At 40.5% G+C, this 132,896-nt stretch overlaps 2 protein-coding genes across 2 annotated transcripts; one reads left to right on the forward strand and one right to left on the reverse strand.

Moving 5' to 3' along the window:
* Window positions 1–21,146: 21,146 nt before the first annotated feature.
* Window positions 21,147–91,096, reverse strand: kctd16b (potassium channel tetramerization domain containing 16b). The gene is made up of 2 exons (XM_070843922.1): window positions 90,259–91,096; window positions 21,147–21,610 (listed from the first exon to the last, which is right to left on the reverse strand). Exons 1-2 carry the CDS (start codon window positions 91,094–91,096, stop codon window positions 21,147–21,149), a joined length of 1,302 nt encoding a protein of 433 aa, XP_070700023.1.
* A 14,941-nt stretch (window positions 91,097–106,037) lies between these two features.
* yipf5 (Yip1 domain family, member 5) lies at window positions 106,038–112,024 on the forward strand. The gene is made up of 6 exons (XM_070843435.1): window positions 106,038–106,119; window positions 106,830–106,947; window positions 107,267–107,439; window positions 109,747–109,892; window positions 110,068–110,249; window positions 110,558–112,024. The coding sequence occupies exons 2-6, from the start codon at window positions 106,838–106,840 to the stop codon at window positions 110,718–110,720; spliced, it is 774 nt and encodes a 257-aa protein (XP_070699536.1). The 5' UTR covers window positions 106,038–106,119; window positions 106,830–106,837; the 3' UTR covers window positions 110,721–112,024.
* The last annotated feature ends 20,872 nt before the right edge of the window (window positions 112,025–132,896 follow it).

Raw genomic sequence — 132,896 nt, forward strand, 5'->3', positions numbered from 1 at the left:
GTGAACACGCTATTAATTAAAGCCCGAGTCGATGAATGTAAGGATGATATATCACTACTGTGCATATGCCTGACCACAGGCTGTGGAGTTAGAGGTTTCATTTTGATTAAAAAATCTTCCAAGGATACAAACTGATAATTACAACTTTGCCCAATATCTGCATTAGAGTTTTATATAAAGACTCACTGTGAGCTCAGCCATAGGCTACGGTGCTAATAGATAATACAATATATGATAATAAATTTACCAGAGCTCTGTCAGCCATCACTTTTTTGTACCATGGTGCTACATTGTCAGACTTTTTCCAACATCATTTAAACACTGTTAATGTTGTATCTAATTAATTGATATCAAACTGTAAAAACTGCACTGCTGTTAAATTTATACTTGTATTTTGCACTAATCCTCTCATATTTTGAACGTACATACATCCTTATCGGACAAAACAATCCTACCTCAAAGTTTTTGCAGAGCTTTCAATTGTACCAAACAGTCTTAAGTATATAGTTGTGGATGAATCAGTTACACATCTGTTCTGATAATGGATTAATCCCCTGAGTCATTTGTGAAGCAGTATTGTACAAGCAATTGGCAACATTATTGATCTTCTCAAATAGTAAGATCAGCTGTTTTTTTCTGCTTTGACAACAAATGTGGGGACGGTGCAAAAAAGTGTAAAAAATTTTTTTATTGATCTTTTTATTCACATTCATCATAAGTTGTAGACTAAATTATTCTGAAAAAAAGAATCAATAAATAATGAAAATAATAGTTAGCTGTATCTCTACATTATACGCAAATTTCTTGTTCTCTAGTTATAAGAGTGCTCTATATTGGTGACAGTTTATTTTATTTCAGTTTTATTCTATTCTTTTATATCAGCCTTTGATAGATGGTTATCCAGTTGTTCTCATTACATTTGACAGGAGTCCACAGGCTGTTATCATTTGGTGTTATCTCCCTCAAGGTAAAATTTGTTTTGTGCAGGGATGAATTGAGAACCATGTTGTAGACCTGCTCCCCTTTCCCAAAACTTATTGGTGACATTTCTAATTCATGTACCTCGCTGCAGTCTCCCTGAGGACATCTCACTTTCTCTCTTTTATTGATATTTATGGTGTGATGCTGTCTGGGTGCGGGGACTGTGACAGCTCACTCTCCAAAGCACCACTTGGATTGTTTGCTGCTGTGCGCGAAGCAATAATGTATTTGTCACCCACTGCCAAACGCCATACACTCCGCCGTTCATCTTTTTGTGTTCCATTTTCTGTACAACAAAGCAAAAATATGTCCTACTTTCCCATGGCAGGTAGGAGAATATATGGGGATCTGAAATCAGAAATCAGAAATAAAACCGCAAGCCATTATTACAGAAATAATTGGCTCAGTGTTTGTCATGAATGTGCAGGCTGTACATTTAAAATGGTCAATAATGTTGAAAAAAAGTAGGACACACCAAACAAATGTCACATCAGAGGCAAGAAGCACATTAAAGTTATTAATATTACATGAGCTACAGTGAAAATGCATAAGTACTCCCACACATGGTTATTATCTATCTTTAGATGTCACCAAAAAATCTAATTTTACAGATAATTCTTGTTTGTTGCATCTTCGTTCTTAGTAGTTTACTATACTAGTGTAAAAGTCTATATTTCTATGTGCTCACTTTTTGTTTTACATACAAATAAAGTTATTTAGCTGTCGAATAATCATCTGACTGCTTAGTTTTTTGCTTCCTTGGACTCTATTCTGCACAAACCACTGTGTTAGCAGATGTAAGCCATTGCTTTGGTGCGTATAAAGTTATCATGTCTTCATGTCTAAATGACAGAGTAGGTTGATTTCATATGACTCCCAAGACGACATAAATTATGGTTTTCAGCTCCCTCTATTGTGCAGATGGCGACCAGCCACAAGACACCAAATAACCTAAGTTACGTAATGAACGTCTTTTAAAACTGTGAAATGCTGTTGTTGTTTTCTTAGATTTAAGAGCCAAAACTACTTAAGTAGGTTTAGGAAATGAGCACGGTTTGGGTTAGATATGGACCAGACAAGAAGTGATGGAAGATGTAAGTTATGTCACATGCCTAATGAAAATGACGTCTTATGTAACTTAACGTGAGTCTGTTACAACATGTCATTGGTGACTTTTAGTTTCACAAAGGACATGACAAGTGGTCTCCGGGGTGATACATCCACCACTCTGACCTCGTCCCTTTGCAGACTTTTTCCCTTTATATAAATTACGTCACCTGTCATAAATACGCTACGAGCACTAGTACATGAACATTGGTCCTTTTTAACCCTGTGAAAGAATGACCGTCGCTGCTGTTTTCAGTATGATGACAGACTAGAACAGAACGATGGCCCAAGAAAATAAGACACAAAGAGAAATAAACAATATTATATATTGAAAAATCATATATACCTAATCTTCAAGGAAGTTTCGCCTAAACATTATTGATGAGAGGACCCTAGCATGAATTGAATTAAGTCCCATGTGTGCACAGCCTTTCATAGCCTTTGCTGTAATTCAGCTGGTTGGCAGAAGATCTATCTGAAATAAATCTATGAAATCTTGGATAGATTAAGTAGGAGGCTATTTATAGAGAGGTCTATAAGAAGGGGCTATTCTCTGCGTGGCATGGTGCATTAGTCTCCAACAATAGTTGAAAGGACTAGATTTGCCGGAGCAGAAAGATTGGAACTTCCTCTGTGATGTGGCTTGAAATGGAGTCAGAGCCGTGACAATGATGTCACGGCAGCAACCCAAGCATTCAGATGGAGATCATAGGGTTGGCCCTTGTTAGAATATTTCTCCTGTAAAAATGAAGCCCTGTCAACGGCAATGCCTGTCCCATCCATTCCTGTCTCTTTAGGGTGCAAAACCAAATCAGCGAATACATTAAATGTGATTGGCTGGATTTTGTGCAGATGCATCGAACCTCCACTACATCTCATTTCTGTAACGACTGAGCCAATTTAATTAGATGGATGAAAGCGAGGGCTCTGCCACAGTATCCCAATAGTTAGTTATTATGTTTGATTTGTCACCCAGTGGCAGCAAGAAAACATCACACGTTGGAGGCGCCTGGGGGGGAGGGTTCCTTTGCTAAAATAAAAAGCTTCCTTTTTTTTTGCCAGCTTCCTTCAGTGTAATCACAGAACGGAAGAAATGTAATTGGTGAATGTGAGGGCTGAACTGTGTGGCACTGTGGCAGTCCAGTCTCATCTATTTTTATATCGAAACACACTGCAATTTGATGCCAAAACACTAAAGTGGTTATTCTGTTTTATTCCATTTCTCTCAAACATTGTGAAACTTGCTCCTCAACTCAAACTGTTGAAGTTCCCAAAGCACCTTTCTTTCAAAACAAATCAAACTTTTTTCATTTTTGTTCCAGGTATTTTGAGTCCGGATTGCCCTGTGATTTTATGGGGCATTTTACAGTCAGAATATTGCATGGAAAATGCCTTTTTGCTATTCTGCTATTTCTTTTTGTTGCTTGGTAATACCGTCTGGGTGCTGAAAGGATTCGAATGCTATCTCCATGTAATCCTGCCATAGCACTCTGTCCTTGATCTCCCGTCCATATCAGAAAACACAGCAGGGTCAAGAAATATTTGTGTGTTTTTGTTTTAATGGGGCTACAGACAGTTAAAGAGTGCTAGACTTCTGCACATAAATGAGTGTCCGTTACATTCAAGCCCTTACTAAACGAGTTCACACTGTGCCGATAAAACCAATTTACCTGCATTGTGAATGCCGGCTGGCTCTGTTAGTGATGTGCTTTATATCAACCAGCCGTGACTGGTTTGCCAGGGCTGAAGAGGGGAGCAACCACGGCGACACTGTAGGCTAACCCTATCCCTCATCTTGCACTCTCTCATATCAATCACCTTTAATCCACCAACAATGCTCCATTAGGGGTAAGTAAAAATCAAGTCCAGTGAGAGCCATTCGAATACTGATTTGGATATTGATTACCATGGCAACAGCAGAAGCTTCAAAGCTTCGAAGCATTAGGGTCAGCCCTAGTCTGCTCTGCCATGACATTAAGGGTTATATTTGGTCATACAAGCTCTATATTTTTTTATTTCTGGTCTATAAACATATTCTATGTATAATTATTTCTTTATTAATTCTCAGATCTACAGTCCTAAAACCCTCCACTATCAAAGAAAATGCTTCTCCACACTAGAATTGACACCCAGTTACTGCACTACATGGGGCATTCTTTAACACCTGACACTTTACCACCACATTTACCACTGAAACATTGTTAAAAAGAAAGTTTTAAGAAGTTCCGTGGGTGTCATGTAAAAATGGTGAAATGTCTATTTATATATTAATAGAAAAGTGTAAAAGTAGGAACTTTTGTATTTTTACATGGATATAGTGGCTATTAGCACGAGACGAGCAAATGCAGGATATTGCTTGAATGCTAGATTCACTGCAGCATCTTGACCTTAATTATTTCAATATCAATATCACGGCTCCATCTGGTCCCACAAAATCTAATGCTTGGATATAAATCATAAAGTAGAAAAATGTGCCTTCATGCTGTGAGGCCATTTTGTAAGGATTCGAGTTTGACATTAATTTTATGATTTCATACCACTGTATTACAGGTTAGGGGACCAGCTTTACTAATGAGCTCTATGCATGAAAAAGTAACTCATTTGTCTGCTTGCACCTGCCTGCCCTAAGCTGCTGACCCTGGTTTGATGCTTGGGGAGTTGAGCGTCTCTTAATCTCAACAGCACTCACCTTGCCAACCTAACACAGGCCCCTCATGCTCTCCACAGAGCCACACTCAGCTTTCAGGCGTCATACGCGATAATAACTGGACTGCCATGTTGACAGGCTCCAGTGCTCCCCACCATTAAAATCACTAGTGGCCTCCTTGGCAGTGGTTAACAGGTATCCACATAAAAGACAGGCTGTTTCCAGGTCTCTGCAGTCAGACTCTCTCTACTGCTTCTTTGTTGGTGCAACATGTTGGCTTTCAGGCTTCACACTTTGTAATCACTGGCCAGACTTAAATTCTATATTGTTGTCACTCTGCCCAGGAAGTGGAACATGGTCTATTTATTACTTTAGAGTTTTTAGGCTTTTGCTGCACTTACAAGCTTACGCAATCAGCCTTGGTATTTTATTTTCAAACACTGGATTCAAATTCTAGCATGTATATTTGACTTGCTGGCAATATGGCTTACTTAGAGTAAGGTGTCATCTTTGATCAGTCAGCTAGTCTCTCCAACACCATAGTGGAGAACCAGTTCTATTGAAAACTACTGACCAGGATGAGATGAGGATTTATTTTCTTTACCGTAGAAACAGAGTCTCTTGAGATCCGTATTGAGAAGATTTTTTTTCTTTTTTGTGACTGAAAGTGAAATTTAAAGGCATTTTGAAGGAAACATACCGTCCGAAGTGAAGGTAAAATTTCTTTAAAATGTGGATAGTACAGCTCTGACATGATTATTATTCATTATTCTGCAAGACAAGACTGTACGTAACCGTGTGATCTGTATTTGTTTTCCAGTCATGCCACGCACAGCACAATTAATTACAGTGCTTGTATTAATGAGCATCCTTTATTAATCCGAAAGAGTGTTACATAAATAGTCACAGCCTCGTAGCGTAGCTAACAGGGCCTGATCACAACGTGTAAAACTAAAAATAAATTTATCGTTCAATAATGCACATACACAGCAATGGCAACACGTGCACACAAACATAATTTGGCACAGACCTTGCTGACTTAAGAGATTTAAAGGTGATTTTGCACCAAGTTGATGAAGCATGTTAGATTCTATTCCCACAGGGCACTTTAATTAACACATTAAATATTACAACATGGTGCAATATTAATGTTTCACACATAGTGCTACCCCAATCTCCTCCCATCATACAGGATACATAAATGCTCAGTGTGTGTTTTTGTGTGTGTGTGCATGCGCGCGTATGCATGAGCATAGAATATGTGTGTGTGTGTGTGTGTGTGTGTGAGTGTTTGTGTGTTGGATTACTTTTTTGAACTAATGGGATGTTGGCAAAATATCTACCACATTTACAGCCAACTGCCAAAAGCACTGCAGAAATGGCAGCTGATTTTTGTTTTCTAATTTTGTTTTGGCACTTGTGAGATTTGGTTCTCTGTCTTGCAATAGAATAATAGATGCTTTTGAAAAACATTCTGTGGAATAACAATACAGTCCAATATCTAAGGCCTTTAAACAGAGCTAATGACACGTTTCCCTGATTAAGCTGTCATGAGCTGATTGGCTTCATTGATCTGGCAGAAGCAGCAAAAACTACACAAGCTGGTGACAGCAGAGGCAGCCAGATATTATGAGTCAACATATCTAAATATACACCAGGTCAACAATGAGATAAAAATAGATAGCAGTTTGGAGTGTGATTGGAGAAACGATTGTGTACTTTCAAAGTGGTTAATTCCTTCAACCCAGGCTCAAGTTAAAGTGATAAAACTCATCAGATCCTAATATTAAACTGCTAATTGATAAACTGTATTTTCTTGGTCTACATATTCTCAACTTTCAAGTAAAAGCATTTGAGCAATAAAGGAAAAGCAATGCCAAAGCTGTCAAAGCTTTATGAAATTCATCATTCACTTATAGTAACAGAGGCTTGGAGTATCTTGACTTGCACCAGTTTTCCATAAGCGTCTCTGATGTAGCTTTGCTGTAGGTCCTCAAATGTTTGTAATATTGCAAGCTGGCACATATTATTTTATAGCAGGGAATAATATGTTTGTCATCAAATAATCAAAATCAAAGCAGTATTCATCAGAGTGCTTCCTCTTTATATAGACAAATTGACTTAGCACCTCTAACAGCCTTTCTCTCCACATCCAACACCCTAAAAATCAAAATTTATCTTTCAATTATGCAACACCAACACTACATACATTCCACATTTACACATCTCAACCTATAATTTATGCACGAGTCTGAACAACAGCAGGCTAATGGACTGGGGTTGCGACTCCTCTAACTGGAAATGTCATTCCCTTCATTCGCAACAACACACCACAGACCACAACACTACAACACCACTCAGACCAAATGATCAGAATGGACTGAAAATCAGTTATAGGGAACATAAGAAGTATTGGCAATTCACAGGCAGATCAATCAAATCAAAGCGAATGATTAGCTACATCAGAATCACTAAATAAAAGGTCTAAAAGCCTTCATTTAAAGCATAATTAAGGCTTTTAGACCTTTTTTATGCTCTTAAAAGTTTTCCATTATCATACATATAATTAATACATCATGCAGACTGGAGTTTTTCCATAAATATTCAAATTTGCATGTAAATGGTGCATTAAAAACTCAAAGAATCCTTTCAAATTCATTGTGTATTCTGTCTTTAATGGGTAAGTTATTGTAACTAAAATGTCCAAATTTTGCAATTTTTTTAGGCTTTCAACTGCACCTTTTTCATTGCATTTATTTAAAGTGCGTATCTGTCTTGTAGTCATGTCCTTGTACTTAACGTGTTCATTTTCTTTAAAAAGCTCTCTATTCTTTTTATTTGCATTTCAATGTTTTTATGCTGCTTTTCGTTTTTTAATGTTTCAATGCATTATGCAAAACACTCGCCTCTGAGTATGACATGTGCTATGAAAATTAACTTGCCTTGCCTATCATATTCAGTCTGACAATGAATGTGGCCTCCTTTAACATTTACAATTTTCATTTCATCAAGGCTTTAATGAATAGATGGCTCTCTTTAATTTAAATTTGTGTAACCAATATGTCAACTAAAAATTAAATCTCTAACCTACAGCGCAGCAATTCTGTCTATTCTTTTCGCTCCTCTTTGTGTTCCCATATGTTCCTCTCAGATATATCCAAATGGGATACAAGTGGTAGTGAGGGAGGATAGGAAACTAGCAGATAAAAGAAGACACCCAATTTAAAAAATCTCCCATAAAATCATTCTCGTCTACAGCTGAAAATGTACATAAGACCACATTTTACAGTCTGTAGTTAATCTGAACAATGAAATATCACTTGTGAATATTTACAAAGTAAATTGCTCTCAGGTTGTATTCGTTTATCGTATACAACGTATATATCGTGTTTGAAATCAACGTCACCAATGTGAAGGCCAATGTGAAATACCGGAGATGAAACATCCAGCAATTAACCTTGAACCCACAGGACACATTAAAGAGATGTTAAAGGTTCCCTGTGGAGTATTCTTGTGGCAATCACTGCATTATTTACATTCGGAGTTTCTAACCAGAGTACATTGTGTGAATCATTAGGTCTTTACAAAGATGTCGAATGCATTTCCTTCCTCATAAATCTGTGGCGCTGCCTGCTGCTGGTTGATAATCTACCTGCTGTTCTCCTGGAGTCCCCCCCCACACACACACACACAAATGTATGGGGATGACTGTAAAGAATGGTCAAGAGTTTATCTGTAAAGAATGGTCGAAAGTTTATCTGTTTTATCCTGAACTTTTGCATCTGGGAAACAACAGGTCTTTGCCAATCTCTTCCTACATCTCTGACGATGAACTCAGAGCTTTTGTTGGGTGAATGGCTGGAACAGGAGCGAGGACATACTGATGCTTGCTCATGTGGGGATTCTTGAATCCTTAATTTTGAATTTTTGAATCGTTGGGTCTCTCTCTTGATTACAGAGTTTGGTCTAGACCTGCTCTTTAAAAAGGAAAGTGTCTTGAGATGGCACTTTGATTGATTGATTGATTGATTGATACTGGATTATCAACCGGCCTGGTTGAAAGCTCTGCAAGGACGTCATTGGATGATGGTCAGGTGGGAGTTCTGGAGGTGAGGAAATGAAGCTGCCAAGGCCATCCAAGACAGTAAACCTCTTGCTCAGCCGCAGCTCTATGGTACAGTAGGTGGATGGGAAGAGTGCTTATCACTATCTCTGTTCCAAACTGGCACTGAGTGATCTACAGACAAAGGAGTTGAACAAGGTGTTCTCTCAAACTCTGATGCTGCCTGAACCAAGGAGTGGTTCACTACACTCTGTAGGCTGGGGATTAGAGGCTACAGAAGGAGAAACAAGCCAGGGAACTGTTGCTTCCAGAGACACCAGATCAGAGCGCACTCTGGCTGGAGCTGGGCCAACACACACAACAGTGCAGGGATGGTTAGACTACATGTCTGGAACATCATTTCTATGGATAAAAGAAGAGATTAAGTCCAAGTTCATTTAGCCCATGTAAATGCAATGTCAGAAAAACTGATAAGAACTTCAGGGACTACGATTACAACCTGGCTGCTGCCATCTTGGTGAGGTCAGACAGAAATGCTGCCATCTTAGTATCATAGTGGAAAACTGTACATCACATTGGAGCAGGCTGATGTGTGATATATTGCAGCTAACTGGCAAATCTAGCGTTCAATCTATCGTTAGCAGTGCACTTCTCCCTGGTGGGTGTTTGGTCACACACTCAGAAAAGCCAACGATCAACACAAGACATGTGTCTTTGCATCTGAGATACAAATTTATCCAATTTGGTTACTCATTTTTGCTCAAAGGAGTGTTACTTACAGAGCAAGTATGTATGCTGTAGCAAGAAAATAACATGCAGTTCAATTTCAGTTTCAGTAGGGAAGGGACACCTAAAATTATAAATAATGACAAGGTCAGTATGTGAAGAAAATATCATGTTTAATTGCTTCTGATGTCCAACACTGAAAAGATGAATAAATAGCTCATCTCAAAAAGCTTCCTGTATAATTTCCCCTGTTAGCCCTTCACTGGTATGTCTCTGGTATGTCAGCGCTGTACAATATATTAACAGCTGTATCTATTGTGTCACTTTCATTTCACAGCAGGACCTGAAGTAATGTTAAGCTTCACAAAAAAAAAAAGAGATAACGCATTAAATGTCCTTTTACTAATCTTGTCAATGTGATAGTGGCTCTAGGACACGGCTAAAGCTGGCTTAGCCTATTGTGCACAAAGGCTTGTAGCATTGTTTGCTCCACAATGCCTGGCAGTGTGCATCATTCAGCTGTGCTGCTGAGAAAATCATCCCGGCTAGTAGCAACAATGGTGATACACACGGCTGATCTGATTGCAGTGCAGGAGCGCTTGCTTTTCATCTGTAAAGCTGGAAAACAGATCATGTAGCTGGAGCTCTTATCTTGGAGATGGATGCTGACAGCCAACACAGGCTCTCCGTGCTTCCACCTGTTTTTTTTATTCTCCTAGCTCTTAATCTTTAATTTCCTCCTCTGCACCTTTTTGCATTGCTGTTGTTATTTTGCTTCTTACTTTCCTCCCTTCCCCCTCCACCTGTCCCTACACCTGCCTCCAGTCTTTATGCTCCATCTCTGCCTGCAATTACCCTTTTCTCATGCATAATTTCTTTGACTTATTTTTATTTCTTCCCCTTTTCTTTACTCCATTCAATCTTTGCTCCCTCCATCTACTCCATCCTACTTCCAGTCTATCTTTTCCATCGTCTAACCTCTCCCTCCCACTCTCCATTGCCTCTGCCTCATTTCCCTCCCTTTTCTCACCTTCTATCCTATTTCAATATTTTTCCCTCTTTCAACACTGTTTATCACCTCTCCCTTACACTTCCATCCACACCCCTCACCCACCTATTTCTTGTTATATCAGTCTCTTCATCGCTTGCTCAGGCCAGCTCTAAGAGCCACATGTAGCCCTCCCATTGCCTGATCTTGAGAAGATAGCTGATCCTACTGAAGCTATTTTAAGCTGTCATGAATACTCTCCCTCCTCTTCCCTTCCATGGAGAGCTGGCAGCCACAAAGAGGGACATGAAACATGCATTCTTCCCTCACAACCAGACTTTCTCTTCCTGGTTGTGACTTTGAAATCAGTATAATTAAGTCTATTGTCAGGGGATGAGCCAGTTTGACAGAAATAGCAGATTTCTCTCCATATGCTGCTGCTAAATAGATCATTTAATTGTCTTGAAGTTTAGTCAGAGGATTTGGAGTAGATAGAGGACAAGTACTTCATGGTTAATGTGAGTCTGCATCATTCACTGCAAACCTAAATGTGGGCAGTGGCATTAAACACATACATCATGACATCCTTTGGCTGATGTCTTGCTTCATAAAGACATCGTACAAGACAGAATTTCTTGTACGAATTGAAAACACTATCCTTTGATGATGGGTGGAAAGTAAAGTTTGTTGTGTAAGAATACAGTTGCACTTAAAATCATTCAACCCCCATTGCAAATTATGTGTATTGGCAACATTTACAAACTTTCAGCTGTATTAAATGAACAACTCACACAAAAAAAAATGAAATAGTTCAACACAGCCTAATACTAGAGGTGATTTCTCCAAATTCAACATAAAATGCCACTTTTAATGACAACTGCAGCCTCAAAATTATTCAAGCCCTTAAATAGAATTCCTCATAAGGGCACTCATTTGCAAATTATGTGTTGTCTCAAGCACACCTGATGCAACTAATCAACAGCCTCATTAGTTGCATCAGGTGTGCTTGAGATTGAACGCATCAAATGACTGACTGGCAAGGGGTTTGTTCGCAGTGACGTTTGGAGGTCAAGAGAACTGTCCAAAAACAAAAGAGAGGAGATCATTGCCTTGCACAAACAAGGACATGGATACAAAAAGACAGCAAAGGCACTAAATGTTCGTAGAGATACTGTTGGAAGCATAGTTTACAAGTTCAAAGCTAAAGGAACACTGGCTACACTACCTGGACGTGGCAGAAAGAGGAAGCTATCAACAGCAGCCACCAGATTTCTGAGGAGGCAGGAGGCCAAAAACCCTCGAGTGACTGCAAAAGACCTGCAGCAAGACTTGGTGGAAGACGGCACTGAGGTTGCTGAAGGCCTCGACGACCAAACTCCAAGATTTCCAACTCGAAAGTAATTTCAAACTGTGCCACATTCATCTGCCCATTAAACTACGGTGACTGTTTACAATCACAAAATATTCCAGTTTTTACTCTTATTCTGAAATAGACAATATTCCTTCTGAGCTGTTTATAAATGGCTGATGAAAATTAATATTCCACTCATATTCCCGTTTACATGCAGCCTTACTTTGCCAGTGGTAGAGTCTCCTGTTTCATTCTTTCAACTCCCTTGGTTGGCATTTCAATATTTGTTGGCTAGTTGCTTTGCTTACCATGCACAGAGCTGACCATAACAGGAAAGAGGCCATGTGCTTGAAACCCAAATGTCTCATGTCTTAATCAGAAAATTCTATATTCAGAATAGGTCCTAATTCAGAATATCCAGGTAGAAATGCTGTTCACATGATCCGCAACAAATCCTGAATATTCTGAACCATAAAAGGATAATAGTGTGTATGTAAACACAGTTATGGTCAAGTTCCTGCAGATCACCTGATTCAGTCATTTGCCTGCACAACTGTCACGCATTTCCTCATTAGCTTGTTTATACATCTGTTTTTGTCAGATTGTCCATCTTGCCGTAGCCCTTCAGCTGCTGTTTTCCACCTGGTTACCTGTTCTTGCCTGGCCACCTGTCTTTTATGTTTTGCCTGCCAGCCTTTAATTTGTTTGGTCCTTCCTTTGAGTCTCTTAATTTTACCTGTTTTATTTGGACAGCCTGCCTGTGGGTCGAAGTTCTGTCATAACCTGTGACAACAAAATGAAGAGGAAAAAAAAAAACTTGATTTTATGTACGTGTTTTGTATATAGAACACATTATACTGGGCTATATACAGTATATATTAAATGTGGCAGCACGGTGCAGTGGTTAGAGTTTGCATGTTCTCCCCCCAGCTTCCGTGGGTTCTCTCCGGGTACTTCGGCTTATTCCCACAGTCCAAACATGCAGGTTAGGTTAACTGGTGACTCTAAATTGTAGATGTGAGTGTGAATGGTTGTCAGTCTCTATGTGTCGGCCCTGTGATTGATTGGCAACCATTCCAGGGTGTACCCCGCCTCTTGCCTCCCTTAAGGATAAGCAGTATAGACAATGGATGGATGGATTTTAATTCAATCATACTCTTGTTAACACATTTACTACTGCCTTAAGACTGTAGAAAAATAAGTCTAGTCGAGATTTCTAGTCGAGAGTCGTCTATAAAATGGGAAGCATTGTAATATAGTGACCATAAATTAGTGCACTTGCCAAGGTCAATTTTTTCATTCTAATGTGGGAATTTCTGAGGTGTTGCATATTTCACTCTAGTAATATAGTAAAGTGTGTGATTATACCGTACATCAGGGATGTTGCTTGGCAGGTTGCGGGTAATTAGCCTGCTCGGTTTATTGCTGTTGCTGATTTGGCTTGGATAATACATCCAACAAAGGAAACCCTCACAGTGCAGACTATCAGACTGATAACCCGATTTAAAACATTAAGATTGCCTCCCCTGCCAGCTGTATTAGTCATAAATTCCCTTTGCATAAATATGTGATTTACAAAAATCTGATAATTATACTCACTACTGGCAGTGGTGACGTGTCCCACAAAACACCTGATAAAATACTAAGATAATCAGAATTGCATGCCCACACTATGGCATGAGCCGGCCACTGAGCTTTACTAGTAATACTTTTGATAAATTATTGATATAAAACATGACTGAAGAGAAGTGTTTTCCCTGAAATCATTCTACCATTAAATGAGACTTCCCTCTTTTACTTTTCCAATGACCAAGTTGATCAAGCCTAACCCATCAAGGTGGAGGTGTTGCCTCATCCGCTGTGTCCATCTCAAATTTAATGTGCAACCTTGATATTAAATTCAACTCATTCAAGGCTATTTTATTAAAACTATCACCATCAACTATGAGTTGGCAAAAAGTCAGACGACTCAGATCCTTCCAACTTTCTTTTTGACAGTGTAAGCATACTTGCTCAAAAGACCACCTTCTGGTAGCTGCTCACCCTTTACAGCTCATGATTTTTTCAGATTCCTTCTGCAGAAAAAAACCCGAATGAGATTGGATCCAAATTTGGCTCCTCATTTCCAGCTACTTCTGTAAAATCAGCAATTCAACATTCACAAGCTGTATCCCAGTTAGTCTCCGTTCCCTCTCCTGAAACACTGCCTGGACAGCTGATGTTTACCTCTAAACCAACTGCATGCCTCCTCTAGCCCTTTTTATCTTTTTAAAGATCTTGTCACTTACGGCTGGAGCTGTCCCAGGTAGCTGTAAGACCAGTGTGGTTAAACCCCTACTTAAGAAACCACTTTGATCCAGGGTCTTTGAATACTTATCTATCTCCAATTCTTCCCAAAAGTACTGAAAAGAGTTATGTCTCAGCAACTTTCAGCCCACATATTTAACAGTAATCTTTTTGAATCCTCTGAATATTTTCTACTGACAGAACCTCACACTCCGCAGAAAGTGCACTATTCCATTTTACCATAGTGGCGAATGATCACCACTGTCTCTGGCCTGGCTCTCAAAGGTTTAAAGTTTTACCTATCATAGGTAAGACTCTTCCCTCTTAATATGTCACCTCTGGGCCAAATGATACGTGGTCATGGGCATTAATACTACACTGATGATACTCAGCTGTGTGTGCCAGTAAAGGTGGATGATCATTCACAAATGATTAAATTATAGGCCTGTTTGTGAAAAACTGGACGTCGTGCTCCTGCTCCCAAATCATGATAAAACTGAGATGATGGTTTTTGTTCATCTGCTGGATATAGACACTTGTCTCATCAAATAACTCTTGGAAACTTCTCTAGGTTTGACAGTCAACTCAACACAACTAAAATTAGGCTGAAGCAGAGATCCTAATTCACTCCTTCGTTTCATCCACATTCGATTATTGTAACATTTTGTTTTCAGGCCGACCAACATTTTTACCTTACTAGATTAATTTTACCTTCGCTTCATTGGCTCTCTATCCATAACAGATCAGACTCAAAGGTGCTTCTGATGGCTTACGGAATTGTAAAAAGACACGCCCCTCCATATCCATCCAATCTCCTTAACCCTTATATTCCATCTGGTGCTCTCCGCTCTCAGAACTCAGGCTCCTGTTTGTCCCCAGTGTTTAAAAAAAAGAAACCAGCGGGCTGTAGGGCCTCTTCTTATTGTGTGCCCTTCTTCTGGAATAACCTTTCTACTGATATCAGACAGTCTGACTTTATTAAATCCAAATTCATCTTTTCACCTTTATCTTTCAGTTAGCTGCTTGTTTCTGACAATCTTTTTACCTGCTACCGTTATCCAGCCCATGCGTCTGTCTCAATCTCATTGAAGCTGTTAAGCCTCATGCTTATTGTCCACAATTTCCCTGCTTACAAGAACACTATAAACCTTCTGAAAACCACCGTATCTCTCAATCAGTTTGTTCCACGTCTTCATGGTGAAGAGGAGCTTGTGTGACTCAGGGTCTATTTGTTTGGCAGCACCTGGGAGTCGCTGGATGTTTCCCTGATCTGTTATTCATATCAGTTCACAATCTATCTAAAATTTCCTTTTTATAGTCATCCTGATTGTCCTTACTGTGATTGTAGGGGATTTTGTACCTGTCACATCAAAAGCAGATGAGAACTGAGAATAAATACAAATGGTAGTCGCTGTACAGAATGTCTTGTTTATTGGTTGTTGTCATACATTTTCAAAATTACTATATGCTTTGTATCTAAAGACTCTCAGATGGATTTTACTGTCTCTAAAGGCAGACATAGTTACACCTGCAATACAGGACAACTCTCACCATGGGTGTTTGATTGGTGACAATTACATTCAATTTAATTTCTTGGACGTTAATCTATGCAGAATTTTAAGGTTAGAAAAACTTCAATAGACAGGTTTTCCTAATTCCATAATTACCAAAATAGTATTAATTAAGATTTTCTAAATTATTCATGGTGAAACAAGTATTTCCATGAGCTATGTTCATATGCCCCTGGAGAGAATCACTCTGTTTTGCAGGAGATCGGTCACACTGCAGAATTGACTTTTTATTTGATAATGTTATACACCTGTGGAGGAACAGCAGACACTATCAACACATTTGTGCTTATCTTTTTTTTTTTTTTTTTTGAAAGTTTTCTTTTTTCTGGTAAATATCAGTTTTTGACATAATCTTTTTCACAAGAACAGACTAAGTTAAATCTGTTATAAGTTTTGTATACCAACATGCTCACAATGTTTCTGAACCATTTTTTCTTTTTTCTTTTTAGTGTCAGAACAACAATAATCAAAACAGACGCCCTTTTGTTTCGAACAGTTATGTGCCAGGTCTACCATGGTGGCATCAGAATAGTGTAATTTTTCTTTGTAGTTCGCACGCTCATCAAATGCAGGAGGAAAATAGGAGGGCCTGCAGTCATGTACACAGGATTCACTTGCAGGGCATGACCGTAACTTCAGGAAAGAAAATCACAGATTGTAGTCGGGCAATCCAAAAATAAAAAAAAATTGACAAACTCAACAGCAGTTCAGTCTCTCTTCATTTTCATACATCACATTTGACATAGAACACAATTGCAGTCATCAATAAGATTTACATCATCTGTTATTCTCTTCAGACCCAAAGAACTGAATATCATCTCATGTGCTCTGAAGGTGAAAACTGGTCAGCTTGCTCTACAGTCTTTCTCTCTCATGACAAACTTGTGGCTGTGTTGTGCATGTAAGGTGATTATTAAGATATTTATCTCTTTTTTTTTCAAATACTTTCTTGTTTGTGTCTCTTTATTAACTTTATACATTGTGCAAAAACAGCTGTAGTCTACTCTAGAAGGCCACCAGGTGTCTTGGTATTCATTTCACTCTGCGTGTGTTCAACAGCATTTCTCATGTCCTATGAAACATCTGTGTGAAAATGCTGTCAGATAGATTTCTCTGACTGGTTGACCTTGTTGTGGAATCATTTCAAAGTAAACAAACCCAACGCATTTTTAAAATTGTAGGCAGAGTTGAGCTGAATATGAACAGCGCAAGACTAACTACTGTACTGCAGATGTCAAAAATAATTTCACAAAAAAATAAGCAAGGAGCTATGCAACAAACCCTCTCTCAACAAGAGTTTCACCTTTGACATAAATCATGTTTGTGGCAGTTTATTCAGAGTTTTTACTGTGTTTGCAGCATTTGGCCAAAAAATATTTGTACCAGCAACTGAAAACACACATATTATGGGTGAAAGAAGAACAATCTTGATAGGCTTGATTTTTTTAAGTCAGCACACTGTTCTCAGAAAGCTCGACAAAACATACCAGAGCCGAACTGTTGTCAGCTATTTTCTCCTGTATTTATAAGCTGTAGGAAGACCAGCACACATTTGCCTTTTTTTTGATAAAAAAAAAAAAAGTCCTTGCTTGTAACCGGTCAGTTTGAACCTACTGTACTGTAAGTAAACAAAAAAAAAAAAAAGAAAAAACATTTTTCCTTTGGTTCAGACCAGAAAAACAAACATGGAATGCGGCACCTGTTCAAAGATTTGTATATTGTACAGTCAGTTTTTGGTGTGTTGGCTCTTTGCTCCAGCACATGAGATCTGACTGAAACAGACTGTGATGTTAAAGATCTGATTCTCAGCTTCAACTTGTGGATGTTTACATCCACATGAGAAAACTGGTTGGGAAATGCAGAAATGTGGCCCCCAAATTAAGATGTCTTATTCAATATATAGCTGGCCAGGCCCATACTGCAGCTGTCACATCTTGCCGGTTTTAGGGGCTTTTTTTGCCTTCAGCCTGGTGATGAGTTGAACTGAGTTGAAGTGACTGACTTGATTTATGTTCCAATGCTTGGACATGGACAGACTCTTTTCTTGCCTTGCCTGTATCCTCCGAAACATTGTCCCGCGTTATTGTCCTGTAATTGCAGGGAAATTGCTATGAATCCCACGCTATTCATCCAATATGGATGCGAACACCCTCTAACACTATTAGAAGCAGAAAGTCAGCACTTTCACCTCACAGCCATTGTTTTATTTCAAATCCAATGTTCTGGAGTATAAAGCCAAAACAACAAAAATATATCACAGCCCTAACACTTTCTGACTGCACTGTACGGTAACAAATGCTTCTGTGTTACAACTGAACAGTTTCCTGCGTGTTTTAAACAAACATTTTGCTTTTTTTTTTGTTTTTTGGTTGGCTTTGTAAGGCCTGAACATAAATTTTCAGATCTACTGACTGCAATTCAGCATCACTGAAATGTCAGTGACTGCCTCCGTGGCACTGTTAGACAAATGTGTCGACAGTCCACTTATGACACTGTTGTCTTGAAAAGTGAGTAGCTTATAATCTTTTATAACGGTTAATGTATATGTTATAGGTGTGTATTATATTTCCCCTCACCCCTGATGGCCCAACACTCTAAATGATAAAACAAGAATGACTGTATTACATTAGCGTCAGTCTACTGCATCACTAAGAACAGCATAGCAGCCTCACCCATGGATTTGCATGTTATATACAGTGAGTATAATACATTATTCTGGTTAGGTGTGATTTATGGTGTTTATTTACATATGATATGTAGTGTGGATTAACATTTTTCAACTTCAACTGATAAGATAAATGACTTTAAAATGAAAATGTAATATTCCAGAAATGTAGAAAAATAAGTCATTAATTGTATTGACATGAGGAAAATGGTTGGTTTGTATCTAGCACCTATCGCAGCCATATTTCTATATACTTTAATAAACCAGAGCAAAGGTATGGGCACCACTGAATATAACTTGAAATGTCTTTTTACCCGTGAATCACTTTGTACACAGGAAATACATTTTATGGGCAATATAAGGGCATTTGATAATCTATTAATTTAAAGGCCTTTTGATACAAAAATAAGTATAATAGAACATACTTTTTAATTTTCCACTTCTGTTAACATATCAGGGATATTTTTAAATAAACTGATCTTTGAATAAGTTTATACTATACATATTTTATTCTTGTTTGTGTGTGCTTTTAATTCAACTCTACGCTTTGTGCTTTGTAAAAGCTATGATTGTTCATAAAGCCCACTCCTCTGCACTTTCATAACCTGCAATAACAAAATAACAAAAACAATCAGGAGAGCTTTTAATCAGGTTCGTCTGTGAAATTTCTTTCCACTCTTGTCTCTTTCTTTATTGTCTTTCTACTTCCAAGAGGTTCATTGTGAACTTTTATCTATAGAAGTCAACTCATCAATCTTTCATCCGTCTATCACACTTCATCCACATCTCCTTGATTTTACCTGAAATTCAAACAATTTTTAATTGAATCTTTTTTTAATCATATTTGTCTCATGCATTGGGCATAATTAGGATTTAGAAGCTTCACTCTAAAGTCCTTTGGAGAACTTATTTGCCCTTCAAAGATGGTCTAAATTACAGACATAGTTAAAGGATTTTAACATCTCTGAACTCCAAATCTCACTGCATCCTGTATTTGCTGCATTTGTTGTTTTGACTCCTGTACAATCTGCTGTAGAATCCTCTCTATACAGGTTCTCTCTTTTATATATGTCTCTCCTAAAACAGAGATTGTGATGTCAACAGCACTACCTGCTAAAATCAACAATTAACTGATCTGACAATGATTATGTTAAAATGCCATTTATCATCTTTTATACGTTTACCATCTTAACTCTAAAAAGACTCACTGAATGTCTGTGCTTTTACGATTTACAAGTGTCAACACTTTAATTTGCCCCCTGAAATAATCTCTAAATCGTTCTTAAATGAATAACAACCAATCGAAATTAAATTCTGTTCTTGAATTGCACTCTTTTAAAGTAGCGTACGATCTTTTGTTTCTGTATCCATATCCCAATACGTCCCTTAGACTCTGACCAAGCCGTGAGTACATAAATGAATACATGAATAATGGCTGATTTTCACAAAATTCATAAACAGCTTGTCTATGTCAGTAACCCAGGGGCTTCATTAATATCTGTAAACAAGAACCATATCTATCAGATCTATCCTTAGACCCTATAGTCAATAGTAATTTATTAACATGTCAATAATCAAGGTAAAAGACATCCATCTATGTTGGCTGGGTTAGCCTGTGTAGCAGTCCTGCCCCATTTTGTCTGCATTAACTGTGCATGTCATATTAAGTATTTAGATGACTTCATGATTGTGTTTGTATGTGGAAATGACTGAGTAATGAGTATTGTGCTCACTTCGGTAAAATAATTGGTCAAAATGCACATGATGTACAGCAAATGGAAAGGTGTGTGTGTGTGTGTGTGTGTGTATGTGTGTTAAATCATTACTTCTCTATATGGAACTTATGTATTTCCCTTTTGTCTGACAGTCAAATCAAATCCTTTCAGTTATTCTTCACACAGTAACATGGGAATGGCTCTACATCCAGCCAGCAAGGCAAAAATCAATGCAATGCAGGGCAGTTTGATTCACCTGGGGTACGTTTGCAATATAACTGATATTACCAGAAGAAAATTAATTGTGGTGCTGATGAAATTGTACCTCCTCCTACCTCAGAAGTCCCAAAATGTTGTCTATGAGCAATCGACCTAGCTGTTTATGCTACCCTGGCAGCAGAGAGCTCTGGGTGTATTTATAGTGAGAGCACTGTCGGGACAGCATGAATTATTAATGGGTCCTGATGCAGATTTATCTGTGACCTCTAGGCCACCTGGGTGCGAACCCGCACACACACAAACACACACACACATACGTGCACACTCATACACACGTATATATAAACTCACGCGTTCACATACTAAATCAGTGTTTGTCTGTGTGTTTTTTTTCGTGAAATGATGACAGATGACAGTGTGTGCAGTCCAGTAACCCTCGGTAACCCCCAGTGTAGCCATTAGCAAGCCTTCAGTCGGTTGATGGGTTCATAGAGGATGTCTTTCGCCCACTTGGATTGGTCCTCCGAGATAAATTATTCAAAGCTCTGAAGCATCCAGCAAGGTACAGCACATACTTACAGAACATACATTAGGCCTAAACTACATACACACACATACGTACTACATATGTCAATAAGTGAACAGTCTGTTCCTTACTAGCTTCTGTGTAGACTTTCAACCTACTGGCATAAAGGTGAAGTTTCCCTCAGAAACTGGATTCAACTGAGTTTAGTGTTATCTCCCTTTTGTTGCAAAAGTCATGATCAAAAAACATGTAAACTGATCCTTGGCCTCGTGTGTCTGCTCCCTCTGTCCTGTTTCATGGCTCAAAGGCGATACTTTCTCAGCAGGTCGGCCTGCCACATGTACTTCCTCTCAGGGAACCTCTCTGGGATCTTGATCTTGCGGAAGTCTTGAATGCACTTTTCCAGCTCCTCCTCGACCGTCAGCTTCTCCTTTACCGGCCTTTTCTTGCAGGTGCTGGTGTCGCGGGAGCTCGCTGTAAGTGTGCGCAGCAAGTCGCTCTTCCTCCGCTGTTCGGACTGCTGGAGCATGGCGATAGGGCCCTTTTTCAATGGCCTGTCCAATGTTTGGACGTTGGCGTGGGGGTGTGACTGGCGACTGACCGGGCCGCAGATAACTGTTCCCTGGGGAGAGCTGGCTTCTGACTGGCTCTCAGAGCTGGAGGTGGAGAGCTCGTTGAAGGAAGTGCCGCTCTCACCCTCGCCGTCCCCTTTGTGGTTCTTGCAGCAGCAGTCGCATGGAGGGGAGGACCAACGTGATGGACCACCTGTAACGATATAGAAGCCAGAGAGGGAGCTAATATTAGAGTCCATTTTTTTCCACCATGTCTTTCTTTCAGGGTCAATCATCATGAAGGGAAAAATGAGACAGTGACACAAAGAGAGCCACAAATTAGTAAGACAGGGGAAGAAAGACAAAATAAGAAGCACCGATGACAGACAAAGAAGAAAAGTCAGCTAATGCCAAATGGCTATCACCTAGAACAAAGTGACATGGCATCAGGGACAACTGGCTGGCTTCCAGTCTAATCATGGATGTGAGCTGGCTGACAAGTCTGTATTGTTCAGAGAACTACCCTCGTAGATCTGTGCCGTCACATGAAACAAGAGCTTAAACCATGTGCATACACACAGTGAAGGTCCAGATACACTTGCTGTAAATGTATTTACAGTAAAACGGTGGAAGCAGTGGCAGTTGTTGCTCAAATGAGAGAATTCTTAACTTTGCAAAGATTTCTAACGGCTCGAGGAGAAATTGTAGCAAAAAGGAGTTCACACAAACAATGTAGTAAACTGGAGTCTGTCGATTTTAAAATTTAATGGGGGTCAAAATGTTCGGTACTGTCAGTGCATTTTGATTTCTCTGAAGCCTGCTGTCTTGTTCACCAGTCAACTTATCAATCTCCAACTGCAGTTCTTAGCAACCCCGGGACAGAACACATTCATGGTTCGATCAAACAGTGAAATCCACCATGAAATCAAAATGATTGCAAGAATTGTGTTAGAGAATAGTAGATGTTGTGATTCAATTGAACTATTCAGTAACTGTTGATGGTTGATTTGCAGATCACAGGATGTCTCAGTTATATATTGTTTTAGCAGCATTTAAGTTAGTGTATTTCACACTACATGTCATTATTTAAATATACTTACAAGTAACCTAGAAACATAAAAACATTAAGATCTTTACCTCTTCATCTGCAAATATTTACTGAAACATTTTTGCAATCTTCAAATTTATTTCCAACCCTCTGGAGTATTTTCCCTCATCCTCTAAAATGATTTGAAAGTGTGTACAATGCTTGGAATTTGGTTTAGTAAGTGTAACTACCACTTAAACTAAGGATATGAATGCATGACCTTTACTTTTAGTAGTTGTGGAGTAGTTTGCAATGTGGTATTAAGTAAGGATCTTAATACTTCTTTCATCACTAGTACAATGATGAGTAGATCTGAGTACCACAAGTGTTTCTACCTGACCTTGAGCTTACACTGAGCAGGTATTTGTCTCAAAAAAGTAGCAGGGTACCTCAGTGGTGATGAGGTTGAGGCAGCTGCCCATTAGTCGTGTTCTCAACAAATACACAGAAGCAAAAGCATTGATCCGCGATCATCGCTGGGAGGAATCAATGGCCCGGCCTAACTTCTGTGAGCGTACAGTCAGCCGAGAGACTCAGAGGAACCAGAGCAGCACCACACCTCTCACTGCAGGAAGCAGCCATTTATTTTTCATGCCAACCTCCTGAATAATTAAAGGGGTATCTGTTGCTGATGGACTCCTCTGTTTAGTGAGGAGAGAGATCAAAACCCTTGAAGCAAAAACACACACCCAGCAACCCCCTCCCCCCTTTTAGGTTTTCAAGCCTCGCCCCTCACCATCCTCCATCCCCACCGCCACACACACACACACACACATATACGCAAGCGCAGGCTTCCACATCAAGTTCAGTAATACCATCTTTTCTTTTCATGTGCTGTTGAGCATTTTGCTTCAAACAAGACAGCACAAGACTATAAATAACGCTGCTTAAAATAAATGCCCTCTGCTTTAACTTCCCTTTATCCTTGGCAGCATGTTTGACTTGTTTATAGGGAGAGAGCGGAACAGAACTAAATTCATCCAACCAATGTTTGTTTCTCAGAGTACCACTCATAAACAGCTACCACACATTGTAACTACATTGTTGTGAGTATAAATAGAAGAAATAATTCTTGGACGGTTTTGACACTGACTCCCACTGCTAGCCTAAAACTGCAGGAGGACTAACATTTAGCACAGAATAAAATATAGGATACATATATGCACACACACGCACAGCTGTCGACTTTATGTGAAATAAACATCACCCATCAAAGGCAGTGACGGAATATAGAACACAACATCCTTTGTCACCCACAGTAGCTCTGGATCTCTATAATTATCATTGGTATTTGCAGCTTTCACATGCACAAACACACAAATAGAGTGGCTTCAGACAAAGGCGGAGAATACACCATTATAGTGCACACTGGAGGTACAGACACAGTTAGAAATGCATCAAACTTGGACAAAAAGATGTATTCGTTATACAGTTGCAGGACAGGGAGCGTAACCTCATGATCGGTGCAATTAGATGTCTTCCCAACCTTTGTTTAGGGACTCGTGAGTTAATTTGTGTCACTGAGTGAATAGGTAGTCCTCTGATCAATGAGAGGCAGGCTTGTAATTGCCGTTTTGAAAAATGGCCCCAGACTCTGGCGAATTGTTAAATCTGCCTGTAGCCAATCTGCCCATCCGAATAAAATTAACACGATAAGACAGGTAAAGCTGCCGTAACAAATGCCTTAAAGAGCCATGTTATATCTTTGTGTGTGTGTGTGTGTGTGTGCATCTGTACGTTTTGATTTATGACATTCTGATTAAACTGGGGCATTCAGTAATTATATCCATCCCCATATAGATCTTCATATTGTAAGTCTTGACTGTGACATCCATCTTTAATTTTCAGGTATTGTCAATGGCTATTAGCCTCGCTGACACAACATACAACCAGGGAGGGATCTGATTTATCATTCTGACCATTCGGATTTCCTGTCAAACCTTTAGCTTCATGACAAATTGGCTGGCAAATAATTCAATTGAGGACACCACTTACAGAGGCTTTAAAATCCAAGCACTAAGTGAGATTTGTAAAAAAACAAAGTCATCTAATGGTGTCTCTACCCTCATCTGTGGTGATACTGTAATTATGTCCCCAAAAGGATATATCAGTGTGCAGTGTTGATGCTTAGTAGCACATTAAAGCATGTTAGCAGTGAAACCAATTTCCTCTGCTAATTGAAGCGAAAAAAAGTGTCAACCTGCCTTTTTCCATTGGTACTTACACTGACTGGTTAGAATCACTGAATCAAATCATTGTTTATGTTATACTTATTCTATTTTTCTCATCTTCTGTCAGCTTGAACTTATTTCTGTCTTTCTTTATTGCTTTTGGCAGCTAAATCAGTGAAGGTGCTTAAGGTAAGGTAAATTTTTCTGCATCATATCAAAAGGTTCAGGCTGTGTCCTTAAAATTTGATTTTGCAATAAACCGTGCACTGTTTTCCCCAGTTTGTCCGATCGACGATTAAGGGTTAAAACATTTACCTCAAACTTGATATCTCAGAAATCCCCGGTCCAATTTTGCCGAACCATAAGTGAGCGGCACATGGAGCTGCCAAAGTTAACTCTTATGGAGATGCCATAATTAAAGGTCAACATTTCAGAGTCCAAAGGCTATAGCTGCCACATAAACGGTTTGATTCTAATTATACAGGGGAGGAATGATGCATTTTGTTGCTGATTGGCCCAAAGAATGGACACATACACATCCATCGGTCTAGGTGGACATTTTTAATTGACAGTTTGCCTATTCTTCTGCACCTGAGGCCATTTAAACTGCAAGAACGAAATTTCCCTGCATCACTTCAATCCACTCACTGTGGCTTGTGCCGCTTACTGTGTTGTCCATGTAGTCCTTGTATGAATGATGGGTGAATGAGGATGTAATGTAAAAGCGCTTTGAGTAGTCAAAATGACTAGAAAGGTACTATACAAATACAGACCATTTACCATTCCCCTCTCTCTCTCTCGCTATATATATATATATATATATATATATATATATGTACATATATATATATATATATGTGTGTGTGTGTGTGTATCTGTATGCTTTGCATGCTAAGTGCATATTTTATAAATAATTACATGTCATAGACAAGGTATTTTCGCTCTCCAAATGCCAGGAATTTGACAGTTTCTCTCTATGACAAGTAGGTGACTGAACTGAATGATTGACTCAGTCAAAAAATAACCTGAGGGTCATCGTTCATACCAGTCAGGGGATGTCTTAGGGAGAGGGCGTCCCCACTTCCTGTCAGTCATGCCCACGTGCGTGTCAGCATTTTTGGAAAGATGTAGAATAAATCACAGAAGGTGAGGAGGAGGAGGTGCAGTTACTGTAGCAAGAATGTGTTTGAATTTGAATGAACTGAATACTAATGCTATTTTATGGCACCTTTAACATTTGAATTATAAAATCTTGTCACTTACACAAATTATAGTTTAATTTCATTTCCAAATTAGATGTCTGTTTAATAAAGGGCCACGGAAGGATAGAAACGATTTAAGTCCACTCAAAGGATTCATGTGTACTTCATAAGGCAGGAGTTTTTATGTCTCTCTCAATTAATTTTTTTTTTTTCAGCCACTAAATGGTGTAGCCTCTATGACATCATTTAATTTATCAAACAGATTGAAATACCAACAAGCCAGAAAAGAACGTATGTGCTGATAAATGATCCTCATCACACATCTTTACCAAACAAAAGGGCTCCTAGGGGCCTACTAAACCTACTAGTAGGTTCAGGAGGCTCTTATCACCCAAACTTGACATCAGGTGATGTAGTATAAAGAGGGACAGAAGTCCACGCAGGGATGAGACAGGGGTGGTTGGATGTTACCATGACCAGAAAGGTCCAGTTGCTGGTACTCTTCAGTGGTCGTATTTGTTGTTTTGAGAGTGTTGTCAATATTAGATGATATGCACCTTCTGGCCTATTGGTTTGTGCTGCAGGCCCCATCTGAAGCATTCTAATGGTAATGAGATGATGTGGGCCGCTTATGGGCTGGCAACAGTAAGCCCAGGCTATAAACTACAGCAACAAGAATACTGTGATGACATCAAACAACCTCACAAACCAGTAACCAGTAATATGCTACATACTGTACACTGGAGCACATTTCACCACATCTCTTGCATTGTTTAATGCAAAAACAGTAGCCTAGATGTAGAGAAGTTGGTTTGTGGTTGGAAGGCATAAAATCGGGCAAGAAAGTGAATCAGGAGTGCATGCCTTCAGTCTTGAGTTAGGCTTCAATCTCTAAACTACTTTAGGGACTAAAAGAACTTTGGTTGTACTGAGCTTCTCTTGATTGCGATTGTATTTAACTCTGTGCTCTTTTGTGCATTTTTCTGCTCAGCAAACTTAGACTACCTTGGATGAACAAAGTCAGTCATAACAAGTGCTTTCGTCCTTCACAAGGTCAGGTGGTATTTATAATGTACTTGTGAGTTGTTTAAGTGACACAAGTTGAAAAGAAAAAAAACACAGTTCAACCATTTGAAAGAAATGAATTTGTGTGTTTCTGTGCTCCTTGGTCTTTCCCAGTATATGTGTGTGTGTGTATGTGTGTGTGTGTATACACACATCAGTGCATGTGTATAAATGTAAATGTCATATATGTGAAGGCCCAGTATATGTGGCATCCTGTGCTCTTATTTGAGGAGAAGTCATACTTTCCTTTAGGGCTGAATGCATGTTTGTGTGTATGTGTGTAAGTGCACATGAGAATGCATATGTGTGCGTGTGCATGCATGCACCATGTGAGATGGTGCGCACCATAAGTGAGACTCCGATGTAGGTCAGTTTGTGTGCTTCACTGCCGCCTCCTTTCCTCCGCATACATCATACATGCTTGTAGTGCATTGTGTGTGTTTGTGTGTGGTTTGCACAAACAGTGTGCGTATGCCTGTGGTCATCCTTCAGTGTGTAAGTGACATTGGCCTTGGAACTATTATCTGTATGCCGCTGGGCAGAGAAAGGGAGGCTGATGTCAGGTGGGGTTCCCATTCGTGTCATCAGAGGTGTCAGACTGTCGGCCATGCCTCTGGCTAGCATCACTCAGCACACACACCCTCTCTTTGTGTGTGCGCCTGTGTGTTGTGGTATACTGTATGTGCAGCAATTGATTCATGCGATCCCACGTTGTTTCTCTTCCAGGGAGGTGGGCAGGAGGTCTGACTGAAGTCTAATGACTGTCACATGCTATTACACAAACATTCAAAGACACACACACACACACACACACACACACACGTACACACACACACACACACACACACACACACACGTACACACGCACACAATGCATCTTGACAGGTGCTCCAGGCTCTGATGTATTGATCTCAGCAGGAACCTCCACAACCTCTGTTAGCTCTGGCCACTAAAAAGACCTGGCTGACTCATACACTCACAGTGAAATAGAATAAACACTCTCTCTCTCACACACACACACACACACATGCTGAAAAAAATCCCACAGACATTCAGTAAAAACCTAATTTCCTATCCATACACAGTATATCATGCATCGATCATTTCAGATACTATTCACAAATTGATTTATTTTCTTGAATGAGCAGTTGTAAAACTAACATGGTGATAAACTCACGGGGACACATTTATTCCTTGTCAATATTTATGATGCAACTATATACTATAATACAGACTTATGTGCTCCAAAATGAAACACTACATGCCTTAATATTAATCTGACATCACACTCCCTGGGTCCCTGTAATATTTGAGGCTTTCTCATCCTGTTTTCAGACACTCAGGCAGGGTACAAGTTTTGCATCATTTAGAATGGCAGCCACCAGCCACCAGCTTAACTGGATGTAAGCACTGACCAAAAACTTTTGTAAATCAATGACTGGTCTTTAATTCCATTATCTTCGTCCATCTTCGTATGAGATGAAACACCTCCAAAGTTTGTCAAATCAAAGAGAGAAAAAGCGGTTTTTTTTTTTCTATGAAATTCATGCAGCATGATCCAACTCTTTTGTTCCCAAAATATTTCACGGTGTGTCCAAACGGACTCAGATATTTTTACTTCATTATGTTTAGTTATTCTGGGAAGAAGAAATACTTATGTTTTCCACTTGAGTAGAGTTTCAAAATAAGACAAAGGCTCACAAGTATTTAGTGGTCATACCAACATGAAAAAGTTTTTGACTGAGTACATAAACATGCACAAAGTTCAGTTATCTTTTCTGCTCATCTCCTCTCTTCTTTTTATTTCATTTCTTTCACCTTCCACCTCTACTTTTTGTCTGCACTTTTCACCTTTCTCTCTCCCTCTTCCCATGCATCTCTCCCTTACCATTTCTGTCCTAATGCCTGTATCGATGGGTAGGCGCATCAGTGGAAGAGTATGGACGATTGCCCTCTGATTGATTTCTGTCATACAGCCTCTCAGCACTGGGAGGCTGTTCGCCGGAGATAAATGATGTTGGCACAACAAAAGCAAATAAACCTCTTCTATCTATCACTACCCTCTCTGTCAGTTTTTTCTGTGTCTCACCTAAACTGTGCTGTCTGCCTCTCACTCCTCTTCCTGCCTTTCCGTCTCTTCTTCACTCTCTCTGTGTTTCGCACTCAGATTGAGGTTCCACTTTCTCTCTCTCCGTTAGTCACTTTCCATTTTTTTCCATATATATTTTTTTTTTTCATTTTATTCTCTAACTTTTTGTTCTAATTCTTGAAATCAACATCCCTGTTACGTGTATGCTGCTCCTCAACCTTTCTAGTGTAGCAGTTCAATCCTGTGCTATAGTTGAATTTGTACTCAAAACACAACAGATCAGGTCCTGAATAATTGCCGGAAAAAATGCATATTAGCATGGAGATCTAACTAAATATGACCAGATAAGACCAGCAGCTCTGAATGGAAAAGAAAACATGAACATAAGCCCACTGACAGACAACTAATTAAAATCAAGTCATTTAAGCATTTCTCTTGACAGTGATTATCATCTGATTTAAGGGAAATTATGACGGAACTATGTGCACTCAGACACTTGTTACATACCATCAAATCTTATTTAGTGATTAAGCGTTGCAATTAACTTTTTGTGTGTATCCACCTCCCCTCATCCCGCCTCCTCTCATCTTCTCATCTCACATACCAGCATTTAGTTTAAAACCTTTGGAAACTCCCAGAGACTGTTTCTGAACTTTTATTCGAACAAAAGTGAATTCCACATTAGGAGTGATGAACGCAGCATCATAGAACAACAAAGGCCCTCGTCAGACTCCATGAGGGAGTGGCCTCATAACCTGATCGTGTCTGAGATCAACTTTGCGACCAATGTTTCTACGACTCTTCCTTAACTGCGTTGTAGATGATCTCTTAAATGTGAAGCAGCTCAAAGAAGGAGGCTTTATCTCGCTCGCAAACTCACTCATTTATGCTCATGAGTCTGAACACGAGGTGGCTGTTCAGTCACTGAGATGATCTCAACACGTGCCAACCTGCTCTACATAATGAAAAGTAAGTCAACATGTTCACCACCTACAGGCAAAGAGGTTCACAGATTTGTGTGTTTTGAAGGTTTCTAACAATTCTCTTTAATTAAAATTAAACAAGATTTAAGCACGGAATTAATAAAATACCAAATTTTAGCTTTTGAGGATTTCGTGAATAATTGTAAAATGTATTTCCCTCTAAACATCTATGACTTTATTAGTCTTTATCAGGCACAGGGACATAAAGCCCCTTAAATGTCAGTGCCTACCTGTCAGCTAGTCCAAATTGTCTGTGCAAATAGTTCTGAGCTGTTAGATCAATACACAGCAGTTATGTAAATGACTTCAATACACAAGTTTTAAGCCTGCTGTTCTGATATTGACCGGACCTGCTATGGATGCTTCATATCAATAATTCTGTATGTCCACTTTTCTCTTTTCAGAGACACTGTCCACTTAATGGATAGAATGGCTCAGACTGTTGTACTTAAGGTCTTTCTGTATAAACCTCCGTATCTATATTGCATAAGCCTCAAATCGTACATGCAGTTTCTACTGTATTTCACAATCAGTGGCTTTGATCAAGTACTGTACTACCATTTAAAACTGAATTATTAATGGAACTCAACCCACATATGCTATTACTACAATCCCAGGGAAAGTTGAGATTATATGACTGAGTGCTCAGTCTGCGCTAACGAAAACAAAGTGAGAGATGGAAAGAAAGTGTTTGTTCCCCTCATAAGCATCAGACTGATGTGTAGCACCATAGAGAATCAATCAGAAAAAAAGGGAAAATGAGATGCTGGCTGTACCCTGTGTGATTTTCTGGGCATATGAGTCTATTTTCTGGTTCAGGGGTGACATCACTGCAAAAATGGATTTTATTTTAGTTCAAAAGCTCAGACAAATGCTCTTTGGGTCCACAAAGTCAAGTTTTCTTTTCATTGTTAGTGGCGCAGCTGTGCTAAGGCACAATCTAATGTCATCACAGGTTAAATGTGATAATGTGTTTACCCCTATGAGGAGATTGTTTTTTTTCTTTTTCTTTCTTTCTTTCTCAAATGTCCTTCATGTAGAGGTCAATGGAACAGCAGCTAAAGTTGGTAGTGATTCAGCGTCTTGCCCAAGGACACTTCAGCATGACAGATGCTGGTCAAGTCAGGAGTCTGAAGCAGCAGGAGCCTGCTTTACATCTCAGCTGTCTGGTTTTTAGCTGGGGGGGAAGAAGCTTGGCCGGTCAGATATTGATTAAACTGTCCCTGGCCCCTGCAAATGAGTTCTGGACAAAGATGTCAGCTGTCAAATGAGAATTCAGCATATTCAGAATGCAAGAGGTGTGTATTTCTGAGCAGATTGTTGGTTTGAGCTATATTTGCAAGGTTGGCATAATGCATAACAAGAATGAAGCGTTTCTTATCCCTCCCCCCCCTTCCCTCTCTCGTCTCCCTGTTTTGCTCTTGATGCAGCATAATTAGTCCCTCTCAAGGCAGCGTGTGTTCGACTGTTCAGCTTCTTAAACCAACCACTTCTTTTTTGCACGCATTCTCTCACCCCTGTATTTAAGGACCGTCTGCCTGTGCTGCTGTGTTTCTGCATTCACGCTTGTTTTGTTTTGTGTGTCTGCTGAGTGAAAATGCCTCTCTTCCCTACAAGCAGGTGTTACATTTTGCTTCAGAGAGTGACACTATGTGGGGACAGGAGGTTCCATTTCTAGCAGCACATTTCTTTCCCTCCTACCCTCTTTCGGTCCCTCATTCTTTCTTTCTATTGATTTTCCTCCGCTCTTCCTCCCCAGGAGCCTGCTGTAAATCTGAGTGCGTCAATTTTGAAACCACAAAAATCTAAAACAGTACGTCTGAAAATGTATATAACACACGCCAGCGCATGTATTATTCACCATATGTCGCAGAAGCATACTGGCATGCTCTCTCCACGGAGATTACAAGTGGTACAACTGGCACAACTTCCGAGAACAAATGGGATACCACTGGCACTCGCTTTTATTCTCATTTCAAGTATTGGGGTAGGTGGAGAACAGCATGATGTAGAGAAGCAGCAGAATTTTTTTTTTCTTAAGTATGGTGGGAACTAGATTGTTTGAACATGCAGTAAAACCACCAATTAATGCCTGACATAGACCAGCAGTGGCCTGTCCTCGCATGCACTACAACTAATTGTAACAATGGGGACTTGAGTTTGAGACACTTCAGACAGGTTGCGCTAATGCGGGCACAGTGAAACTCCTCTTGAAGATCAGTCCTACTGATTACTAATCAAGTCTCCTCTCCAAATGTTCAAAAAGAAGTTTCCGTTTTAGAGATTTTTGACAAGCACCACCCTCTGATACTGTTGGATTCATTAATAATACTTCTGCAAATGATCACTTACAAGCCACCATATCCAGACTGCTCTTTTAAACATTCATCATGCTGCAAATTAATGATCCTTCTGTGAGAAACCATCACTGCCCACACTTCATCTTTATGATTCTAATTAGCCTGCTTATATAAATAAATGTCAGAAAAGGCAAAAAAAAACAAAACAAAAACAAAATGTAGTAGCATGTCTTCCAAAAGTTGTGCCAATGAATCAGTAGCTTCATGCATTCTACTTTTTTAGTAAAACTTTTAGTAAAACTTCAGCTAAAATGTTATTATTGTATGACAGTGTGTGGTTATTGCGTGAACCAGCCATATGTAGAATATGTATTGACTGCCAACAGTGTTTATGTTCATATTTAGTTTAGGTTTTTGGCTATTTTGGGGTCTGTTATATTATACCCAGGTCTATTCACAACCTTTCATCAATCCACAGATCTGTCAATCAATCCCACTTCTACTATTTCTCCATTAATACTCTACCTTTGACTCATCCATTGATTAATCAGCTGTCTATCCATCTCTTCTTTCATCCTGATCCCTCTATATATGCACTGCGTTTGTATGTTCATAAATCAGGACAGCAAACAACAACGACACTTAAAATGTGTGTAAAAATAGCGAATGGCAACAAAACGTTTATGAAAATTGTGAAAATGTCTCTCGGAGTTCAGAAAATACTGGTAAGATTAAAAATGGGGGGTGAGAAACATCCAAGAATAGCAGTAATAGCAACAACAGTTTACCTTCACGTGACAATTACAATCATTCACAATCAAATACAGTTGATTCTGCCAGTTCCTTTTGTACTGATTTCAAATACTCCCGTGTGAATGTGACTGTAATGTCCTCTGCAGGTTACCATGGGTGATTAATGGGACCTCTGACCAGGTGATTCTTTATTGTGCGAAAAAATAGAGTGGTTTTTAATCTGAAAGCAACCGAGCGGGCAGCCTGAAGCAGCAGAAAATTTTGGCACCATGCGGCCAGTAGTAGAGGGAAATACAGGCCCAGCATTCAGTAGAGTGCTGCGAGAACAATAAATAAACGAGAAGTCTACAGCTGAGGTGTGGAAGGTGTACAGGCTAATGATTGAGAGGACAAAAATGAGATACTGAAAGGCTTATTTATCCAAATTTACACCACTGTGAATAAGGATTTATAATGAGGGGGGAATTACTTCACAGAAGCGAAAAATCAGACCAATGCCCCCTGAGACAAAGTTGACTTATGTGGTTGGGTGAAAAAACACAAAACAATGAAGAAACATTTGTACAACAATGACATGTGTACAAACAGCAGTTACTTACATTTACAGAATGTTTTTTGTGTTGCGTTGGTGGTAAACATTAAAGTGCAGACTGCATGTTGCTCGTGACACAAAGAAATGCCCTGGCACGGTGTCCACTGGTGAATTATCTATGATTTCAGGACCAACGCACAGGCTGTAATCGGCAAACAATTGCATGAGCATTATCACTACCCAGCAGTGCACTCGCCAGCCATACACACACACACACACACACACACGAGGTTGGGAAGGTTACTTTCAAAATGTGATTGCTTACAGATTTCAGGTTTCCTCGTGACTGTGGTAATCCTGACACTATGCTGACTCTGTGATGGTTGCAGATATATCAGGGTGACTCCGCTCGCAAACTCTGAAATGTGAGGTTAAATGGCGCCTCATTTCATTTTAATTCCACCATTATCATCATTTGCAAGAATGATCATCCGCTCTTCGTCTTTTAAATGATGACTTTATTAATCTCTCTTTTCATCATTAGCAACACTGAGCCTCGCTGTCCCTCATTCTCTCTTCTTTTCTTTCTTCCCTCTGGTCACCATCAGTCTAATTTTTGTTCAGTTTCCATCACTTGTTTCATTCGTTCTCAATCAATCCCCAGTCTTCGTCTCCCCAATCTGTCATCTGACCCCTCTTACCCCTCACTGCCGACATAATGGAGTGCCTTCACGGACTTCTCTCTCTGTCTCTTTTTTCTTTCTCTAGTCTAAGTCTCACTTTTTAGTTTTTTCTCAACATCTTGTTCTCTTTCCCAGTACTTTGTTCTCTTTATTTTGCCCACCCAATCCTTTCTGTTGCTACCCTCTATGGTTATGAAGATGGCGTTTCAGATGCACTTTCACTGGGATGCTTAATGCAGCAGTAAGGGATGTGTGTTTTGCTCTAATTACTGTCAGCATTAGCCTGCCCCTTAGACCCCCAAAGCACTAAGCCCATCCCATACAGTCTGCAAATAACTGCATACAGTACTAACTCAACATTCATGCCTCCTCCTGTGCTCTTTGGCCCACATATCAGTTACACCCAGTGGTGGAGGAAATGTTCAGATCCTTTACTTAAAGGATAACTTTTTACAGTTTGGGTTCAAAATGACTGTTAGGTACAAAAAGTTTTGGAACTGATCCAGTAGATCGTCTCAGCCAGCAGCCACGAACGGGCCACATCAGCTGCAATGTAATCCTTCTGGGCAACCGCGCTCGTCAAAGTACATCCACTAATTGCTTGTTTTGCCACTGACAGGCTCATATTGGTATTCACAGAGTCTGACAACACGACGGAAAGGATCCCTGCAGGTCTGTCTCTGTAAGATATTTTTTTTTAACCATAAGCATCTGTGAAATCATTCTCTTCGAAGCCACCAGATTTCATTGACAAAAACAGTCATTTTACCTCGCACAACACAGGAGCTCGCTGATCTACGGCTGCTTCAATATTTTAATTTGTTTGCGTAATTGTGTGTTACACAGATATTGTGCTGAATCTGAACTAAACCTGCTCGAATGAGGCAATCTACTAGACCAATTGTAATTTCTTCTCAAATCCAAAATATGAAAAAAAAATAGGGTTGACAAACACTGAGGTTTTCCATTCAGTAAATACCATACTGTAAAAATTCTCCATTGAAAATGTTACTTACTAAAATATATAAGTATAATCAGGAAAATGTATTTACAGTATTAAAAGTAAAAGTACACTGTGCAGAAAAATGTCCGCTGCACTACTACATTAGATTATTATTGCGTATGCACTAATGTAACAGTAAGATTTTATTGTTGTGGCTGGTAGAGGTGGAGTATTTTACATAAGACTGCAGTTAATGATTATTTTGGATTAATGTGATGTTTATTTTCTCTGTTCATTGATTGATTGCTTTTTAAAAATTTAAAAATAAAAATTAAAAATTACCCAGAGCCCAAAGTGACTAAAATATAAATTCTTTAAAAAATATATATCTTAAAATAAGAAAAGGAAAAGCAGCAAATCCTCACTTTTGAGAAGCTGGAACCATCAAATATTTTACATGGAAATGGAATGATTATCAAATTAATTTTGTCAATTGATTAATTAAGTAATTCTTTCAGCTGTATTTGTATATCCGGTTGGGTAGTTTATTTTATAATAAATCATATTTGTAAGCTCTTCATATGTTTTCTTTAACAAAAATCTTAAAATCGTAAAGTAACTAAAGATGCAGTGAGTAAAAACTACAATATTTCCCTCTGACATGTAGAGGAGTGGAAGTAGAAAGTGGCATGAAATGAAAATTTGTACTTAGTTACGTTTCACCACTGGTTCCACCTACTTAACAGATAGGACCATCTTTTGCCTCCGAGCACTGCAGAATGTTGAGGCTTGGATTCAACAGCGTGCAAGAAAAGCTCAACAGGAATCATGTCTTCCGCTTCTCCCATTATCTTGTTCTTTAGCCGATTTCGTACGCAAGACTGCCGCTGACTGCTGATGTTTTTGTTTGCTGCCATTCTCAGGAGGCTAAAGACAGTGTGTCGCAGGAAAATCCTTTGAGGCTGGCTGTTTCCGAGCAGTAATGATAATACTATGTTCAGTTAATTAAGTCACACATCTTGTCTGTTGTAATGTAAACTGAAGCTCTGAATGCTGCATGAGCATAACTCAACTGTTTGTAACTACAAGGAGGTGGAATAAAGTAGTTAGTTGGTTTTATACTCATGCAGTCATGCATTTCTTCCTATGTGCAGTAAAAAGTGTGTATTTTGTGTGTTTGTATTTGATGCTTAATTAAATCCAAGCACTCTTATTGGTCAAATGTGTTTTGCCTCGTAAGAATGATGTGAAATGTTAAATATCTGTGTGAAAAACTTTTTTTTCTGTGCAGCCAATGGCACCTTTGTTGCATTCATACACATCTAGGCGTGTTGTGTATGAATATGACAAATGCACTAGTGCTGTGCTGCCTTTGGGTGGATACAGCTCTACAGGAGCTCATGAACAGTCAAGCACAGCCCCATGTGACCACTTGAATTAAACAATTCATGGGACTGGCACTGATTTCCCATGAGGAGTCCACAGCCAGACATCTCAAGTGCTTGTGCAGTGAATGTGTTGTCCATTTTGTGGCCCGCATGCCTGAGCGTGCATGACTGAGGCGACCGTGAGGAGTGGTGGACTGTCAGAAAAAATTTAGGCTGACATCTGAAATACTACAGATACAGAAAATAATCAGGTCAGAAAACAACCTGCAAACCACACGGCACCACACCTGCGGATCACCAAACTGACAGACCAAATTCGACTTGGATTCCGACACAATCGATGCAGATGTCCAAGATGGATGGTTGGAGTGATGAAAGGATTGATTGAGAAGTAAAGGAATCAAAAGATTAAGAAAGGCTGTTGTTGGCTCTGAAAGGTATACAGACTGAAAGGCGTCTAATCAATACAACCTTATCATGGTGTTAAATCCTCTCATGTCCTGGCAGGACTCTCTGTACTTGGCCCTTTTTTATCTCTGATTCCATCACATTCTCTTTTTTACTCGATCTGTTTATACTCTTTTTAAGCAGGCGGCCACATGGTGCAGAATTGTTTTTCTTTATTGAGAGGAAAAGCTGAGAGAGGAAACAGATGCGATGAGCTCTGGAGAGATTTGGTCCGAGGCCAGCAAGGATAATTTTCAATTTAGGCATTTAGGCACGGTTTTACCATTACACCACACGTTGGTATTGTGAATCTCTCTCTTTTATGCTTTGTCTCGAAGCAGGTGGCTGTGAGAGTGCATGCTTATGAGAGTTTAACATCTCATCCCCGTGAACTCTCCAAAAACAAAACACTATGTGAAATTGAGAACTGCTTCTCCCTCTTTACACTCCACTCCAAGTATCTACTCTGTGCTAAGTGCCTCAGTCTGGAGCATCATCTGTAAATGGCTCATCGCAGTTGTCCCATTTTACCTGGAGTATTCCCAGGAGGGAGGTTTTAAAGAAAACAGCACAAGACAGGATGTGCAAGAAAAAGCATGGTCGGTGAACCAAAAGGAATAGGATATTCCCTGCAGGGGAAGTGACATTCTTTATCATAACCTACTGTAAATCTCTTCATGTTAATGCTCTCTCTTTATTTGTCTCTCTGCAGCGAGCGCATTTTGCAACCTCTTTCACCTTCATTTTCTCATTTCTTTTGTAGCTCTGCTTCCCTGCCAGTCATCCATTGTGTTGCCCATTTGCGGGCATTTTGTTAAAACTAGAGATGTAATTTTTCTCTCTGCGTGGTCGCGCTGTTTTAAGTCACTACTGATTCCCCCATAGTGCCGCTCATAATGACGGGCAAATTAGGGAAAAATGAAAAGGAAAAACCTCAGGCAAACAAAATCCACATCATGCACGAGGCTGTAAGCAGTTTGTGTGTGAGAGTCAGCTTTCTGGGTAGTTTCTCAGTTTGTACAAATTGTGACAAATGAGCACACGGCATTATTTCAAACAGCATCAGGGTACTTAGGCCAAATCTGATGGCGTTTATGTCAGTTAGGACAATGACAAAGCTGGACTGCTGGTTGCCAACCTTGGCAGTTCAAAGGCTAAGCAGCCTTGAAGACAACAGCTTTGAAATAGAGTGAGAGCAGGAGCGGCTTTGGAGAACCACAAGCTCTGGACAGCTTCCCAGGGGCCTCATTAGGGACTATGCATGATGGGTAGATGGAGGAAGTGGGGCACAGCTACCAAACACACAGAGAATCGCACATGTTCTCGCACACATGTAGCACAAGAACACACACTCGCTGTTTCACTCTGTCACTAGCCCACACTCATTCAACTCATACATGCAGACCCATCGCAGAGGGCGAGAAAGAGACCATGACAGAGTGCAAAAGTAATTGGCAGTAAAGTCATGTGTCGAGACTGCTGCATACACAAAACGCTATGCAAAAGGCACGAACAAGTTTAGACAGGTGATGAGGAAAAAAAGAAAAAAAAAGAGAGCATCACTTAAAATTTCTTTACTGCAAAAGCCAGCAGAGCTACTTCAAACCCCAGTGTTTGTTTGTTGCTAAGTTGGTATTGGTGAGCATAATGTGTGTGTGTGTGTGTGTGTGTGTGTGTGTGTGTGTGTGCGTGTGCGTGCGTGCGCCTACACTGGGAGCAGGCTGTGTTCCGACACCCTACATTTAGCTCTTCTACAGCTCACTGACGGAGCTCCATATTGTGTCTCTAAGACTATACCTCACACACCCATCCCAGTGAGTGATTTATGCTTTTTTAATAGGCACGTCCTCATGCATGTAGAGACACAGACAGGACACGCTATGTATTAATGATGCAGTAAAAAAAAAACAAAAAAAACTACATTTCCCCCTAAAAGTAACTATTTTCCCAGAGAAGCATCGGCGTTCTGATGTGGAAACAGACCACCACATTACCAAGAGTGTCGCAGCTAGTGAGTAAGTGAACTAAGTAAGCAAATACCTGCTTTTCTTTATACTGTGGGGAAAAAAAAAAAAATCTTAATATGACTTGGAGTTCTTTTGGCTCAGCAAGCTGAGGCATGAGTGTACAGAACCATTTGCTCACCATGTCAAAGATGAAATCCAACCCACATCATCATCTGCTCTCTCATCTATATACCAGCTAAGAGACAAATAATGTAAGAATTCTATCTAATATGCATTAAATGGAAACACTCAGCATGATTAATTCTGTCATTTTTGAGCATATATGTAGGGCAGAAGTATGATATACTGTATATACTGTACACGTATTTCTGACAACTCAAAAAGAATATTGAAACATCATTTAAAATGCAATGAAAGAGCACACTGTGTTAGTTATGCAAATCACCAATGATGCTCAAATTTTAATGAGTAATGTTTTATTATATTGAAACAGGTAGATCAGCACAAATCAAATTTTAAATTAAACCCACTAGATTAAAAAGAAACTGCAAAAAAAAAAAAAAAAAAAAAAGTCCACTGTGGCTAAATATTTCCATTAAAAGTAAATATGATAATAAAAGTTAACTGTTTCTATTATGGAAGTTAATGGCTAATAATGCAGGGTTTTACAGTGTTTATCATCGGTCTCTTAATTGATCTATCTTGTAAGACTCTAGGCAGAGTGACTCTGAAGAATCTTTTACTTAAGCATCTGCACCTGAGAAGAAAGCATCACAGGGGTGTTTTATGCCTCAGAGCTACTTATATAGCTTCCAGTCATGTGGCATCTTATCAGATCTGCAGCGTATAAAAGACACACACATGTACTGTATATGCAAATGCACGCTACTGCATAAATATACAGCGAGATATTCCTGGCATACACACATAGCATACGCACAGTCAGGCTTGTTTGTCAGTTTCCCTCAGGTAAATTCCTACTGCTCAATAACATAAAGAAACTGTCCTGTAATGAGACCAGATGGCACAGTTGGAGGGTCTGTATTCCTCTCCTCCCCACCAGGAGTAAACGCATTCACAGTATGTCATACTACCCCTGGCAGCAGCAACATATTCTTAGGGAGGCAGGCAAGCAAAACATCTTTGTTATGTTGTTATCAAGAGGAAATTTAGATATATTCAGTGTAAGTGTATTTTCGTGGCATTGGCTGAAATGTAAGCCTTTTTTCTCAAAAGACAATTTGACATGTCAAAGTAGGAAAAGCACAGGCGTAAATAATAACATTAGCAACGGCTGACTTCCACGTAGCTTCCTCAATTTCTGAGTCCTGCAGTGTGCATACTGGTGTCAGACTGAGCATGCGTCCATCCACCTGTTTCTGTGTGAATTTTCAAGTGGCACATGCAAAAGTGGAAAATATTGAAAAAAAAGTTTATACTCAGCTGTGATGGAAAAGAAAGTTGTATGATAGTAAAATCCAGCAAGGCACAATGGAAACTGACTTAGAGTACAAATCAGACTCTAATAAAGCTTTACGCTCCACTGGATAGATGAACACTTGCAGCAGACAAAAATATCCAGCCTGTGTGCAAATATTAATAGATTAACAGGGAAAAAATCCTCAAATTAATATATGAAACATTCATAAATGCCACGTTTCCATCACATTTTCAACATAGTTTTCTTACTTATAAGGTTTCACTGGCTTTTCATTGGCTACTTCATCCTCTTCTGCAGTGATTTAATGCTCTCCTAACTGGAGATTTAGCTCCATCGCCCCAACTCCAAATATTTGCATAACAGCATTGGATAGAAATGTGTACTCATTTTGTTTTGTCCCTTATTGCTACATCCATCTCTTCATATGTCTATACGCTCTCTTCATGTGTAAGAGGGGACGTCGAAGCTCGCTCAGGCTCATCAAAAAACCGTAGCATTAATTGCAGCAGGCAGGTGTTGGTGGCTGCGTTTGCTTGATGGATTTCATGTGCCAGATGTCAGCTTCCTTTAGCAATACTTGTGACTCAGCAGGACAACATGGGGGAAATGAAAATCTCTCTGAATCGCTCCCGTCTTCCTCTTTTACTGTTGTGGTCTGTTAACCATATGTTGCTTTTCGCGTTGAATCGGATGCTGAGGACTCTTACCGGCCTCGTTTCAAAACACAACTCTCCCTCTACCCCTCCACCGTGCAGCCGTCCATGCAGCTGTCCATGTGAGATATACCACGTCCCTAATCTTCTAATTGGTAGGTAGCCTCGGCCATTACCTGAGCGATGACAGGGTGGAATCGATAAGAGGCACAATGCTAAATGATGTGCCCCACTGTTTCTCTCTCTTTCTCTATTTCTCTCTGCCTGTTTCTGAGTCTCTGCCCATTTTGCTCACTCTGTCACCCTCTCTGTTTAAATTCACGGTATCCAAGGCAACAGCCATTCAATCTCAACACGGCGGTGAAATGAGCACTCCTTTAATTTGTCTTTATTACTGCCCCGTTGTTCTATTCTTCATCTGCTTTCCATATTTCATACACACTCTGTATGAAATACCAAGCAAGGTTTGCAAAATATCCCTCCATGCTCCATCAGCTTAGAGGTAATCAATGGAAACCTGGTTCTCAATCAATGCCACTAATTTACCCACACCGGCCCCCACCGGCCTCAAACGATGCATTATTCACTGTGTGCCACTGCATGACATAGTCAGGCCTGTTTGATGAACAGTCCTTTAATAGACTTTGATGAGAGATGTAAACGGAGGGAACATCATGCTGGAAAAGAAAAGCGAGAGAGGGCTCAGAAAGCACATGCCTATTTAGCAAAATGAAGGTGGTTCTATTCATCTTTTGGCCAATATGGATCGAGAAAGAGACGAACTGACAAAGAGAGAGACATGGATAAAATGCAATTTCACAGTTACTCTTTTCAACTTTCTGGTCATCCTTCCTTTCGGCGTTTTCTAAACATGTGAATGTGATGACGATGATGATGATGATGATCATCAGACAGCTTAGCGGCATTCATTTAGAGGCAAATAAAACTTGGTGTACCATCTCTCTGTGGGGACACATTTGTCTGTCTTTCCTTGCAATGCAGCACTTTACACACACCATTTGAAAAAAAAAAAAAAAAAAAAAAGGCACCTTCATTCCAAGCTGTGTGAATAGACTGCACTTCTTGGACCACTGTCACGACTGAGCTTCTCGAATATGTGCACGCATACAAAGCAGAAAATGAATAAATTCCCCGGGGAGAATTATGTAGGGTTGAAAATCTTATTTGAAGCCTGCAGTGAGCGGTCCCACCAGATTATTCTCCTAAGCGGAGGCAGAAAATGGTGATAATCAGTGATTTCCAGCGCAGGGCAGAACTTCATAAAGCTCTGTCATGGTCCACCAAATACCAGTAAACAAAAAAAAAAAAAAAAAATTCATAAAGTCACTGGTCAGTATCTGTCATTGTCAGTTTATATGACATTTTGCAACTCGGGAAAACATGCTATAAAATATAATATACCCTTTGGTTTACATTTGTTCAGATTTCATCCTACAGACTGTCATTAAAATGTCAGCGCGAACATGAAAATAAACAGAGGTCGACAAACAAAAGCTGAAGCCCCATGGAATACACAACACAGTTTAGTTTTTTTTTTTTTCCACTCTCTGTTTGCTTAACATGAAATTTTGTCAATCAATCTCCTGGCATCAAACAGCACCAACCCTGCTCTACAGATTGTACTCCATATGCTGGGAAAACAAACAGCCAACAGGTGAAAAAATGCACATGGAAAACAGCAACAGATAAAGAGACAGACAGCTCTTGATGGCGCACGTCGAGGACCGTAACATAACCAGATTTATCCAGTGTTAAAGGTATTTCCTTTCTCTCATTACAAGAATTACATTTGAACTTTGTGTAATATCTCTGCAAGCTAAGAATAGTAGCTCCTTTATTTGGAGCAGACGGCTGAAACTCATGCCTGCGTGTTGTCTTTTAATTAGGACATTTTCTGAGTTTCAGCCTGGTAATCTGTGAATATTCCTGAAAAGCTCTTACTGTTCTCCAGACCAATTAAAATACAGCGTACAAAACGGCCTCGAAGGGCCCCTTAGGTAGTCTCGCCTTGTGCTCGACAGGCTCTCTGTCAAAACCTGTCTGGCAGAGCAGAGGATATTTACATATTGAGCAGGGAAACAGATATCATTATACTGATACTGAGCCAGTACTTCTGTATTAAGGGGGGAGGACAGGGGGTTAATCACAGCAGCTGGATCAGCCCAGACTCACTCTGTGGCACTTGTAACCTACAAAAGCCCTTACTCCATTTTCAAAGCAGTGTCACTTTTAGACAGCAGTACACGGGGGATTTTTGTAGCAGAGGCTCTTCAGATTTTTTATTAGCATCCGTGTTACGAACACGCAGACAGAATGTGATGCTCTGTCATTAAAGCTCGCCTTAATTGAGCTCTAATCACTTTGTCAAAAGGTAACAGAGGATAAATGTTGAGCTGCATGGCGAGTTGACATGTACGCTGTATATTCTGCTTCAAACATTGTGTTTTGTGTTGTGCACACAAAGCACTCAGTGTTTGAGATTTTATAGTCGTGATTATATTTTTTTTATCTTCATCCTAATAATTCATTGTTGATTAATAAATGGTTTTAGGGGGAGTTATGTGTTAAGATGTATTATGTATGTGTTAGGGCAGCATGTTCTCCCTGTGTTTTTCTCCAGGTACTCTGGCTTCCTCCCATAGTCCAAAGACATGCAGGTTAGGTTAATTGGTGACTAAATTGGCTGTGATTGGCAGGTGACCAATCCAGGGTGTACTCTCTTATTGTTATTGTTATTTTTTGGTGGACAACAGCAAGGTGCAGCGATTCTCCATGCTGCACACTTTCCTGAAAGCCTCCTGAGCTCGCCAGCCTTATATGAACCTGCATAATAGCTTGAGATGCTGCAGATAAATACTAGATGGATGGATGGTTGGGTGGGTGGGTGGAAGGATGGATGGATGCGTGAGGAAATAGCTCCAGGCTTTTGTCTTGCTACAACGATCTTCACATGTAGTTTCCCATATTCCAAAATATTCTACTTTTGGATTTGGGGAGTGTTTCTCAAACTTCATCAGTGATAGCATCAGTAACATGATGATCCAGAAAGCCTTCATCTAGACCAGGTATTACAGAAAGGGATTTGAGTGTCACCATGTATAATAGTTAAACAGGCGGGGACTGCCGTCTGCACACAGCTAGGCCTTCCCGGCTGATGGATGAAATGGCTTACAGAGGACACAAACGCTGTGACATTGATGGACAGTCTGATATTGCCTCCCTAATCTTGCCTCCACTCAGTCTCACACACAAACACACATTTCTCTGTGTTCCTCTCACTCCTCCATCTCCCTCTCTGTTTCGTGTTTTCTCAGTTCTGCTCTGACTCATACTTCTTTTTTTTTTTTTGTCTCTGCTCTCTCTCGCTTCTCTCTTTTCTTCCCTTATTATCTCTCACTTGCTCATCTCTCGTCATGTCCTAATGGGGTCTTCTGTTGTCTCATTTTTGTGTTTTCTGACTGTTCTGCGCCTCAGTCGCGCTCTCCTGCTCTGCCTCACTCTTCAACTCTCTCCGTCCTTGTTTGCACACAACAGCGCGTTTCCAAACGCGCAGATTCCTATAATCATTTCACAAGGTCAAACAACCACTACTTTGTGTGAAGGACACAGGGGAAAGACGCCAGCTTGCAAACTTACAAATGAAAAAAATTCACACAAATACACGTGTAAAAACTGTTATATTTCTTCTTTGGACTGATAGAACATTCAGTACCATATAACTTAAGTCTACGCAGTCGTCGGCATGTACTCGTAAACTCGTAATCGTGTCTCATCTGTCGCTTGTTTACCTACTAGCCTGTCTGCTTGGCCACATTCAAAGAAAGTGCTCTAATGTATTCATTTTTTAAGTTGCATAATTTCAAATCCAGTGTGTGTTATATAATATCATACCAAGATACTACTTGACATGTTATGTTTTAGTAATTTGGTAATAATTTATACATGTTTTCACCCTCATCAGCCTTGTTTTCCTGCTGCTACTTTCAAGAAAACTAGCACCAGCACCAAAGGACAGACTGACAATGATAGCGAGTAGCGCGAGAGCTGAATATTTCTCAGGAGTTGATGGAAATCAAAACAGAGATAAAGGGAAATAACTGCTGGACTTATTCATCAGATGCCCTGAAATATCACTCCAAATAAATGTTAATGTTACTCAGTGTCTAATGGATGTGTCAGTGGATAACTGTTTGCTAACAAGTTCGGCATAACAATTTTATAATGTGATAATATGACAGGTGTTGTGTTTTCAGCTTGCCTGCAGGAAAAATAAAATCATTTAGCAAATCCTCAAAGGAAGATTCTGATTTAACCACTAGATTATGAAACAAAAAATGCAAAAACATGTAATTCTGTTGTGACTCTGTATACAGTCGACTGAGGCGTGTCATTGGTGCTTCCCATCTGGTAACTTTTATTATTGGCCCCTCTATGTATGTATGTAACATGGGTATCTGATCTGCTTCTAGTTTTTTTTTTTTTTTTTCAATCTGTCTTTATTTGTGCACCAACTTTTCCATTCCAGCCAAGTTTGAAACTAGAATTACGACCTTGCAGTTGTATGCCTCCACCAAACAGTCAAGCTGCAGTTTACATCCGTGTCTGTCCAGACAGACATGTGTCGCCAGTTCAGTAGTAAAACAAATGTGAAATATTGTCACAATCTGCCCTTCTGTTCCTGAGCTATGGTCTTATGGATAATGCTCAGATGAGTGATTTTGCAGAACATTAGGACATCGCTGTGAGGATGACTTTTGACATATTGGATATAAAATGTCATCATTTCATTATATCATCCCTTTTGGACATTAGTGCCAAATGGGACAATCTGAGATATCGTGTTCACGAGTATGGGACAGACAGATGAAAAGCATAATGCGACAGCTGTCGCCAGTGCGTAGGCATAGATTATTTTCTATTTTCTAAATTATTATCTATACATTTTTCCTAGGATTTTCATTCATTACAGTAATGGCCAAATTAAAAAAGTGCATAAAGACAGGCAGATAGGAAACTCATGCCATGCACCATCAAGTGAGAAAGGCACAACAACTGATGGGAGAAGTTTTCTTATTTTGACTCATGTCTTGTTTACTTGCCTCTTCGTATTCAATGCAAACTGCATCTTAGACACAAACAGTCCTCCAAAGGCATCGAGCCACGAGCTTGAGACGAACCTGAGCCTGACGGTCTCTGGGCTGAACGTAGCCTTTGTCTGTCTCTAGTGCGAAGCACCTTGTCTGCTCTGACTTCCTATCTGTTGCCTGTCTGCCAGCTTGTCTCCCTGCCAAACGATTAACTGCGTGAACTTGCTGTCACTTGTCTGTCCTGATGCCAGGGAGGAATAATTTCTGTCTTTCCAAGAAGAAAAAAAACAGTGGATTACGTGATGGGATAAAATATATAAACACACAGCAAGGCCTAATCATTTTCACAGTTTACCTTTTCTTTCCTCTCTATGTCATTTTCTCTGCCACCCACACGAACGCTATCAGAAGATATCTGCTCTAGTCTTTTACTACAGGAAATGATTTTTTTTTTTTTTCTCCATGGTGACGCTTTTGTGTTTGCCTTTTGTTTCCCCTTTTACCTGTGACCTCATTCACTCTGTGACCTGGTTGTGCAGAAAATGGAGTATTCCACCCAGCATGGGTTGGAGAAGTGGAAAATAGCAACGGCACTCTTACACAACCTGGCTACAGCCCGCTGTTTGATTACAGCAATCAATCGAGAGAGATAGATTGAGAGGGAGGAAGAGGAGAGAGAGAGAGTGTGTGTGTGTGTGTGTCCGTACGCACACCGAGGGGATTGTGGGTCAGACAAAGCAGAACAGACAATCACAGAGGGCTCTCAAACACACTCAACTCTACACTTGTGCTCATCTGAAGAACATGTGGGACGAATATCAAAAGAGAGCACAGGATTCTCCTGAAGGGGAGATAAAAGAACAACAAGAACACATGATATCCCTACTGGACCACAGTTTGTTTCCCTGACTTTCTGTTCTGCATCGCCTGAGGTTGGCCAGTGTGGGTGGTTTCAGTTTGACGTTAGCACGCTCCAGTGCTCACTGTCGACATGTCATTGGTTCCCAGTGATGCATTACTGCCCCACTCCAATAACAGCTCAAATGTGGAACACAGGTCAGGTAAATCACACGGGAGTTGAAATCACATCCAATATTGGTGGTCAATGGTTGTGAGCTGTTGCAGAGTGCTGTATGCTTTTAGGAGAAAGCATGAATAAATGAATGACTGATGTACACTTAAGAATGCTTCTGAATAAAAATTTCACAAGTCCTATCCGCCTCTCACATCTCTCCAACAACTGCTGCCAAAGTCCAGTTAACAGGGCTGCATATTAATTTGGATATTACACGGCACTTTTTTTCAAAGGCTATCCTAAGATATCCACATGATGAGACTCGCTTGAAATGCACTGATCTGACCGAATGACTTTGCAAAGCGTAATGATGCAACCATAGTTTGAGAAGTGAGATGAGTTACACATGTCTGTTGGCAGTAGTCTGTCTGGAAGTACCACCCGAATCAGAATGACTGGATAATGATCTCTTGGACAGAGAGATTGATCCGGTCTTCCATCACCATAATGAGAGGCTGTAAGACACCCAAAGCACTCTGATTGGGCTCCCTGAAGAACTGCTGGCAAATGTTGGACAATTTCTCCTCCTGACTATAACAGAGATTTTTAAGGTCCCAGCAGAGACGGAAAGCAGGGGGCCTTTCACATTAAGCAACAAAACCTTACATAATTTCTGAACCTTCTATTGGGGAGGTGCACACCACAAGTGGTCTCACATCAAAAAGCTGAATCCACAGGGATACAGATCAAGCCCCTAACCACAAACTTTATTCTAATGTTGCCATCTATAGACGTAGATGTGCTGGATTACTGATGATAATCATGCAAATTCATCTATAACAATTGCAAAATAATGAACTTCATCTGATCTCAAGATCCGTAAATTGATTTGGCAATAACCTTTCTTCCGCACACTGAATAAAAATCTAAATGGCCTTGTGTTTATGCAGCTTGACAAGCAAATGGTCGATAAAACAATCTAGAACACCCCTCTGTGGCCACTGTTCTGTATATTCCTACAAATATGCATCCACCCATCCAGATTGAATGGTAAATTGAGAGTTTTGCTCTCTGCCTTCACCACACCGGTCAAGTGCAGCGCCACAGCGTCAGCCATAAATATCCGGCCTACAAATTGATGCCTTGACCCAAAAAGAGTCTCTGCCATTCTGCTGAGGTTCTGCGACAGGTCAAGGGAACAGTCTGACATTTTGGGAAATATGCTTATGCACTTTTTACAGGGAGTGTTAGATTAGACGATCAATACAACACCAATGTGTGTACCTTAGCTTAGCACAAAGACTAGAAACGGGGAAACGGCTAACCTGGCATTACAGTACAGTTACAAAATAAGCCCACCAGCTCACAAATGAACATGTCATATCTTGATTCTTTAACCCAAAACCAAAGTAAAAACAAGTGCAGTTGTAAGGGGGGGGGGTTATGTGTCAAACCTTTTCTGGGCTGGGACCAGTGACGTCCTGCAATCCAACAAAATCCCAGGATGACACTGGTTACAGCCAAGACAAAGCTTGGAATAAAGCAGTATAGAAAATCAGTAATTGATACTATTTTGATACATTATTAGTTACTTTTCAAAAAATGCTGCGTTTTATTGCCCTTACTTTTTGGATGAAATTTAATTTTGCATGTTAAGTTTCCTTCCCACACACATCCAGCTGGCCTGCATGAAAAAAAAAGAAAGAGAAAACACCAACATTGTCTACTCCTCGCTCTAACCAAGCAATTACAGGAACATTGTGCATCAGAGATATCTGCCTTCCATCATCATTCATGAACAAGTGCACAGCACAGCTTTTAGAGTTCTCCTGATTTTTAACTCTTGTGTAATGAATAACTCCTTCCAGGACATAATAAGTAATAAGTAACAGATTAACTTTTAAACTGAACAATGAATATCCTGTGTATTACAATTCTTGAGCATCTACGTCAACAATATCTATTTGGAATTTGGGGCTGAATTTTTAACTACCATTAAAAGAACACTGACTCAGACTTGGAGAGGACTGACACCAAATAATCTTCCATAAACAGTTTGGTTTAGTGTTCAAGCCCAAAACACTATCAACTGAAGACCCATCACTGATGCAATGATACGCAAGAACTTGTACAACAAGCATGTCGTTTTCTGTGCCTTGCTTGGTCGTGACTATTCAGTCTATTGGGTGTATTTGCAATGCAAAACACTGCAGGGTTCAAGGACTCAATTAGCCATCAAAGACATGTCCGTAGCGCTCAGACAAAGATGAAGGTTCACGTAGCAGCTTTCCACTTTTTTTTTCTCTCATCATCCCAGCCTTTTTATTAGATATCTAGCATCAACAAAAGTAAGTGGCCTTCATCTCCCTTACTCACATTATCCGCTATTCACCGCTGCAGCTTCTAATACTGTCACCTTCACCTTAGCTACCTTTGAACTAGCCAGATGCTCGTGAGTCTCATTTGCATAAATGCTTTGCACACACCCCCGTAACATGCATAATTAATGTGCAAAGCCTAAACAAGTGCAGCTTCCCAGAGGTGAATAGAAGTACAGTATAAATACCAATACATACAGTGTATTTAGGTGGAACTGGACACCTAATATCAGTTAATATGAAGCTTAGTGCCTCAGAACAGACAGAAACATTGCATTTTGTGTTGTGGACTACCTTCACTTATCCTACGTTTCACTGTTTTGTGAATGGTTTTGACCCAGACGTGAGTTGCGTAACATTTTCTATAGATATCTCTCAAGTTAGTGCCTCATATCACTTTATTTATTACACACCTTCCTTTCTGCTTCTCGTATCACTTTCAACGCTCTCTCTGTATATTGTTACTTGCTATGCCCTGTCCCATTCTCCACACCCCATTTACCACTGCTTCATATCACATGTTCCTGTTTATCGCTCCATTCAAAGCCTTGCCTATTTGCACAGCAGCTTTTTCCCTGTCACCTTCACATTTTATTCACTCAGGCTACAGTCATGAATGACATACAGAAAGTGTTGCAGATTATGTCAAATTTCCAGGGGCTGAGAGTCCAGATGCCTTTCTTTAAGATCTATGTTTATAATAATGTCTTTCCTGTTTGAGGTAAGAGTATTGGTTCTCTTACACATCTTACATATCAATTGCAGGAACCTACTAGTCTTTTACTTCATTTTCCTTTAATTTAGTCATAAGATATTTATTGAAATCAGATTGTGGGCACAAACAGCTTGATATTGAATATATTTGGATAGAAGCATGTGTAGCAGCATTAAAGTAACATTGTGAAGGAAAACCAATCCAAGGCCACTGACAGCTAAACCAATTACATGTAAGATTGTATTGTTGATTCACTGGAACTTAATGGATAAGTAACAGGCTGACAGACAAACTGCTTTTAAAGAGTGAACAAACAACCTCACTGAGCCTCCATCTTCTCTCTTTTTTTTTTTAACCTTCATCCCTCTATCTTGTCTTCCCATCTTCTATACTGTCCTATTCCCTCTCCTCTCCATCACTCTAGTAAGCCTATGCATCACCTATTACTGATTCCCCAGTACTGCGATGGATTATTTATTCAGAGAGAACTCTATAAATCATGTCAGCCTGACCAGTATGTGATGCTTAGTGAAGGAGTGAGCGAGAGAGTTATGAACACACGTGTGCATCCCTCTGGAATACTGTGACACAGTGTAGAGCTAATGTCTTCCTCTGGAGAAAAATTGGAATTTTGTATAAGTACAAGAAGGCCAAAGATGAAAGTTTCATAGCTTGTACTGCATACTAGGCTGATGTACACAGCACAAGCAGGATTATAATACAGTCTTCTGTAAAGAGGTGTATTGCAATGGACATGCCGGTTTGAAATATTTAAACTGCATATGAATAATTACTGTAAGGAAGAGGTAGGAGTCGAAGGGACATGTAACATGTAAGTGGCATTTAACTTAAGGGGTGGATGGGTAATTTTTTCCAGCCCTACTTCCTGATTAAGGTTCATCATGTCTATGCGTTTCCATACAAATGTTAAAACTAAACTTCTAATTAGGTCATCTCCTATAAAATGTTCTGATAAAAAACTTCTTTTGAAATGGCTGTAAAAATTTCAAAATGGTTTTGTCTCCAGAGAGCGCTTTTTTAACTTTGGAAAAAGCTACACTACATTTGTCAAAGAGTGAGCCAGATGACAGTTGATGACAGTGCAGCTCCATCTGACTGGGACTTTTTTCATTGCAACAGCAGTGTCACCATGACTACAGATAGGTTAGCACACCTGAGATTTGACTTGGAGTCCTCTTTCTTTACCTGTCTACACACACACACACACACACACACACACACACACACACACACACACACACACACACACACACAGATGGTAAAACAGATAGAACAGAGAGAGAAAGAGAGATACAGAGACGGTGAGAAATGGGGAAAAAAAGGACAATCGAGGCAGATCTGGTGGCTGTCTTTCAAAGTAAGTTCCAGATAAAAAGAGATAGGGAGGGGGAGAGATGGAAAAAGGAGTGACTTTGTGAGCCAAATGAGAACATGGCCATATATATAATTGCAGCCATTATCATCATTAGTCTTGTACTCAGATTCACTTGGCTCACACTGTGCCCGCACTCTTGCCAGCCTGCACAATGCCCCTAAAATAGCCTTCTATTTTAAATTATGCATGGGGATAGAAATAGACAAATTGCAGCAGGACAATTTCCTTCCCTCTCACTGGCATATTGCTACTTTACAAAGTTAGAAAACAATGAGAAGGGAGTCTTTTTTCTCAGGAACAATCAATTTATCAAAAATATAAAGCCAAATAAAAAAAAAAACTCTTTATTTCACATTTTGGGCCACTATAAGAGACTCTTTGGGAAGCATAAAATGTTTGAGTGGACACACTCCACAGTACCTACTCTTGATTTATTACAGGTGGAGGAGGTCAAGGCTTCTTTCCTAGTTGGATGGGCTCTAGGAAATGGAGTGAAAAATTAGTTTGTGCAGAGAAGTGATTAAATTTGTTCAAATGATATGATAAAATGTAGGACTGTTTAACATAACCCAGTACTATTGACTTCCTCCATGGTTGTGTATTTCCTGCTGAACACCTTTTTTTCATTGCCTTAGAAGGTTACATTTCTACATGTAATTTGCTGTTTGTTCTCTAAATAACACCAAATCCAAGCTGAAGATCTCAGTGTGATATCACAGGCGATACATAATGGAGATGTCTTGAGCTTAATGTGTTGTGAAAGAAGTTTCGATGCAGTCCCACTGAGTGTACACATTCAGAAAGCCCTCAGCACATGGTCAATAAGAATAGCTGTGCCATCAGAAAAATACTGGACTGCAATGAATCAAACCTGCATTAACAGATTCTCTGGATACTTATGGGCAGTGAAATCATGCTGTAAACTCAACACTGGAACACTATCACATTATAAAGTTGATATAGAAACTTTGTGAGCGAAACCGTAGCTTATTTACACATCCAGCAGGTTTGGAGCAACATTAACATTCATTTAGAGTTATGTTTCTGGCCACCTGACAAATTTAAATCCATTATCCAATCCCCTTTTTACCACTCGTTTCACCAGCTAGTTGCTAACTTTCTCCATCTGCCATTTGATGATAGGCACATAGTATATGGTGGGTCTTTTGCACTGCAACAGCTGCTGCTGTGTCTAGTTAAAACACTTGTGAGATCATTGAGAGTGAACCAAAACAGTAAAACAGTGGGCAGTTAAATAAGAACAATGACCTTAAAGACACAATAAAGCTCTGTACAGCTAGCCAGCAACCACTGCTGATACAAAAATAGCAAAATGCTTTGTATGTCATTATGACTAAAGCCTTAAACTAATCTTAATGCTGTTTTGGTTGCCTAAATCTAATCTGTGCTGAAAAAAAAATTATGTGAAAAATGGGATCTCGAGTAATTTCCCAGAAGATAACAAGATGACATTTATTAATTTTATGTGGCTAACAATCATGACTATGTCTCGAGGCCTTTATGGGGAAAAGAAAAGAGCCTTTTAAGGTCAAATGAATCAATAACCACATTGTTATGTTGTTAAGCTCCAGCAGAATGTGTTAGAATATTGTGCTAAGTAAGCACATTTTCTGCAATAGCATGTACAGGAAGAGCAAACATCAGTTGGATGTATTTATTATAGGATTTAAGCAGTTAAGTCTGCCTTTAACTACTCCTATAATGGTGAGAATAAAGATAAAATGCAGGCCATCTATAAAAATCATTGTTGTTAGAGTTTACCAGAAAACGTACAGTAATTTCACAAGGGAAACGGGGCTTAATATTCACCATGTCTGGAATAATCCTGTAAAATAAGCTTAGTAGGGAGCTGGCATTACTGAACTGAAATCTCAGAATGTTGTTTACCACTCAGCATGGTGTATGTTGTCTGCTGTTGCGTATGACTCATACTGTTTTCTTTGCTAGGCTTGAAAACGGAGTTTCCCCCGGGACAATGTGAACATTTTGCATCTTGCATTTGTAAGCTAGTCGTATCATTCTTCAGGCCTCTGCAGCAAAAGTATTTTGATGTAAATGAGGTAGTTTTGTGGCTGTTATTCATGCAAGTTTTTTGTAGCAAGATGGACAAGGCTTACTCTGTGTGCTAATTTGAAAAAAATATTAAAATTGTTCATTGTAAAAGAGCATCTTGACACTGCACTACCCAGAGGACTTTTTTTTTAAAAAGAGCTATGTATGTTTTTGTTTATATTGTATTTTTCTTTTTTATTGCCCCAGCCTGTCCTGTTACAGCAGAGTGCCTTTCAAAGAGCTCTCATTACGAATGCAAATAATGTTCACTTCAGCAGCTACATAGAGGCGTAACAGCAGGACGGAGGGAGAGGGAGAGGGAGAGGGAGAGGGAGAGGGAGAGGGAGAGGGAGAGGGAGAGGGAGAGGGAGAGGGGTTTTCATATTCATTCAAAACAGAATGTGCGAGGCAGAGAGAGAGAGAGAGAGAGAGAGGGAAAGGGAGCGGACAAGAGGAAATGAAGGAACAGAAGTAGGAAAAAGGGATCTAAAAAATTAGGGGGAAAAGAAGAAAAGGGGGACATGGGGGGGGGGGAGAGCTGCCCACGCAGGCTTTAACACTCCACTGAAATTGTTAATTTACAGAGGAAGTGGCTCGGAGGCAGAGCACAGATATTATGTGTATGGAAACACAGTAGCACAACTTTAAATTGCTCATGTTTCTTTCCCTTTCCATTCTTTTTCTATTGAGATGTTCTGTGTATCCATGTGCTTCACCCAGTTGTCAGTTCTGTGATTCAGACCGTAGTTCACTCTACTCAGCGGCGCAGGGTTTTCACTGCAGGAGCCACGACCGTACAGGGACTCTTTCTCGCGGTCATGCGCGCACACACTTTTATGATGATTATAGTGTTTATTAGCAGCGGTGCAAATGGCAACTCAGTCCTCGGATACTGACTTGCACACAGCGTTAGCCACAGAAGCATTAGCTGATGTTAATGGTCATCCCATTTCCTTGTGGCGTGTTTGCCAAGGGTATGTTCACACTTCACAGTAATCTATTTCATAGGTAAAAGCGTAGCTGCATTTTTGCATGCTGTATAATTGCCTTTATAGCGCCTCTCTACAAAAATGAATCTCCAATAAAGCTTTTCATACATTTGTATACAATCATTTTCAACTGTCCTCGGTTGTGTTAATTTACATCTTTCGATTTTGACATCTTGTTTACTTCACAAGTGCTGACAGCTCTCTGTCCCGGGTTAGACAAAAAAAAAAGGAGATTAGACCCTCGATAGCTTACCAATTTATGCCATTAATATGAGTGACTGAAAGCCTTGATTGTCTGACAGGCCCAGTGATTGCCTGCTGCTATTGGAAACCACTCAAAAATTGACTATACGTCACCATTTTGAGAACACCAATGCGAAACAAGGATGAATATGTGAAACTCCATGTGCAGTAAGCAAAAAAAAAAACTAAAGGTCAAACCAACAGGAATCAAGATTCTAACAGCAGGTGGCCTTTAACAGACTCACCAACAGAAATGTGGGGCAATTATCTCAACATGAGTATGAAGAAAATGACTACATATTGCGTGTGAATCCACAATAACATGGCATGGGCTTCATTAGCAGATGGAGGTTGTCCGTGAGAGTTGAAAGTGCCAGGAAAAGTAAATGGAGCTTGAATTAGGATTTTTCTGTGCTCAGGATATGGTTCAATTCAATCACAGAGCTGCGTTTGATGGATGCAGATGCAGAAGTGTTTCGACTGCTGACTAGGAAGCACAGTGAAGAGATGAAGTACATGTGACATTTTCACCAACACTGATTTTCATCTGCTGCCTCATCAGGCATCTGAAGTTTTTCATGCTATTTTCCTCCACAGGTGAGGTCGTGGCAGGTGCTTTAATTCTGGAAATTGGACACACCGGCAGTAATTGTTGGAATTAATTTTTTAATGTAAGTATAAGCAGAAAGGGAATTACCATTGTAATTTTCTCATCACACTGCTCTCTACCCCTCAGTTACTATCTAGTGAACTCACTGGGTAACGTGCACAATGAGTTTACTGTGTATCACTAACCAATCTAATTCAATGGTATTTAAACTGCTTTACGTCTAATCTCTCTCTGCTGCCACTGCAGCAAAGCGGATACATCACAGTAGATTCCAGCAGCACTCAATCATTGTGACAAGTAGACTAATTATAAAAAATCACCAGTCTTTATCAAATGCATTCGTGTTGTGCCACTGCATTTCACAAACAATCTGCTGGATTGATCTGTGCAACATGACCCTGTTCTTTTTAATGCATTTCAAAGAGTCTTACAAAGAGAGACAGTGGAAAAAAAAAAGCTTCCAAAACATTTACCTTTGATAACAAATTAGAACGCCTTTGGATGAAAATCATTTTTCCGCTTTAGATTTAAGGGGAAATCATCTTTATTCCAGGAAATACTAACTCATGTATTGAAAAAAATCTGGAAAGAAAATGCTGCTTTATTAGAAGAGATTTTACTTTCAATGCCGTGCCTCGCTAAATACACAGCAAATAGGACTTCCATTTGTGTGTGTGTGTATGGGTGTGTGTGTGTGTGTGTGTGTGTGTGTGTGTATGTGCACACTTACAGGCTTGGGCCATTTATCAGAAAGTGGTCAAGACCCAGATCAATGATGAGAACATTTAGGAAATGGAATGAGCTATTCCTTCGCTGGGCTTCAACGTGAAAATTGATTCTTGTGAAGCAACTACTGCTGGTTATAATGATGTTTTCACTGCAGTAAAGAAGTAGAGGGAGGTGTGTGTTTTTGTGTGTGTGAGCGTCAGTGTGTGTGTGTGTGTGTGTGTGTGTGTGTCCGGATAGTTCAGTGTGTGCGAGGCCATCGACTGGCTGCATAAGACTGAGTAAACCTGCCACTGTGATCCTGTCTCCCCTGAGTCATCTTCTTGCTTACCTCTCCACAGCGGTGCCGAGAGCCAGGCCCTGAGCTCATCTTTTGCCTGGGGTAGGGCCTCAGACACAGCCTCCGCCGCTGATACAACATCCCCTCCTTGACCCCAATATACTGCCCACAAGAAGCTATCAGTGGACCTGGGGAAGTGAGGGTGCAGCGATAATGGTCAGTGTTCAGATGTCACACTTGCAGGTTTGCTGGGGGTGACTCAATGAGCCATGCAGGTCTTTTTCTTCCCATTTGTGTGTCCTTCTGTCTTTCCAACTTTTTGCCGAGTCCTAACTCGCTGTCGTCTTCCTCGCTTCTTGTTTCCTTCCCAGCTCCCTTCGCTAATGTTTCCTTCATTTGTTTCTTTCACTACCCCTTTGTGTCTTCCTTTTCTCCTGGCATTGATGCTTATTACTCCCTGCCAATGAATTACCAATGAGAGAGGCAGCATCTTAGGGGTTATTTTAGGAGGCACTTGACCTTCTTAATTTCCTGTTTTCTGTGGATGCAATTAGTGAGGAGAGGAATGAAACAACAGCTAAGCACAACAAGAACACCATTCAACCAGCTGCCACTGCAAAGCTAGATATCAGTGTTTATGTAATTGGAACAGCGCTCCTTTGTAATTAACTTGCCTTTCTCAGAATATTACAGGGAAATGGGAAAACTGACTGAAATATAAAGAGAAAGTAATAGGACTGTTCATAGCAATTATCTTTGTACATAATACACTGTGGCTGATGCACAAAAGATGCAGTGAGATGCTTCTGCATGTGTGTTTATGTGCACACGAAAACAAACACAGCAGGCCTTTATTTGGGTGCTCATAGCATATAAGCAGACAATAATATCTGTTTGAAAAGCTTAGATAATGCTTAGGATGTACAAGCAGACATAAATGGGCCAAAGAGCAGCTGAAAGATCTGTAGAAATAAACAACAGCACCTGAAGTTCTTGCCCTGTGTTGTACCAGATGCCTTAGCTCACCTCCTGTGCTTCATCCCTGCTCTCTGTAGATGAAAGGAGCTGCTGACTCCTTTGGCATACATTAGCATTCAGACACCCACCTTCCACCTTATCTGCTGTCAAAACAGCCACCTCTAACTTCCACAGAGAAACACTTTGACCACACATCAATGACAAGCCTCCTTATCAATGGCCTAAACAAGCTTGGTGCATGTCAAAACTGTGGACAGCGGGAGAGAAGGAGGTGGAAAAAAAAGGAATGGGGAATGTGCCTCTGCAGAGAGAGCGCCAGGCAAACACAGACAGAGAGAAAGAGAGAGAGCAGTGAGTGTGTCTGACATTTCTAGCGCTAGTATTTTGCTGTTTGAGCAGACCAAGAGGGAGTGGAATTGAAGAGGCCTCCGTTCCTCCTCCATGCACCCACACGTCCCGCATTGTTTAGGGGATCTTCACAACGACTTGCCTTGACCAATAAAGCACGCAGGGGGGTGAGGACTTGTCATAGAGTGGCTCAGAAGCACAAAGCAAGTAAGCAAGACAGAGAAACAGAGCGAGACAGTGTGAGAGACCGAATAAGACACAGAGACAGCTGAAGTGATGGCAGAACAATTGCAAGGGGTCTAAGGGCTTGTCATGATGAAGCACGCATCTTGTGCCGCTGCAGGGGGCAGCACCAAGGCTGTGAAATTTGCATGCCTGCTATTGCTAGACACTACATGTTGTGGGGGGCCAAACCTGATAAATGCTTGTGTTGCTACAACATGCTCAACAGTGGAACACAGTGCTCTTATGTAAGAGGAAGTCATCCTATCTTTCCAGGAGAAAAATCTTGCTACTCGCAGTACAAATTTGTACTACTTTGCATTTATTTAATCTCTCAAACTTAAAGTGAGGTCCCCTGTGTTAGTAGCTTACTGACATTAACTTTCAAATTGATTCATGGTTGTTTCAAATACCTATCAAATAGTATTCCACTTCCACGAACATGAGGCAGCTGAGATAATCCTGACTCTCAGTCTCTCGTGTGGGTCAAAAAAGCCTATAAGGAATACAATATTAGATCCTACAATCCCCACAATGCAAACTCAAAAGCTTATTTTATTTAAAGATGAGTAAAGGCCACATCTTTCAAATGTGGCAGCCTCAGGTTGTAACATGCTTTGTGTTGTTAATTTGTAGACTTCAGACCGAAGCCCAGACAACCTTGGTGATATTCTCTGAGACTAGATAAATCTCCCTCAAAGGCCACAAAAAAACATGAGTTTTTTACCGCCTGTGTAGCACAAACTATGAGTAAACAACATTTTAAATTGAATGAATGTATAATTACCTTGGAAGCCAAACTCTTGAAGACACATTAAGGGTTTTAAGATATATCAACTGACAAGATGCTAACAAAAACTGTGAAGCTAATAACGAAGATCTCCTGATTGCAGAATTTATGCTTACGCCCCCTCTACTTGTTTTTATTTCACTTGACACATAACTGTCTGATTCTATCATCTCAGCAAACTACTGACAGTGATCAATGGGTGCAGCATGAACTTGCCCTAGCTTATGAACCTTTGCCTCTAAAGTTACCACTCTCCCTTCCCTTCATTTCTACCCTCCCTCCCTCTCTGCCTATATATGTGTTGTATCAGCAGAGCAAATATGCTAGCAGTGATTGAGAGTTTAAAGGTCATCTACAGTCCTTGCAGAGTCGGGGTGGGGGGTGTGAGGCTGAGGGCTAAATGTCATTCACAGTCTGGGCAGTGTAGCCAGTGCATGGCCGGAGGGGAGGTCACAAGGTCTGATGAAAACAAATCCATCACTTTGCTGCCCGGGTAACAGGCCAGAGAGCTGAAGGGCTACAGGGGTGCAGAAGCGCTTTAGGTTACAGAGGCAGAGGGAGGGATGGACAGGGATAAAAGGAAGTTGTGTGTGTGTGTGTGTGTGTGTGTGTGTGTGTGTGTGTGTGTTTGTGTGGTGGCAGGATGATGCTAAGCAAGGCTGAGCTGGCCGGAGAGGGCAGCAGGCCGGGGACGTTTAAACGCAGGGACGAAGAGGGATGGAGATTATTACAGCCAGGCGTCCCTCCTCTGTCTGTTATTAGGGTTCTCTGTAATCCACAATCTGGGATAAGAAGTAAGAACTTCACCAAAATCGCTTCATAACGCTTTTCAAAATCACACCATGCATTGTTATAGTTCTGCAGAAAAATACATTCATGCCTGTCAGAGATCAAAGTGTATGACACAAACTTTTTTTTAGGTGGCGTCTGAGGAATCAAAGTCTGAGTGTTCTACATCTCACTATTTAATGCTGCCAAGAGGTTTGAACACCATTGTAATGGCCATCAAAAAAACCCTATTACCAGTGATTGTGTGTAGAACAGGATTGTCCAGATGTACTTGAGCATGACACTAAACTCTTACACTTCTGACAACTGTGTTGTACAAACATTTACAATTTACACATGTGGACCAATAATGCACCGCTAGCTGAATCACCACAGTTTGTGAACTGTAGAACACAAGGTGTGACCTTGCTAAAGGGGCGACTGACGAAAAGTAAACCTCCCAATAGTGATTATCAAGGTATCACATTATCATTGTTAAAGAAATATGACTCATTCAATATACATCACTTTGACCATTCCACCACCTCTCTTGTTACTGTCTACGTATTGCTAGATGAAGCAGAAATGCTTTACAAATCATAATGATGATGATGATGTGTGTTGGAGGCAAATGGAGGATATGAGTGCTGTACAGCTGATATTTGAGGAACATAAAGGGACATAATACAAACACAGTGCATACTGTGGTTTTACACCAGAACACCAGTACATTTGAAATGCCTGAATACATTTCTCCATGTCCTCAGACAAATAATGATGCATTTTATCCTACTAAAAAGAAAACAAACTGTATTATTTCATCTTTGATGTCGGCCTACACTTTTCTTTTAAAACACAGTAACGCCCACCACCAAATGCTTAGTCACTCTAAGGGGAAAACAGCTTCATTCTGGTATCTGATTGGACAAGAGTGCTGACTCCATCACGTCCCAAGAAGCTTAGCCAGACAGTGTAATTGCTAATCGTTCAAGCTTGAGACACACCTAACAAGGCGTGCCGGGCCCCTCGCCCTGAGTACACGCCATTCTCTATGGCTCTCTGGCTGTAGTGAAAGTGATAGGCTGTCCCCTGGGACCAGTATAATGTACATCTTGCTGCAGCTTCTAATGGGCTAATGGGGTGAGCGTGAAAAAGAATGGAGAACAGCTTCCGCTTTGACTGGTGCGGATAAAGAAAAACCCAAAGAAACAGAGGTGGCGGTGGTGGTGAGAATAAAAAAAAATGAAAGTGATGGGAGAGAAAATTGGCGAAAGGAAGAAATGGAGTGAAAGAGCAAGACAATGTGAGTGAGATGAAGTGACAAGGGCAAGAAATTGAAAGATTCGTAAAGGGAAAAGGAAGTGAGATGCACAGCAGTATTAGAGACACTATAGTAGTAGTAAGAGAGTGAGAGGGATAAGCAAAGAAAGGAAGAGCGATAGAAAGGCGAACGGTAATTATAAAGATAGAGTGCGGGTGAGGACGACAGAGAAAAAGAGAGACGGTGAAAGGAATTGAGATAGGGTGCTGGGGGAGAGAGAAACTGTGAAAGCACTAAGAGGTTGAGCGGAAAAGCCATTTAGAGCTCTAATCAGATTGCTATTGAATGTGCAGGAATTAGACTTTGGCCCCCGAAGCCGTCTTGGCTACTGTATGACCAGACACACTCGGCATCCAGCACCCAAGTACAGTTGGATCTGTGTCAGCCAGACAACACAGAGGCTAAGAGCACCCCAGAAAACAGTGTTTCGAGTGTGTGTGTGTGTGTCTGTGTGTGTGTGCGCGTGTGTGTAAGTGCATACATTTAGGGGCACTGCAAGTGGGATTGTCAGGTGAATCTATACTGTTTTCCTGTGTGTGTGTGTGTGTGTGTGTGCGCGCGTGTTATGAGATGAGACCGCTGCTGGCGAGATTAACGGATTATAGAAATTAGTTTAGCGTATTTGTAATGCTTGTGTTGAAGAAGAGATAAGATGCTAGTTGCGGAGTACATTGTTCTTAAATATGCAGGAAATAGCTACAGTGACATGGAATTCAATTTATTCATTGCTCAGTGTTATTAATATTATAAAAGGACGCTCTGTGTTTTTGTGAGCCTCAAAGAAAGCCACAGCGATGACATAACCATTCATTTTGTAGTTATTTTTAATAAGCAGATATGTTTCTTTGAAGCTTGCTTCACACAATTGATAAATAAAGTAAGCTGACTTTGTTTTCATACAGCACACTGTATTTGGGGTTTTATCCTCTCCAAGGCCACGCGATTTCCAGGCTGACGGCCCTTCCCATCATGTCCTATCTGTCTGAACCCCAGCGCCGGACGGGCCGCTCGGCAATAGGAATTATTTTTGACACAATTCACTGTCAGGGCAAATTGGTGCAGTGGGCTGAACTTGAGCATCATGGGTGATGGAGAAGGAGAAAGGATAATGAGGAGACAGTCGCGGTGGGAAATTCAGACAAAGAAAGACATACAGGGAGGATGATGGGGTAGTAGGGGACAGTGCTGGAAAAGGGAGTGGCCCGACTGGACGTAGATAAGGACAGAAAACAGACATGGAGATGCGTGATAGGAGTGTCAGTGGAGAGGGGCATAAGGAGGTGGATAGACTGGAAGCAAAACTCTGTTGGTGTGTGTGTGTGTGTGTGTGTGTGTGTGTGTGTGCGTGCTCCCATGTGTGGAGGAGTAGACGGCGTGGAATGAAGAGGCGTTGTGTCGTTCCTCAGCATGTGAGTGAATGCGGAAACAGAAATACATCTAACTGATGAGATCTGCAGCACATTCTCTCTCTCTCTCTCCCTCTCTTTCCCTGCGCTCGCTCTTTCTCTCTCTTCCTCTATCTGTGTGTAACCTGACGACTTTGATGTGCGTGAGACTCTAAGGAAAAAACTTCCAAAGGCCCCAAACTGGGGAAGAAACGTTTGAAGAGAGAAGGCAAACTTGCCTAATGGTGTGTGGGTGAGTCAGAAAGCACAGATCTTCACTATAAAAGTGAAATGATTTTTATTCTGTGCGCCCTGAAATCCATCATGTAATTGTGCGGCTCATCTGAAATATATTTTTATTCAAAATTATGCCTGAATGTTAAACGTAACAGTAAATGCCTTATGATGCATGTGTGTGTATGAATGCTCATACTCCTCCCCAGATACGCATTTTGACACGCCAAGAAACAGCACAGACAGACAAGGTTTGACTGTTTAGACACTATGAAGTGAGGTGTTTCAGTGCTTCAGCACCATGGAGACAGACTGTTTGAATATTTCAGCACCATGGAGAGAGACAGAGAGCTATAGGAGCTGTGCCCCAATTCCAAACTACAAAGTCATTTCAAATAGGGTTTAGAGTATGTCGTGAATTCACACTGGTAAACAATGATAATGTAACGTCAGTAAAATCATCAGGAATACAACCCACTTCCCAGCAGACTCCAGTGACGCCCATTAGAAAGTCAGAATAGGTCTGAAAGTGGCATAAATCCTCAAGTGATTTCAACATTTTGAATTAGTTAAAATTCAACAAGGAAGAAACTTTTCCCCCCAAACTTTGTGAAAACGTTGCAACAAATTGCTACCAAAAGTCAGATCACAAATGTCCTCAGTTTGTTTGCAGGGTGTCGTGGCTGTGAATGGAATAGCATGCTAGAAAAGTTGCCCTAAAGACCTAAAGTAGCGCCCATGTTGCTACATCCAGTGTGGCCTGTTATCATTTGGACTGTGACACAAATAGTAAAGGCGATTATTCTGTCGCACTGACTGAACTTCACTTCATAGTCACTGTCTCATTTCAAATCAAATGGTCTGGAGCAGGGAAACAGCACAATCCATTATGTGTCAGTATCCAAACAATGCAGTCTCTCAGAAAATGTAATTGACTGCAAAAGCATTAGAAATGTCTGTATTTCCAAAAGTGTGTTATGATTATTAACGATGGCCATATCTTTATGTAAAGTCTGGCAAAAAAAATAGATGTTGTTCATTCATCTAATGAAGCAATGAAACACTGTGGCCGTTATGGAAGCTTGTTTTCTACTATGACTCAGAAATGAATGAATAAAGAAGCTGGAAAGGATCACTTTGTGGATGTATCCTCTCCACTCGGCCCTTAAATCTTTCCTTTCCAGTGAATTAATGCCATATTTTGGAGCCTTCAGATCCGTCCCTCTGAAGTACACGTGAGCCAGTGGTAACTTTAAGTTTCATGTTTTGCCAGGTCGCAAATGTTTAAGGTCATTATGCCGTCATCCTGAATAGGGAACGAGTTAAGGTGCACAAGTTAAGGTGCTGGTCGCTCTGGGGAGTGAGCGCACTCTCCTCCTGTTTGGGTCAGCTTTGTGTTTTCTATGCCATCATCCTGTCCTCTTTGTCTTACTGGATATCAGCTTGGAGGCAGCATCCCAGAGAGCACTGAACTGTCACTGAGGAGTGTTCTGCATAATTTGCATCCCTGTCGATCAGAGCAGGACTCTGGGGCTTGCAACCCACCCTAATAACTCACCTTGGCAACACACCAAGCCTAACTGTGGCTTAAAGAAGGTAGAATCCACTGGCAGCACAGTAATCTAAGATCCAAAATCATTATTTAACAGAAAACCCTGATATGGCAGTCGAAATCCAGAGGACGCTCTGGGAGCCCCTGTTCACCAGTATTTAATAAAGCACAGTAAAAATGTTAGGATAGTGGTAGTTTGGTGTTTTTACATTTTGTGAGACTTTCTCTGTCTGCATTATTAGATTTCAGAAGGCTTACATTATATATTTTATTCCACTATATTTATCAGACAGCCTACATTTGTTATTAGCACTCATTAGATTTTCAAGGGATAAAAGCAATAAAAACCTGGCATTGTATATATATATATATATATATATATATATTTTTTTTTTTTTTTTTTTTTTTTTACTTTATTCTAAGGTTACTTTATTGTTTAATCACTGTGGTAGTCTTGACTATACATACAATTTCCAGTATTTTTTCCCCCACTAATACAGAGATATAGTTCCCTATTTTCATATCAGTCCTATACCGTATGATTGATTCATAGATGCAGAACATGGTTCATTTTGCTCTGTTGACTCAAGCACAGCAAAGAAAGGATATTCGGGCTCATTCATCTACATTCTAATATGGCACTACATTTCAAAATATCCCTCTGTGTGTTAAGAGCAAAGTAAACAAATTCCAAATCATTCAATATATCAAATTAAACCTCAAAGCCTTAAACTGTCTTTCAAGTCCAGGTCTTTGAAGTTTCATAATTCAGAGTTTTAGGCATTGAAACAAAAAAGCTTTACTGTTTTTTTTGAGTCAGCTGGAGGCAACTGGTCCTGAACAGTAGGACAAAATCATAGTAATATGGGGTTAAAGGCATGGTTCGTATTTTTTAAAGTGGGGTTGAGGTACTTGTTGATAATCAGTGTATTACTTACAGTAGATGGCAGTCAGTATGCCCCTAGTTTGGAAAAGCAGGCAGGATTCCTGGCACAGAAGTGTGCATTGCATTTACAATATTTTCAGTTTTACCATGAGGCATGTCTTTCTGACAGGGAAGTGAAGCTGTTCTCTGTCTCTTTGCTCACTGCTAGATCCCATTGATAAAACAGTAGTCTTACTCTGCAGACCATGGGGGTCGCTGGTCTACCACTGCCTCTGTTGGTTTAAACCAACAGCTCCTACGTTCTGTGAGGTAAAATTTCTGTTTTTGCCAATGGAGTCTGGTGGCTTTGAAGAGAGCAAAAGGAGCGAGAGAGAATGTCTTCAGCTTAACTGATGTTTCTGTCTTTAGGTGGGCCTTTTCTTGGCTAAAATCTTTTCCTGCTGCACTTGTCCACAGCAGGACATTACTTAGCGTCCTGTCTGCTTCTCGAAACTGGGGGCCTGCCGACCGCTATTTACTGATGATACACTTAAATGATACAATGATCGTCGATGAGAACTTCATACAACCTCACATAAAAAAAAAATCTGGACTATCCCTTTAACATGTAAATGAAACACATAAGGAACACAGTGATTTATTTCAAAGTATATGAGATTTCTGATTTGGTCATTGTTCCATTTAACCTTTTCCTTGATCATAATAACATCCACACAGTTGGCATTTATAGTTTACCTGGAGGTGTAGCCTAAAGGTCAAATGGGTGGTTACACTCAAGGCGCCCTTGAGCAAGGCATATAGCCTCAAATTGTTCCAGTTAAGCTGCTCAGTAACGAGTTGTTGTTCTGGAAAACTCCCAGAGGTGATGATAAGAATATAAAGTGTGTTGCTGTAAAGAGCATGCTTGAGGAGCCAAATTAAGATTAAGTTCCTGTATTAATGAATGAAGCTGATCATAGAGGCACAACAGCTTTGCTAACTCCTTGCTGTTCTAGAGAGTGGATCCACCCTCCAGCCACAAAGGCTATCAGTGGCATTTTGCTTAAATTAAATTCAAATTCTTTCTCTCTCTCTCTCTGCTTTTGTGTCTCTCTCTCCTTGTTGAGAGCAGTCTCTAATTAATTAATAGCATGCGACTGTTAAATTGCTTCCACCCAGAGTTTTCTATTGTGTGTAATGCCAAGTCTCTGTAGCAATTATATATTTCTGTGGGATTGTCAGAAGAATGATTGACCATTAGCCACATAGTTATTACATTTACCACTTTTTTTTGTGTATTCTAATTCTTGCCAAGATTCATTTTCAGAGCTTCCATATTGTTTATTATCCTATATGCTTCTGTGTTTGCATACATGTGTATTGGCAAATGAAAGTCCGTGCAGTGAAGGTGTAATTAAACTTCCAATAATTGATATTTGGCCACATGGATTCAGGGTAACAAACAACACCGCATTGACTGATTGGAGTAGTGATTTATACACCGATGAACATAGTTCCAATACTGATCCTCCTTTCAGCTCTGTTTTAGTATCCTGAAGGAAATAACCAGCTCATTAGCTGCTAAATGTTTCACCATGTTCCCCAGCTAGTCGCTAACTTTGTTTCTCTAATGTTTGGTGCTGAGCAGGTAGTTTATAGTGGGTTAATTAGCACTTTTGTGCTGAAAACAGCCGACTGAGACAAAGCAGTGATGAGAACTGTGAGAATGAATCAAAGCTCACTGATTGTTAACAATGAGCTGAAAGACGTCGTATAACTATAGATACAGAACCAGATGATTATTCTTCAATCATTCCGTTTTTGATATAAAATCTAAATACTGAACACTGTGTAGAAAGTATTTTGCTGGACATTTCGTCTTCACTAAATCGTCCACTCTTTGTTCGCACATCACCATTTACTGATCTTAATGACACCAGCATTGCATATTAACTTTGTGATTGCCTGCTATAAGGGCACAAGACTCCATTTTCTAATTGATGATATCCTATGCTGTCGGTGGCATTAGCAGAGTGACTCAATTATAGCCAAATCTATTACTGGTGTTTCTGAATTTCTTCGGTAATTATTGTCTTTCATGCATGGGTTGTTTATATCTTTTATGCGTAGCCACTGCAAGCTGATATTGTATCTTATCATACTAGGAAATATCTAAATATAAATTCATAAACAGCTCACTGTATTCTATACATATACTACTAACTGTTGTCTAAATTACTGCTAGCTTGCATTGTTGCACACATACTGAAGCACATCTTCCTCTTGTGTTTTAACTGACTGTTTTTGTCAGTGCAGCCCGAAGACACTGGAGATCCTTCACAATTTTTAGGGAAATTTATACGAACCTTTGCCCAGGTTAAATTAACCCTTAAATACCTATTAAAAACATTGTTGTGTTCCTCTGGAGTGCTTATTGAATTGTAGATCAATATTTATACAATCATTGATTTATGTAACAGCCTGATAATCTGGCAACACTTTGCATGATTTCATATAAGCCATGCAAAGGGAAGGAAAGGAAAGGAAAGGGCATAAAGTGAGTAAACACCATGCAAGAAAGTAAAATGCAGTAGACATGACAGGGTGCACCTTTGACAGAGCCTGAGCTGTTGTGAGACATTTTCACTTTTTTTTCTCTTAAATCACGGTGACTGGATGACAGAATGGTTGGGCTGCCCTTTAGGAGACAGCTTCAAGCTCTGTCTAACTGCCCTTTCTTCATCAAGTGTTACTTAAAGGTAGACTCTGTTTTAATGGACCACTCTGGACAAGGTGGTCAAGTAATTGCACAAAATGTTTCGATCATGTCTTCTCTTGCCACTGTGGACTTACACTGCGAGCTAACATTCGGTGGTCATCGATGTCAAGCACACAGAGAGTGCTTATATAATCATGTACTTTGATGCAAATTAGTTTGTCCACTGGTGGCAGTGGTTGGTGTAATTGCGTGCTTTTATGCAAATTAAGTTCACATAAAATTCACAAGTTGAACCAACGTCTTAGCTCAGCAGACATCACACAATCAGCAACTACAGAGGTGAGGACGCATACGGTAATTACAGCTTGCATTTGTATTGATGACACAGACCGACACAGGCAATAGGCTAGCAGAATACAGTACACCAAGTTCACTGTGGTACCAGCTCTTCAATTCATGAGACAAGAGGTGAATTTAACGACCTATTTAATCGGTTGCAAATTCCATGTAAAGAAATATGTAGAAAAATGGAAATATATGAGAGCAATGGTACAGACTGCATAACAGTTTTCCATTTTACCATAACAATTGAATGAATACAGCTGTATGTTTTAGGATGAAGTATTGCACTATTTCTACAGGCCTATCCAATCAAATATCCACTCTCAATCCAATATCCGTCCCCTTCCCTGAATCTCTCCTTCGCTCTCTCCTTACAGAGCACCTCGCAATCGATTTTAGAAACCGCAGGTCAAAACGGTTCACTGAATTAATGAGGGCAAAACAGGCTTTCCTTTTCAAATAAATAATGAAGGACCTGGCACTATTAGGATTGCGGTCATAGAATGTTTGCTGATACCAATGTGTTTCTATTGCAAAAGACATAGTGTGTGTTTTGCAATGAATCAACGTATTGTGAAATGATGTTTTTAAATACTTTTCAACTTTCGTGAAGGCATGAGAGATGCGGAGAGTGGATTAGCTTGAGGTTTCATCTCAACATATTTAAGGACTGCTAGCCGGGTACTTAACCGTAGTATTTAGAATGTGTCAACAAAAAAATGGCAGTTTCACAAATTTCAAAGGCTTTCTTCACACTTGATTTATCAATTATTAGCATGAATCCCTGCTGTTAACCCCTGCAGATGTTCCCATTGGGTTCACAATTTTGTGAAGCGCCACATGCATGTTTGACCGAAGCCAATTTTCTGCATTCCTTTATCGGCATTCCTTTATGTTTTATATTCAAGCTAAATATCATGAGGCATTGCTAGTATCTCAGAGGGGGACAATTTTAAGCTTTTTAAGAGTGAACACAAGGCTGATACAAAGATATTTTCAATGATGGTGCATTCATGTCACAATTAACATTCAGGGGATTAAAAACATTAAAAATGTGCAAATTCTCCATCAAACACACTGTTGAAAAGAGTTTTAGCAGTGTGCTTACTTACGCACCAGGCAATCTCCTTTATGTTCATTTCGACTCTGGGCCCCAAGCTGGGTGCTGCAAAATCAGGATGAAACATCCGTACTATATATCTCTTTCACTGTATGCTATGAACCTAGAGGTCCCCAGAGCAGACTGAGACACACGTAAATTGAATTCAATAGAGAATTCCATTTGGGACCAGACATTTCCTGGAGCCATCAACATTGGTATCATAATGCACCAAAGACACCCAGTACGTTCCAGCCAGAACAATCACAACTTCAAAGCCCCCCACCCTGAAAGTGACTGTGAAAAATAATTTTCAGGCAAACCTCAAGGTCATATCTCTCTGAGAGGTCTAAGAGTTTCTATTGAATGCATTCAGATTGCCTCAAAATGAACAGTGGTGAAAACAAGACCCGTCGTTTGCGCTTTTCATCTTCTCTTTTCACGCTGCACCGCTTGATCACTGATCACGTACCCTCAGACAAACAGAAGCGCAGGGAAATTTGAAATCTTGGTAGCAGCCTTTGCGAGCTGCGCCTTGGTGAAGTTGTAATTTTCAAACTTGGTGACTCCCCTCAACTGTGAATCTTTCAGATGAGATGTCACAGGTATAAAGGTCACGTCTGCTTAACTGACAGTTGCCATTTGCCAAAAACTCTTTGGTTTACACACAATTATTAGCTTGACTTCAGTGTCTGTGAAATGCAGTGTCTAAAAAGTTTGTCAAGCTTTATTAATGGCTGTATTTTTCTGTTTGAACATGCCCTCATATTACAGCTGATACACTTTAAAAGTATAGCACAGTAATTAAAACATCTTAATAAAACTTTTTATAAGACTTGTTGGATTTTATGTACGTATATGTACATAATATATAATATGGTAAATTCATAACACTTATACGGCACCTTTCTACTTGTACAATTTGCCTCTCGTTCACCAATTCCCACACACATTTACACACTAATGGCAACGAGTTACCATGCAAGGCGCTGGACCAGCCATCCAAAGCAATTTGGGGTTCAGTATGTGATTTGCCCAAGGACACCTCGAGCTGTAGAAAGGACAAGCCCGGGATCGAACCACAAATCATGTGATTAATGACCCACTCTTCCTCATTATATAGGCATTTTCTTTAAGTGTTGTAATATGATTATTGCATCATATGGCCTGCATTTCTGTGCATCTCGCTGCATTGTACATGTGAATCCTTGTGTACCGGTGTATCTCTGTGTGCGTCTGCATACAGTATGCGAGCTATTTCTGCTGCCGGTGTGAGTGGGAGAGTCTCCAGAGGTGCTGCTAGCCAATAGCTTCCCAGTCAGAGCGCTGCCTTATCTGATGATCCATGAGCACGTGAAGCAGCAGTGAAAGGCAGGCCATGCAGTGGAAATATCACTTGATAATCTCAAATCAGATCCACTCTTTCATAACACATGACCTTGCAATTTATGATTCATGTAATAATGGCAATGGCACTTCCTGGTGAGAAAGAGATTGTATGGGTTTGTGTGCAATGGAAAAAGAAAACAAAGGATGATAATAATTGCATTGCTTTGTTGTGAAATATTAATTTGAAACTGTACACAACATTCTTTCCAATAGCCATCCAGTAGTGTCCAAAAGTCCAGCTTAACAGCAACTCCCCACTGCTGGGTGACATTGCTTAAAAGATATTGGCATAGACATTAACTGTAGTGGCCACTTAATTCACAGACTGACAGCAGGTCACTAAGTCACTAAGTAACCACTTCCAAAACAAACAAATTTAATTTATAATTTGAATTTTGACCTAAAATTACGTTCTGATAAATCAAGAATATTAGCATTTTATCAACCAAATACTTGCTTGTTAGCTGCATTAAACAATATTTGATCACTAGTCTGACTCGGCCAGCACTAGTGCATTACAATAGCTCCTACAGCCTCTCTCTACTCTTGTGTTCACTTCCCCCTGGCATTTTATTCATCATTTGTACATCAGTTTGTTCAATAAAAAGTTACTGAAGAGGAGAAATGAAGCTCTCCAAGCATTAGATTAAAAGGAAAACAAATTTACGTTCAGGTTCATTTAAAAGATATATCTGTACCTTCGACTCCTGTCTGGAAACCATTGCTCTTCTGTGAACAATTTCTATTCCCCTGAGGAGGTTAAATAAACGTGTGACACGGCTAATAAGCTACAATAAGTGTCCTCTGTTTTGGGCTCTCTAGCTTTTACGTCCCTTCAGCAATATCAAGGCGGCTTGCTTGGTCAACAGTACGAATTCCCTGTCTCTCTACGTGGAGTATTTAAACATATTAATTCTGTCTCCTCAATCAGATCCACTGAAAGCTGCGATTCCATTGGAATGAATTCATTTTTCTCCTGTCCAGATTTCCTGTTGTGTCCAGGCCATAACTGATGATGGTGGATGAGTAAGTGACTTATCACTGTGGATGATTCCTTTTGCTGAATACCACAGTTTGACTGAATTCCTGTATGTTTGCTTTGATAATGCCAAATTCATATACTTAAAGCATGAAATAATATGACTCACAAAAAAATAGTCTGACAATCTGATACTGATACAAGTGAAGACGCACACCAGTGTGAATACAATAAGACCCGTCCAGCCAATCAGAAGTAAGCTTTTACCTGCACCACTGTACTAATGACAGATATTATCAAAAAAGTGACTCCTTTATAGGCCAGTCATGACATGACAAAGTATGCAGTCGTGCAAGTGAAATAAAATGAGAACCAGCAGCCAGTCTCTGAGTTTGCTCTCAACTAAATTCAAAAACAAAGTCATCATATCCTGCCGCAGAGGCTTCCAGCACCTCGCCTCCCCAAAATGAAGTCGAACTGACTTCCATTCATCACACCGTAACCAAGTTGATCACAGGAAGTCCTCCGCTCAGCGTGAATGCACAAAATCATCACTTCAGTTGGCTGGTAGCTGCATGCAGTATATGAGAGGCATCCATTCACATTAGCACCCCACCCACTCATACCACATCACTCACACTCTCTCTGGGCTACTCCATATTGATAATGGATTCCTGTCTTACCGTAAGCATTAGGGTGTGTGTGTGTGTCTGTGTGTGTGTTCCTAGTAAAGCTGTGTGTTCCCAAATGTCCTGCCTCATTTCCTGGATGTTTGGACTGCAGTGTAAAGTGTTTTGATTTCAATATCTGAATGTCACAATGACTCCTCCTGTGGTCATTCAGAGTCTGACTCACATGAGACACACACATTAATGCATGCAAGCACAGATGCAAACAGAAACATAAGCTAGAGAAGTAGTAAATACAAACAGACAGGCCTGAAACATGACTGACAATATCTCCGGTCAGTTATTTAGTGTATACTACAGGCAGACGGACGCGAACACACAGCCTGACAATTTCATGCTGAGATTGAAGGTTACAGTAGGAGGCATTTCTATCTGTGTTTGCTGGAAGACACAAATAAATCACTGCCACACAGAAAGAAAGGCAGAAATAGACAATCTTATATTCAAAAATCTTAAGGGCAATAACAGAACAAAGCAACCCAACAAATCTACATGCTCACCTGGAGAAACAAGATAAAAGAGACATGATGGGATTTTAAAAGACAATGTCATGCTAGTGGCTATTGCCAATGCTTTTAATATAGAATTTATATCAGACTTTCAGCAGCAATCACAATCTTTGGACTGACCAAAAGACCAAAAGAATCAGAGGAAGAGCCAAATAATCCAAATGAAACAAAATTTGTATGCATTGCTTGAGCATTAAAAGAGTACTCTACTAGTTTAGCATTGCATTTCTGTGTAATATTGTCAGACTTATTATGGGCAGTTTAAAAAAAGATAAGCATTGATGAGGCAAAGCCAGAGACATCATCTTTAATTTAGTCCACGCATTCTTTTTCCAAAACCTGGCACCTACATCACCCACAATGCACCTTGACCGTTGACAGTCCAATCAGTGATTCAGGTGTGTTGGCAAATGTAGCCTCAAGCCACTATCCTCAGGCAGAGATGAGTAGAGGGCTATAGAGGCCTGGTGTTCTTCGCTTCTGCCTTATACAAGTCTTTTTTTTTCCCATTTGCAGTCGTTGTCTCCAAGAGCTGTGAAAGAACAATACATGCCCTTTATGCCACAGCTGCTGTGTATCTCCTCAAAAATATAACTACACATTGAAGCTATGTGAACCTTGTGTTTTCTCTAAAGTGTTTCTGATGACAGCATCAAGTAAGTTGAAGAGAGGCTCAGTGTCCTTTTAAGAAACGCCAGGCATATTTTGTTGTCTAGTAAGGCCGCAACCTCACTCTCAGAGAATGTACACACTCATTTTGAATTGTATGAAAACAATTTGCAACCTGACAGTGTACAACATATTCTTACTAGTACCCTAGTACTGCAGTACTACCAATGGATGAAGTCCAGCACACAACTAGAAATCAGTGGCTACAATGGTGGCATATTAAGGTGAGACCACCGTGCACCATGATACACAAGTATAAATCGGTTTACTTCATAGGGTGTTACCCTTCAGAACAGGGTGAGGAGCTCAGATGTCCGAAAACGGTCTTGGAGTAGATCCTTTGCTTTAAAAGGAGCCAGTTAAAGTGCTTGGGCATCTGATTGAGATGCCAATAGGACGCCTCCCTATGGAGATATTCTGGACATGTCCAACTGATAGGCGACCCCGGGGCAGACCCAGGACATGCTGAAGGGATTACATATCCCATCTGGCCTGGGAAACACCTAATGATCTCCCAGGAAGAGCTGGAGGACGTGAGTGAAGAAAAGGGCATCTGGGCTACATGCATAGTTTGCTTCAGCTGTGCTGGATGAATGTAAGGATAGATCTATTGAGATGCATGCTTGGCCTTTTTGTGTGGTATCAATTCTGCGTGGGGTCTGTGCATTAAGGTGACGGAGAAACAAAGACACAAATTAAACAGAGAATGAATGTGCATCTACACTTGCATGTGGAAGGTCTTTCTTACCTACAACAGTGAAGCCATGAGGGATTCAGGATGCCTAGCTTAGGTCATCTGCCTCTGCCATGTTAAAGGTTGGACAGGGGTCACTTTCCTACAAGGTCAGATGGTCTGTAAAGAATTGCTCTCTGTAGCAGGAGCCCCACTGGGGAACGATGTGGTGGAGACACATAACCTCTTGCTTTATTGAAAAACAATTTTTCTCTGTTCCCATGCAGACAAGGAGCACAGTAGCTTCTTGGGTGATAGAGGTTCACAGATCACACTGGAGCCACTAGATTATAAAGTCAGATTTTTCTCTATCAAAACAATGGATTAATGTTTTAGAAACCAGAGCTGGTGAAGTTGTCTCGCATTGGAAGGCTAAAATACAATAAAATTAACTGTAACAGTTGCAAGTTGTTCAAAATGTGACCTTTTTTCTCCAACTTTTCTCTTTTCACACTTGGGCAGCGTTGCCTCCTAATTGAATATAGAATACAAATAACAAGGCACCCAGCCTCACTTACAAATAACTCCCAGTCCCACTCATCCTTCTAGTACTGACCTTTAGAGGTTTACTTTATGGTCTTGTGGATGACCGAAATGTACGGTCAGTTAGGCCAGGCATTTATGTTATATAGATCTAATATAAGAGCAGCAAATGGCTAAGAAGGACATCTCCTGTGCTATTTCCATTACTCTTACTTGTTGTGAATCTCTACTTCTCTCTTCTTGGAAATAATAACCATTGGAGAATATATGAGGATCTAGTCAAGAAACAATAGAAAAAAATTGAGCTAATAGTGCGAGATAGGATAGCAAAAAGTGAAAATGATATTCGACATAATGAAAAGGACCAGTAGCACTGTTGTTTTGGCTTCTGTTGATTTTTCTTCTCATGCATTTGGAGAGAGAAAGAGATAAAGACACCAACCAAATAAAGGGAAACAGGCAGATAAGGAGAGAGCGTTTAAAGCAATTGTAACAACCGTTACAGAAAAGAGTGGAAATCACAGCTAACCCCAGCTCTTGCAGGAATAAAAAAGCAGAGAACACACACAGAAAGAAGGACAAACAGAAAGAGACAAAGGCCTGGAGCAGTGAAAACAGTGCCAACCAAACACTCCACTCCAGCTGTCAGAGGAGGACATACAGGGAAAGAAAGGGATAGAGGAGGGTTAATAAGAGAAAGGGCTATTGAGCGAAGCACAGGCTCAGAGAAGTAAGAGCAGTGAAAGCAACAGCAATCAAAAACATCTGCCGTCAGGCTCAGCCCTGGCAGCTACACTGCTCTTTGCACTCCAGGTGAGATGTTTGAAATCAGCGAAACACCGGCCAGATTGTTTACGGAAGACAGAAGGCTGAGCTCTCTGCACCTTGATGCTTTAAATGCTCCAGAGAAAACCAAAAAATATCTGATCGGCCCAACTGGCAGAGAATCAAATGCTCAAAGCAGCAACAGATACAGAACAGGAAGGTGAGGCGCAGGAGAAAAACAAAAAATCTGCACAAACATGCTCGTGGCATACAAACATGGCGCCCACTTGTAGATTTCAATCCAAAAAATATTTCTATGTTGTCAGTGAGCCAAATCCAAGGATCTATTTGTATTTTTGCAAACACCGTGTGTTGTCCATGATGGATTTGTTCACAATCAGCGGTCTCCACTGCCCACTGGCAAGAACCGATAGCTTTGCAACGCTAACAGACACAGAGATACCGCTGATACCATCACTAGAGATTAAGCTATGCCCCATACTAGATATGCTGTGTGCGTGTCTCACCCTTTCTCCTTCCTTTCACCACCATTTAATATTTCCTTTCTGCTCTTTTAAATGTTTTCTCTCTCATTCCACATAACATGCCATTTGGTGTCATTTCATATATCACATGCTGCATGCTGGACACTTTATCAACAGACACCCAGAAGGCCCATGTGGTGTATCTCACAGCACAGGATTGAAGTGTTACAGCGAGAACACAAACCACCTGATCAGTAAAAGGAGCTGGGATTTAGAAACCAAACAAGACAAAGCCCTTTACTGCCCTTGAGGAGTTAAGGTATTAACAGATGAGCCAAAAAAACTTTGAAAAGACTTTGAGTTCTAAAACAAAGCCTCTTTGACAAACACACACTGAATATTTATTCTGAATCTTCACTTGTGGCCCAATGGTTGACTAACTCAATATGCATAATTTTCTTTGACTTTGTCGGTTTTTGAGCCTATTTTTGGTTTGTTTGCCTGCACAATCTGGCACATCTCTCGAACCATGCAATCGCTCTGAAAAAAAAAAACAACAAAACAAAAACAAAGCATAGCTAATAGTATATTCATGAAGGGAATTTAAACTGGAGGGGCAAGTGTGAGAGGGAACTGAAGCTGGATACAATAGAGAAGATGAGAAGAGAGCTCCTTCAAAAGGGTGAGTGATGTCTGAGGGTGGAGGGCAAAGTGACATTTGTCATTGGGTGTTGCGTGAAAATGGGAGAGGGAGATCTGAAAAGGCCAGTGTCTTCCTCCACCTCACACACACACACTGAAAAGCTTACGCTGGCAACGCACACGATGTCCTAATCAAGATGAATGAGATCTGCTCTTCAACGAGGACATGCCATTACATTACGAGACAACTACATTATTGCTCTGATCCCACCACTTTAACAGGTTGAAGTGTAGTGTGTGTATGTGTGTGTGTGTGTGTGTGTGTGTGTGTGTGTGTGTGTATGTGCGTGTGTGTGAGAGAGATTGTATGTATGTGCATGACAGAGAAACCCTCAGTGATTAAAGGGGATTGTTGCACCTAAATGTCAGCCCATAACGGCTTTAATTGGCTAAACGAGTTTCTGAGGTGATGGATGTTGATAATTGTCTTGCTCCATTTGCTTGTTTCTCAGCCCAGCACACACGAGCGTGTTCATGTACGAGCGAGTCCCACCACACGCCATCGATCCGATCTAGACTTTCAGCGTATGGTGCGGCTGGAGTGTGCGTGCAGACGCAAACACACGGAAAATTGGAAAAATATTGGCTTGTATTGGCGTAGAGAGACACACACTGCTTACTAATCCTTCTAAAGCTTCAGCCAGGTTAATCTTGTAGTAAACAATGTGACTGTAGGCTAGACTGTGCTGTCTGATTTTATCTCCATAATTTGTGTGTACGCGTGCATTTGTGTACATGTACTGTCGAGTGTTTTCACCGTGAAGCGTTTGCGGTGTTGTCCTGCAAAACCAATTTCCCAGCAGACCTCCTGTCTGCAGACCATAATCACACAAGTTCTCACTGCCAGCAAATCATGATCCACATACAGCTAATACAGGCTTGTGTGGTTAGGAGACCATTATACAGGTAGTATGTGTACATGGGACTCCAGGTAGCAACCCATTACTTATGAAAACAAACAGCCGGGCCCTCTGTGTGGCTGCCACAGACAACGCAGTCCTCTGCGAACATCACTCAATAATTCATTGCGCTGTGAATACCAAACAGGAGTGTGGGCTTGATGGGATGATAGCGGACACTCTGATTTTCTATGAATTATCATCAGTACGAGACAGGAACACAGAGTCGTTAACCACAAGCTCTTAAGAGCCACTGGATGTTTGATGAAGCACAGCCAGATGACATCAACCAATCTGATGCTGATGTTTCCTTCTTTATTTGTCACAGTCCTGATTCATGCCGTGACCATGGAGCCATTATTCTGTTTGTTATTCTTGCATGTGTAATTCTTTCCACAAATATGTTAACTGAATTGTATTGAGTGCACACTGGAAACGATAACGCTGGCTTTCCTTTATTTTATATTGTCGTTGTCTGAAAGGCTGTAATGCATTCCAAATCTATTCAACACTTAGTCCAGCCAACTCCCTGTGAGTGCTGGCATAGCTTGCATATCATTGTAAAGCATCTCCTCTAGGTTCTTCACATCTGTAATTATCTGCTCTAATTCAAAGTGTGTACGCACAACAGCCCATGCCTTGCACTCCACCAGGTGCATTTCCCAAAATGCACTGTTCATCTGACTCACTTGCATGCCCTGTTGCCCATCAGTAAACTAGGCTATTGTTGTTTTCTTTGCTAATGCAAAGTGAAGAAACCTAGTGAGCCATGGTGAATGGAAAATCATGTCACCGAACCAAGTCATGTATTTATGGAAAAATGTTAGCAGACTATGTGGGTTGCATTCAAATTGATTCTAACATATGTATGTGTTTTCAGTTTATCTAACCCAGTACTGACTGCAGGTATTCCCTCATTTAGGATCATCAGAAACTTCCAATTTGCTCAAATCCATCCACCAAATTTCTTTTTGATCTGGTCAAAATGCGCTCCTGCACATGTGGGGTAATCAGGATACAGCCTGTCAGTGTCTACATGTCAGCCTTGTTGTTGTTACTTCAATTGTTTAAAGCCTTTGGTGGCTCCAGTGGGCATCTTTTAATCTGAGCAAGGTTTTCAAAAATTAATTGGCTGTTCACATTTTTTAAATGTGGCCAATATCAGGTTCCAGCCTGAACTGGTCATGGTCCGAAACTGACCTGAATGTGCAAAAGAACAAAAACAAGGACACTGCATGCAGCACGCATTGATACAGAAGTACCCATGGAAGCCACTGACGGCCACATTTACAGTTGAATTTATAAATTGTTGTGCAGTGGAAGCCAGCAAATTAGTGAGCGGATGATGACGCGGAAGAGAACAAAGAGATTTTTAATTATGTTTTTTTGATTATGGCTCTTTGTGGAGCAGTGGCTGAGACCTCTGTAAGGATCGTGTTTGTGGGTGCAGAGTCCGAGGTAGGAGTGATGGGATGGTGGTGTGAATGTTTTCACAGAGACAAATTTCAGGATGTCATGGGTTACTTTTATATACTTTTACCATGAGCTCCTCTCCACAAGACTTTTACGGCAAGACATTCAGTGTTGGCAACACATCTCCCTTAGAAAGCACGTAGGCGATGGGTTGTACTGGCTGACAACGGGGGCAAGAGTGATGTAAAAGTGGCATGAATTTTGATATGACTATTATGACTGCGGCTGGAAAAAATTCAGACGTGGCCACAATCAGAATTGAGAGGATCAGATTCCATCAGTGATTTGTGCTGTTCACCTAACAGATGTACAGGTTGGCCCATAACCTGCAGGTCCCTCAGGTTGACCCATGGGTCGGGAAGGTTCAGGTGAGCGAAAAGTGACAAAGCAGTGTTCCAAGTTAGTTATTAATAACTTAGGGCCTATGTCAATATAGTGTTTTATTTTTTTTTTCTTAGTGCATCTTATCGTTAATTCTTAATGACGAGATACTGTAAGTGGCAGCATGCGGTCACCACAACTTGCATCTGGTTTTCAAAGCACTTGAGCTTCTTTGTGTAACTGCTCCGAGTGCTTCTCGTTGAAAATTTCGGAACGTTTCATAAAAGTGCTGGTGACGACACCCTTTTTCAATCAACCAATCATGTATTAGATAGGTCTGGGCTTGCCAACCTGCAATCCAAGAAAGCAGAGGAGAAGCTTATTATTGCCGTGTCTGTCTATCTGAAGCTTCATGATACAGTATGTCAGACAGTAACTATCACAACAGAGACAGAAAATCCATTTGTCGGAGCAGATCGGCAGCCGATATGTTGTCATAGAAACAAAACCCACGCTCAGCGCTTTTTTCTCTCGTCGCACAACCACTTCATCTCAGCGTTGCCCGGTGACCTGCCAGCATTTTTCTGCCAGAAAAAAGCTGTATGGACACGGGCCCTTACAGAAACATTGCGTGCAATAGTCACCCTTCCACCTTCTCTTCTCGTCTCTGTCTCTCTCTCAGTTTCTCAACACACACATATGAGCAGCTTTATCATCAGAGTGTTGATGCTTCAAATTAGGAGTGTGGCTCCTGAGTGGTATCTGTATAATAAATAAGGTTAGCAGTTTTCAGGTTGATTAACACATATGTTGTGAGTCTAATAACGGATTGGATGGGTATTAAAAAACCTTTTGAGCAACTTTTGCGTGCAGTCTGATCATAGTCTTAGCTTCTAGGTTATGAGTACAACAGTGTCTGCGCTTTCTAGGGAATGTGGAGGGCTGAACTCATGAGCCCAGGTGAGAACTCTGATCTCCCTCTGATTTCCACCCGGTAAATCCCCCTCAGTCTTAAAAGGGAGCTGCAGATGAAAGCGAAAGGAAACAGATTAAGGAAGAAATTTTAGGCCATGCGATGGCTTTAGGTGCACCCTAGTAATAGCATGACATTCCAAATATTTTGTATGCTTGGTGTGTTTCAGTTTGCCATGAATCCAGAAGAATTAAACCAAATCCATTTTATCCATCAGGGTAAAATGGGTTGTAAGAGGTGAAGCTCTCGCTCTCCCTCCTCTCCCTGCTTTCGGTAGAAGGGATTCAACACAATAGTGAGATATATTACAGATATACGTAGATACGGCAAATGTGTTTAACTGAGCGGTCTGATAATCTTCCCACTAATGAGAATCATTTTTCAACACTTTGCTGTTTTGCGTAAGTCCACCTCTTCTGTGTGTGAGGGGGGGGGGGGTTATGTGTGTGCCTGCATAGCATGCTTATTCCTACAGTATATGTGTGTGTTTTAATGGACAGGGAGTTTCACAGCCACTTAGGAATGAAATGGTAATGACAGTATGCTCTAGCAAGCAGCTGAGTATTCGGAAATGACACCGAGGGATTACTAATGAGACACTGTATTGGAGTTCGGAATAATCCTCTGCAGTGGTATAACTCACTGTCTGATATTTTTTGAAAGACTATTTAACTACTTTAAAACAGTATGAAGTCCTTTTCCGATTATCAAAATTTGTTAGAAAGTGCCCAGGCCCTCTAATAGACACGCCAATACTAATAACTAACTAATCCCAGGTCAAAGTTGGTTAAATGTGCAACTGCAACAGACTGAGATCAATTATTTAACAAATCCTTCGCAACTCTGCCTTCTAAATTTCCATTATCCCTCAAGCGTCTATTAAAAACAGGCAAAGTGTTGAAAATAAGTAAAAAAAATCACATCAAATGTCTTTGTATGACCTTTATTTTTATTCCTTCCCTCCTCAGTAATGAAAACAAATAAACGTGGCACAAACTGCCCTCTCTCCTTTACCACAAATGAGAAAAAAAGAACTGTGATATTATATTTTAATGAAAGATCAAGACACATTGCGCTTTATATCACAAGTTACTATTGGTGGTTTCAGTAATTTCCTTTGGAGTTAATTTCCTCCGGAGTTGCTACATTAGTGCCGCTGCCTTTCTTAATGGACATAAAGACTTCATTGCCACTTACAAATGAAATGCCGCTGACACTCTGCCCTAGGAAGCTATAAAGCACTGTGGGATGAAATTACAGTGGTATGACCATATGCTCGATCAAGCTGTGGACCACTGCTGTGTGAGTGACAATGTCTGATTCTAATGAGGCACAGAGGAATAAGGAATGATCCAAAACACGATCAAACTCCAAAGTTTCATCACAAAGTACTAAGAGTCTGAATATTGACCGAATGTTTCATCAGTCACACTATCTCCTGAATGAAGAGGAAGAATGAAGGGGCAAATGGAGATAAATGTGGAGCTGAGCTAACTGAGGGGAGAGCAAGAAAAACACACACACACACACACAACAGTGAACAGTGAAATCTGGAAAATGTACCTCTTCTAGAATAAGCTGAGTGAGTAATACTGGTGCAAGAGAACGAAGTGGACAAAGCTTCCAGGTCTGAAACGCTCTGAGAGGCAAATGTGGAAAAGCCTGAAACCTGCATTCTTTCTCATTGCCAGCAAGGAACGACTGCTGGTTGCAAAAAGTTGTCCGATTGTGTGAAAGTCTATGAGAAAATGACCCCACTTCTCACTTGATTTATTAGTACAGAAAACAATTTCCTAATGGCTTTATAATCTCTAATGTCACCTCCTCTTCAGTACAGCATGACGTTCATTTAGTAAATTATGGTCCCATTTAGAGTGAAACAGACAGGACTACTGTGTGACTAACCAGAGTCATGCCAAAACCTAACCAATCAGATGCAGTCTACAAACCAATGGCTGACGTCATGATGGCTACGTCCATTTCCTTTATACAGTCTATGGGTAAAACCCTAACAATCAATGCTTGTGGGGACGTTTGAACTGCTCCTTAGACAACACACAATATTTCAGAACAGCATTGCAATCAGAAGTTAGGAACTGGGATTTGTCTGTTATTCTCTGACTTTCTCAAGCGAGATATACAGTACGTCCTCTTTTGCATCAGAGCCTGTGTTTGAGAAACTTAAGCAAACAGTAGCAGACATTCATCTGAACTGTGACATGCACTCCCCCAGTGGAAACAGACGTCAGTGTGATTAGGCAATGCAATTACTGATGTGATGGGAATTCTGCGGATCCTTTACATTGTGTTTCCAGCCAATCTGGACTCGCACATTGCGGGGCTATTAAAGCACTGATGCATTGCAGCAGCCAGCCGGTGGGTTGAGCGAATGAAGAGGTTCTCCAGCTGCAGTTTCTGTCATTATGGCAACGCTCCACACCTCGTCGCACCACAGAGCACTTATTCCAACACAACAGGGGAAGAGCATCAGCATTATATCAACTGTGCCTACCACCGCAGAGAGAATAGAGTGTCAAGAGTCACAGAGGAGGAGAAAATGGGCTGATAGACGGTGAGGAGAGGAGGAAGTCGCAGAGGGCTTAGGGGAGCTTCAGCGTTCACTCTCTTCTCTTTCTCTCTCCCTCTCTCCATCTCTCCCTCCCACAGCTATGTAGTTACTCGTATCCTCCAGAGGGTGGGGATTATGGGAGTCTACGCTACGTAGCTACACTAAGCTTCCCGGGGAGTCAAGGGGAGGCCAGGCAAACAAGAAAGTCTATCATCTTTCCATATGACCCACTTGCCCTTTATCCATTTTTTTTTTCAACTATACTGACCTCCCCTCATTTGCACACAGCCCCACCTGCACATCTCACTGTGAGCTGTTACGCAAAATCAATCAATAATTTGCGATAAAGGACAGGGTTACTCTGTGTTTATTTCCTTTGAAACGCTACTTTCATCTAACTCACTTGTTTTAACACATCTATTGCAACTTATTTTCTATCAATCCAAAAAAAGGTGAATAAACTCCATTTCAAAAGTGAAAAATTCACTTTCTGTTTACGTAAACACTTTCTTATCACTCATCCCTTCTGTTGCTCTCACCCACAGATAATATCTCTTTCCACCCTCTGTTGCTGCTTTAAATGAGGCATTTGACAAACAGGTTTGAACAGTTACTTTAAGAAATTTTGCTTCTTCTTTGGTGAGGCAGTTTTTAAAAAAAAAAATCTTTTTGGAGAAGAGGGTAAAGGGTCATCTGCGCTTTCATTTCTTTACAACTGTCTGTATTCTTGACTCAGTCAAAAGTCTCTTCATCGCCTACAGCTTGTACACAATACAGCAGCTCCAATTCTTGCTGGGAAAAAGGCAAGCTCACACCAGCTTTATCTAGCTATTTCAACTCTCTCTCTTCTCTCTCTCCCTCTGTATACATCTATATCTATATCTATATCTAGATATAGATACATTATACTGTAATGTTTGTAAATGCATTATACTGTACCCACATCCTTTTCAGATTTACTTTTTCCTTGAGACTACAACATAGATTACATAACTGCAGCTGGAGGCTCGCAATTTAATAGCAAACTGTCACCCAGGTTGCTTGCAGGGCCGTCACACTAAACTAAACACACACTGCACGCTGAATATGTATCTTTTTCGAATTCTCGTGTTTGTGAAGCCCACCTACAAGGTAAATGTCTTGAAAGCAATTCTTGATGGAGTTGCTTCTCTGCTTCTGACCTTGCTTTTATACTGTAAACCTTAATTTTACATGCATTTACTGGTAGTTTTATGTGACATTGCTTCGTGATCTTTTTTTAAAAAGTGCTTTTAAAGTCCTTTTTGAAAGCTACAACGTACAGGAAGATAAGTAAAGACCCACCCCTTCCACAGGACCACCATGGGACCTTTTTTTTTTGGAGAAAAAAGCCAGGTCATTTTTTAATCCCATTTAAATTGTGCCATGAAAGACACATATGATGTTTTTCAATGTAACAGATGAATTCGCAAGTCAAGAAAGTTGCAGTCTGTCGTAAAACTATTGAAGTGTTTAAAAAATGTAAAATACGCAATTAGAGAGACTTCACACCCAAAAGTCTCAAGAGTGGCATCAAGCTACCCGGCGCTGCTATAACTACAATGTCTGTGTGTTTCATTTCAGGAACACAAGCAGATAGAGGAGTCTAATCGCTCTTTTCACTTCCTGGTTGATAAAAAAAAACTGTTGGGTAAAATACATCAGGCAAGATAACGTTACAATTGTGCATGAAACATAGCTTAGTTAGCCAGCTGGCAGGTGACTTATAATGTTCAAGATGAGAGGAAGCACTTCACTGAGTAGTTTCACACAAAACTAAATGATAAAATTGTTTGTGTCTCTCCATTGACTACTGTACATATTTTTCTCTATTATAATATATTGTATTAACAGTAATGGTATAGTAGCTGTAGCAGTCTTTGTAGCATTCAAGTAGTTACTATTGAAAAGAAGTCAATGGATTAACAAAGCACTGCTGGCTGTAAAATCCCTGCATCTAGCAGTATAGCAATAATAGTCCTAGTATAGCTTGTAATGATAGTAGTGGTAGTCAAACTGAAGCATCTGTAAGAGAACAATAGCAATATTTTCTCTTCTTTCAAACATCAAACAATATTCTCCACCTGCTTCCTCCCTCCTTCCTTTTTGTCTCAAGCTGAATAATGCAGAGATGAGGTGTGTGGTGGCGGACCCTGTGGAGCTGAGGCCAGGGTAGCAGCTGTCCCTATCAAGACTCTCTTCAGAGCTGTCACGGCCTGTCTGCTCCTCAGCTAATCACTTCCTACAGGCCTGCAGCATGGGACCGCCGCTGCTAATATCGTCACCGATTGAGCCGGGAGCTCACAGGATGAGCGTGATGTAGTTTCATATGTTGATGAGTGCTTGTGTCTGCAAGTGGGTGTATGTGTGGGCATGTGTGTGTGTGTGTGTGTGAGAGACAGCGAGTGTTTGGTGGAGTGCAGGTGTGTTTAGCCAGCGGCTCAACGGGTGTGCAAATGCCTCAGGTAGTGCAACATGGGTCACGCATTACCGCACATACACGTGCACGCACACACGCACAAAAAAAACACACAAACACATTACCACAACCCATTTTTTCCCACCTGCCAAAACACATTTGCTACACAAGGAGTTACTCATCTGTGTGTAACAAGCTAATGGCACAGTGTGTCACAGACCAGCGCACATGGTCATATAAAAATGGTCATTCCTAATGACACACACTTCACCCTGGCATGTTCAGCTGGGGTAAAAATAAAGCCTGGGGAAATACATCCTGAGCCAAAAAAATATGATATTCCTATCCTCTCAGCAGACTTTAAAATACATTCCTCTTTTTTTCCACATGGAGGATGGTGTGTTGTTCGATGGTTTTGTTGCGGTACGATCTGTCAGGCCCTGCGGTGAATACCACAGAACCAACTGTGATGATTAATTATCAGTTCCTCCAGCCATGCAACAAATTGGTAAATACATTTGCCTTCTGGGGTGTCAGAGGCCATCCAGAATTTGAATAAGTACAAACAGAAAAGAGATTGATAGGTACAATCAGAGGAGTGCAGAATCCAGCACAATAGATAGCAAGCAAAAAAAAGGACTGGAAGAAATAAAGGAGTTTCAGGCTTCTGGCATGAAAAAACTTGTAAGTGGAAGCTGGTGTGTGTGAATGATTAGTTTCCTCCTGATGGCAGATTGGCAACCCGACATCAGTGGCGTGTGAATGTAATGTTTAAGTGCTCTGAATTGTCGACAAGAATAGAAAGGTGCTGTACAAGTACAGTCCATTTACCGTTTAACATTTCCCATGTGTCCTAAATATACAATAACAAGACACGTGAGAAGGGATTATTGTGGTGGGTGGGCACATTTACTAAAGCTACATTTAGAAGAATCCCAAATAGCCTTTTTCTGACACAGTGTCCTCTCTTTTTTTTTGTTAAGTTTAGCCTGGACACTTACGAGATGACTCTGCTCATTTGATCTAAACATATTAGCTATCTAACTGTCCAGCAGCCACTTTAGCAAAGCAACCAACAATGAGTTCACGGCAGATGACTCACAGCTGCTAATGTTAATGTTAGCTTCTTGTAGATAATGCTTACCACTTTTCAGCGATTGAAATATGCCAAAAAAGCAGATACACTACATGGCCGAATATATGTGGAAAGATACACATTACGCCCATACGTGGTTGTTGCACGTTTCATTACAGAATAATGGTCATCAATATGATGCCAAAACAGCGTGAATTCTTCTGGGAAGGCTTTTTTTTTTGTTCCCATTCAGCCAAAAGGGCTGGCATCTGACATTTCAATTACTCCTAAAATGTTCAGTTAGGTCAAGGCCAGGGCCCGGTGCAGGCCTTTCACGTTTTTGTGCACTAAGCAGGGAAAATCATTTCTTTGTGGGTCTCTCTTCATCCTTGAATTGCCAGCACAATGTCAAAAGCCCACTATTGCCTAAAAATACTCCAGACCAGCAGTCCACCAAAGCATGTAGCAATATCCTGCATTTAGCTTTCCAAAAAGTTAAGATGCAAAATCACTTGCTACCGTTTCCCAAGACCTTAGGACCTCTGATACTGCCGACAAAGAGCCAACAAATACGACAGACCCACTCACTGGAATATGTATAATGATGAGAGGCACGAACAGAAAGAAGCAGACAACATGCCCAAAAACGTAGAATGAGACAGCCGAAGTCGAAGGTAAATAAACAATCATGGAGATGGACTGATAAACAGACAGAGATATGAATAAGAAGCGAGACAGGAGGTGTGACAGTGCAGTGAGGCATATAAAGGCAAATGGTGCTGCCACACTGCTCCTCGCCCCTGTGGCGCGCGGCAAAATGAAGCTGGAAAGAGTGAGGGCAAGAGCCGAGACAAGGGAGAAAAGCTGGCTGTGATTGACTAGAGCAAAATAAGAAGACATGAAAGTAGAAGAGGGAGAGAAAAGACGAGGGAGGCGAGGGAAGGGGAGAAAGGGGAGAGGGAAAAAAATAAGCGTGCCAAAAGTGCGACAGGCAGATAAACAAGAGACTGTCAGTGACTACATTTAATCCACTGGGTGACTTCAGCATTTAACAAACCTCCTCCCTGATTCTGTGTGTGTATGCATGTTTACTCCTGTGCGTGTGTGCCGTTGTGTGTGTGTGTGTGTGTGTGTGTTGGTGTGCTCACCTGCCTCTCTGATTATGTCCGTTTACCTGCGTTTGTGTGCCCACTGTGTGTTTATTTGCACGGCTGCGTGTACGCATTCGCGTGACCGTGTGTGCTGAGGTATAGGCCCAACACATCTGCCACTGTTTGTGCCCTCGCCTTTGAGTGTGCACCCTCTAACAAGCAGAACATTTGTCAACAAAGCCAGGAAGCAGTTGTTGTTTGTCAGTAAGCAAGAAGAGGCCTGCAGAGGCAGCCCACAGACACCCTGCCAGATATTGCATAAGCAAGGTGTGTGTGTGTATGTGTGTGTGTGTTTGTGTAGAGTATGTGGCAGCAGCCCCCACCACCACTTGATTTGGCTTGTTAGTGCTACTTCTGGGGGTTTTGAGAGCCAAGAGCCATCCAGTCATTGTAGCTGCTTCATGCAGGCCATTAATGCAGAGCTCATTTAGCCTGGATCCAATCCAGGAAATCACTCTCATCCATTTTTTTTTCACTCTTGTTTGCTCTGTGACCATGTGACCATTTGACTTATGTGATTTATGGGGCTCACAGTGGTTTTCCCTAAGGTGGTGGTGAACACATGGCTCAGTGATTTCTAACCAGTGGTCCTGACCCCTACCCAAGTCTGTACAAAGAAATCTTGGAACAAGATAAATAAAATATCTTTTTAGCATGTGAGGAATCTTGCAGATAATGCTTCAGTATCATGAAATACCAGTAAGGCCTTGTCTGAGTCACATGACAGACTGAAAATGAGGCTTTTAGGGATGTTTTTTAAGGATTTGCATGTTGGCCCATAACTGTTTTTACTTGCCAAACATCTGGACGCTTGGGCACTGAAAGGAAACAGCAAAGCCAGTGGTCAAAAGAACTGGGTTACATGTCCTTCTTGAACTGAAAAGCGTTTCCACTGAATATTAAACAGTGTCCGTGGCTTCATTACAATTGCTGCTCTAAAATTGTCTGCTCCATAATCACAAATTACTTGGAAATGAGGATGGAAATGAGGATGGTTTGATAAGAGGGTTCAGGACCACGAGGGATGTCCCATATAAACTCAACGCTCAGTATTCACATATCAATGAAACTCACACCCACTCAGTGCTGAGCACTTGACAAAAACTGTGTTAGAGATAAGTCAATGACACAGCTCTTTTTTTGAACTGCAATGTCTTTAAGTGCAAAAAAAAAAAAAAAACACTGTGCCTATTAAGAGTAGAAAATCTTCCTCTCTTCTTGGAGAATATTATGATAGCTGCCTTGACACATTGATCTCAGTGCTGCTGGCAGCTTCCCCAGTTTTATTTAGAATATTGGACACTGTTGTATACAACAATACAGCAAATCTCACTTTTGTAACAATTTAGCATTGAAAACCACTAACAGAAACTACATTTATGACCAACACAGGGTCCAGTAGTATTTGGCAAAAGTTCATATTCATATAGAGCTACAACTGACAGCCAAAGCGGTATAATCTATTATAGAACATCTGCACAGTTGTGTACGGTGTCAGAACATCATAAACCACAAAAACAATCAAATTCCAAAATTTTCTCTGCCTTCTCTAAGCATGGGAAATGAGACAATTGGGGTTTTCTTTTGTTTGTTTTGCAGGGAAAGTGATATAATGCCCAAGTAGTACTAAGAAGGTAACGAGAACTAAAGCCCATTCATTGTATCACTTACACCCTTTGTGCACTTCATGGCAGCTTCTTTATAGCAGCTATCAAAGAGCTTGTGATAAAGAGAATATGGATTATTTAGTTGCCTCATAAAATATTACGAAAGCTAGTTTTAAAAGTTGTGATGATCTCTGCCACTCTTGCCAGACTCTTCCCAGCCAGTGAGCAGCGAAAGATGGAGAAACGGAAGGAAAGCAAAAGGAAAGCCAGAAGGTAATGCAAGAAGTTGAAAGGACTGGATGCATGACAGCAGAGAGGAGGTGGAGTAGAAAATTGCACCAAGATGAGACATGGCAAGCATTGAAAAATCATTGCTCTGACAACTGCCGTGGCTCAGATGGGAGTGAAATTATTAAAATCTGGTTAAATCTCATGAAATATAAACTAGCCGGCGAGAGCACACACTGAATGCTGCAACACGCTGTAATAGGTTTGAACACACTGAGATTAAAGCATGAACTAGCCAGTTATGTGTTTGCTGCTAAGGTTTCATCGCTTCCAGGGAGAGATAACAACACCTTGGTTTAACTTCCAGGAGTGATCTCTAATTGGTTTCGTTCTAGCGGGCTCAGACGAACCTTCAGGCACTAACAGAGCATGGAAGTTTGACTTACTGTGTTCCTGCTTGCATCTTAACCAAAGTGATGCAGGCTGTCCACAGTGTGGTGTCTGTGTTTCTCCTGGAAATGCTCGATGCTCTTTCTTTTTTTTTTTATCTTTTTCTTTTTAAAGCGTTTGTGACCCCAAAGTAAGAGTGAAGTGAAAGCATTTCAGAAGCCATTGGTGACAGCAACAGGTGAAGCAGCCACCACACTCAAGTGTTCAGTTCGCCCACATCATTCAAAAGAAGGGTTGTCCTTTGCTACAAGGGCCCATCCATCCCAAATAGGATGCCTCTCTCAGGCACAGGAGGAGTAAAGCAAGTGCGCCTTCTAGTGGTGACTCCAACTTTGTGTGTGTGTGTGTGTGTGTGTGTGTGTGTGTGAGACAGGTGAATGTTGAAAAAAAAAAACAAAAAAAAAGCTGTCACTTACGGTAGAAGACGTATTCTGTGTAGCTGGACCAGATCTTGTCCTCTGTGTGCTGGTTGACAAACGAGGCGGTGACTGACGAGTTGCAGGCCACCATTTGGAAGCCACACTCCGACAGCATGTCAAAAGCCCTCTCCAGGTGCTTGAACTTGAGGTAAAACCTGGAGGTGTACCGATCCGGGGTCCTGTCCGGGTCCCGGCTCTCGTTCAGGGTCTCCCCGAAAACTTCTTTGGCGAGGGCCACCCTCCCGCATATCAGTATCCGAGGTACCCTCCTGAACTTGGCGTCGGTCTGGCTCTCCCGTCCCATGGTGCACGACCCCCGGTACCCCACCGTGATGAAGCCGCTCTTTCTGTCCGCGGGGACGAGGGAGGGCGGCGGACACTGCCGGTGGTCGCTGCCCTGGGATCCGTCTTCATAATCGCTGTGGAAGTAGTCGTCCGGGCTGTGCTTGATATCATCGGGGGTCAAGAGCTTCACCAAGTCGGGGAGCAAGAAGTACTCCGCCTCTTTCCTGAGCCTCCCTTTCTCCGGGAAGTGATCCGGGAGGACGACTTGCTTGTCTCGGAGGTAGTCCAACACATACCGGAATAAAAACCCATCTCTGTCGATGAAGTAACGGCCCTTGGGGTCTCTCGCCAAGTCATTAGATGCGTCTTTTTTGGAGGAGAACAGCTTACCCAATAGTGAATTTGGAGTGCTCACCAAAGTTGAGTGACGCGTGTAATAAACCTGCCCCCCTACGTTTAATTCAACAACATCTGGGAAACTGTTCTGGATTGATGCCTGCTCTTTGGGGTTAGTCCAACAGTTTCCACTCAGCGCCATCGTTTCCGTCATGAACAGCTACGAACGGGCTACACACCTCTTTCTGCAGCGAGTCTCATAAAAGAAAAAGAAAGGGGGGGGAAACGATGGATCAGTGTCAAAAGTTTGCTAAGCTGTGTCCTCGGTGATTCTGTCTTGACGCAGGGCCTCCAACTTCATCTCACGGCGATCTGAATAAGCATTTTTCATCGATCCATGGCCATTGTCACCTACCAGTCTTTAGCTGTCGAATATGTGGGGGATGATGGCAGTCCGGGGCGTCCCTCTGTGAGTGTTAGATTTGGAATAAAAAAGACGGAGATGGTTGATTTGGAGGAGGAAAGAATCAGCAGCCAGAGAGGAGAAATGTATCCGGGCGCATCAGTGGCTTGCATAAGTGGCTAATCTGAGGGCATTACAGGGGGCCGGATGGAGGCTGAGAGAAGCCGATAGCACCGACTGGAGAAGAAACTTGTCTTGCGTGCCTTTTTGCCACCAGGACTGTCATCCAAGAAATAGAAATCCTTCTGCACGCACGCAGAAAATTACGCATTAGAACTGGGCAGACGGTTGGAGGGAAAAAAAAAAAAAAAAGTCCACCAACTTCTTTAAGGATATAGTCCAAACAGAAGACGCGGTGTTCTTCACTTTTTGTTTCCTCTTTAACTTCCCATCCAGCAGATCTTCCGGTCCGTGCAGAGCAGCCGGGAGGAGGCGAGAATACCTTTCAGCGGCGAGAAACTTGGCAGAGATTGTACACGGAACCCTCTGGAGTCCTGTAATGGTTTTGTCTGTAGCCTCACACTGCAAATACGTCGCCTGCTCCGACCGAATTAAACTAAACCCCCCTTACTGGAAAAGCGCATCTTATTTGCTGTCCTCAAGAGGTGTAAAAAAAAAAAAATCTCAGTTTTTTTTTTTTTTTTTTTTCTCTCTTTCTGTTCGGAGCAGCGGAGAGGAGCGACCGGGAGCTGTCCGCGGTGCTGAAACGAGCATCTCACTCCCTCCCTCCCTCTCTCTCTCTCCCTCTCTCTCCCTTCCTCCGCCTCCCCTCCCCTACAGAGCTGGGTGGTGTCTTCATGGCTGCTCCCCCCCTCCACACACACACACACACACACACACACACACACATGCAGGCTACTAAAGGCTAATGTTGTGATTCCAGGTGGGGGGAAAAACCAAAAAGTCTCAAGAACAAGTGAACAGAAATAAGTCTTATTGTCAGACAAGCTCTGTATCCACATGCAAAACACGTTAGTTTGCTATATTAATGTACATAATGTATAATATTGCCTTTCACTACATGCACATGTGGAGTGTGTGTGTGTGTGTGTGTGTGTGTGTGTGTGTGTGTGTGTGTGTGTGTGTGCTGGCAAAGGTTAAAGAACTAAGTGCTTCTGTTTACAAGGTAAGTTTTAGGCTTCCACAGCAATTTCAGTGCATAGCCTACTCCTGCCTCCATCACTCTGCCATTATTATAATGATCTAAACGCTCACAGTGCTGCATTTTGACCCCCCCAGCTTGTATCAATTTGCACGACATTTATTCATCCCATAAATAATGACATAAATCCATAAATCCATGGCATATTTTTGTTTTCTTGTTTTCTTTCCAATTACATTCAGACCACGACATGTTTGTAGTTTTCATTTCGGAGCCCTTTTACACATTCAAACCTCTTAACGAAAACATTATCTTAAAGACCCTGTTAAATGGCTGCACCTGGCAGTGAGTTGTGACACAGAGTGAGATCTGTGCACATGTGGCCTTGTGGCAACAGCGCCCCCCTCTGTTTGTATCGTGATCTGGCCAGATTTCCTCTTTCAGCACCATGGACAGATCCTCGCACACACAGAAGTGATCTATAGCTGTTAAAACTAATTTACTTCCAGTATAGTCAGTGCGCGTACAAGTATGTTTGTATGTAAGCGTTACTCTTGGCGTTTTTATTGTTTGAATTCGTATTAGAGAAAAATGTCATTATTAGAAGTATTATATATTATTTCCATTATATTATTATTATTCCATTTTCACAGCAAAATTAGCCAAATATTGATTTTTTTCCCCCCACTACATAAATCTTTACATTCGTATGAAGGATACAGAAACAACAGAAACATGAATTGAGACAAAAGTGACCAGATGATCTTGACCTGTCAAGAATTCAGTTTGTGATCAGTGAACAACAAGACAACCAGCGCAGTAATAGTGTAATCTGCAGTCTTGCAAACACACACCATCTGCACACGCTGCAGCTACAGGGCCAAATCAGGACTTGTATTACATACAAATATTGTGAAATTGTATAAAATTTACAAAGTCTGCTGTATCTCAGAAAGTACAGTTTGCATTAAACAGTGGGTTTTATTCAAGCCCTCTGCCTGTGCGCTGCTTTTATTTTCTTTTTGGCTTTCATCTGTCCACTTTTATCCAACCTTGCCTCCAGCACAATTGCATTTTTCAGCATTCCTTCTCTATATATGCTCTACCTTTGAGGACACGGTGCCACTGCTTCTCTCTTTAAGTGGAAGTGGTCACTTGTATCACATAGTAATACAAATCAGTCGGACTTCTGGGAAATTGTTCTTTTTCCCAGAGGCACTTCAGTAAAATGATTATTTATTTATTTTTATTATTATTATTTTCTCTCTTTTAACGGGACATTTTGAAATCCAAGCCTGCGTCTTAGAGTCCCCAGATGTTGATGGACACCCTGATCCCAAATGCAGTGCTTATCAAAAGGGGGAAGATCTGTTACCGCCGTTGTCTGCGATGTGTCGTATGTTGTTTAGAAAAATATGAAAAGGCAACGCAAACATTTTTTTACATTATTATCATTCGTAACATTTCCAAATTTGTAACTTGGGGTTATTCTCATTATGACACTCACACAAACATTGCAGCAACAGCATATTTAGGTCATTGTAATCATATTGATAGAATTTCTTGAAGCAAACTGTTAGAGCAATTAAAGATACTTTGGCTCTAAACTAACCATGACTATTCACAATAAGTCCCACGGGGCAAGACAGAGTGATATAACAATAAAAAACCAAGTCAATAAAAGACACAGAGAGAGAGAGAGAGAGGTGTGTGCCTGGCTGGAACCTGAGCAGTCACCCAGAAGTAGGCCACGCTGGTAGCTTCATCATAAATACATGTAGCCACTACACTGCTCCCTGCTGCACTGCTATTTAAAGAGCACATGATTGACCACCTTTAAGGAGTTAAACCTGTTTGGGCTGACAAAATTCAGTTCAACACAATAGGATAAAGCTTGCAAAACCCACAGCAGGACCATCACCAAAATATATCAACATAGACTGAAACATGTCGCAGTTAGAAATTAGTTTTTCAGAATTTCAATTTATTCAGTCAATGAACAAATTAAATTACTCCACATCTAAAAGGACAGATGTACTTATTTCAAACATGTTGTGGCATCCATTATATTTTCTTGGCCTCCTTGCTGTTTCATATCTTTGAAAACTCAACTCAGTTTCATATGAGTCAATACAAAATATATGATAAAATATTTACTCTACAAGCACAGCAGCAGCATTCATAATTTAGCGTTTTTTCCAGGGGAGCACGGTATCAAAGAATTTTCTAATTTTTCACTTGCATATGTAATCCACTTCTTACACTCCAAGTAAAATCACGAGCACTTCACTTCCTTGACACAGATCAACTCGCAGAGCAGTCGTTTTCCTCCCGTGCAGTGCAGAGAAAACTATTAAAGGGAGTTTTCAGGCCAGTCACAGATGGTTGAAATAAACAGCACACTATTTCCACTTCCATCTCTCATTACAGCCACTCTGAATGATGCCAGGCCGTAGATGGGAAATCTGCAAGTACAGCAGGCAGACATTCAATGCATAAATTCAGTTGACTCAGAAAATATTTACCAAAATGAGTTTCTACGTAAGCCTCAGCTATCCGTCAGACTTGGACATTAATGATTTTCTGTATTTAAACTTTGTCAGCTATTTATAATTTGCAAAAGTTTCAACAGGCAGAAACTTTGAATTCTAGATGTGAATTTTGTCGGAGAAAAGGACCCACCGGGGGGGTGGGGGGGGACACAATATGCCACACAAAGCCGATCAAAGGGGGAGAGGAGGAAGGCGAGATGAGGTGTTTGTCATGAGGAACATGGTATTTAGGGAAAGTGATTACAGATGACATGGAAAAGACATTGCTGATGGCATTATGCCTATTTGTTTTGAACTCATCAGTGGTGGCAACAGGGCTCCATCAAGTGTAGTGAGACACTGTGTGATTAGAGGGTCTGAAGGCAAAGTGGAGGGCTTGTGTTTCTGTGTGTGTGTGTGTGTGTGTGTGTGTGTGGTTTCAAAAGCTTTGAGAGGAGAGCAGAGACACAGAGGGAGAGAGCGAGTATCATTTTGCAGTATAATGAGGACCATAATATCATGCATAGCAGCCGTCAGTTATATCCATATGTTGTTTATTTCATGCTTATCCACACGTTCCATATTTCCATAATCTAAATCAAACCATCACATACTGTGTGCCACCTTTGCTGTAGTACTTAAAATGTTGATTTGCTCAAAATAGGCCAACTTCTTGTGTGTGCATAGTGAGAGGTAAACAGACCCCTGGTGAAGAATAAAATTTTAGTGGTTCCATAAAGGTTAGAGAAGCAAGCGTGTGACTGTAAGGTTGCCAATTTGATCCCCAGACTAACAGTACCACTGAGCAAGGCCCTTAAACCCTCCACCTCCAGAGGAGCCATAAAAGTGGACTGGGTTCACACTGGGTTCGCAGCCCCCAGATGTGAATGTGTGTGATCAAGGCGCTCCTCCAAAAGGGAGCGGCGCTCTCAGTGAAACTTCCCCGAAGAAAGCGGCATAATGAGGAAAGATACAATAAAGTAAAGTAGATAATTAAAACAATAATATGAGTAAACAGTATGAATAAATACATATGGTGTTTGCACGAGTACAAAAATAACCTCATTCCACATGAGATCATCTCAGCAGGCTGGTGACTGGAGTGAGCTCCCACTGTCCCACTGAGGTACTGTACACTCCAACACCTCCGGCTACTAATCCAATGAGTCATCAATCTCAAATGCGCCTTCAAAGACCGCTCGGCTAGGTTTTCAGCTTATTTAAAAGTCTGCCGATGAACTCATAATCACTACCAAAAGCCTCTGCATTATTGATCTTCAAATATGAACTCCATGAAGCCCTTGTGGGAATCAGCAACAGGTCCCAGTGCCCCAGATTTGGTATCAAAACAAGATATTTTTAGCTGATTCCAGCAAACGTAGAGCCTCTTTCACTCAGATCTGCTGTAGGAGTCAGCCGAACTGAGGAAGAAGATTTAGTTACTTCACTCTAATCATCATATCTCAAATGATGGCATCAATATAATGATATACAAGCAGTTACTTCTATAAAGCAATTTCCTCGTCTGCTCAAAACACAGACTAAATGCCAGCAAATTGACAAAGTGGGAGCATATTTCTTGGGAATGCTACAGTGTGATATTCTCTTCGCTGCAGAGCAATAAAATTATAAAAGCTCTGGATTTCTGCCTATTTCAGCATGTCAAGAAATGACTTCCCTCTTGCTTTATGTTGCTTTGCTGCTCTGCCCCTCAACCCCCTCCTCATCCACTCTCTGCACAGGCCGAGGCAGCTTCCCCTGTTAAACTAGGTCCACTGCTCTCCCTGGAGAGAGGGCTATTTAACAGGGAGCCCACTAAACATTAAGGGCTTTGGCAGCCGAAGCAGAGCAGGGTGGTGAGGGACAGACAAGCAACTCCTGGAGCCGGGACGAGTACAAGCCTGTGAGACACCACAGAGAGCCGGGAAGTTGAACGTCTCAGCTTGTCCTCTGGCCAGCAACACAGCAGCAGAGCTGTCATCCCACCCACTAATACTGACTCTGCAGGTGTCTGTGCATGTGCGTGTGTTGTTCTGTGTGCTGGTGAATACATCATGAAAAGAGGGTGTAACCGAGGAGCCAAGTCTAAACAGAGCGGGGAAATGTGAATCCAGAACTATTTTAGATGCAGCCAGCTGAGCCTGGAGATGCATGCGTGTTTATGTGTTACTTGTATGTGTGGAGCTCACAGCAAGGATGATGCTAAATAGTTGATTATGCTAAATTTAGCTCAGACCTTGTCTATGATGCTTTGGTTTGTTTGTGGCTTCAGACCCAGTTGGTAATGTATCCTCAAAGTCTGGCATTTTTCTCTATTTCTTACATGCATTTTTAAATATTCATTTAGAGGATGGCTGGAATTATCATTATGTTCAGTGTGTTACTCAGATGCATATTCATATTATTTTGTAGACTTGACTAGACTAGACTTGTTTTATTTGAATGTAAGCATCCAGGTATTCTCGCTGCTTGTTTTTTGTTACGCTGGAAAACTTTCTCAACCACGAATGGCCTTTCTAAATCACCTGCCTGCAAGCCGTCCACTTATTAGAACGGGTTTACATTTTCCTTCAGCTCTTGGCAAAGACGATGTTGTAGCATTACAGCACATAACGTGACATTTAGACTGGTGAGCAAGCTAAATAGTGGCTACCAAAAAGGCAACTAATAATTTAATAATTCGTCAATCCATTAATTTTCTAAACCTTTTATCCTGTCAAAGCTCCAGGGTGCTAGAGCTTATCTCACAATGCACTGAGTCAAAAGTGGGGTACCTTCAGGTCACCATTCCATCACAGGCACAATTTAGAAATCACAAGAAAATTACTGCCAAAAATCCCTCTTCTACATACATTAGTTCTCAGGCACATAGTTGCAATATCAGTCTTGCTGGTGGGCACACAGAACTTGAGTCACGATGAGGAAGAAACAAGCAAACTTATTATCTTCTTTACAAATCATTTCATGTTGAGCGGCAGTTAAAATGTCCAGCAGCTGGTGCTGTTAATGACTGAGTATAGATAGCAAGAGCGCGATTATGTGAAATTATTGCAGTGTCTGTGGCAGATAAATCATAATGCCTTTTAGGCAATGAGGTTTGGCTTCCAAGGTTTTAAAATATCAGCAATCAGACAAAAGTTATAGCATAATCTGTTGCAGGCTACCATATCTGACAGACTCATTTCTGCAGCTTGAGGCTTAAGTGAAAAGATAATTGTGGGTTTTTAGAAGTAAAACAGAATTGATTAAGCGGCAAAATAAGTTTTTATTTACACGTGGAGATAAACAATAATGTTGCTGATAGGTGATAATAACAGCTAGACCTCTCCCCTAATGTTCTATTCCACTGTGTTACAAGGGAAAAGGCCCCTTCGCACTCACAGAAACAATCAAACTTGTAAAAACCAGGAGGTTTTGTGTGTATCTTACAGTAGCTGGCGTTTGATTCAATTTGCACCATGTGGGACTCAGAAAGCAGTTGGCCAGGATCAAGTTGTGGGTGTCATGAAAGCATGGGAGGGGGCGGAGGATCTGACAGCTCCACGGTGAGAGAAAAAAAAACATTCATTGAATTGGAGTGTGTGGAAGTGTGCACTGACTGATATTTCTATTTGGATTGCATCAGTCACAGATGGGCTGTGGTGAGCATGCATGGAGTAACCATTGGGTCAGATCATATTTTCTTACTGGACATTAAACATCTTTTGTGGCTTCTAGTACAGTAAGATATAACATAGTTCAGCTGAAATAAAACAGTGTGCTGTAGATTCATTTAACATTATGAAATCACATTATTATTGAACTGACCTGTCTGTAAATTGCAGTCAGAGTAACCCTTGTTATCTAATGGTCTTATGTTTGCTTTGCTTGTGTCTTTTTGGAAATTTCATTTTTTTGGAAGCACATTTTTCCGTAGACTTTCCGTAGAATTCTAAACTACCTTGATTTCTTATTGAGTCGTCAAGTCTTATTTTCCAAAACAAAAATGTAAACCTGTTTCAAATCTTGATACAGGCAGCAATCTGCCTTCAAAAGTCGACCCATCACACTTGCAGCTTTTTCCTCGTTTTGAGAGGAATGAATCCTGAAGGCGAAAAACTAAAACTGAGCAACATGAGAAGGGCTTTTTGCCAAGAAGAGAGTTCAGCCCATACCCGTGCCATTCTCTCCATCTCTGAGGCCGCCCCTCAGCAGTTCACAGCACAGTGGCGTTGCCCAACCCTAAGGGGATCTTGACCCTGTTGATTTGGCAAACCATGCAGATGAGATGTTGCTAAGCACCCGCTCTCCCTCTGCCAGTGGAAAGGCCATGTGGGAACACTGTGGAGGGGTAGATAGCTGTGCTAGTTTACTGCCATAGTCAGCTCTCCTGTGGTGTGTGTTTCTGTCTCTGTGAGTGTGTAGGAGAGTGTAAGTGTGTAAGTGTGTGTCTCTCTCTCTCTTTCTCTCTCTGTCTCTCTCTATTTCCATGCTTAACTCCCTGGCTCTTGCTCTTGGGATTAAAGGGTGGTTTCCACAGGTCCTCAATGTGTGACAAATCTCTTGATGGGGCCAAATCTCCAAAAGTCCTTAGAACTGTAAAACCCCTTTAAAGGTGTAGTATCCAATTTTGCTCTTCAGCTAATACCATCAGCAATTTGCTGTAAATGCTTTAAAGGATGTCCAGTGTACTGCACGAGTATGCTGCAAATGTGTCGCTGTAGTACGGAAAAAATGCGTTCATTTTCTCCTCCTTTAATATATGTACCTATATACATATTTACATATAGAACTTTCTAAAACATCCTTCTATCTACCACAGCATTGTCAAACTGAGGAAGAGTATCAAGTAAGATGAGTGAGGTGAATGAGAGAAGATTGAAGTTAGTAATCAAGAACTGTGTGAAGCTCTCTGCACACACACTCAAAATGAATAATTTCTGTCAGTATGAAAAAGTGAAGGTGACCGAGAGTGAGTAGAAAATGTATAATTGAGCATGTGGTGGGTCTCTGTTCACTCCTGCCATGAGTAATTTCATCAGGAAAGCAGAACGTCCAGTGGGAAGTCAACCCAAACAAAGCTCAGGAGTCAAGAGGAATAACAAGTCTTGGCTAGGTTTGCAGCTACATTTGCCATTTGAAATACATCTCACTTACTGTGCCATAAACCATAAACTTTTGTGTCAGCCCCACAAAGTCAGAGCAAGCACCTCTGTCCAGGCTCATCTTTTAGCTGTAACATTCATGCGGGGAGAAATCCATCATTACAAGATGGATATCTTTTTCTTCCATCATAGCTTTAAAAATGCAGCAATGCAGTGGAGCAGCAGAACACTGTGCATCCAGTGAAAAGAGGCACATGGCTGTCATTATTTTCTTTAATGAGATCACGCCCGCTCTCAAAGGACTGTCAAAGAGGCATTCTGGGAAATATAGGATGAAGTGGAAATAGAGGAGGCAGTTTGAGGGAGAATGGGTAGGCCTACAACGATGAAAGAAATTGCAACACTTCTTCAGAACTTCTGCAACTTTCTGAAGCGTGTTGAACGTCACACACCGATGAATCAATAAAACCATGTGAGAGCATCCAAGGGAGGACTTTCTGGCACTGAGTGGCCAAACTGATGATCATTTAATATAAGTTGGCAATTCTACCGGAGTCCCAAAAGAAATATCTGCCTCTTTGTCTTGGACCCACTCCCACCATTGTCAAATCATTACTTTCCTCTCAAAAAAGAGAGGAACTTTTCAGATTATAAACTTTACAAGTAGACTTATTATGTTGGCCTTTTATCAGCCTGATGGCCAGATCGTTTGATTATTAATTCATCTATCTATGTATCTATCATTATAGAAAAGAAATACGAGGATATTAAAACCCTGTGAAAATTGCTTGTTTAAAGATGTTATATAATCGCGAAACATGCCGCTTATTAGCAGTTCTCTATCCAAACAAATTGATCTCGACATCAACCTTGATGCTAAGATCAATCTCAATTGATCCCTTGCATCAACAAAGAAAGAATTTTAACGATATGAATTGTAAGATGTTGATTCTACATTCTGGAAATGCTATAAACGGCAACCTCCAAGATGCCGTGATGTGGAAAAAATATTGATTTTTTTCAGTTCATCAGCACTAACAAAATACTGCCGTGTTAACCCACTGGGCTAAAGGTAATTTCTATCCAGCATAACACAGTTTGCAGCGAATAGAGTCAGTGTGGCCAAACTCTGTGACAAAAGTTAAGGGAACTGGGAAAGGAAACTTGGCAGAGTGGCTGTTGTAGGATTGAAGAAGGAGAGCCAAGGCCATGCTACTGTTTATAATACGAGACTTATTTTGGAAGCCTCTAAATCTGTTGTGACAGGTAGAACACTCGTGGGTTGACTGGTGCTGTCCCTGTTGCCAACCAGAGGCAGATAAGACAAGGATGGCAAAACTCCACTGCACACCTCGTCATAAAACATCAATCCCGTATGAGTGCTTACCTACAATTTCAGAATAAAGGTTTTTAAATGGAATGACACTTCTTAAATAGTATGTGTGTTCTGTTTTGATTAAATATAGAGCAAGAAGCAAAATGCGGACTTCTCAGTGAAACACATATTTACCAACGTATATTATGAACTTTGTTGTGTATTTGCACACATTTTGTGGCGTCTCACACTGATTTTTAGGTTCTGTTTGCCATTTTTGCTTTCTTTCTGTTTTCTGTTTTTACTTTGTCTTTTATTTCAGATGCTTCACTTCCTGCCCTTGTGTGCTTCCATTCTGTGAAATTGCCTGATTAGTTTTACCTGTTATCCTCCCCTTCCCTTTTGCATTCATTCTGTGTGTTTCCCCCTCTCACTGCCAATTAGCCTTTGTACCTTTTGTGTCAAGTATTCCAGCAATCTGCTTCGCTTTCTTGGTCAAGTCTTCTTGTCTTCTCCTTCCTGGGTTTGTTTGCCTTTCTCCTGACTGCTCCCCTGTATCCAAAACATGTTTCATTCCAAGAATCTGGTTTACAAATCATGCTATGTATTGAGCCCCTTGCCAGTATCTACATCAGCCGTAACATACTTATCGCCTCTGAGTAATGCCTCTATTCCAATACAAATTGCTCAAAATGATTTGACTCACTAAAGAAGAAAAAAAACAGAACCATATTCATTTTGAAGAACAGTTGTTACCAGATTCCCGTCCAAATTAGTTTTACATAAGAGCAACTGCACCCTAATATATTTCTGTCCTGTGTAAATTGGTATTACCAGTTCTATTACTATATTCCAGAATGAGATGCATTTTCATGTTGACTATCATTTTGTCAGAAGCTGTTAAATATCGAGTGGGTGGAAATCTCATTTTGGAACAAACAAACCTCACAAAGTCTTCGGCTGCTGATTGTTATTTTAGTGCTCATGTAGCAGCGTGAAGAAATCTGCTTCAGAGAAAGGACCCTGAAAGTAGCAGATGCCTAATAATTTACATTCTGTGCAGCAGTCGTATCAGTGCTGTGGCAGGAAATTGAATTAGATGAATTAAAGGAATTTATTTAATCTTCTAAATGTTCTGAGGAAATGTGCACATCTATTTCTGCTATATATAGAGCTGTCTGTGTGTGTGTGTGTGTGTGTGTGTGTTCATTCTCATGTTAAATATGCCATATGCAGAAGGAGAAAAATTACCGCCCATCAGAATAATCTCTTTTAGAGGAGAAGAACATAGAGTTAGATAGCATGGTCCCTCGCTTTTTCCTTCTCTCCTTGAGCCTATAGAGGTTGAGAGAGAGAGATCTTAATTGAGGGTACAGTAGGTGGTTGGAGATGAGGGGTTGGGGAAATTTAGTACTTTTAATCCATTCATCCACCCAGGCAGTGACAGTAGGATTACAGTAGAGACTTTATTAAAGAAGGCAATTATGACAGCATATGGCAATACACTGCCCTAAATTCAATTACCCTCTGTGGCACTTTTCAATTTTCTCTCATTAAGTGGATTAAGAAGAAAGACACGTTCTTCAAGTTTGGAAATGATTAAAACTCTAAAGGAAGATGAGAGGCAATGGAGGAGATGGGACTCAATTTTGCTTATGATTAGTCATGGGTGTTTGCTGTAGGAATTCATGTTTCATGCATCAAATTGATTTTGTTCATCAGGAGGCAGAGAAATGATCCACTTCGGGCCTCAACAGTTGAAAGGTTTGTTAATGACATCTTTATTTTTCACTGTTCTATTTCTTGTTTTTCTTTTATTGTTCTCTCACCCACCCCAACTTTCCATGAGGAATGAGTTACATTTCCCTGTTCTTCACCATAAAAAGACACCTGTGATAGACCTGTTATTGAACAAGTGATTTAAAGTCACAGGATGCAACTTAGTTTTAGAAGGAGTTTTGTTATATTTGTTGAAATTATCATAACAGTCCAACAGCAATCAATAAATCAAATGGTTTGACAAAAAAAAAAAAAAAGATCAGTGTCTATGGGTGTCACAAGCCTGTACTTAGTCGGTCAACATGACCTATGTACCGGCCTACCTGCTCACACTCTGCTGGTAAACTCACTGCACATGACTACAGTCTTCCACAAGACCAGGCAGACTTATTGCTAAAGCTGGTGAGTAAGTTGCACAGGAATGCCAGAGAAAGTGCTGCCAAAATTTGAGCTGCAGTTAAGCAGCACGAAGCACACACCCACTGAGCTGAAGAATGAGAGAGGGCCATCCATCCATCATCTATGTCATTCGTCAGGGTCACCGGGGAGCTGGAGCCAGTCCCAGAAGGGGTGCACCCTGGACCGGTCGCCAGCCAACCACGGGACCAACACACAGAGACAGACAACTCACATTCACACCTACGGGCAATTTAGAGTCACCATTTAGGACTGTGGGAGGAAGCAGGAGTACCTGGAGAAAACCCACGCAAGCACAGGGAGAACATGCAAACTCCACACAGAAACACCCCAGGTTCCAACCTGGATCTGACCTTCGTGCTGTGAGGCAACAGCGCTAACCACCGCACCACTGTGCTGTGAGAGAGAACCACAACTCTCAAATTTTAAAGGCGCAACAGACAGTGGTTTAGTGAGCAATGAACAATGAGGAGGGGAGTAATGTTATGCTTGTGATGACTATTTCGCTTGTGTTTATATGGCATCTTAACAGAGTTGTTCATTTGTTAGACAGTTAGTCAGTCTCAGTTTGTGTACAGAATGAAAGAGCCAGTAGCAGAGCTCTGGCGACGACGGTGGCCGGTCTTCTCATCGCAATCATGGACTCATCCTCCAGCAGTAACATTAGGCAGGCGATGTGTATTCTTTCAAGGGGGGAGTGGCTTTGTTGGAAAACCTGACGGCTGGATGTGGGGTATTTTTGGTTTGGATGCTTTAAAAATCTAGCAAATCTTGCCTGTTTCTCCAATGTTATAAACCCTGTCTCTAATGTAGAAGCTAGACTCTGGTTGCCAGGTTTGCCTTCAACAGGAAACAAAATGTGGCAGACAGTCCGAAAGTGTCTTTGCAGGAAAATTTCCTCCCTGTGCAACTTTGCTGAAGCTGAGGCTTTGTGCGGCACTGACCAAAAGGTTTCTCTTTGTATTTGCCCTGAGAGCCATAACTCAATTAGAGTTTCTCTGTAAGAGACAGAAGAGGCTGAATATGTCTCCCCATAATAATGACAAAGTTTTCCTCCATTTCCTCCATTTTCCACTGTATTATTTTTCCCATTTCTCATTCTGTAAAGATTTCTGTAACTCCAGGCGGGGAGCAGAGCCGGATATAATGTAGTCGTTTTCACACTGTTCCAGTTAATGTATGGCTAAATTTCAAACTGATACGGATTCCGGAAGTGTTTTTGTTTCAGCACTGAGCCAAAAGCAATCTAGTTTTAACCAATATTGTAGTTTTTACAGACATGACATTTCTAGCTTCATCATAGAAAGTTAATTTGATCATTCTATATTTATCATATATATGATATATTATTATATTTGTCATCAGAATCCATATGTATTTTGTTGTTCTTGTTGGCTTCTTGTATTCTCTTACATTTTAAAATGTAAAGATTAAAGAGTAATAGAGGAGATCAACAAGGATTTTTTTTTTTTTATTGCTCCCCATTTGTACTTTTCCATCCACTATAATCCTCATTTCATCTCAGCTGACGTCATCAGCCTATTATTCTGCATTATCTGCCATCATGAAAGAGGATGGATCCACCTGCAGTATTTGGCTGTGGTGCAGTTCTCCTGCAAAGGGAGAGCGATTGATCTTCTCTTCTGCCTCCTAATGAAAGAGAGAACCTTTGTTCTTCCTGCTGGGAGCCCAGCGCTTGTCCTGTTAAATTATCCTCTGCCCTCTGTCTCTATTTACCTTTGGGCCATGGAGCAGAACACAGTAGAGTCTCATATCTACCTGTGGTGGACAAAACCAGCACAAGTTGGAAATGTCTAAATATATCTCTTTTGGAATTCAACATGTTTTCATTCATTCCTTTACCATAGTTATGGGAAGAATTGAATATTACTTCATAGGACTAGTGATCTATTAGTGCTTTAATGGCATTTAATCCCATTGTGTATGCATCATTATAAAGTCACTTAATAGCCTGTTCCTGTGGTATTTGCCCAGCAGGCATAATCTTGATCTGAATGTAGGCTAAAGCTGTTTTTTTTACATAAGATAAGATAAGATGTTTTATATGTATTAGTCCCACAACGGGGAAATTTAGTGTTACAGCAGACAGGATAGATATAAAATAAAAACACTACAGAGTCCAGGCACTTCAAGTGACTTGATTATTAGTATTTTTGCTTCCATAATGTCTCCTCATTCTCTGTATAAAACCAGCATTTCAACATCAGCCAAGAGTACTGCATAAGAGCTTTGTTTTTTTTAGCACAGGAATCATTTCAACCAGGAAGTGGCATATACAGATCGTGATATTTTCTATTTAATACATTAAGATAGTAGCCCAGCAGCTTCTACGTCCATGCAGTGGGACAACTATGTAATACCACCAAACGTCTGTGGAAGGCGCCACATTCTTTGCAAAGGCGTCGGTGTGTCCCTACCGGCTTCCCGTCGGCTACGTATCGTCCCGGAAGATATACCTTTCTCCTGACACGTAGCAGCCGCAACCAAGTTGGCAGGGCTCCGGTTAGATTTGTCAGACATCACAGGTAAGTGTTAACACTTGCGATGCTTTCATAGCTTATCAATAATGATTTTGTAAGAAAAGTTAAAAGCCGCCGTTGACATTAAGCGCGAGATATGCAGGCCAGGTCTGCACAACAGTCATAGGTAGCTTTAGCTAGCCGCCTAGCAGCCGACTAACGGTACGTTAGCCGCCCAGTGATTAGTAGCTTTTGCTGTGTTTTGGCAACAATAACGCAACTTAACTTCTCCTTTTAGGTGGTTGTGGTCGTCAAGTTATAGATAGTTGACGCAGTAAATAATTGCAGACTAACGACACTCACTTTTGTCTTGTTTCAGCGCTAGTGTGTGAAGCTGACTGCGTTAGCTAGCAGAGCAGCTTCAGCTCACAGGTCGCGTTAAAATGATCGGTTGCACGGTGCAGTATTTTAAGACTCAGCGTCAGATGTTCAAGCGTTTTGTAAAGGACAGCGACTTCTATAGAGTCAATGCTAATGTTTCAGCTACGAGATTTTACGAGATGAAATCATGTAGCTAATGTTTTTACGAACGTTTCCCAATGTGCATGATTTTCCTTGTTGACGACCAACTGGTCCATCTTCACAGAGTACAGTTGTTTTATATAACTGCACTAATGAATGTATCGTTTTTCTGTTGACATCAGCCACCCTACCACCTCACTGCAGAATAAACATAATGACCCCAGCTGATAAGCTCCTGTTTCTGTTTCTGCCAGACTGAGAGATGTCAGGGTTTGACAATTTCAACACCGACTTTTACCAGTCCAGCTACAGTGTGGATGACCAAAGCCAGGCCGGCTATGGCTACAACAACGCTGAAAACCCTTACAATAAGTAAGTGAGGATGGATCTCCTTTTCTGTTGCTCCCTGCGCTGTTAACACCTCCAAAAGCAACAGCATTTCTTTTTTATGTGCCATTTCAGCTGCTGAAGACAAACCTACCTGACATTTTATTGTCTAATTTAAGTGAGTTTGAAAATTACATCCTATTTAGAATTTGAGATGAGGAAGGGAGATTGTTTGGTTAACCAATAATAGGAAATGTTGCAAATGTAAGTAGAAAAAATAATCTCTTTGCATAGTCATTAAATGTTCTTTCAGGCAAAGACTGAGCGCTGTTCTTAAAGAGTGTTACTGTTGTGTCGTTTCCAGGCCATATGGTCAGTATGACTATTCCCAACCCATGGGCTACGCTTCCCCAGGGATGATGCAGCCTCAGCAGCCATACACAGGACAGATCTTCCAGCCCACACAGACCTACACTCCATCCTCATCACAATCCATGTATAGTAACAGCTTTGACGACGAGCCGCCGCTGCTAGAAGGTAGGTGAACCACGACCTGGAGGCTACAATGACGGTCTATCGCTTTGTCTCTTACCCAGCTCCTTTCACCACTCTTATAAATAACTCTCGTTCAGAACTGCGGGAATATTGCAAGGGAGCCGACAAGTGCAGCACGGTCAAAAATACACACAGCACAATTCATCAGTTTGTGAAAATAATCATGAGATGCACTGTTTGTCAGCTTTTGGAATAAATACTGGTACAAGGGCATCAGTTGAATTCTTATCCCAGTGAAACTGGCTTGCGGTATCGCTTCTAGGACACAAACTTTAATATTTGTTCTTAAGGCGTGAAATTGAAGTTTCATCCGCCTGTTGCAGTTGCAGAGTCAGAGGATCGCAGCTGCAAGAATGTTTTGATAGAATTGAAAGGACCGATGGATTAAAGGCCATCTGCCAGACAATGGACTGCAAAATTGGCAGACCAGACTTTTCCAAACTTTTGCATTATTTTCCCCTCCACTTATATACATGGGGAAGCTTTTCTCTGGTATACATGTTGCTCAGTTACACACAAGCCAGCACCAAGGAATACTGATTTGAAGTTGAAGAGATAATTGTATTAATGTCCTTATGTAAAGCTGTTTTTCACTTTTGCTGTATGCATTTGTACTGTTGCAGTAACTAATGACTAATGAAGGCCGTCTTGTTATTTCAATAAACTCACCACCGTATACACGACAGTATACCTAAAATTAGGAGCTCATGAAGAGGCACGGCTATGCCAATGAAAGAGCCTCCACTGTGCAGCTGTACCAGAATTTGACACTCCTAATGCTCCTCAAAATCATCATCACATTGTAGTAGTAATTTTTAATGTCTAGGCTATACTTCTGTTCTTATTTTGGCAACACAGATAGTTTATTATGCCTTTGAGGGTTATTTTCCCATTCAATAAGTTGCCTTTTAGTCATCGTATCTCGACCCCATACATCCATATTCTGCACTTTTACGTAAAAACAAACCCAATGTACTTTTGCCTCAGAATAAGCCAGCGTTCCTGTTCTTAAAACCTCAAAATAATGGAGCAGGTGAAGTAGATGCTCCAGCTGACTCTTGCTGCGCTAAGTGTGCATTGGAGCAGGAGGAGCCAGACCTCTGAGGGATTAAATACTTGACTTTTAGATCAATGTTCTACGTACTCGTTTAGAGTGAAGAGCTTACATGTGGGATTTTTATAGAAGCGGAGTGATACCAAGAGTGAATACTTGAAGGAAAAAATATCAAAAATGACTGTAGCTGTATCCAGCTTGTCATGTTTTTGTAATATGTTGTTCACTGTACGCGATTTTATACTTCATTATAAATCGAATATCTTTGGATGACAAAACAAGCAAATCAAATAAGTGACTTTGGGCTGTGGAAAATAGAGACGTGAGGCATTTTTCATCGTTTTCTGACACTTTGTATACTTAACAATTGATTAGTCCTGACAGTAGTGAACGGATTCATCAGTAATAAAGATTCTAAAAAAGAAATAGGTGCAGCTCTAGGTATAGTTATAAGATTTAACAGACAACCCCTCATCAGTGACATGAAGTTTGTGCTTCTCGCCAATCATATGACTGACAGGAGAGGCATTATGGAAATGCTCTGATTATAAATGATTGAACATCTACTGTAGACAAACACTGTGGTGTTAATTACGTTGTGTCGTGGACTTAATCTGTGCACCGAGCCATCCAGGGTTCCATAGTGACGCCTCCTGCTTCTCACACCTGAGAATTTGATGTCAGATTTTTTAATTAAACTCGAGACTGAATCAGTTTGATCCAGCTGAGACCACTTTGACCTAGAGGTCAATCTCCACTGCTCTCAGTGTCCATTCCTGTGCTTGTATACAAATTATACAAATCTGTGTGACACCGCACAGCTGTGTCTCTGTCGGATCGACAGCTGAGCTGTGGTAAATATGCTGAGACCTTGAAATGAAAATGTTGATCATCACTCAAACGGATCAGACTGAGTGTGACTTTGAAAGGTGAAGAAACACCTCAAGGCAATTCTGAGAATTCACGCTTTTATCGTAGAGGGTCGCTTCTGTCTCCATCCTCAATGCTGACTGAAAAGTCAGAGTACTCCTGCAAGAGAAACCTTTCTTTGTTTGTACGACACGGCCAGTGCACACTGTATGCTGTTCCATCCCTGCCATGTTTTATTCTGTCATTCTGATTTTTTAAAATCGCAGTACAGCTCTTGTGCTCTTACCATGTGTCATGTTTTCCTAACCGCTATATTCGATCATATTTCTAGTGTCCAACACGTCTATGTGTTTTCTCTGTCCTAGAATTAGGAATCAACTTTGACCACATCTGGCAGAAGACACTGACGGTGCTCCATCCGATGAAGGCAGCAGACGGCAGCATCATGAATGAGACGGACCTCGCCGGCCCCATGGTCTTCTGTTTGGCTTTCGGAGCGACACTTCTCCTGGTAAATCATTTGTTTAAAGTTAGGGTTGAATAAGGATTCCTGAGAACCTGAATTAGCAAAAGTGAAGTACTTCTATGTTACAAATAGATAGATCTGTACACCAGCCCACCTGCCACCATGTAGGCGTGTGCGTATCTATATCTGACTGTATGTTTCTTTTCCTTTCCATTTGCAGTCAGGTAAGATCCAGTTTGGCTACGTGTACGGTATCAGTGCCATCGGCTGCCTTGGCATGTACTGCCTACTGAACCTAATGAGTATGACGGGCGTTTCCTTCGGCTGCGTGGCCAGCGTACTGGGGTACTGCCTCCTCCCCATGATCCTCCTCTCCAGCTTTGGAGTCCTCCTCTCTTTACAGTGAGTACACAGGACAACGGTAAAGTTTCTGAATGTTCATATAACCTGTAAATCAAGCAAAGTCTTTTCTATAGTCTGTTTACCACAGTACTGGACCGTTTCTAGTGGTATAAGTTTCCCAGATAGGGTTTTGTAGTATTAACATAGTACAACTTTAAAATGAAGATAAGCTCTGCTAAAGTGTGATATTTAGGTGTAAGACTATGTAACTTCTGTTGGAGTTTCACAAATACCTGTATGTTGAAATTATGCTGCTTTCATATGGGTAACATATGGCCAACCTACTGCTTCCTTCTTCTCCTCTTAAGGGGCATGATGGGAATTATACTAACAGCAGCAATCATTGGCTGGTGCAGTCTCTCAGCCTCAAAGATCTTCATCTCGGCGTTGGCCATGGATGGGCAGCAGCTGTTGGTTGCATACCCCTGTGCTCTCCTATATGGGGTCTTTGCACTCATCTCCGTCTTCTAAAAAAGATCAGTTTGAAATAACTGCTCCCTATTTTTTTGTAATGTCGGTCGTATTATCGTCAGTGTAATTGGTATAATTATTGGCTAATTACACGGTTTTTGCAGAAAAATGGGAGCGGCTGTCTAAAACGGCACCAAGGTTTTTTTTTTTTGGTTTTTTTTTCTTTCATAAGTATCCACCTCTCACTACATTCAGACTTGACCATCTGCAGGCTGGAGAGTATTGTCTCATCTCCTCTCCACCTCGCTTCCCTCATACATGTTAAAGGAGAGGACTGTCAAATTAACCTGGTGAAAAATAATTGTCCTGTGGACCACGTTGAGCCTTAACCGACCTAGTGCAGTCCTGTGATCTTAAGGACACGAAGGGGAAGGAAGTGATCACCCAGTGGAAACCCGATGAGACATTGTTAATTTGGACACAGACAGGAAAGGGTTCTCAATATCTACAGAGGACTGATAACTGACCCTCAGCCCAATCTGGAGCCAGTGGAAACGCCCAGTATCATGCTTATTTTTTTTATTTTTATTTTTTTTTTTGCAAAAGCTGTTGTGAGCCGTTTCTGGCAAACACCTACAGATTACGACAGCTACAAGACTAAGGAAACACCCGTGTTCCTTCCGCTCAAGACAACAGTAGCTCATTCCACTTCTCCACTCAGAACAGGCAGCAGAAAAACGGGGGGCGTTATGAATCTCATCATTTGCTCATTGCAGCAATAACCTGATCTTTGATGTACAAACAGCAGCTATGCTGTATCCTCTCATGTATTGTTTTATTATATTTTCTTGAAATTCATTGGGTTTTAATGGCTTTCAGGAAGACAGAAATACAGTTTGCACAAAAAGCATTGTTCTAATTTTCAAAACCAAACAAATCTGATTAGATCTTGAGAATTTGCGGTCGGAGAGATACTGTATATTTCTAGGTACAGACAGACGTGTCTCTTTAGGTAGTTTGCATCCTTTATATTTCTCAAATCTTTATTTTAGAGTTGACTCACTTTGTAAGCTTTGATGTGTCATCTGTTGTTCATGTCTTCTCATGCACATTAAAGTTGTCTTTGAAGGTTGTCTACCTTGTCACATTAAAAGGTACACTGCATGGTCAAGCAGATAATTGTAAGAAGTGGCGTAACCTCTATTTAAGAGTGGCCCGTGGACATGTAGCTTGGTGCTGTGTGGCACAAGAAAGGCTGGTGTGCGCTGGGTGTTTGATACACAGTGACAGTTTTTAACAACCTGGAAAGATTTTATCACAGCTGTTTAGTAGATCAAAGAAAATAACAGTATCTCTATGGCCTACAAGGTTTTTTTAATTGTATGAAATGTGAGTGTAGTTCTCTGTGGATAAGTGAGGGGTGCTCTCACCACACATCACCTCTCATGCTTCAAGAACATTTCCACTTATAAAGCCATCGGCTGCATGCACTCTTAAAGGCCTTCTGTGTTCACAGTGGGTTGGTTATTGTTAAATGTGTATTTTTATCAGCTAGGGAGTAGTTATTGACACGTGCAGCATGTTTGTCAGTAAAAAAAACACCTTCTTTACAGCCTGCCACACAAATGGATTTTAGAGGATTTTCCCTAATGGTGTAATCACAACACAATATTACTGTACGAAATGTTTGCAGTTTTGATTGCGTATGACCGTAACACCAAAGGATAGACTTTTGAACAAAACACTAATGTCCTGATATCACTTAACATTGGTAGTTTGTCTAATTTTGTCTTCTGGATCAGTAAAACCACAGGCCCTCAAGGTCAGTCGTGTTTGGCAGAATATAAACCACAACTCCAACTGTCCGTGTTGTGTGGAGCAGATTGGTTAGCCTACGCTATTACCACATTCATTTACTTTCCTATTCTAAGCTAAACTTTAAAATACGAGTACTCGCATAATCTAAATAGTGGGTTGACAAGAAGAAATGGTGAGTTTTATGGTTAGTTATTTTTTTTTCTTCTCCCTTATGGGCTTTCTCTGCACTAACATACACGAAGCACATACACGGGGGGGCTCCTTAAATGGATGATAACCCACTTAGGAGGAATGAATAATTCAAAAATGAAAATCGAGTTCTTTTTCTATTCCAACAAACCCGACATCAAGGCGATACTTTGCATTTCAAGCAAACCTAACAGGAGCAGCCTGCTCTCACAGGCTACTGTGTTTATATGTGCATCTGCTGTATGTATAATCTGTTTTGTGTAACAATTTAAAAATAAGGTAAGAATCAACCTGTATTTAATTGAATAACATTCTTCTCATGTATGGAAGTGTTCGGAGTTACACTTTCATGCAGATTTATTTGAGCTCTCTCTAATTAAAACATTGCTTGCGCATGTCATGAATTGTTTGTTTCAACTCATCGCATGCACACTCGTTGTGGTGAGTACCTGGAGTGCATCAAATTATTCTGCACTTCTCCTCTTCTCATCTCTGGGGATCTCAGAAACAGTTGCAGACTTAGTCGGCATGATAGAAGTGAGCAGGATGTTGACATTCGTGCACCCTTCGCGTATGCAAGTATCTGGTTCCAGCCAGTTTGCTGTCAGGTTTCAGTATCTTGCATCTGGATTCACTCAGGGCCATCGCACATTCTCACATTTCCCCTCTAGGGCCCGGAGAAGGAAATCATTTCAGAATTCCATCTTTTTTTCCTTTAAACAAGTCCTTATTCCATCCTCTTGACCATCTGATTGTCCTAACCTTGCAGCTCCCGATTGTTTTCAGTAGTAGTAGTCCAGTACTAATGCTTAGGGAAGGAGGATAGTGTGACCACTTTCACAGTAACATGATGTTACACTATTGTAAATACTACTATATCGAATACAAGCAGCAAACTGGTTTTACGGTCAAGAGTTAAATGACCCATTTAAATATACTGGCTCTAGTCAAAGACATTCAAATTAATGGATGGGTTCAATGTTAAGCATGATCACTGTTTACCAGGATGCAAACAACAATCTAGTTCATATCCAATCCTTGACTTGGCTATAGACAAAAAGTTCTGCACTCAAAAATACATTATACAAACATCATTATGATTATTATTATCAATAATACTAGTAGTGATAGTAGTAGTAATAGTACTTGTACTATCTTTGATGTACTGACTTGGCCTGAGCACAGTTTGCAGAGTTTTCTATAGTACCATATGTAAAGAAAAGTGTAGTGCTACACCTCTGTACAAAAATGTTTGAATTTAAGGCAATAAAAATGATTAGGAGATCTTATCATCAGTGTCAGTACACAACTTTGATTACTTGTCATTTTTATTGCTCCATCTAAATGTATTTTCCGAATTTGCTGAATGGGCTGCTGTGATCCAGGCATTACCAGGACTTCAACGTCCTGACAATATTACCACCGAAACTTGGGTTGTCTCAGCGCTGAGGATTTAATGGAGTTAACAGTGCATATCTCATCATTGACAACAGGTGATGATTCTGCAGTTGTGTTCATAACGCAGATTCAAAATAGCAAAAGTGGATGCAATAAATAGAAGCTCAAACTCGTCGACTGTTTGGGATGCTTAGCTCTTTTCCCATGAGCAGTATTTACTGTTCTAAAAGTTAAAACTAGAAAGGTTGATGGGAGCCAGATGGCTGCTGAAACTACAAAATCAGCACAAACACAAGTATAAGAGTGTTTTTATCTCCTCTTGAAACATTTACACCCAAGAGCCTCTAGATGGCAGTGTTGAGTTACATATCGTCAGTCTTCTTGGCTGACTGAATATTGTTTTGTTTTTTTTGCTGTGTTCATTGGCTACAGCCTGACATTTCCCCTGGAGCAATGACAACATCCCCATTGCCTTATTGAAACTTCCTTACAGTCATTATCAGGAAATTTGTGGCTCACTCTGGACAATTTCAGAATCTCTGAAGAGCTTCAGCCTGACCCACCCAGACTGTTTTGTGGGCTGTAGGTTTACACGCTAGTCTTTTTTTTTGGTTGCTTAGTTTGTAGACTAACCTCATCTTACATAACATAGCAGAACATGTTGTTTGCTGGATGCATTCATTCAAGTGCCTCAAGTATCTTGAATACACATACTGTACTTTACCATAGGTGTGCCCTGAGAAATCCCAAACAGTCCCTAATTTTGGCTGTAAACACCTATTGTATATTAAAAGACCATTACTGTGACTAAAGTTAACTTAAATGATTTGGGGCAGGGCATTTAAGTGAGATGAATAGGAGAACTGCAGTAAAAGAAAGTACTTTTGCTGAGTGTTCTCAAACTTGAGGTCCTGAAAAGAAAGTTATATTAATAGTAGTCATCACCGGAATAGATATCTAGTATCTAATCAACAGCCACCACTGATTTGCCTTGAAACTGCTAATATTAACCACACAGCCATGATAACAATCAGCAGCAGCATCCTCATCATCACCTAAAAGCTGTATAAGGGATAACTGACTGGTTGACTGGTCTGCTTGTCTCTTGGGAATAAGGGCCATTCTTCCATTATGTTATCTAATGGAGGATAATCTCACCTCCATCTGGCCGGCCTGAGCCACAGTCTGCTCTGCCCAGCAAGCTGGCCCGGCAGATTGGTGAGTAGCAGCTAATGATGAAACTGTCTCCTCCTCTGTTGGAGAGAAATACATGGAGCGAGACAAGCTGTAGGAACAGAGGCAGATAGAAGGAGAGGAGGGAAACAGGTGGGAGTTGGACTAAAGACAAAAAAAATAGGGTAAAAAAAAACAACAGCCTAAATTCTTAGGTATTAAACCACATAAAGGGAGATTTACACAATAACTGCTTCAGAAAATGTATTCTAATGTAATGAATCGTGGCATCTGGCATGGGCAGGCTAAGATATACAGCCCATATGTCTCATTGGAAATGCATCTTCACAGCATCCAAATATGCCATACTAATATTCCCAATTAATTATTTTACATGTTTACATGTAACTGTTACTGTTATAAGCTGCAGCCTATAATTGATTTTGTGACGGACATGTGAGCTTATACAATAGTCATGAGCTTGTAACATCCCTTGTTGAAGACAACAACCGGCATTTAATGAATGTATATTGTTGAAATCAGTGCACACGTAACCGGCTTCTTAGACTGTTCCTGCTATAGGCCCCAGTTTCCAGTTATAAATGCGTGATTTATTTTTTATGTCTTGTGACGTGTATGTGAGCTCATACAGTAGTCATGAGTTTATAACATAACATCTGTTGTTAACGAAAAGACAACAATATGCATTTATAGTTACTAGGACATGGCACAGATTCTTCTTCCTGTTTAGCTATGCCATCCTATTCCCCTATCATCATATTGCTTAAAGCAACATTATAATAAATTTATTGTCATAAGAAAGCATGAGCCATGGCTCATTTTACTTCCACTCTGAGTTTTAAATTTGGAATATGAAATTGAAATAGCTAAAAGTTTCTGTGTAAAGTGCAAAGTGACGTTTAATGTTTAATGTGAAAAATGGCACATGACCAAACTTTACATTGTCCCTCAGCTATATGGAGCTTTTTAGTCTAATTTAGTTGTTGTTCATTGCTTTGGTTCATCAATAATAATAATGATGCGGCAGTAAAAATTCACTGTTTGTAAATAACTGCTACATAGTACAGATTATTATAGAATATTTCAACATTTCTTTTCTGACAAACAAAAAACAGCCACAAAGGAAACGCTAAGTTTTGTCTTTACTGCCCGCAACAACGGTTAACAGAAGAACAGTTGGTTGCTAAGCATGAGCGGCAATAGTTACAACCAGTTCGGTAACATAGGGTTAGGGCACAGACTAGAGGTTGTGATTATCATGGGCTGTACCACCTTCGTGATCCTTTTTGCCTTGGCGATGTACAAGATCATCAACTCTTCTGTACCAGAATGCCGGGGCCCTTGGACCGTGTCAGGGATGCACCAACCACCGGCCAAAAATCAAGGTCAATGGTGCTGAAGAAGGTTTAAGTCATGGACATTTTCCGCTTCAGCATCGAAAGGACACCAATTCTAACTATCTCGGAAAGGCCAGTGAAGAGACTTGGCGAGGTGTTTAACTCTTCAGAGTCTCGGGCCGCCCGTCGGCGTCAAAGACACAAACACAAAGAAAGCAAGCTAAACAGTTTTAATGGGAAACACAAAGGTAAAATGAAAAGTAGTAAAAAACGGCCATTTTACCCCAAGACTCTGGAGGGTTAAGAGTATCCTGAATCAGTTCAGGAAACATGTAAGCATGAGGACCTGCCAAGGATACTCTGGCCACTGCTTGTCTATGAAGTCCCCACCTCCAGTGTAAAGAGCTTAGAGAGAAAAGTCAGCAACTTCCCCTGTAGGTGGCCGGGATTTCCAAGGAGCCTTAGCAGGTCCGGCCTTTACAGGAGCTCCTGCTGTCCCTCGGCCAGAAAGGTGATGCTATACAAGGATCCCAGTGACACCAAGGTGGCCCATGCAGGGGTGGAAGTGAAAACTGGGAGGAACTGGAGAGCCAACTAAGGTGTGCTGTAAGTATAGTCTAAGATACTCAACAGAGTCCTGCTAGGAGCAATGAATTCTTGAGTGCAGCTGTCAGGAATCCTAGAATGGGGAGAAGAAGAACCATAGAGAACCTGACAGAGAAAGCAGATCAAGGGTATCTGATGATGAAAGTCCCGAAACACCTACTGACTCCAAGGTGTTCTCACTGATGATGAGTTCAGGAGCATTGAAGGCATGAGATGATACAATCAGCTATATCCTTTAGAAGTTACTATGATGTGTATGAATTACTTTGTAAAAGGTGAGACGGTGTTTCTGTTTTTAAATGGCGGACAGCGGCAGATGTTGCTGGATAGGATAATAGATGTAGCCTGTGTACACAATGCGCTCCAAAAAGCCTCACAGCAATGAGGCTGATTAGGGTGTTATCTTCACTGAGGGAGCAGACGAGCGACAGGTGGAAATGTAACGATTGGTATTCAGCAACGCAGCGCCGCCTTTTAATGCATCTGCAGAGCCAACAGCACATGAATATTCACTGAGCAACTGTTAGCACAGCACTGAGTGTGATTTGCTCCTGCACTTCATTAGGCTAATTGTCCCCCCTCGTTGTACTGCGGACTCTTCTAACAGTTGATTCAGAACTCAATGAACTAACGCAAACACTGCAAGGGACGATCAGGAGAGTGCAGCTGAAGGAACCTGTTTATGTGTGTTTGTGTGTGTGTGTGTGTACATGAATGCACACTCGTGTATTCATGGATTGATCTGTATGTGATGTACTGCTGTACCAGCAGTATGCAGTATTTATTGGGGGAGGGGTGGGGCTACGTAGGAAATAATAATGCTCAGCTTATCAGATCATTTAAAAGATGTTGAATGTGTTGCAGCGTGGAAATACAAACACATGCATAAACTAAACTTGTTAGAGGACGGAAATACACACAGACACACAAATGCACTTTGTATGATATATATGAAATAAATAAATGTACGCAAGCGTGTGCAGAAACACACACAAGAAGATATAAACATCTACTACTACTTACTGTAGACTGCCACAATGTTACTTTAATTGCAGCTACACTCTACATCATCTGGAGGTCTATGAACAAAAACTTCCATAAGTGAAATGTCAGTCCATTCATCCATTACATATAGTGCTTATCCTTAAGGGCCACGGGGGGGCTGGAGCCAATCCCATGTGAAAAGAAAACATACCATCGTGATTTCTGAAGAAATCAGAAATATGTGGATTGTCTCTCTCTCAGTTTTTTTTTTTTTTTTTTTACAAATCAGACCGCAAAGTGGATGTTGCCTGGAAGCCCTTTTCACAGAAGACAGTGTAATGTCATGGCAATAATAACAGACGTGTAACTACAGATTTTATTGATGGCTGCATTCAATTTAGGTGTTCCAGGGCTATGGCACTATGCAAGCTGACTCACTGACATGGCTTAACTGGACATTTGAATGTAGTATAGTCCTCTTTATTCATATTACTTTGGTACTTGTTTTTTTTCCCGCTATGACCAGTCAAAATGACTCAAGTCGTTAAAAAAAAGGCCCATTCTTTCAGCATGACAGTGACAGTGAGTTAAAGATGAGTTAAATGTTTGACCAATCAATCCACAACAGAAATAAGATGAAACTGAGCAGAGAAGACGAAACTTTAACTTGACTGTCTATATAGGAAAGAAATGTTGCAGGTAGAACAAATGATACCAACATATTTGAGAGCATCATCATCAATTATATGCATCATCTAAACAGGAAAAAATATATATCTACACCAGTAGTTGTTTAAAAATGCTTAGTTTCCTAATACTTTTAGCTAAAGTGGGTTTAAGGACTGGGCATCTGGTGAATTTGTGCAAAATCTTAAATTCATTCTCAAGAGAAAATCTGAATTGAAATGGAAGAAGAAATTCATGGAAAACATCATTGCAGGGGTTTGAAGCCATGGTCACTGCAGATGGACAGATTTTCAGGTGTTCCTTCGCTGTCTGAGGGAGAAACAAAAGTATGAGAATTCACTCCTGAGACACCATTCCACTTCTTGAAAGAAGTAGCACTTTCTCTTTCACCCTCCCTGTGCTGCCTGTACCCATCGACTCCAGTGTAGGAGAATAGATACTTCACTCCTTCAGTCAATTTCCTAACCAACGTCTCTGCTGCCTACTCTTGATTCTTCACAAAATGTGTTTTCGGGGTACGTAGTGTGCATTTTATACTTGTGTGTGTGTGTGTGAGAATCCCCTCCCCTCCACCAAAGATGGTTTTCAATGTGGCAGGGGAAAGAGGAAAAGAATTGCGAGGGGTCATGGACAGATTTTGAATGGATCATGATCAGATAAGATTACTCCCTAGATAGGAATAAAACCCAAACAGATGAAAAAAGACAGATGAACTAGAGCACCTGATGTTAAGTAAGTCAAGCAGCATCTGGTGGATGCATTCATTTAAGCACAGTATTACGTAATAATCTGTATGTTACGTATTATTATGTAATAGTACAGCTTTGATGTACACAATGCTATGAATTCAGTATGAATGGCAACAAATCCCCCATCGTTACTGACCTTTTGCCAGTATTCTCTGTTTAACCTCTCATTAATCTGCCTGAATGCCATATGAAAGCATCTTACTGTCCACTTTGGGCGGTGAATTTGTGTGCAGCTTCAGATTAGAACAGTTACAAAGACTAAATACCCATCTGCTCTTGCTTGGGGTGTTCTTATTCACTATGCATGACATAAGCATAATAATTCAGAACTTCAGCTTACCACAGCAAGCGGCAACTCAGCTGACTTGAATCCTTATGTGTGCTTTCATTAGTAGGGATGTGACTCATCATTTATGTTCCGTGTTTTTCCCCTAACTCTTGTTGACATGTTCATGGTACCAATGCACCAATGGGAGAAACTGGATTGAAGCAAATCAGTCAGAAGGACACGCAACATCTCAAAGGTGTCAAAATAACTCATGACTTGAACAATTAATATACGTTTTTCTTCTGCAGCGATCAAACATGGCGTATTTGTTTTTCCTTTAAAGTCGTGTTATAAGTGAGAAACGGTGCTGCACATGAAAAGCACCTGACTCTGGGATGATGGACTTCCATTGAAAAGCTTGCATTGCTGCTCCAAAGTTTATGAGCCACAAATGTCGGCGCTATTTATGCCTGAGTCTCCCTTTTTCTTGCAGTGCCCAATGCAATGAAATATAAATTTACTTAATCATCTTGCCTATTTATTTATTGATGAAAGCAATCGCGCCTTATTTATAGACAGGGTTGTGTTTCTCTGTAAATTATGTAACAGCCCCATACCATTACAGCTGAACAATCCGAGTCTCAGACATAAGCACAAAACAATAATTAACAGTCGAAATAAGTGTCCGTGCTGAACTGACTATTGATATTCACTGATCTACTGGTTTTAGAAACAGTCTTTCGATTCTGTAATATACAATATGCAATGTATTTTGAACATGTAATCTATTGTAACATATGTAATGTTTATTATCTTAGCTATTAGTGTTTTTACGTTGGTTCTCATTGCAGCATTGCTGTTTGTGATATGACCAGGAAATTATGTCAAAAGCCGAGCATAATGCCTGTGGTCGGCAAGCCAGTACAGAACAAAGCAGATATGTAGTACACTGTAAACATGGTTCTCAGAAAGTGTATAGCTCATGTAGTGTATATGTAAGCACGCACATTTCCACTTGCTTTTCAATAACTAGAGAGCACAGAGCTTTTTTTATTCAGTGGGTAAATGACATGAAATAAACGAGACTGTGCCTCAGCCTGCCCATCGTATAGCAGTCAGATTTATTCTATACTGCTCAGTGGGGTAAGGATAACATCATGATTATTTCAGGAGTCAGCTGCTCAGCAGTTAAAAGTAGCACATGTGAAAGCAGCAGCAGCAGTAGTTTGGACCACTCCCTCTTCCCTCCAGGAACCTGGAAGTAATTGGTAGCATGGCGAAGAGCTGCAGAGGGATCTATAGACCTTATTGCAACTCAAAGGAAGGAGCTCAAGCGGAAGAAAGAAATCCTGACAGGGCCTTGTATAACCCTGTGGCTTTAATTATTTATAAAATGGCCAGCAACGAACAAAATGTAGGGCTTCACATGCTGGACCAAGACACTGACAGACAGAACATCAAGCCTATGAAAGTCTGTAGACTTTCATAGGCTTGATGTTCTGTCTTGTCTACCACAAAAAAATGGCCAAAAGAAATATTTTTGAGACATGAATAAGGCTGCTGTTATTTTGTCTTACTGGTCATTGCACTGGTTTTCAGCGTCCAGAGTCTGTAAATCTTTAGGTTCCCTTTGGCTGTTACTAACATGTATCTTATATCAAGATGATTGTAAATATAACATCTATATATCACCATTAGAATCTGACAAACCACTATTTCCTTTTTTTTTTTTTAAATTCCAGGACACCTCATGGTGAAATATAAATAGCCGCTATGCTAGTGTTAACCATTTGTTTCCAGTATGGGAAATGGACTACTTGTACGGCGCCTTTCTAGTCTTTTCAACCACCTCAGTACTACATTCACACTCACCCATTCAAACAACAATCATACAGGAGGAATCTAATTGGATAGGAGGGCTGTTTATTCACAAACATTCACACACCTTCACACTCCAAAGCAGTGCTTTGGAAGCAAGAAGTGTCTCGCCCAAGGACACTTGCAACAGCATGCAGACTGGTGAAGTCGGGGATCGAACGGCCGATCATCTGAATGGTGGGCGACTAACTCTACCTCTGACGGAGCTCTGCCACCGCGGTAAGGGTCGTTTCAAATCTCACAATCAATCAAAGTATTTGACTTAGCAGAATCTGCGCAATGAATGGAGAGTTTCCGGACTGTAGTGGAAACATCTCGCTGGGCCAGGTGGCATTTGCCAGACTACTGGGTACATTGTTTCAGAAGAAGAGTTTAGAATTTTCTGATTAATTGACTTTTCACAGGCTCTCACGGGTTGAGTGGAATGCAGGGACAATTCTTTGTAGTCTGTTTGCGTACTCGCACAATACATATGTGAATATGATATTAAAACATATGATTCACAGTATGTATAAAATATATTGAACATGCACGCTCACAAATCTACTGTGTGTGTGTGTGTGTGTGTGTTTGCGTTTGAATATAGACTCATAATCACTCAGTGGTGACCTCTATGATGCAAATAAAAAAAAAGCACTGTTACAAAACAAATTGTACTGCTTTGCCCTACAGCGAATTACTCTTCTCCCTGCATTCCACTCAACCTGTGAGAGCCTGTGCAAGGTCACTAATTAATGGAGAGACAGTGCTGAATAAATCCCAGATATTTAGTGAGTAATATAATGTACCAAAATACAAATTAATTATACTTTTTTGTGCAGCAGGTTACAGGCTTGTCAGACTCTTGGCAAGTACTGAGCAAATAGTGTTTTTTGTTGTTATTGTTTTGTGACATCAACGTAACCAACACATTTCATGTTTTACCAGCACCTTCCAGTGGTTTGGTACAATTCTGTCAAATGTTATTGTTAATCGGTAATGTTTTTGTACCACATATTTTTTAAGGCAAAGAATTTAGGCTAACAGCCAAATACTTAATGTATATAACCAGAAACTCAAGCTGATGTTCTTACCAGCACCAAACCTCATTTACAATTACTGCGAGGAATAACACAATGTCAAGTGAGTTGAAATAAAACGCATACGGTATAAGGAAAGGTATTAAGTCACAAATTTCAAAATGATACTTGCACTTGCACGTCATTTCTTCTCAGGTAGATAATCTCACAGCTATAGTTATTACATTGAGATTTTAACACAACTTGAAAATGTTTCCTCTTCGAACTCAGAGACTTCCACTACTACTGTGTATAAAGCATGCAAGTATTCTTATGGAGCAATCATAGTGGTTGAATGCTTCTACATTTACCACCAGCATATTGATAGTTGTAAGCTAATAAATGAGATAACAAGCATAAAAGAAAGCTACAACAGTTTATTGTTGAACTTGTTCTTTTTATTCATCATAATGCACAATTGCAATTGAGACAATCATTTGACTGTTTCACTTCCTCATCATCATTCCTGTATTTCTCATTGCTCTCTCCTCACAGTACAGGCAGTGCCTGTCACTGAGTACTGTTCTTATACAGTGTGTTGGAAACGCCAATCTAATCCACTGAATGAACCCGCCAATGAAGACAGAGTTGTAGTAAGGTTGACCATTTACTGTCACACTTCCTCATTGACATGCTGGTGAAAACTGTGCATAAAAGAATATGATAAAAAAGAGAATATTCCATTCTTGACTAAATATTACAATATACATAGCTGTAAATATTAATATACTCTGACTTGCAGTGAAGGTAAATGTTTCTTAGCCATTTGCATTCCTTTTTGTTTACAATTGTGGACAAAACATTTTTAAACAACTCATTAAACATAATTTTTTTTTTTTTAAATCAGCAATAATATATGATGTTTAACATGTCCACCATTAACTGAATCAACTCACGGCACTGTTGCTGTGATGCTTCAATGTGGACACATGTGGAGTTCAGACTGCGCACATGTCTGCCGTGGTTTCTGCAGAACCTGGTAGAGCCTAAACAGAAAGTAACAAAAAGGAAGTGACTACAAAGAATGTGACCACACAGGAAGTGACATTATGGCATAACTAAAACTGACAATAACATATATTTGCACATGAACTTATATAACATTGCAGTATTTATTTACATCCCGTTTTTTTTTAATGTGTAATTATCCAAAGAAGAGATGTGAGAAAATTAAATGAATGGCTTGAAAGGTAACACACGCTGTCTTCAGTCATGCATGCATGATGCACAGCTTAATAAGAAATTAGCTCATTGTGCTTTGATTGTTAGGACACTAATCACCTGTAGCAGAGAACCACTGCTGCTGTAAGAGCAAAGCAGGCTATTACATGTGTCGTTGCACCGGGGGTGATGGACAGAAGGCCTCATGATGTACTTTCTCTTTGATATTAATGTGGAAGCCTGAGGGAGCAGTTAAGTATCATATATCATAATGTATCCAACACACCCTTTACTGTAAGTTAGGCTGTAGCTGTCAATATCTATGAGAAATAAGTTACTTCTGCTGATTGCTATTGGCTGAAGCTCCATCTGTTTGGATAATCTTGACGTCTGCTGGCTGTTAATTTTGGCTCTTGTCCTGCTGCTGCTATCCATCTATGTGTACATTGGCATTAATTGCACCCGGGTGTAAGTCATCGACAACACTATATACACCTCTGTGTAAATAGCCATTTTTTGCTATTTACACCCAGGTGTAGGTTAGAAAGAAGATATTTGTGATTAACATACACTGCCTTTTATAATCAGATTTGGCTCATTATTTAAACCCACACCACAATCTTTTCCTAAACTTTGGTTTTGGTACCGAAAACCTCTCGACACACTGACAAACTGATCATAACAAAAAAAAAGTTAACAAATAAATGAACATCTCAGCCCACGTGGTGGCTTGTGTTTCGGGAAACATACATATATTACGTTTGACCTATAAGTTACACTCTCTCTATGTGTTTTTCAAGGCACTAGCTTATCATAGGCATTTCCAAACCTCTCCTATGTGAATGTTTGCATGAAGTGACAATCTCAGAACCCTGACGCCAAATATCAACTGTACCTATATCATACTCTACATAATACTTTCAAACCCCTCCGTCTGATAATATTTGGACTAAGCACTATAATATCTTCTCTGGTCACTTAACACTCAGATTAGAAGCACTCATCCTTCTATCTTCGAGCAAATTGTGCAACGCATCGCATAATAGCTGTGTCCAACCTGGAGTAGGCATGGGAACATTCTCCCTGGCTGCATCCTAATGGCAGATTAAAACACCATGAGTTTAATTGATGCTAACTGACACATCTAATTACTCCTCCTAGATAAACAAGCTTCTCATTAGAGCAACAATTAGCCAGGTAATGAAACCCTTGTTTTTGGATGACTTCTCAATGTCATAAATGAAAATAAAAAACAGGGACATCTCTGAACAAAGGGCACATGAGGAAAATGTCATGAATCTGTAAGGGACTTTTATTTTGAAGAAGGGTTCCATCTCCTGCATGTGGAGCTCTGTGCACCTCTAGTAGCTTTAATTACAAGGCACTCAGACCATGTCTGGTCTATGTTGAAGAAGATTTCAAATAAATAGACTTTGTTTATTTGATTTTGTTGGATTGGCAATAGACGGTCTCAGATTTAAATAATACAACCTGTCCCCACAGAAGTTACACCTCTAACACAAATATAGCCCACATTCATACCAGCAAGACTTTATTACTAATATGGCCCGACTGCTGTGGACGTGCACTTTTGCAGGTAGTATGCTATGACTGACCTTCATTTGTTAGATATATTATCCGATTTAGTCTTTAGTTATTAGATATATTTACAGTATTCATTATTGATAACTATATAATATTATCATTATTCTGAAGCTCACATTATGTCCATGGACATACAGCAACATTTTGGTTAAGGTTAAGATTTGTGCTGCAATTTCAAACAAACACAGTCAAAAAAAGAAATAGTTGTTTTAATGCAATATAAATGTTGTTTAATTTGTGTCAATGTGTTTTGTTCTCTGTGTGGTTTGCTGAGATTGATTTCTGTTTGTTCTTGCCTGGATGAACCTCCTCATTGTTCTTCCCCTTTTGGAAGACATTGATTTCTATTGGCCTTTAGCCGATTCCTCTCTTTTATCAAAGTCTTTTGCGTGTTGAGTGTCTTTTTTTTCATCTCACAGCGCATTCAATGGTGCATTAGCGGGTGTTGAATTTCTTTATTTAGTGAAATTATGATATTTTTCACTCTGTAACAAACACACAGTTCAATATAATCCATCTCTTACAAAGTTTAGTGATGGGATTGATTCCACAGATGTTATATTATACTTCTGAGCTGTTTTGGGACCTCTGATGTACTTTGGTTGTTAATTAAGCAAGTAGTTTTATTGTAAAGTAGTATTCACAGTGGCTCGAAGACAGACCTAAATTAAAAAGCAAAAAAAAATACAATTTACAATTTGATATTGGCTTTATGGTTGTAAAACAGCATCTTACTTTGTGAAATCATTGTTTCTCATTTTCCATGGAGAATGTAAACATTGGCTAAAAGGATTTAGCATTTATCCCTCACAGCATGGCTCTCGGAGCTGGTCTATTGTCATGTGCATCACCACACCAAGGAAATACAATCACCCACAGATTTGCAACTACAGATTTAACCAAGATTTTCATGAATGACACCCGGAGGAGATGTTTTTCTGCACCTCTGAACATTATCTTTTGTCGCTATTATTGTGGTTGTCCTTTCAATATATACGTGTGTCTGATTGTTCAGTGAATCTATGGTAAGCAATTTGGAATCACAGAATATAGCTGGTTTATATCTCTAACTGGAGCAGAGATATAAACCATATAACAATATCCGTGCCTATCTGACATCACCTGGGCATGACAGATGAAGAAGCACCATTAGAAAACTGCTTTTCAGAGCAATCTGAGGCCTGAGCTTTTTGATCACACATATGCTTTGAAAAGACTAGAAAGGTGCTATACAAGTACAGCCCATTTACCATGTATGAAATCCTGTGACCCTGCAGAAGGTCAGTTCCTCCTCAAACTGAATGATACTGTAAGATGTAACAGGCTTAGTCACGTATTAATGAACGGATGCATTTCAAGAATACACAATGATAAATGATATATTAGTGAAACATATACTGTATATAAAAACGGACTGTTTGGCCCCCTGGGAATGTAAACGTGTTTGCGCGGTGGCATGATTGCATTTGAAATCAATACAGAGTTGGAAACTTGAGCAAAACTTTTGTGTTTAACACAAAACTTTCTGATTAAAATTCAAGGAGATTAGGGGAAATGAGTTTCTGGAGGAAAATAGAAGAAAGAGCCTGAGCTCCTGATGAGTGTGCATGTGTGGATCGATTTATGTCTGTGACCCCTGCCACCACCACCACCACCAACCCCTCCCTCTACAGTGAAACTATAGTGAGTCTCAGTCTTTGATATTAGCATCAGATCTGCACAGAAAGGGGAAAAATCTTGACTTGGATACTTTCCTCACAGCCCCAAACCTGCATCAATGAAAAACTTTTATTATGCATTATTTGAGCTCATGAAGGTGCACGTAACAAGTATTTTTTAAAGATATTTTTTAAAGAAATGTAACAAGAAAGGAGACGTGCATATTGAATGCACTAAAAATGACTGGCATATCTTTCAGTTCCTCAAGGTTTTTGTTTCCAACTTTTGAATGCAATGCTGATTTTAATTCATTTTTACCTTTTTGAAACAATACTCAGTGTGAACACTGTGAACGCCCACCTCATTTTTCTCAGTGGATCCTTCAATTGTACTGAAGTCTTTCAACTGCTTCTCCCCCTCATGGCATTAGATGTAGGCAGTGATGTTGTGGAGAATATGAAGGTAGAGGAATGAGCCAGATGTTGATCTTTACACCACTCAGGAGCAGCTGAACACACTCCAATTCAACACTGGCATATAAAGTTTAAATAGCGCACATGTCAGCTAACATTTCCACACACAACAGACATGTACCAACAGTAGCAGTCGTTTGAAGTCATATTTCTGGACGCCTGATGAATGGAAGTCCAATATTCACTTTCCTTTTCGCTTTGTTTTGTTCTCCACCAACTTTTCTTAAATGCTGAACCAAAACAGTGAAGTCGTGGGCCATAAAACTAAAACAACAAGCTAAGATGCTGAAACACTCAGTTGCACTGTGGGAAATTGCCTAGTGGGATTATAATTCTCTGCTTGTTCATCACCATGAGTCACCCATTACACACAGTCACGTGATCCATTGTTAATATAACAATATTGATTACTGCAGCTTTAGAGATTTTCAATTTACATCATATAAAATATAGAAAAGCTAAAAATCATCACATTTTACACATTGGAACCAGAAATTGCTTGGCATTTATAACAGATAAATCATTAATCGATTATGAAAATTGTTTCTGTATTTCAACTAATTATTTCAGGACCATCATTTTAGGGTAACTTACTGTACAGACGCCTGATATGACTTATCATAAGTCAAATGATTAAGTTGTATCATAGAAAATTGCATCCAAATTGAGTGCAAGTGGGTTTACTTTCAAGTACATCTATGTTTATTCCTAAAATCAGCAGACGCTAAGCTGTGCTCTCAAAACTCCTCCAGGTATGGAGTGTGAGAAGACAAACCCTCTCTCTATTTATGTTTTCTAACAGTGAGTCAGCTCCTTGTGCACACACAGCTCTCCTTCATTTTTGGTTGGGGGTTCCTGTGAAGCCGTAGGCCACAGTTGGCAGTGTTTCAGGATTCGGAGAGCGGAGACATGCACCTATGGCAGAATGCAGTCATTTCAGATCTGTTGGTTGGAAACAGTTGAGATCTTTAGTGTCATTTTGTTGAAAAATCTGTGAAACCTAAAGTTGGAGCTTCTAAAACAACATCCGTGGCCTTTCAGACAACATCCCGTTGCTTCCAACCTGACTTACTGGAAACATTTCAGTATATGAGGATGAGTATATGGGTTTATATGCCAGGGATGCTGCTGTAGTTTCATGGTTTGTATTTTTATGCAATGCTAAAATATCCCAATTTTTAAAGTCTGACCTGTCTGTGCATGTGTGTGTAGAACTTTGGATGTGTGAGCAAGTTTGTACTCATGCGTGTTTCTTCCTTTGTGCGAACACAACTCTACACTAAGCCGTGTCCCCAGCGCTTGGTGTATACCAACCACTTAGCACATGATAGGTCGACCCCGAAAGGTCACAACACAGCATGTATCCATGGTGACAGCTTTGCCAGAAGAAAAATGAGCCGGGATCAGAGCTGCAAACTGAACTGAATCACCACACAAATCTAATTGTGCAACCAAATAAACTCACAAACACGTGCACGCACAGTGCTGTCAGGACAGAGGGATGAAGGAGGAGAGCGAGCTAAAACGGAGAAAGAGATGGAGGTGGTAAGGATGAGGGAAAGGTGGCTCAAAGTGAGGACCCTGCTGGGATCCTCTGTTCATTCTTTACTTTTATCCTCACTGAGCTGCGCAGAGCAGAGGGACCAGCAGACATGTTCTCTTCACACCCGCATGGATCTTTATAGACTTTGGTAATTGAAAAAACATGTCAGTTGTTCCCCAAAATGCTCTTTTTCAAAAATAGCTCATCCATCAGACTAGATAAATACTGTAAATGGTTGCTGGGACAGAGAGGCAAAAGCTTGCTTTTGCAAAGAAGGTGCATTATGTTGTCATGGTTACAATTAACTGCTTGGCTTTTAAGGTCCCAATCCTTAATCCAAACATACTTAAAAGCTAGTTCCACTAGAGGGGAAAAAAAAGGTGTGGATCTGCTTGTAAAATGTTCACATTCAGATTCATTTCAAATCCCATATCCTCTATGTAAGTATACTTCCCATCTTCCCCATGCATTTTCTTTATTTCTTTGCAAATAATTGACAGCAGTTGAGCCCAAGCTTACCATTTATGAACACCTTAACATAAGACCCTGGTCTCCTCACTGAATCTGGATCCTAGTCAATCCCTTCATATTTCCCAGAAGACATTGCCTCTGTTTATACCACACAAAAAAAAGCTGACGTGTGTCTGTTGTATCAATATAAAAGCTCAAACAAGAGTTACTTTATCTTACGCCAACAAAATCACCCTAGCACAAGGGCAAAGCGTCACTGTAAACGAAAACAATAGTGTTTAGACAGACACACATTTATCAGAAAGAGGTGCTCGTCACTTGATTTAACACAAATCAATGTATTGTGAACCACCCAAGCTCTCCTCTCCATCAAACCTCACATGCAGTTGCACCCAAAGGGAGCGCTTTCGAACAAAAATGTCCCTTCCTCATCACTTTGAGGTAGGTGTTTTGAAAGCATCGTCTTTTTATAGATGCAGTGGCTGTGAAACCTCCGTAATCCTTTTACATCGAACTGAGGATTTGTTACCTGATCCTGTTTCACTCTTTCTCTCTTGCATAAAGGAACATGAGAGCGGGATCTCTGTCTCTCAGTCTCTCCCTCTCTCTCACTGTCTGTGTCTCTGGTCATCAGGTAAATTAGTCACCCTGTTAAATAGAACATCTGTGTGCCACATATCAGCTGTGAAAACAACAGCTGGCCAAACCCTAAAAACAAAATAAGCAAATAACCTATGAAGGTTGCACAAATGAGACAGGATCATCGAAGTTATCAGGTTGCCACCTTATATTCACACACTTTCTGTGGATATCCTTGGTCTTAATAGAAAATTTGGCTTATTAAACTACAGCTCAGCTATTAATTCGGCCAACATAATTTAGTGAAGTGATAACATGAGATGAAAGCCAATGGAATAATAACATGAAATTATTACTCAGTAAAATCTCCTGAATCGCAAATTTTGTGAAATTAAAACCGGTGAGGACGGCACCCAGCAGGTCTGAATTTGGCTCGAGAGTTTCCAGAAAGTCACCATGTGCGCAGTAATTATAACTGACTGTTTACCCATCAAGCACGTAATTTGTTTTGGGTTAGGTGGCTGGCTGGCTGGCTGGTTTCCACAGTGCCAAACCCCAACTGTTAATTGTGTTTTTGCGTCATTTTTGTTAATGCAGGTGCTAAGAAGCCTGTTGGGAATGTAGCTGGCATTAAAGACTTTAACTGATAAACTGATAAAAAATGATTTACACCAGTCAAGCTGCAGTGGTTGCTGTGAGATTTTTTTTTCTCTTTAGATGACTCAAGAGATTTTTTGGCCAGCTAATTCTGTGCTGCCCAAAATATAAATGAAGAAAAGTTTAAATACCACCGAGGGAGCAGTTCTCGTGTTAAAAATGTCCCAGTTTTCTTCTCAGTATGTCTGTTACAAATAGATTATCAGGTCAAGAAAACAACCACAAAAGTGTTAAGTTACTGAAGCTTTACATTACGGCTGAAGAGGGTTAGGGCGACATCAGGTTTCACTGCTTCATTCATTGTTGATCACGTGGAGATTTAAGCTACAACCTAGACGATCAGATAACCTCTCAGAACATTTACACCCCCAGTATTCCCACTACAACCAGGCCGTTTAAACTCAGCATGCCTGTCATCTAAAGCTTCTTTGGTCAAAAGTGAACATGTACTTTATGCTTAAAATGTATCACTTGTATGTGTTTGGCCCAAAACACCAAACTGAGTTGAGTAGAAGTGGACAGTAAAATTGTTCACATGTGAAAGTCACACATGTGATACTGCCAGAGACTGCAGCTTATTCCTTGTGATTTCAGTACATTTCTCCTCTATAGATTGGTAGCTCAATTAACAAATTGTTAGACATGACAATTAAACAGAGAGACTATTAAACAGTTCACACTGAAAAGAAAAGAAAGTACAAAGAAGATGTAAGCATACATGTGCATGTACCAACCTCTCCTGGATTATTAAAGTTGCTACATTATTAAGGGCTGTTAAGTGTTGCCTTGCCCTGATTGTGTTAGAGCAAGTGCAGGCAAGCTTTTAGAGTCCACTAGAGGAATTACAGTGTTAAAGGGGAACTCCACCGATTTGAATTGTCACAGCCTGTTCACGGGCCTTTTGTGCCCCCTGAAAGAGCTGTTAAAAGTCTGATCAGTCGCCTCGAGTGATGTCACCTGAGGCATCATCAGTTAGGGCTGAAGGCTACAAATTTAAAAAAAAAAAAAGAGAAAAATCTGAAGGGTGTGCAGCGTAGAGAAGAGATGTTACCAGACCTCTGCGGCCTGCTCCCCATTACTGCTAGCAGCTAGCAGCTTGAGGCTACATTAGCCGTTACTAGCATAACACACTTCTCCCACTGAACTGTCAGTGGTCGAAATTGCCTTGTGGGTAATGTAGGCACCAAATTTTGACAAGGAAGAAGACAGAATGGAATTACAAAGTTGATATCGCTGGTGTTACATTGATTCTGATCCTTTTTGTCCATCGTGAGTTCACCAGTGTTATAAAGCAGGAGTGCAATGAGTATACATTATTTGGCAAAACTTAATGTTCGGTGTTTTTGTATAGTTTTTTCACACGTTAAATTCAGTAAATAAAAAGTTATAATGATAGATTAATGTCCAATGATGCCTGCCTTGGAGCTAAAGATATAAATTAGTTTATATTCTGTAAGGTTTTTTTATTTCTGTAATTTTTTTTTGTTTTACTGATTCATGTGTTGTTACATTTTCTCAGAAAATGTAGGTTAACATCAATAGAGGCCAAATGCTGCACTGAAGGTATTGACTCTAAATCTGACTTAACCACAGCCACCAGATAATTCAGGGAAACTCCAGTCATTTGCTCAACACAACTGTTTTGAATGTACAGCAGCAGTGGCAGTTCACTGTTTCCCCTCCGGATGTTTATAATAGTACAGTAAGCATACCAGACTCATTCTTATCTTTTATGTGTTTACCTGCTCACACATTTATTGTTCTGTCTCATCCTCCAGTGAGTGTGTGTACATGCCTGTGCGCGTTTGTGTGTGTGTGTGTGTGTGTGTGTGTGTGTGTGTGTGTGTGTGTGCACGCACGCATGTGTGTGTTGTTGTTGCTGTTGTTTAGGTTAATGGTGAGTTTGCAAATGATTGGGTAGA

The sequence above is a fragment of the Pempheris klunzingeri genome, chromosome 14, assembly GCF_042242105.1.
Source record: "Pempheris klunzingeri isolate RE-2024b chromosome 14, fPemKlu1.hap1, whole genome shotgun sequence".
NCBI lineage: Eukaryota > Metazoa > Chordata > Actinopteri > Acropomatiformes > Pempheridae > Pempheris > Pempheris klunzingeri.

Excerpts from the sequence above, each read along its gene's own strand:
- kctd16b (XM_070843922.1), bottom strand. The coding sequence starts at position 91,096 with ATGACGGAAACGATGGCGCTGAGTGGAAACTGTTGGACTAACCCCAAA. Across the intron at positions 21,611-90,258 it reads CACAGAATACGTCTTCTACC|GTGGTCCATCACGTTGGTCC; the intron begins GTAAGTGACAGC and ends ATATCGTTACAG.
- yipf5 (XM_070843435.1), top strand. The coding sequence starts at position 106,838 with ATGTCAGGGTTTGACAATTTCAACACCGACTTTTACCAGTCCAGCTAC. Across the intron at positions 107,440-109,746 it reads CGAGCCGCCGCTGCTAGAAG|AATTAGGAATCAACTTTGAC; the intron begins GTAGGTGAACCA and ends TCTCTGTCCTAG. Across the intron at positions 109,893-110,067 it reads TCGGAGCGACACTTCTCCTG|TCAGGTAAGATCCAGTTTGG; the intron begins GTAAATCATTTG and ends TTCCATTTGCAG.